Source organism: Ptychodera flava, chromosome 19 (genome assembly GCF_041260155.1).
Source record: "Ptychodera flava strain L36383 chromosome 19, AS_Pfla_20210202, whole genome shotgun sequence".
NCBI lineage: Eukaryota > Metazoa > Hemichordata > Enteropneusta > Ptychoderidae > Ptychodera > Ptychodera flava.
The window spans coordinates 20,447,751-20,591,243 of NC_091946.1; the positions used below are offsets into that span (position 1 = coordinate 20,447,751).

The window sequence follows — 143,493 nt, forward strand, 5'->3', positions numbered from 1 at the left end:
AAAATGATAAAGCATCCCTACCAACAGTGTTTGTGAAGTTCACTAGACGGCGAGCTATCGCTTCTATAGGCTGTATGGGCTTTTTCTGTTTAGGATCATTCTTCAATACGGTAAGAATAACTTTCAGAAAAATAAGAGGTGACTGTCAAGATCTTTCACCAGTTATTCTCTCAATTATTCTCTTGTGTAGTGATGAATATCGTCATAAATCAAACTTATACATATATAATATATATATATATATATATATATATATATATATATATATATATATATATATATATATATAATATTACTTTGGAAGTACTTTCATTTTAACATAGCCAACTATCTATATCTATATGCATTCTTATGAGACGGACATTCAGGATACTTAGTATGAAGGATATTAAAAACATCAAAAGGAACAGCTAAATCACTGCTCTGCATGCTTCAACTTTGTTTTTGTTTTAATTTTAGATGTTACTACGCCATATGATCACCTGTGTTCAGGGGAATGAGTCAAATTTACTTTACGGCTTACGACTGACCTTTGGACTTGCATTGTCAGAATTAACGAAGTCAGTAGCACTTAGTGCTACCTGTGTAATGCAAGTCAGGACTGCTCTACAACTGCGATGTGCTATCTTGACACTTATCTATAATAAGGTTCTGAAATTTCGGAACCTACAAGGTAAAACTATCGGAGCGGTAAGTTTATTCATTCGAGGCACTGGACCTTGTACCATATTTGTTATAACACAACTGATCAAGCGTCCCCAATTTGGCCTATTCAATTCGCTGATTGAAAATAGTTTGAAGAGCATGAAGCACAAATTGAATGTTTTCGGAGCACTTTCGGAACAAATCATACTTCATTATATATATATATATATATATATATATATATATATATATATATATATATATATATATATATATATATATATATATATATATATATATATATATATATATATATATATGCTAACCATGCTAATCGTTGATGTAATCTATAAGTATGTTTTCTGAGCACTTTCGGAACAAATCATACTTCATTATATATCTATCTTATCTATCTATCTATCTATCTATCTATCTATCTATCTATCTATCTATCTATCTATCTATCTATCTATATATATATATATATATATATATATATATATATATATATATATATATATATATATATATATATATATATATATATATATATATATATATATATATATATATATATATAACCGTACTCTCTGTGCCCAAGTTGAGAGGTTGCCATAAAGCCATTATGGTGATAACCGGGAGGGCACATTGTATACATTTTGTGTATATATATATATATATATATATATATATATATATATATATATATATATATATATATATATATATATATATATATATATATATATATATATATATATATGATAACCATGCTAACCGTTCATGTAATCTATAAGTATGTTACATTATTTTCTAACTACCACTAGAAACTCACATGTCATAGCTCATGGCAATTATTTTATTCGAATACTGTGGTCCTAAGATTCAATTAAATGGAATACGTCATTCACAAATTGTAATTAGCCTATTAATTAGCCATCCATGGCATGTATAAGGTAACAGAACATTTTGAAAAAGTGTCATATGTTTTGAAACGTTGATCACGAGATATAGTTGTTTGTAAGAGATGAATTTTCAACTATCCGAAATGGGACCGAAGCATACGTACATGTTGTCGCCAATAAGCAGAGGATCACATAAATTGTTAATATGAATTGAAAGAGACAATCCAAGAGACGGTACTTTTCAACTGTTGACACGAAAGAAAATACCTTATATATTGGGAACCTTTTAAACCAAATATGTCTTTATTTAGAGACAGAAACGAATGTTCATTGATATTGTCGATAAAAACAGACGATACACGAATGAAGGCGCAATCTTTGATTTTCATTTTAATGGGGTATCTGGTTTTGGCAAGCGAACTTTGTAAGATTGCTCAACATAATATCCCGGCATAATATACAATGTCACGTATTATTAAAACATTTCATTAATAAGGTTTTCTTAATAGAGTTAAGTGTTCCCACATAATTGGTCAGTATTTCACACAGCATTAAGCATAATAACATATTTGGATAACATCACATACTGGGTAAATAATATGCATTATCATATACCCCCCCTCATATTGCTACATCCTAGTGACGTTCACCGTAAAATATCAGCCGTGATATTTCACGGTAAACGTCGAGATATGCACGATGAACGTCATCACTTTTAGAGTTTTCCCAAACTGCATTTGCACTTTGTTTGTAAACAACTTAAGGTAGAATGCACCTCGAAAAAAAAGTTTCTCTAATCACTTTGAAAATAATTCTATTGACTCTTTGTATCATAAGCTTCTAATTTTTTGGAAAAAAAAATGGGGTCATCCAGCTAAGTTTTGAGGAAAAGCGCCCTCTATTGACGACTGGTCTGCGTTTTTGCTATTTTTCATACGATTTTGGAAAACGGCTTGAAAAATAATAACTTTCTGAGGACAGTCACATTTCTTTACTATTCTGGAATCTAGACTTGATAATATTTCATCTATGCCAAATTTGACATTATGCTTCATTAATATGATGATTTTACAACCATTTAAATGTTCAATTGGCCAAACAAATTGCCTAAAAATTACACTTTTTTGTCATTTTTTAATACTTCCACACTTAAACTTTTTTTAGAATTTGGAAATTTTTTAATTTTTAATGTACTTAATAAAATTATGGGGAAAAAATGGGGGGTCACCATGGAAACTTTCAAGATAGAGGAGGTTAAACTTGGCATATGATGTTTTCAACAGTTCAGAGGTGGACAGGGAAGGCAGTTGGTTGCTATGGCAACTAGAAATTATGGTGAACCATAAAGGATGGAAAATATATTAATTTACAGGCCAACTTGAATCAACATTTTTAAGAAGAGGGACAGTTTATTCTCTTTATGGTTACCATGGTAACATGGATACCCTGCACACTTGTACACAAGTATTACATTGCCATCTCTCATAATCTTCATACATACAGTAATTCATCCATACATACACAAAGGAACATGCACATGCAGTAAAGTACACTAACATACTTACATCTACATTCATATACACATGTGAATATATACAAATGTAAACAATACATGTATGTATTTGCCAGTTTATTCAGCAGGTGCTGTTGCTGTGTGTTAACTTGTATTGGCAAAAAGTATATATGTCCATTCTAATAAAAAGCATAAAGGTGTATTTTTATGAGAAATGTTCAAAAATACAACAAGAAGATATTTTGACACTATCATTTTGAAAAGTGTACACATATGGCATGTATTATTTTTTTGTTTTTAGTTACTCGTGGTTTACCGAGAAACTCTTCACTCAAGAGAGATGTTATACCTTCATTTCCATTCCTTTCAAATGCCAATTGCAAGTGGGAGTAATTCAGACCTGAACAGGCTATTTTGTCAGCCATACTAGAAGATATCACCTTATCCCTAGATTTACATAAAGCAATTTTCAAAGAATTGAGCCTTATTTTCTTTCTCTGAAGGAAGTGCTGGTAATTCATCATAGATTTCAAAGAAACACTGTGATTCAATATATCACTAACACTGACACCTGCTGCATCAAGCAGAGTTTGTAAAGCAATAACATCCTCTAGTGCATTGTGGGCTGCATATTCACTGTTCACAAAATGTTTGTAAAGGTTGGGTGTGAATGGGATTGGAGATTAGGATACTTGGAGCGGAAAAGTGGAAGAGTATCCCCAAAGCCAGCAATGACACCAGAAAATTTAGCCTCAAGGCCTAACTTTGTGATTAACTTCAGTAAATATTTAACATCAAAGGCCTTAGCATTGTGACCTACAAGTAGACATGGTCCATTCAGCTCACATAAAAAACTTAAGAAGTTACACATAGCATCTCTTTGTGATAATGTGTCCACTTGTTTACCATTATAAAGTAATATACATTCTCCATTTTTGTCAACGATAGATAGACCTGTTATCTGGGATGCCTGTCTTGAAACATATGTGTTCTCTGGCAAAACATAGCAATCAAAATGTTTGCTGTTGTTAAGTGTATTTGCAGACAACTGAAGTATTTCAGCATCATCTCCTGTAAACAATAACAAGAAAACAATAACATGAATACATGTTGGCATGAATACATGTTGGGCAGAAACAGAGAAATAAATACTTTACAAATTTACTAACTATATTTTTTAATTTCTTAAAAAAGAGTTGTTTACTTAAAGTTACCTATTTCACTTCAAACCATATTTTCAAAAACTAATATTAAATCTAGTTTCCATTGCCAGCTTTCAGTCTGTCATCTCAAATAGTCTGTATCACGCTGTTGTTTCCTGTGGAAATGTTGTGCAGCGAAATGGGGTTAAAGGGTTGAGGCAGTAAACATCCCAATAGGTGAAATAAAGAATTCATTTTGCAGCAAAACAAAACTACATACACAAACACAGAAGGAAGTAAATGTATTTTAGTGCAGATTTATACATAATATTTATTTTGTAAAGGTATCATCTGACTTCTCAGTGTAATGTGTCCATAAAACACAGCACACACATTTATTTTAGAGTAAGTCTATGTTCTTCTCTATTTTTTATGTATCAATTTTTTATATATCATTTTTTTTCTGTGGGGTCAAGAGATCAATAGGTAAATTTGAAGACAAGAATTAATGCTTGACCAATCAACCTGACAATGACATGAAGAAAATATTTATTCTAGGTGGGAAATGGGATTTGCCTTTCTTAATAGTGACTATGACATCGAAATAACAACATGCGCAGTGAGTTGGTAGTAAGACCCATTAACAGTCACCTGTTTGAGAATATATGAGCAATTGCGATTCACATTCAATATTTCTTACCTAAACCAGATGTCTCTACATCAAACAATACAACATGTTCAATTTTCAACTGGTACTGATTCAAGTGTTGGAGTGGTGATTGGTGGTGGTATTTCAAGAGTGTCCTGCTCTTCTCTCACTGCTAAATCAACACTGGACTTGTAGGTTTCCCCCTCTCTCACTTCCTGACTGGCCATTTTGCTGTTTCTCTTTCCCTTTGATTCAAGTCTTCTCCTCTTGAACTGACGAGTACTCTGTATTTCATGTTGACGTTTTTGTTGTTCATCAAGCTTGATGGCGTATGATGCAGTGAAAGCCCCAGGAGATAGGTCAGCGCTACGATGCACCTAGATTTTTCAATTCAAGAATGTGAAAGAAAAAATGTTCTTTGATTTTGATTCTTGTTAATTGTGTAAGTTAATATTATGAAAGTAAATACAGTTAGATAAAATGAAAAACAGTAAACCCCTTCATGTTGATCTGTTACTGTTATGTATATTATTGTTGCATTTAACCTCTAATTGAAGTCAGTTACACTGCATTTTAGGCTTGGATTATCACATATCCACTGTCAGCTTATATGACTTAATGCAAACAACAAAAATGAAATGGTAATACTATGCTTCAAATACAGAATTAATTTTCCTTCATCAAATTGCCAAAGAGTCTCCAAGCAGCTTCACTATAGAGATATAATGATTATGAGAAATTCGCTCAAAAGTGTTTACCCAGCAAACAATGTAATGTCGCGGTAACACAATGGACACATGGTAACTAACTACAAACTACTTACATCTGATATGTAGGAGTGACCGATGTTTTTTTGGGCAACGGATGCAGCAACTCGGAAAGCTAAACTTTCTGATTCACTGTAATGGTGGCATTTTGGTGCCTTTGAAGCTATACTATTATTCATGCTTTCATTTGCCTGGCTGCTGCCTAAGTTAGCCAATTTGAAGGACTGGCTGGCATATTTCTGGAACAGAGTTTGAAGAGCTTCTCTTAGGGCATCACCTTTGAGATCTTGACCAAATGGCAAAGTCTTGTGCTTATAATTAACTGGGTTTCTCTGGAAACCACACCATTTGGATGAACAACCATCATGTTCACCAAAGGCATGAGGTGTTATGCATCCTAAAGCTGTACTGAGGGCATCAGGGTCACCTTTATTCTGTTCCACCACATAACTGAAACATTTCACCAAGTAGTTAATGACTGTACAGATAAGCTGTTTATGATGTTGCTTCATAGAATGCAGGTCATTACTAACATTTTTGACATGGTTTTTATCACTAAGTTTTCTGATTTCACTATTAACTTCTGATCGGATGCGTAGAATAGTTGTGGTGTCATCATCACCTACAACAGTTCCTATTTCGACACTGTTTGCTTTGGCTTCTTTCAGCATTTCCACTATCATAGCCGGTTCCATGGCTTTGGATGACCCTGTCCAGTTTTTCCTGCAGTCATGGTTACTAATGGGTACATCTTTCCTCAAAGCCTCTTTGCACTTTTTACAATTTTTACACTTGACACTAAAGCCAATACACTTTCCGTTTTGATGCCCTATCATAGTGGCATGTCCTGGGATAGAAAATAGAATACTGTATTTACCTGTAGACTTATTAGTATCTTTTCAAGGTTATTTAGTCATGACTACAGCATTATTTTCTGCAAGCCTCTCATTTGTATTTCAAGATTATGTGTATTTCAAAGTATCTTGTGGATCAGAAATGATTTGCACACGCTTCACTTTCTCGCCTGTTTATAATCAAACATTACAGTACGTATGGTATGCATATTTCTGAATGTAGAAATATCAACCCACCTGACAAACTATTGTAGCATTTTCCACTGCCTCGCTTCTGCCATCCTCCATCAACAGATACTGTTATTAACTCGTTAGTGTCATTTGATTGTTTACTGAAAAAGTTAACATAATTCCTCGTTATATATCTGGTAAAAATACACCAACATTTTGAACAATCTTATCTCATTACTCATGTCATTCAAAAATTTTGGATAAAAAGGGGCACAATTTATATCGGTTTTTAAAGAAAGTGACTAACTGCACAATTTTCAAGGGAAAACAAGAACTAAAATTACTTAGACCGTTGATATCCATCATGTAGATCTGGGGATTTAGGACTGCAGCTTTAGGTAAATGATGGCTTTGGGTACTCAGTGTAATAATAAATAATAAATTAACCTGAATTTTTCTTTGTGAATAAAATCTGAAACTTACCATGTGACTTCCTTCTCTTCAAATAATGCACGTCTGACACTCTCCTTTGCAACATTCTCAATTGCTTTCCCAACTTCTCTTTCACTCTTTTTAAGAGATTTATGGTGGATGGCCTTCATGTTCAAAACAGTCAGGAATTTGTTAATTTGGCGTTCACCAATTCCAGCATGCAGCATCGCTATTGATGTAACAAATATGAAAATGAAATTCTATGTAATCTGTGGCAGCTTCAAACAAAGTAATCATTCACTTTTCTCAATAATCAAGTATTTGTCTACAGAGCTGGAAGAAAAATGTGTACAATTAAAGAAGACAGAACATAACACGTACAAAACAACCACACTAAAATAATACAAGACTCCAGGAAAAATGAATACAAAAATGATGCTTAACCGCATCAGTACACCGATCATTTCTATATAAAATGCTTACATCTATTCTGGTGAGAAAAATATGTCAGAATGCTATCAGTCATGATTTCTGGATACAATGATCATTGAAAAATCTCCATGAATGTTTTCGTAAACGATTTCCAAAAACTGCTTATTTAGTCTGACGGGTAAAAATCTGTCAGAATCGGGCAGACATTTAAACATATTTTGAGTATCCAAGCGTACAATATTGTCAGTGCACAATCCAGTGCGAAATTATTTAGAAATATTGGATACGTAATATCATTTAAAATTTTTCAAAAAAACAACGATGCATAGCAAAAAATATGTTCCTACCTGCACCAAGTTTTGTGTTGATATCCCATACGACACCTTTGGTATTTGGGTCCTTATGACGTTTCCCAAGAGGGACATAGTTGATGGCAGCACAGGCAGGATTGTCACACTGAATATACAACATACAGCCAAGCATGAATTTTTTGTCTCCTACACAAGAGCTTAGCGACAACGGCAAACTGCAGTGAAAGCAGTGTTCAAGGCCTTTCGCTAACACATCCAGTTCGACTATTCGTCTCCCCTCTCGCCAGTCGTCGTACTCGGGCTCAGCAAAAACATCGTCAGAAAATACGTCCGTGTTCAAATCATGCCGATCATCCGATGTTGTAACTTCAACATGCAGTTGAGGTTCGAAGGGCATGTTCAAGTCAGATTTTAATCGCTCTGCATAATATTTTGAGGGTGTCTCCTCTGTACCACAGTATAAGTGTTCTTGGAGAAACAGACGATCATCATTTGACGTTGATTCTTGAGTTGTTCTACACGTTTCGACTTCACTACCACTGTCAGTGCTAGTACTAGTAATAACAATGTTCTTACGTGCATCTTCTGCTGCAATTCGCCGAGTTTCTTCGCGGATGAATTTTTCTCTCGTCATGAACCGGCCGTTTTTACCTCGTAACGCTGCCATGACTCACTAGTTCACCTGTCGTACAACACTTGAAAACAAATAAACGGTATGTACGGAAAAAAAACTGCCCCAAATAACTGCTGAGATACGACGACCGTCCACTTTGTTTCGATCACACCGGAAATGAAGTTTGACCTTTGACTTTTGCGCAGACCTCTGCGCAAACCACCAAAATAATCGAGGCGCGTTCTACCTTAAATAACAAAATGGCTGCCGCTCTCCGCCTACGAAGCGATGTCGCCGACGTAAAAACCCGGTGGTGGCAGTCTTGGAGCAGCCGGGTACGCACGCTCGTTCGAAATCTCGCGGAAAAGGGGGTGATTTTCGTCGGACATCACGGAGACATCCAGGTCCGTGAAATCGAGAAAAAGGGTACTTTTTCAGATCACCCTCCGAGAATCAGACCAAAGAAAAAGCGTACCCTGCATGTATCTGTTGCAGCTACAGATGACGGACGATGTCTAATAACTCAAGAGCCATCAACTAATACAAGATCAAAACGGATCAGAAAAGTGATTGACATGAGTGTGACTGATGAACATATGGTGAAGACAAAACATTGAACGATCACTGTATTTCAAGTTTTCATTATGTTACTAAGCATACATTGAACAAGGCAGTCTGTTACTGTGCACATCAAACACAAAGTCAACCCATGCTAAGCTAGTGTATTATGTGTTCCTTTTTCACCAAGAGTCAGCACACTTGCTTTGAAATTGGTAAATTATGGTATTCAAATGTCTTGGCAAATATTTAGGTAAAATCTCCCAGATATCGGAAAAAAAGGGGGTGTTTTCGCAGTGATTTTCTCCGAGATTTTCCCCAAAAGAGGTTGTTTTTCAGAGAAACATTCTGGGAAAAGGGGTACATTTCAAACTCTGCTAACGAGCGTGGGTACCCACCCATCCGGAGACTGCCACCGCCGGGCGTAAAAACTTGAAGGGCTTCGAGGAACACGGGTATTTCTGGTTGCAACGGAATACGGAAATGTCACGCGTCACGTTGAGTCTTGAAATTTTTTCCCATGTTTTTTTTTTGGTAAACTTCTAGCAAACATTCTGCCGTTCGCACGGCGCCGGCACTGTGCACGGTCTCCACTGAACAGGCAGTGAGCGCGTGGCTTGACAGCGATGTCGCGCGGGCGACGACTGTTGACATTGCAACTCTAAGGGTAAACTAACAAATGGCGTCCTCTCCGCGCGAGCTCCCTGCCGTACGACGATCGAAATCAGGATAGATTTAAAGCTGAGCAGTTTTTGATCGGTTAAAGTTGTAATAGCATATTGCACCTAAAAATGTTCCTTCTCTATGACGATTTTTGTTGCCCGGTGTCTTTCTTCTTGGGTGTCATTGAGATATGGACGACTTGCAGCGATGTCGCGCGTGATGTTGACATCTTCGTCGTATACTTTATGAATGAAGCCTGTTCACATAAACATTGTGATATTTATGCGCAAGGCGTAATAAAGTAAAGCCTCAAAATTTAAGGTTTTTCGTTCTATAAGTAAAATTCCATAAAATTATGGGCATGGGTATATGATAAATCGGTTATTACCCAATATCGCCTGTCCCTTGTGTCGTATCAGCATGAGTGTCATTTGTGCTGCGTCGGACACTCGACTTCGTCTCGTGTCTGACTCAGCACAAATGACACTCATGCTTATACGACACAGGAACATGCGATATTGGGTAATAACCTCTAATTATCCTGGTTTATATCTATGTTATTCAGTATTCCATTCATAGATAAGAGGGCAACTACTATTTGTTTTGCGACAATATACATAATCATTTAAAGTTTTGCAATGTCGTTCGCAGGGACCTTTGGTAGAATTTTAATATATGCTTTACATATTTGTGGCATTTAAGTCAATAAAGGTGATAATTCAAAGGTTGTTTTAGTGACAACATTATGTACTTTACAGATTACCATTTATTTACCAATGACGGAGATCGCTTGGTTGACGCATGCAATAATGTACAACATGCTTTCACTGGACCTTTCATTTTGCTTCTGACTGTGATGTACACGACGTACATCTTGGGTCCATCGGCTCTTTGCGGAAGCTCTCTGTTCTTTCTCACATGGGCGTTGCAGGTAATGCCTTATTTTGCGTTACACTCACTTCCGTTCCGTTTCATGTACAAAGAACCATATTATGCGACGATACAAAAATCCTTCCACGCATTATGTTCCCTTAATGGTAACATCCGAAAAGATAAATTATACAAAATCGGCGAAGTGTATGTCGGCCAAATAGAACATATCGACCTTGTTTCTTTAGTGTTTCGAGCTGGAATCACATAATGCAAAGGCAGATCTTCTGAGTGACTAAGCCTAAAGGCATGTTTGTATATACGAATGTCCAAGCACTAACATTAACGACAAGAAAATTCAGTCAATTTGGTGCCTGAAATGTGTATCTCAATGAACTACGACGAAAGGAGGTCACATTATTGATACAAATTTTCGATTAAATATTTTTCCTTATATGGGCATTGGATTTTCAGTAAAATAGAAACAGGAACGTCATATCAAAATCACCCGGTAGTTAGTAAAACTGAACCTTTGTCCACTCTTTCATTGGCAGGCCATGTTTTCGCGACTCCTTGGGTCCATACGTTGGAAATCAGTTAGAATCACTGATACCAGAATACTTATGGTAAACGAAATGACCACGAGTATTAAACTTATCAAGATGTATGCATGGGAGAAACCATTTGCAAAGAAAATTGCAGGTAGAGTAGTTATTTAAGGCAATCTGAAATGATCAGAATGTGTTTCTTTATTACCAATATATGTAGGGTCGATATTATTGTTACATTTGTATAAACGTCTCAGCAACGAACACATCAGTCCACAATACCGCAGAACGATTGTGCATGCAATTTTTTATCAAAAACAATCAGTACCTATAAAATGAAAATGATTGTGGTCCTGATTTCTTTTTAAACAAACATACTATTACGATTCTCTGGACAAACTTACTATAATATTATAAACTATATATATATATATATATATATATATATATATATATATATATATATATATATATATATATATATATCTTATTATATAACTTATTATTATGTTGGGTTACTCTGATTTTTTTTGAAGTGTTTGCTTCAGCTGGTGTCAAAATATGATATCCTCTGATGTTCACTGCCAAACAAGTCATAAGTTAAATTCTGCTGCGATCCTAGGAATCCTATAATACTGTAATACCTAATATTTCTTGGTACACGTGAATGTCACATCACAGTTATCTTCTCTACGCTAACTGGCTCGGAAAAACTGAGCGGTTCCTGTACTTTTAAGTTTTAAAATCTTCCAGCAAATCTTGCTTTATGGAGACAGTATCAAACTTGAAAAATGTTAATTTGGAAAATATACCGGTCAATGTCATTAACACTGTTATCTTCACTTTCCGAAATGTCAGAGAAGTATATCATGTCTATCCTATACGAGAGTTTTGACTTAAATTAAGTTGGGAATTGTTTACGTGTACAGATAATTAATACAACAAGGTGTGATTGTTAACGGATCAATCCGAACAAAGGCATTCCTAATGATGCACATGTTTCCTTCTCTAGCCGGCACTGATTCATATGCAATATTTGAATTAATATTGATCGTTGTTCACCGTGTTGCCATTTACCCGACATTAGTAAGAAAGATCAATTTGATATTTAAATTGAGAATACTTGTCGTATATGTTGGAAATGACGTTCGTTGTTGTGGTTTTACAATAAAAACCTTAAATTTTTGTTGAAAGCTTGTAAGCATCACTCGGCCTACGGCCTCGTGACATTGACAAATTTCCGACGAAAAGGGTGATGATTCCATTGTAAAACCACTCCAACTCGTCCTTTTTCCTATTCAGTGTTCTACTTTTTCGATTCTTTTCCTGAGAGTTTAATATTGATTTTAAATGTAGGAATAAGACAAAAGGAAAAGAAAATCCTTCAACACGCTGGATTTGTGGAGAGCATTAGTTCATCCTTGAATGCAGTGATACAAGGTACTGCAATAGTTGTCTATGGAAAGCCATTTGTGATTCACATTTCCATGGGAAATTAACTAAATGCAGCTTCGGTAAGTTTTACCCTACCTGATAGGTCCAATCTATGACATTTTTAGGGGTTTATTATTTTCCGTGAGTCCTCCGTTGTAAAAGCGTGACTGTGACAGATATACATGTGATACTGCATTCGTCTATCCCTCATTGTTATGCATTCTTCAATGCTTCTATTTGGACTCTAATCGATACATTTGATTGGACCGTAACACCTGGGAAATTTATCGGTCCTGTTAACCTTATGCTTCCTGTTTTCCATGGTTTTCAGTCCCGATTAAACCAAAATACCGGAACTATTTTAGCGCCGATCTTTTGTGTTCAATTTTCTCTTATTTCATCCAGTTTAAAAATTGTATCAAACTTTTCTGCATTGTTGTAATTGGTAGATTATGTGCTGTCGGCACTGTTGCTGAATATTGGTTTTGGTTGTGGAAAGCTATCTGCTCTACTGTCGATATCGCTCTTGGCTAGTGGCCCCAAAAGTCTTTTGAGTTGCGAGTTGCTTTTGTCTTCGTCTCTCTCTTGTCGACATGTAGTGTGAATCATTACGCGTCTTTCAATCGCAGTTATCAGTGACAACACTCCTTTGTTTTCAATATTCAATGCGACATCATGTATTAATGGATAACATTGGTATTGCTATTTTTGATGAATGTCCTACCCTTTTAGGCGCCTTTGCGAATATACTATAAGCATCATTAGTTGAATGCATATGTTTGAAAGACTATGCGGCAGATTCCTGCCGTTCGACAAATGACCATCTGTTCTCCGTCCCAAAACCCCTGCATTAAGTAAATAATGTATATTATCTTCTTCACCGTACCGCTTCATCAATGTGGAATTTCATTAATTTCTGTCAACAATAAGTTGTTATATAAGTATCTTACAAAAAAATAATGTTATGTACGCGATGGCCAAATCTCAACCAAACAATTTTCAACGGATTACAATAAAAATGTAAGGAGTAATCGTGGCTGTTAAATTTGTTAATGCCTGATACATTCAAGAACCAGATATGAACTGAATATGCTCACGTGTTTTACAACAGGTTCATTAATAGTAGTACGCTTCACAGAACAATGAGATATATGTTATCACTATATGTAGCAGGTATTTTTTTAAACTTCGCACAGTACTCTCAGAGTTTAATCACTAACACTGCATGAAAACGCAGTAATACAGATAAATTCACATTAATGAGTTGACTGTATTATAGAATAATACACGTGAATTCACATGAATCCACATGAATACAGGCTTGCTGAATACAAGCAATGGATTATTGACTGTATTCATCTGTATATGCACTCTTCAGCTAAAATACAGGCAATAATCCATGCAAATACAGTAAGTATTATTGGCTTTTCATGCAGTGTAATTACAAAACTTTATTTAATATGCGAATGAGCTGTCAATTAACTTGACACTGCTCAATGCTTTATGGGACAATTAGATATCCTTCAGATCAACATTTGTAGCACGTTTGATTTAATTAATGCTGTAATTTTAGAGTAATATCACTTATTACAAAGTTCATTAAATACGCAAATAAACCCTACATTAACTTGACACTGTTCAATGATTCATAACACAATTAAATATTTATCAAGTCAATATCTGTAGCACGTTTCACCAAATTTTAGTGCCGAAATTTCAGAGTTATGTACCTAATTACAAAGTTATTAAATATGCAAATGAACCCTTTATTAACTTTATACTACTAAATGCTTTACAACACAGTTAGATATCTGTCGTATCAGTATGTACAGCAGTGTTCATCACATTTGATGCAGTTATTTCGGAGTTATATGACTAATTATAAGACTTCATGGAATATGCAAATGAGCTAATTATTAACTTGACACTGCTCAATGCTTCTCAGTACGATTGGATATTTATCAGATCAACATCTGAAGCAAGTTTCATCAAATTTAATGCTTTAATTTTGGAGTAAAATCACTAATTACAAAGTTCATTAAATATGCAAATGAACCCTTAATTAACTTCACACAACTAAATGCTCTACACCAAAATTAGATATCTGTCGGATCAGTATCTGCAGCAGGTTTCAGCACATTTGGTGCAGTTATTTTGGAGTTATACCACTAATTACTAAACTTCATAAAATATGCAAATGACCTATTTGTTAACTTGACACTGCCAAATGCTTCTCAGTACAATTAGATATTTATCAAAACAATATCTGTGCCCAATTTCACTGACTTGGGTGCTGTAATTTCAGAGATATATACCTTATTACAAAGTTCATAAATATGCAAATGAACCCTTAATTAATTCTACACTACTAAATGCTTTACACTACAGTTAGATATCAGTCGGATCAGTATCTGCAGCAAATTTCATCACATTTGGTGAAGTTTTATAGGAGTTATATGTCTAATTACAAACCTTCATAAAATATGCAAATGAGCTAATTATTAACTTGACACTGCCTTATGCTTCTAAGTATAATTAGATATATATCAGATCAATATTTGTTGCAAGTATCATCAAGTTTGGTGCAGGAATTTCAGAGTTATCTCACTAATAACAAAAGTTCATTAAATATGCAAATGAGAAGATAATTGACATGACACTCACAGTATCATCATAATGTTCTTAGATTGTCACCTGTGAAAAGTTTCATGAAATTTTGTGCAGTATTTCTTGATATATGTCTACACTGTCATTACCGTCTCCATAGGGAAACCATTGTATGGAAAAATTTGATATTGCATAACTTCATTTATATGCAAGCCACACTAACCAAAATCTAATCAGTTCTTGCAAGTGCCCCATGGTACCTGTGTACCAAATCTGACTTGAATCAGTTCAGGCGTTTTTGAGTTATCGTGTAAACAGACAGACAGACAGACAGACACACACACACACTAACACACACACACACCACACACGGACAGACAGACAGACATCGCTATGACATTAGCCACGTGTTTACACACGTGAGCTAAAAATGCATGTCGTGATAAAAGCTGTGATAACAAATGTTTTTTCTCGACTTAAAGGCCTTTGCTGTAGTGGCAATGTTTGCCCTTACGAGATCGGCACTTACTTCAGCTCCAAGAGCAATGAAGGTGTTAAGTGAAGCCTATGTTGCAGCTAAAAGGATGCAGGTAATGAGTCTATTTGTTTTCCATGCACTTGAACATGTTAAAAAAGCTGATCTGTGTGACGCATATATTTTGAGTTTGTGTCTTATCTGTAAATTTGCTCATCATTCCAATGGATCGAATAAAATAATCCAGTAGTGAATAATCACTGCAACCACTCCAGCGTCAAGTTTTCAATCGGATAACAATATTGAAATTTATTGGTTTCATTTCATTTTTCTCCAAAGATATTCCTGCAGACAATTGAGCCAATATCGCAAAAGTTCCGACCAATTGATGACCGTGTCGCCATAGACATTGCTGAAGCGACATTTGCCTGGGATAATAATGAACAAAATTGGGACGAAAGAGTAAAACTAGACGACGATGGAAAGCGACTGTCTACAAAAGCTGATATTGATGGCGCCGATAATTGCAATTCTACAACCAGTGTCAAAGGATTGTTTAATATTAACCTAACTTTGAACAAGGTATTATTCAAGTATATAGCTTATTGATGAAGGCTACAATAACTTATTATGAACTATTGCCATGTCTTGTTATTCTATAATATATTGCCGTCATATCGATGTTTACCACGTGGAAAGCATTATCATTAAAAAATCCTTTTTGAGGGCACAAATGTTATAGCATTTTTCATCGAAATTTACTACAGGTTGTAGTAAAAGCACATTTGGAAATGAATACACCAACGAAAAGGATAAATGCAGCAATTTTATCTTGACAGGGTCAGCTCATCGGTGTCTGTGGTAGTGTTGGGAGCGGAAAGTCGTCCCTTATAGTCGGGTCGGAAGGTAGGGTTCCCATGCACCCCATGGATGTATTTTTTTAACCTACATTTTTGTAATCCTTAGGGTCTATATTTAATGAATTTTGATGTTCCAAAAATCAAATAGTGTCCCATGGGGTTCATTTGGCGCCATCTTTGCCGCCATCTTGGCCGCCATCTTGGATTTCAACAATGGGGTAGGGGTCACGTATTTACTGCTCGACTGAAACAGAAACAATACAATACTATAAATGTACATGTTTAGAAAGTCAAGATCTGGCCTTTCATTGATATATAACTTAATAGGGATAAATTAATATTCGAACGTCGATTAGACTTTATATCGGCCATTGACCATAAATCGTAAAATTTGCTAAATTTCACACCAAATAATTAAGTTCCCGTACCTCCAAACTATTTTTCATTAGGTATTTATATAGTTTTTGGAAGAACTCAGTGCAATTAACAAGAAAAACAAGATTAAAAGTATGAGTCTTGAGATTTAGTGGGTGCATGAGCTTGTTTTCTTATTACACGGTATGCCATATATCCGTGTGTAACATAAGGGGTAGGGGTAATGTTTCCCTTTCTGTTTCGAATCATGAATGATGAAACCATAAAAATGATACATTTTTTGAAAGTGCTGCATCAGACCTTTCTAAAAATATATAGATTTATGGGAGAAAGTTGCATATGTAAAAGTTACAAAGCTTAAACCTTTCAGTTGTGTCAATTTTGAGTGATTTTTTAAGAAAGAAATTACAGCATTTGGGGTAGGGGTAATGTTTCCCTTTCTGCCTAAAACCATGAATTATGAAACCATATAAATTTTATACTGTTTGAAAGCTCTGAAATAGGCCTTTCCAAACATGTATAGTTTTATTGGGAAAAGTCGCATATTTGAAAGTTACAAAGCTTATGCCTTTCAGTTTGTGTCAATTTTAAGTTATTTTTTTAAACAAAATTATAATATAAGGGGTAGGGGTAATGTTTCCCGTTCTGCCTTGAACCATGAATTATGAAACCATATAAATGTTATACTGTTTGAAAGCTCTGGAATAGGCCTTTCCAAGCATGAATAGTTTTATTGGGAAAATGTGCATATTTGAAAGTTACAAAGCTTAAGCCTTTCAATTTGTGTCAATTTTAAGTGATTGTTTGAACAATATGAACAAAACAATCAGTCCGTTGGCCAGGTATCGAAATCATTCCCTCTAAGCATTTTACCCACTATGATTTCTGTTAGCTAGTATTCTCAGCTGTCATAATCTGCTTATTTTCCATTTAACTGATGGTGTGTAAGAGTGTAACGACTTGTTTGTGAAGGGCTGTCACGCCTCAGTAGTAAAATAGGAATGGGTTAGGGGTAACATATTTACCGCTAGTCGGAACCAAAAACAAAAAAGAACCATAAACAATACATTCTCAGAAAGCCCAGATAATTCCCTTACCTTTGGTATACAACTAAATGGGGATAAAACAATATTCAAACATCGATTAGATTTTATATCGTCCATGAAATGTAAATTGTAAAATTAGCTTAATTTCAAACCCAATAATTAAGTTCATGTTCCTCTAAACAATTTTTTTACAAGGTATTTATCATTATTTGAAAGAACTAATGCAATAGAGAAGTAAAAAAACATTAAAAGTGTGTATCTTGAGATTTATGGGGTGCGTCGATTGTTTTCCTAATATATGGTATGCCGTACATCCCTCTATAATATACATTTAAGGGATAGGGGTATGGGTAATGTTTCCTCTCCTACCAAACGCAGCGAATAAGGAAGCCACATAAATATCATATCTCTGAAACACTAACGCAGTTGTTTTTCCAACAAGATATGGCTTGATGGGGTAAACTCAAAAATTATGCAGTGACAATACCTAAACTCAAAAGTTTGTGTTACTTTACTGACATTTACTTGTTAAAAGGAACATAGAAAAATACTCTATAGGGCATTAAATAGCACTAAAAAGTTAAAATGGTGGTAAATAAAAGACGTTTTCCTCATTTCAATAACTCAAATTAGGGAAGAAGTTAACAGCTATAATATGTCAAAAATTATATATTTCAAACCCACAAACACTAAATTGGATGTCATAGTCGTCATGCTAAGTTGATATGACAGCAGCAACAATCAATCCCTTTTCTTTAATTGTATCGCGAGAGATATATAAGCAATAAAGCACCACTTGGAAAGGATACCACACGGTTTCGACCGGTAAACAACATATACGCACGAACTTCACTCGTGTGTATAAGGAGTGAAATGGTCAAAACCGAGCTCGAGTGGTGTACCCAACTTATAGGGGTTGTTTATCGCTATATTATATCAGTATATTGAAACTTGTGATGAAAATAAAAACAAAATAAATAGTAAACAGAAGGCAAACAAACACTCTCTACACCAAGCAATAAGAAGGCGAGACAAACCTCAGAAAATGACTGAAAAGGCTCATATTCCCATTGACACCTCAATGTTTAAAATGCCTTGTGAGTGAATCTATCATTAGTTTTTTAGCATGGATGACATTTAACCAATGTTAGACCCTGACGTCTTTGCAGCAAAGACCTAAAAACGGACGTTTTAGGGTCAATGCTTGAAGTTACCATTCCTACCAGCATGATCGAATCAGAGAGACTAGATTGATCTAACTTTCGAGTTAGATCAGCCACCAGCAGCTGAGAAAAAAGAAGTCAACATAATCATCAGAGTCAAGCGAGCTAGACAACGGCTTCAAACATTATACTCCACAGAGAGGAAATTCTTACACAATTCACAAAAAGCGTTCAAAAGCTTCGTTAAAGGCATTGTTCGCGATCCAAGGGACGGGCATGGCTGGTTTCGTGGCAAATGCAACATATTAGTCATGCTGAATCAAGGTGTAATCAAGTAAAAGCTTATTTATAGATTGGGAAAATCCTAATCCTGATAGTAAATACGGATAGTTTTCAATCGGATTCGAAACCACAACATACGGCATCAGTCGCCTAGCTGAGAGGCCTGAGACAGAACCAGTCGGCTAAATCTCCACTCCCAAAAAAGAGTGGTTCAATAGCCGGCTAAGTTGTTACATTTTTCTGACTGAGACCTTTCAACACGTTGTAGAGTTCGTGAAGCACTCACGCACGCATGCTCACTATCATACATCGCACATACACACTTTATCGAAGCGAAGAAACGAATTTCATCGCTTTAACTGGGCGAACGATAACCTCGGGGACAATTCTGTCCACCAGCAGTGTTACCGACCCAGGATAGAAAATACGGATAGTTTTCAAATGATTCGAACCCACAACATAGGCATCAGTCGCCTAGCTGAGAGGCCTGAGACAGAACCAGTCGGCTAAATCTCCACTCCCAAAAAAGAGTGGTTTAATAGTTAATGATGGAATATAAACTTTGTGAAAAGTTGAGAAAATTTGCCACTTCTTTGATTTGTATGTTTTACATTCCATGTTATACAGTACTGCCTGTATTATACATGAACAGTTCACACATTGGGCAAGTATTCTGTGCTGTTCTTTCAGCAGTTAGGTCCCTGCAGTCCGAGATATGTCTTTCTATAGTGTCAACCATTCTCTTCGATTACTGTAATCTACTCCAATAAATTCCCACTTAACTTATTTGTATGATTACAGGGAAGCCTTAGCCTATCTCTTACAATCTAAGATTTGAGATATTTGACATCTGCATTTATGCAATTTTCATATTTTTCATAGGCCTAAATAACACACAGAAGAAAGTCATACTCAATTTTTTGTCCAATTGAAAGTCAAATTTTCACCGAAACAAGTACAGGTGGCCATCTGTAAGCCAAACGAGAATTAATATTAGCAAAGATGGATATTAATTAAGCCTTTCCCATTTCCGATCCCAGTTACTCATACAACGGGGTATAAGTGAAAGCCAAGAGTATCGAATGTGTTGAAACCTAAGTGGCCCCTATTCAGCACCACGTAGCCTACAGGTACACCTTAAAGAATACTTACCAGGCCAAAATACAGAGTGTTGAATTCCTTCAAAAGTGGCAACACCTGGAAAGACACTGCGGCAACCAATTTACTACCCTGATCTCTAACTATTTACCTCTACACCCAATAAAGCACCGGGACTCAAGACAGTTGTACATCACAAACTTAAGAGAGCGATCGAAGACACTCGCTACACAGAACGCAGGATGGAAGGCTGCAAAGACGATTCTTCAAATAGGCAAAAAAGAGGCTAAAAACAACACAAACATTCACAGCAACGACGATAGGTCGGGTTTGCTTCCTATACTACGGTACAAAACCAAACCAAAGGGTCTTTCAAAGGCCACCGCACTTCCCTTAAAGCCCGGCTCGAAATGGACTGGGATCATGATCAGTGCCAAGTTTGCATGGTTGGGCGTTTTGGGGCATGGCTCTGCATAATGAGTCTGTTGGTAACGGTTGCGATCGTTCGCATTATCTGCGGAACTGTTTGCTCTCAGATCACGCTCAAGCTCGGACTAATATAGATACGTACAGCCTTCGTTTCGTGGTTCGTTCCAGTTACGCCATGGCAAATACTCGAAATAAGAAAGAAAGGAAAACTATCAACTTAATCAAACAAGAGTTTGCTTGAATGAATTTACCGAAGTTTCAGGCCATATCAACGTTCATTATGTGAATGATTCGGCTACTGACCGCCATGTACATACGGAATATTGGCGCCGTCAAAAGTCGAATAATTATCAAAAAAGTAAAAACTTATAGAAAAATTACAAATAACCCGAAATTGGCAATTTCGTATGGTGAATTACCGATGAATGTTGACTAAACTGTATCCACCTGAGCATGGAAGGAGGAACATGTCAGGAAATGGTAGGAAATAAGTAAACGGCGACGTCATGACCGATCGCTATTAAATCAGAAAATAAAGGAAATTCACAGCATTACGTACGGGTCGATACTTCCTTGAATCTCGTGTACCACGATACCTGTAATAGCGATAACGGTCGGCTGCTCGGTTTCTTGGCGGGTGACATCGACTACTCATCACGAGTTATGTTTATTTTCGTAGCAATTGGTATGCCAAAACCTTACCAGCTTTCCGAACACGACATGTCACTTCCACGTGTAAAAACGACCGTTTCGTGGCCACCATATACATCCAAACCAACTGTTAGGTTCCGTCAAGTTCGACTGTAGATTTTGAAGTTGTTAAATACGTGGATCTCTTCGACTGACTATAATTAAATTGATCATGGAGGATACCATCATGATTTGAAGGTTGTTTTAATGTCATTCTCGGTGCAAACTACAGACTCTGCCTACAGTTTTGTTTTAAAAAGTTTACGCGCTTTTCGCAAGAATACATCGTACTACCAGTATAGTCCTCTTGCTTAGTCACGTCTGAAAATGGTTCACTTTCAGTTTACACAAAGTTTTCATCCTTTGCCCGCTGTATAACTCTAAGCATACTTATGGTTTGTTTACATCGTAATTGTTCTCGTATGCCGTGCACAGCAAATGTTTGACCAGTTTACACCTCTGCGCGTCACCGAATGATTGACAATTGTTTGAATCATGGAACAACTGCCTTTTGAGGGCCCTTATCTTTGTTCAGAAGCGATTTCTCCCAAGTCGTCGTAGTTTTAAAAAACTTTGTGAAACTTTGCGGATACCTGTATGGCCTAGGTGTTTGCTAATAATTTTGTTTGAGAATCGTTTAGGCTGATTTTAAGGGACCGGTCTACCTGGCCATTGCCAGTGTCACTCAAGTGTCATTAAGAATTTTCAATGAGTTGGGGGCCTTTTATACCCCACACACCGGTTTAAATAGCACTACCGAAACACAATGGCAAAACATGATCACACACGAAACTGTGATAAACACTCAGAAACAGAAAGCGTAATAAAATTAAAAAAACAAAAATAAATGCACAAAATGACAAACAAAATATCTCAAACACAATATTACAACATACCAAACATAAACGAAACACAGTGACCAACAAAAAAATGGATTTACTAAGAATCTTTCTTCACACAAATCAAACAATTATAGAAATGAACGCTCTTTGCAAAGGCTTGAAATTAATTCCAACATCAAAAGGTCCAAAAAGAATCAATCTCCTAGAAGACACAAATGAATTCATACTGAGAATGAGACTCCGATACATAATACGACGAAAAAACTCAGAAAAATAAATTCAAACACAAGTCCACAGGGACTCCACAAACAACACACGAAGCACAAGACACAAAAATTAGCTAGAAGCTACGGTTTACTCTTGTTAGGATTCTCTTCCTCAACGCATAGCAAACCGTAAGTCTATTACAGAGAGGTATGTGACATACTACATATTCTGCATGCTCCTAAATCCCAAGATATACACGCTTTCAACATTGTTTTTCTTCTTTATTGCATTAAGTTTTTTAAAACAATATCTAAATACTTTGTAAAATTGTGTGGAGGAACATGAACTTAATTATTGGGTTTGAAATTAAGCAAATTTTACAATTTACATTTCATGGACGATATAAAATCTAATCGATGTTTGAATATTGATTTATCCCCATTTAGTTGTATACCAAAGGTAAGGGAATTATCTGGGCTTTCTAAGAATGTATTGTTTATGGTTCTTTTTGTTTCCGACTAGCGGTAAATATGTTACCCCTAACCCATTCCTATTTTACTACTGAGGGCGTGACAGCCCTTCACAAACAAGTCGTTACACTCTTACACACCATCAGTTAAATGGAAAATAAGCAGATTATGACAGCTGAGAATACTAGCTAACAGAAAATCATAGTTGGTAAAATGTCTGAGAGGGGATAATTTCGATACCTGGCTAACTGACTAACTGTTTTGTTCATATTGTCAATCAAATCACTTAAAATTGACACAAACTGAAAGGCTTAAGCTTTGTAACTTTTACATATGCAACTTTTCTCCATAAATCTATATATTTTTAGAAAGGTCTGATGCAGCACTTTCAAAAAATATTATATTTTTATGGTTTTATCAATCATGATTCGAAACAGAAAGGGAAACATTACCCCTACCCCTTATGTTACACACGGATATATGGCATACCGTGTAATAAGAAAACAAGCTCATGCACCCACTGAATCTCAAGACACATACTTTTAATGTTGTTTTTCTTGTTTATTGCACTGATTCTTTCAAAAATAGATAAATACCTTATGAAAAATGGTTTGGGGGTACGGGAACTTAATTATTTGGTGTGAAATTTAGCAAATTTTACGATTTGTGGTCAATGGCCGATATAAAGTCTAATCGACGTTCGAATATTAATTTATCCCTATTACGTTATATATCAATGAAAAGGCCATAATCTTGGCTTTCTAAAAATGTAACATTTATAGTATTGTATTGTTTCTGTTTCAGTCGAGCAGTAAATACGTGACCCCTACCCATTGTTGAAATCCAAGATGGCGGCCAAGATGGCGGCAAAGATGGCGTCAAATGAACCCCATGGGACACTATTTGATTTTGGAACATCAAATTCATTAAATATAGACCCTAAGGATTACAAAAATGTAGGTTAAAAAAATACATCCATGGGGTGCATGGGAACCCTACCTTCCGACTAGACCCTTATTTCAGCCATTTTGTCACAGATGCCATTGACATCCGGGGAAGTGAAGATTGACGGCACCATGGCCTATGTGTCTCAACAAGCATGGATATTCAATGATACGCTGAGAGAAAATATTTTATTCGGAAAGTCATATGAAAAGAAACGCTATGAAGCTGTTGTGTATGCCTCTGCTTTGCAGGAAGACATAAAGATGCTGCAAAGTGGAGATCTCACAGAGGTACGATTATATGTTAAAGTGCACTAGATCACGTAATAAAACTGCAAAAAGTATTGCAATGTTAGTCAGTGTATCAGTGTTTGTACATTCTCTTTAACCATAAGTATATGCTTTAGTTATCCTTTTATCTTTTTAAATTTTGCTGATGAAATTACAGATTGGGGAGAGAGGTATAAACTTAAGTGGTGGTCAGAAACAGAGGGTCAGTTTGGCAAGAGCTCTCTATGCTGATCGTGACATCTATCTTCTTGATGATCCATTGAGTGCAGTGGATGCTAAGGTTGGACAGCATATTTTCAATCACTACATCAAGGACGCCCTGAAAGGAAAAAGTATAATTTTCGTTACCCATCAGCTTCAGGTAGGCAATTATGCAGACTTACTGTTAGTAAAATACAGACTATTACCCATATTGGTAAGATGACGGAGATGCTTATTAAATATATTGAGCTTAAGGTACATGTGGTATGCACCTCGAAAAAGAAAGACATAAACGTTTGCTCAAACGTTCCACCAGGAATCTATTAACCATTCTCTTTCAAAATCAAGAATAAAAGTCGGGGGTCACTGTGCAAATTTTGGAACTAGAGAAACAAATAACCCAAGATTTACCGATATGTAAAATTCAAAATGACCACCATCCCTGTAATATTCCTGTGGAGAAAAATAAATTTTCGAATTTCGAAAAACTAAGCTGGTGAAAAGTTTTCTTACACCAAAATGAACAACTACGACTGGTACAGCAGAAAAGAATTTTAAAAGTTTGAGAGTCCGAATATCTGTCCCCGAGGCGTGTTTACCTTAAATGCACATATAATTATCCAAAGTAAGATTGAGCCTCCCTTCTTTCACTAATCGACGCCAGTAACACACAGTAACAGTTAAATAGTAACATTTTATCGTTCTAATGTTGCATGTACTTTTATGTCTGGGCGAACAACTTTGCCGAGACATATGGACATAATTTGTTGAGATTGATAATCGTAATAAATGCTACATAGGCACACTGCGTTTGACAAATCTAAATTCTTGAATTATTCCTGTGAATTAGTACCTCGGTGGTTGTGACAGTATCTACGTCATGAGGGATGGGCAAGTTCTGGAATCCGGAACTCATCATCAACTGAATGCAGCTAATGGTCAATACTTCGCGTTACTGAAGACATTCCACTCTGATAAAGACAAAGACGGTTTTGCTGATGGCATCTTTCATAAAGATATCGATAAAGATATTAACCTAGGAAATATTACAAGCCAAGCAGACGTTCACAAGGAACGATTATGTCACACAGACGTGAACATGTGACGGACGAACACTACAAGGAATTTGAAAAGAGAAGCTTAACGAAATCAGGAGGATTTGACAACCAAAATAGATATCAATCAATGGCGATGACAGAAAGAAGTATGAAGTTTTCTGATAGTGAAGAGAAAGCTAATGGTGAGTGAGCGCATTTTGGAAAATAGATCTGAAGAAAAAGAAGATGACTTAGTAACTATTCCCGTAGATCACCGTACCTTTGCAGTAAATTACAATACACAGGATAGCAACGATGATTTCCCATTGTAATACGGTGAATATGATCACTGGGTTGTCTTAGCATAGTATAATTTGAACTTGAAGGACATAGCTTTGTTAAACGCGTACCATGTATGGAATATGATATTAAAAATATAGCACAATGCCAAATGTGAAGAAAGAACAACTCTTAAAACGATGACGTATTCTATTTAAACACCGGCAAAAGGAAAGGTGTATGTGTGTGTGTAAATCATAAGTGTTATGACGTTTTTCGTCTGGAAATGATAACATTTGGTTCGGCATATAAAGTCTGACCAATTCGAATTATTGAAAAGGCGTCATAATGAAAAATTCATCCGTGAACATTAAATGTTATTTCTTGTGGAAAGATCTCCGTTTGTACGTACAGGACAAATACTCCTTTCATATAGATGAAATGCTATGGACGAATTATTTCTTACCTTGAAGCTTCGAATAACATACGATGTCGGTGAACAAGCTCACAATATAATAACGAAAATATGTTCATAAGATATAGGCAAGCTGATGACCGCGGAAGAACAAACAGAAGGTAGCATTAGTTGGAAGACCTACCACTGCTACGTGAAGATGGCTGGTGGATATGGAGTTGTTCTATTGGTCTTGCTGTTGTTCGTTCTCGCAATGGGCAGTACCGCAGGCTGCATCTGGTGGTTGGCATACTGGATTATTCAGCAACAGGAAACGGTGAGGTTATGTAATATGGACCGAATTTATTAGTCGGGTAACAAAATCGATCTGATTTAAAAACAAAAAGTCTGAAACGTCTTTTTGAATTCTTAATTTCACAGGGAACAAACACTACATTCGATGGTACCGAGACAGCAGATGGCACTACCTTTGAACGAGATGATAGAGATATGATGTTCTATGTGTATGTGTTCTTAGGTATACTGGCTGCGCTAATACCATTTACTGTTCTCCGATGTGTGGCTTATGTTAAAGTAAGTGCCAATGGCCTTCCATGAACATGACATTTCGATATATGAAATCAAAACAAGTTTGATAAATTGGGATGTGACTAGTCGCATTAAAGCGACTTCATTAACAGTCTTTTATAGTTGTTCATGGTATTTCGTTACAACAGCATTGCTTATCTGTGTGGCGACTTCAGGTTAAGAGTTGCAAAGTTTGGATGTGCTTTCCTCAATGCTAGGAGTCTGGAAAGTGTCATTATATTGCATCTGACATCGAGCAGTATATTCACCTGTGTTAGAAGGCACAATGACATTCAATGACATTATGTTCTTCCTGGTTGCTAAATGCTTTACAGTGACAGTTCGCAGAGGAAACATGTGAATAACCATGTTTCATATATATATATATATATATATATATATATATATATATATATATATATATACACAACACATGTAAATATACATATATACGTTTCATGCTTTCATTTGCAATGTTATATATTACGAGCATTTTATAGCCTGTGAAAATAAGAGAATGACCAATTGAACTGGATCTTGGCAATTATGTTACAGGCGACTTTCAATTCATCAAGTAATCCACATGATCAACTGCTTAAGAAGGTGTTCCAAAGTCCGATGAACTACTCCATCAGGCAGAATTATCAAGAGATTCTCAAAGGACCAGGATGAAGGTGGACTGAAATTATATTAGACCACTTCCTAGTACGACTAAGGCCTTTGTATATGGCGGACTCTTCCAATTCGAAAAATCTAACACAACCACGTTGTATTACAAATGGAAGTGACTGTCCATAAAGCTCCAGTCCATGTAAACGACTTCAGGTTCCTTTGTTTTGGAGTTTGTCTTTTGGTAGCTATATTTTGAGTTTGGAAATACAGACCTGTTTACATAAAGAAATTCGGTGTTTGAATGTTTAAAATATGTCACACATGTACATAACGAGCGAGAGCTACAACAGCACTAGTCATTGCAACATGTTAGTAGAGCAATTGCCTCGCTGTGACTTTTGCACGTTGACAGATGAGTGATTTAACAGAGTACAGTAATGTAAGCGTGTTTTCAGCTGGCATAGAACAACCAATAATGATGCACACTTCTATAGAGGTTAACCCCCGTAAAAGACAAAATCATCCGTGTCAACAATTTGTGTTTGAATTTTGTGAATGGAATCAACATCAAGTTAATCTACGCGCATTGCCCTGTGCTGCATTCAGCAACATATTTACGGCTGGTTGTATAGTAATCGTGTAAATCAAACTCCTTTAGTTCGAAATCCGCAAAAGTTGTGATGTTAAGAAGTACTGCAGATTATACGTTTTGTCCTGCCAATAATATGCTGTTTACTTCCGTAAGTGAACAGGTTAATCCCGTTCCATCACATTCCTTGTAAGCGGGAGATTTAATGTGACAGCTTTCATGGTTGACCAGATGTTCTTTGTACTTTTTCAGTTGATGTCTCATTGCCACGAGCAATAGAAGACATGCTCGTCTATATGACCACCGCATTTTTCTCATGTGTATCGATACTGATCGTGTTTCCATGGATCCTTATTGCCTTGATACCATTCGCAGTGATAATCATGTTCACCTTCAAGTATTATCATCATGGAATGCGTGATTGCAGACGGTTGGATAGCATCACCCGATCACCATGGTTCTCTCACGTCACTTCAACAATGCAAGGCCTTCCAACGATTCATGCCTACCAAAGAGAAGAAGATTTTAAGATAAAGTCAGATTGGTTTCCATAGCCTTTTTTTCTCTCTAATCTTTTGTTTATTATACTAGTCAATTGGTTCCTTTCTTCGATTATACTTGTGGCAAACGATCGCTTACGTTGCAAAAAAAACCTTTAAAAAGCCGATTCTGAATGTTTTATTTTATGCTTTAATGGTCTTAACTTGTAATTTAAGTAATTTTATTTATACTTACTTCACGTTGAAGGGTATCGTTTTACTCCACTTCATGTAGAATATTAACTTGCCAATGTCATTTCTGGGTGTTTTAAGTAGCTGCATACCTTGCTTTTAGGAGTTTATGAAGTTCTCCTTCTACTTCGATCCTCACTTAATAACGGTCCATGACGATGAAATCTTTCTGTTTCCTCTTAAGGTTCGCCAAACTTCTGGACGAGAACACAGTAGCCTTCTCTTCGTTTTCATTTTGTGGCCGCTGGGCGGGTGTTCGACCGGACAGTATCGCCATAATGACAGCCTTTTTGACGGGGCTGATGGCAGTCCTCAGTCGAGGCATGGTCTCACCAACACTTGTTGGAGTTGCACTGTCCTATTCAGTACAGGTAACCACTACCTTATATATAACTGTCTTCGATTGTCAAACATGTGAAAAATTCGTCACAACATCTAATGTGGAATATAATACGGGTGAACTTCAGAGATAACAACACTGAGGTGAAATGTATCCTACACAATGACGTAAATTAAAGATATTTACAGTCAGCAAGGGCTATGATAAAACAGTAATACACATTTGCTTAAATGGGTGCCTAAACCGTAACCTCTTAACGTCTGTAAAATTCGTCCTATGTAGCATTCGCGAACGTGCTCGTGCAGTTTGTCAAATTTTCGTTCATGCTCGTCCGCAGTGGGGTATGCTGCTCACTTTATTGCGGCTCATTTCGTTTTAAAGCTTTTATTTATTGTTCATACGGTGAAAAGCATTGATACAGTTAAACTAATTATCCAATCCAATCATATCAACTTCGCTGCAAAATATGAATCGGTTAATTTTAACTCCCCCCCGCAAAAAAAAATAAAAAAAAATAAAAAAATAAAATAAAATTACAGGGCTTTGAATCACAATAGTAAATTATATGACAGTATAAATGTAAAGCCTCTTAGATTTCAGAATCCATCGAAAATCTTTGAATATTTAAATTTTTCTGCATCATTTTCATGTAAACGCAGAGGGCATTTACCATCCCTCAGATGTTCATGAATAACTTAATCCAAACAGCATAAGAAGTATTTAGAATTCTGACTCACACTTTAACGTTTTAATTAGTTTACAGGTCAGTTTCAGTTCGGTATCCGCCTAGCGGGTGATGCTGAATCAAGCATGACATCGGTCGAGAGAATTTACCATTATCTGAAGGTACTGTTTCGTGTAATTTTGCGTGTAAAAATAGCAATGAACGAAATTTACGGAAACAATAGGTTTTGTCAAATAGCTGTCCGAGCAAGTCAATGCAGAGAAAAACAATCGCCATCATGCCCTTTTTTTATTGAACAATTGACATCCTTTATTTTTATTTTGACGATGCTCATTAAGAGTGTTGATATAGTGATATGTTTATGACCATCAAGGATGGCACATATTTGAATGCATCTCTTGTCTTCAAAAACCTGAATTAAACTGAGGTTTTGTGAGTTTGAATTATAACCTTCTTGTCAACTACAAGCCCAGGTGAACCAATCTCAAAGGGAGCAAATGTCTTGAAAAGCTGCACCCAGTTTGAATATCATATAGTTATTTTCATCCGTGGTCTTTTGTCTTACTACGCAAAACCGTTATTGTCTCTTTCTGTTTTCCAACATACAAAATATCCCACCAGGTCAGTTTTTATCTCGTCCTTCTGTTACCAAAATTCAACTTCGGCTTAGTCAATTCTGTTTCACTTAATCAAACGCTGAATAATAGGATGAGCTACTACTTTCTATTAGAAACATTTTACACTTGATAAAGATCAAGAATACCCCGCAATCTTTTACAATCAATTAATTTTAAGTTTTTAGTGTTGGTTTTTAGTATTATTAGTAGTAATTAGTATTAGTCTTTGCTCTCTGTGTTTATTCCCATTTGCAAGTTAAGACTGAATTACTTCCCTGAATGGAATCAAATTGACATTAGCTTGTTACTATATTGATATCTAGAAACCACATATCTGCAATCCGTGTTTTCATTTGCCTCATTCCTTTGTGTGAAATTCTGGTTTTGCATGTCATAGTTCTTTCACTGTATTATTTAAGTACGTGTAGTACCACTTATATCGTATTGCTTGGATCCAATTCTATTCCTTTACAGGGAAAACATTTTACAATTAAGATACTGGAATGAGAAATTGGTTACAATAATTTATCTGACATTTTTTTCCATTGTGAGACGATATTGATGTAATCAAGACTCAAAAAGTCGTACGAAAAAGAAAACAATTATTATACAGCATTGTGAGAAATTTGACATAATAAATAAGTAGCAAATATTTTTTTTACTCCTTTTATATTAACAAAGACTTTGACGACAGAAGAACCGTTGGAAACGCATAACAATCGTCCGCCTGATAACTGGCCATCCCATGGTAGAATTCATGTAGAGAATTTGGCAATTAGATACCGGGATAACCTACCACTGGCCCTTAAAGGTGTCACGTTTAATGTAGGCTCTATGGAAAAGGTTGGAATTGTCGGCAGAACAGGCGCAGGTATGCTGACCACGGATTTTGGCATGTATTTTCATACTTGTAAGAACTACGAAATCGTTTACAACTGAGGAAACTGTAACCTGAAATGTTTCAAATTTGACTTGCTGACTTTAATCAATTTTGTACTTAATTGATTTGATGTGAGAAATTTCAAATCGAGCACAAAGCAAAATCTCCTCTTGGTATGCTAACCTAGTAATAACACTTCATTACTGTTTTTAATTTAAACGGTTAAGACTGCTTGCATGCCATTGCTCAACTTATAGAAGACGAGGTGGGAAGCTATTACGGTAAACAACTATTTTGAAAAGTTTTCTCCTAGTTTTGGTAAACGACAGCATGTCCTCGTCGACATAAAGCTGTGTTTACGTTCTTTATTTTCATTATCTGTGCAGGTAAGTCATCCCTCGGTGTGTCTTTATTCCGTCTCGTGGAACCAACATCTGGCACAATCCACATCGATGGAATCAACATAAGTGACATACGATTACAAGATCTGCGGTCAAGGTTGTCTGTCATTCCACAAGATCCAGTGTTGTTCGTTGGGACAATCAGGTACATGCTAATATCTTTCCTTATGGTTTTATTAGTAAACTTCACTCCACGCGGAACTCTTGTATGTTCTTTGCCTGTCAAATATCACTTAATGCGCGCAACTTTCTGACAGAAACCTCGGACTAAATTCCAAAAATTAGTTAAAGACAATCTTGCAAAATATAACCTTACGTTGTAAAATATATTTTGAGTTGGCCTAAAAGACTCGTTTTGTAATTGTGCTGCGATATCACATCCATAGAATCTTACTTGTTATTTTTTAGATATAACCTTGATCCTATTGATCAATACTCCGATGAAGAAACCTGGAAATCCTTGGAGAAAACTCATTTGAAAGACACGGTAAGAAAAGATCTGCTGCACGTTCTATTGATGTGAAAACGATGCAATGGATGTTAGATTGTGAAGGAATGGCTTATTCCCTTGAACACTTCCTAATACTTCAAATAATTGAACTTAATGATGCAATCAGGGCGATATCCGCCGTAATGCTAATTTGAAGGTATCATTTACTTTAAAGTATCGGAAAATAGTAGCATTTCTATTGAATAACGTGATATTTTGTGAAAACGACTTGGAAACATATGTTGATATTCAAAAGGTTGCCTTTGATTAAGCCATCATGAATATTGCATATGTTGATCATAATGCTTTCTAAGACCAATACGGTGACATTCGCATTTGCCTCAGTTGCATATCGTAAACAGTGCCAAAATTTAGCATGAAATTGAAAAACTTTGATTTTTGTTTTCAGGTTTGTGGCCTTGAGGGCCGGGAAAACTTAAAGCCCCAGTCATCGAAAATGGTGAAAACTTTTCAGTTGGACAAAGACAACTGATCTGTATGGCGAGAGCTTTACTAAAGAGCTGTAAGGTAACATGGCGAATTAGTCTGAATGTTGGTTTATATCGAAGACAATAAAATGAGTCGACGAAAGGACGATTGTATAAAGGGGGGATAAGAGAGCTGTAAGGTACATGGTAAATGGCTAAATTCCGATCCATATTCATCGTGCATGTCAAAGACATCGAGGGATTTTAACCTTACCGTAATCAACATTACTTGTTAAAAAATGAGGAGCTGTGTTTGCAGGCAATATGTTAGTGACTTTATAAAACTTCAGACACTGAAGATGTTAAAATTTGGTATTTGGTGACGAAGACTCTTAAGGGAGCATCTTTAATTGCTCTCTCTCTCTCTCTCTCTCTCTCTCTTCTCTCTCTCTCTCTCTCTCTCTCTCCAGGTTTTGATATTGGACGAGGCAACTGCGGCTATTGATACAGAGACAGACAGTCTCATACAACAGACGCTGCGAGATGCATTTAGAAATTGTACAATGCTTATAATTGCCCACAGGCTGCACACTGTTCAGAATTTTGATAAAATACTGGTTATGGATACTGGAAAGGTGAGAAATTATGAGACATTCGGTGTTTGCAGTACTATGTCAAGATACGGGAGCTTGCAAAAATGGCATTACATGTAGGCGAGTGTTCTACAAAAATGCACGATAGTTCCCAATTTGCTCCTAGACAAGATGTCGTCTACTATGTTGAAATTTATGAAGTTATTTGAGCAGTAGAAATGCTACGAGACAGTCAATACATTTTCGTGTTATTAAGGGAACACAGCTGAAGCAGCCGAAAATACAACATCAAAATATGTCCGTTCAAATTACGCCATTACGATGCAAGACATTTATGATGATATAATAAGTTAAATAATGATATGTATTGTGAGTTAAGAGAGTCATCAGTCAGCCTTGAATGCCGCCGAGTATGATAAGAATGAAGTGTAATGATCACATTTAATACCTAACTGCAAATGAAATCCTTTTCATCCTCTCACTGCAGGTGGTGGAGTATGATAGTCCATCTGCCCTGCTTGCCAACCCTGAATCTTGGTTTAGTGCAATGATGAACGCTACAGAGAAGGCAAGGGATTATTTGGCCTAAATCATTGAACAGTCAACCTAGAAAAGGTACCAAGTTCATTTGTGATAGAATAGTAAAAGGCGGATTCACAGTCTTTTAAATCTCACATTTGAGAGACAGATCCCTGAAATTAAATATTATTTAATGTTCCTGATAATATTATATTCAAAGGGTTGAAAATAAAAAAAAAACACTACAAAGTATAAGTCGTTACTGTTTTAGAAAGTTGGTTGACTGGTGGTGGACAGAATTGGTCCCGAGGCCCTTTCGCTCAATTTAATTCATTGCTTCGCTTCGATAAAGTTTGTGTGCGATGTGTGATAGTGAGCGTACGAGCGTGAGTGCTTCACGAACTCTACAGCGTGTGGGGGTCGAAGTCAGAAAAATTGTTACATGTTAGCTCGGTTATGGAACCACTCTTTCTAGAGTGGGGATTTGGCCAAGCGGTTTTGTCTTTGGCTTCTCTGATTCTCTAGTTGACTGGGTACCGTGCGTTATGAGTTCGAACCCGCTTGGAAACATCATTCCAAGCTGTTTTGATTTTTCATAGCATAACAAAGTCTGATGAAGAAGTTTATCATTTCATTTGATAGATAGACGTAAACTGCGGGGTGATGGACTCTGGGATCATACTTCTGGCGAATCAAAAAATATTCCTTTGCTTTGCATTGGCTTGCTCTGGTTTCTTCTGGTTTGTTGGAGACGACATGAATAAACTTATGTTTAACATATGCAACGACCGTAATTAATTTTCCCTTTGTCAGTCTTTCATTTATATTTGTATGTATGTATGTATGTATGTATGTATGTATGTATGTATGTATGTATGTATGTATGTATGTATGTATGTATAGGAAATTCATTATTCAATAACACGACAAAGTCTGAAATTCTGCAGATTGGATTTCAAAGTGCCCTTAACTTCGAAATGACTGCTTTTGTGCATGGACTTGGCAAATATTCTTGTTATACCTTTTGAGCGTATTTAAATTCCAATCAATTGGCTGAGGGAGACAGATTGTGATGAATGTCTAAAACTTCCTAATTTTCACTCTGGGCTGTTTATCATATGAGAGACTGCAAATGATACAGGTAAACATTCTGTACCACTGAAGCAGTTTTGTGTTCGCCCTGAAGTAGGTTTATGGTCGTAATTTATGATGGCAGCAGGATAAACAGGTTTGAAGGTCGGTAAATTTTTCATCAGAATTAGGGCAAGGTGCATTTTGTGAGGAGATGTCCAACAAAAAAACCAAGGGACATCAATTGAAGTAAAATGTAGACACTTAGACCTGTAAACCATGTAATGCATAAAGGCTGACAGAGACACAGTGAGACTGACAGATAGGACGACAGTAGGTGATAGACGCTGAGGAGTTCCGAATCGACTGCCCATGCATAGCGGAAACTCGAACTGTGTGTGAAGACATATCTAATATTTAAATGGTGTCAGTGACCCAGATTGACTGACCTTTGTCCCGAAGGCTATGCTTACGCTTCGTGGTAGTTCGGTCGAACGTTTTGCAAGGCTACAGACATCGAAGGTAGGTGGCTACATTTAGTCCCACTATAATGCGGTCTTGTGCTTACGCAAAGCTAGTTTTATTAGGTAGGGTACCCTCAATTTTAAGAAACGGGTTGTTCGTTGATGGTGGCTAACAAAACGAGGTTTGTCGTCAATCTGTCTCGGATAGTCTGGACAATACAGAATCAAATCAGTGCAGGCAGTCAATACTCATGTACAGATCATAGAGGAAGGTGATCGAACTCTAATATACACTTTGGACCCCAAATTTCAGTCAACGCATGTCACCAACCTCTATGTCTGCACAGTGGACATTGCATCAGATTCAGAGGGAAGCCAGTCGATTTCTCCATACAATGACGTATTATATAACACAGAGTATTCAGTCACATTAATGGGCGACATTTCTGTCCATATGTAGGGTGGCCATGTCGGACTTAGCTCGTAACAAGCCTAGTAGGCGAACCCCTTTCTTGCCCTTGTGTGCAGAACAGCAGTCATACCAAGAGTTGAACAGAACTGTCAGTTGTCATGTATAGTGCTCGTTTGATTTAAGATATGGCATGACATAATTGTGCTAGTTTAATTTCATTTAGGGGTGGACCATTTGATATCCTGGGGGGGGGGGGGCTTGGAAGATTGGTGGAGAGCCATTATTTTTTTTCCCACGTGCTTCACCATGAATTATTTTTTTTCTACAGGGCATATGCTGGCAACTTTTTTTTTTCACTTTCCTTCTTCGAGATATATTTTTTTTTTACCAAATTCGGTGCAATGTTTGCTTGCTTGGTTTTTCACACCCAGTAACAAGATGCTGTTCTATCGCACACAGACTATATTCAAGAAACTAAATGAAGTTATGTAAATACATGTACATTTTTGATTCACTTTACAAAAACATATTTGTAAAATCATGTACATTTATGGCATTTACTTGTTATTGTTGTCCTTACATTGAAAGTAGCCGGGTAATTTAAGAAAGTAGACGGGTGGACTGCGAGGGAGCGAAGCGACTGAGTGGCGAGTGAGCGTAGCGAACGAGGGGGGGGAGAGCGCGAGAGGGGGGTGTCCCCCCTCTCGCAAGGCGAAAAATGAAATTTTGGAGTGGAAATGGTTTTCTCTGGTGGCATCTGAGGTGACATTTACTGACTGAAACAGTACTTTTGTGTGTGTCTTAGACGTGGCTCACATACAACAAAACAAACAAACATGATTTTGTTTTGTTTGTATTATTTATGACACACTGTCACTTATGGTTTTATTTGCAGTGAAGATGTAACATTTAATCTTAAATCACCTGCTGTCTGCTCATTTCATTGCCCATTTCCCATTCTTCATTACCACATAGTAGTTTCCCCAAAACCATCAAACTCATTCAATTCTAATCAAAACACATTCGCTTTTGTTAAGAAAAACATTGGTAAGATAATTCACTATAACAGTGTTCGCATTTACGAATAAAACATGCGTATATAGAAAACTCATAACAATGAAAAAATGTGTAGAGAGTCGATCCAATGTGTAATAATATTACGCATTGGATTGAGTCTCTACGCATGTTTTCATTGTTATGAGTTTTCTATGCGCAAACGATAATAGTAAAATGTTTGCAGGCTGTCTCTCTTCTTGTGGTATTTTGACAAAATCCTTACATTCAGATTTACACATTTCTGGAAAACACTGGTGAGCAATTTCAATTTCAGCATACTTCCTCTAATCAGAAGGTCATGTATACTGTACAATTGTTCATATTCAGTTATTGTTCCTCAAGCTTGAAATGGTTTATGCTTTATAAAACTCTAGAGCTACTGCTTGATTTTTATTGATGCTGCAGTGTGCATCGAACAATTGCCAAGATTTTTTTTTCCGAGTCGCAATGGTCCATAATTTTTTTTCCATCAGCCACCTAGAGCCAGATTTTTTTTTCGAGCAACTCCACCTGGCATCTTTTTTTTCCCCAAATCTTCCAAGCCCCCCCAGGATATCAAATGGTCCACATTTATTTTTGTGGATTTACTTTTTTTGGTGAATCATGCAGTGTATCATTTGTCGAATTTACCATTCACTACTTAGTGCGTGATAAGAGTATTGCAAAGAAGTCTCCTCTCGCAAAGAGATTAATTTATGTATGTTGTACAGTCACATTTTGACTTCTGCATTTTCACAAATTGACGTTTAATCGAGTAAGGGTGTCTTATTCAGTGACAACAAAACAAGAAACGAGCGATTCTGATCTTTTTTGTGATCGTTATCGCCAGCGCAAAGTCCAATTCAAATCGATTGACTTCCGAAAAAATGAACTTAATGGCACAGAATTATTTATTGAGTCAAACTAGAAATTATCTAAACCCTCACCCATTAAAGAAATTGCAATTGTGTCACGCTATGTAATTAATATTAATTAATATTACAAGCAAATTGTTTACAGGTCACAAAATGTTTGTTGTGAATAATTATTGTTGCAATATACTTTCAGAATGACGATAACCCGCTGTGCGAATCAGTTATGACTGACTCAATGAAAGCTCGTGGTGATTGTGTGGACGACGACCCTGTACAGGCCTGTAGCGATCATGCGGTGCAAAAGCGAATGACAACTGAAGGCGACGTATCCAATGAAGAGCACGAGTTTGCGAGGACTTACTCTTTTGCTGAGGCCCTTCAGTGTCATGATTTCGATTTGTCAACGCGTCCTCGCCACCAACATCGTCTGTCAGATTTTGAAGAGCAAAAATTAGAACAGCGATTCCATTCACGACACAGGGCATGGAAACAATTGAAACCAATCCGCAGGAAGAAAAGGTTTGATTTGATTTGATTTGATTTGATTTGATTTGATTCGGCAAATAGGTGATATCCAATTGTCCGCTATTTTAAGACAAATAGACCTTTATGAATCCGTTTTCGTCTGGTGGAAAATTATTATTGTTTTTCTTCAAGAAAAGGAAATAATCATATTACATACAATCTTAAACGATATTAAAGTTTGGTCAGAGTTAGTTCTCTAGGTATACGCCAGTTAGTAGTAGAGTACGGTAGTTTACGGTATTTTCCGAGCATTTAGGTTTTAGGATTGAAAATATGTAAGTGAGGATCGGTAGAGCATTGACAATGAAGATGGGCCCTGGAGGGGGCACATTATTGCTACTATTTTATAGTTTTCACAATGCAAGGAATTCACAATCAACGAAAACATCTGGAGCCATGGTGCTTAATAATTGGTATAAATAATATTATCAGTAATACTCAGTAACACTATTTTCACTGATAATCTGGGGGATGACGCAACAAAAATCACTGATATTGACAAGACTAAGTATGTATTGTATAAGGCGACTAACTATTCTCTACTCAGCGTAAGGTAGTATGCTTAAAGATTATATTCTTCACCTTTAGCTGAAAGAATTAATTTATGTATGCAAATACCTTTAAAAAGTCCAAAGGTTATTCTTAATTTAGTGCTAGAATCTGCGTTTTGTCGCCTCTCTAAATTCTTTTCCTCTATTTCGACAGCAATAAGAATCATTTCCCGGCAAAAGAGTTAGGACTTCTTTCCTTTCTTTACTTAACCTGGCTGACACCGCTTATAAAGAAAGCTTACCGTCATGGCTTGAATCAGGAGGATCTCTGGGTTTGCGGAGAGACTGACTCTGCAGAATATAACGCCCGAAGGTAATGACAAATGCTGTCTATGCAGCAAGCATTTTATTTTTGCTCTGTCAGAGATTAATTAAGTGTAACGTTCGAGATCAAGCTAAGCATGCTCACCAGTTTTGTGGTGGCTGTTTCTTATAGAAATATAATATCATGTAATGATGTCACAAAGGATGTAATTTTCAATCCGAAATATTCAAATGCTAAATTTATGTTAATGGGCGATTTTAACGCCCGCACTGCAGAGTTAAACGATTTTATTGACAATGACACTGGAATGTATGTACCAGTTGGTGAATACTATAGCGTTGATTTTAATATCGGTAATCGTTGTAATTGTGACAAGGAATCAAATGAGTACGGGTACAATTTACTTAGCTTGTGTAAAGCGGTGTCTTTTCGAATTGTAAATGGCCGCAAATCTTCCGATAAAGATGGAAATTTTACGTGTATAACCCACAATGGCGCTAGTGTTGTAGATTATATTTTAGTTTCACGAGATATTTTCAATGATATTGAAGACTTAAATGTTGGTTGCAGAATAGAATCCGACCATATGCCACTAGAGGCAGTACTAAAAACAAAGGTACACACAGACAATGGCGGAAGTGCTGATGATGAACAACAGAAAATGCAACAATATTCGAGATACACATTTACAGATGAAATGGGCACTGCTTTCAAGACAAATTTTCTGTCTGGTCATTATGATTTCAATTTCGAGAAATTTATTGCGATCTAGATCATACAAATATAGATGGGGCGGTAACAAAGTTCAATGACCTTTTCTATGCACTATTACCGCCAAGGTTGCAGTCAGGTAACACTTCACACAATAAAAATCAGAATGGTTGGTTTGATAACGAATGTAAATTAGAACAAGCAAAGCTGCAAACTTCTCTGAGAAAATTTCGGCATACCAGACTTGCACAGGACCTCATCAATTTAAAGATACAAAAGAAAGAGTATAAACAAGTGTTATTAAGAAAAAGGAAAGTTTTAGACAAAAGAGAATTACAGATTTTGTGATTGCAGCCAAAACAATGATAGTAAAAAATTCTGGAGTTTTATGCGTACATCTAGAGTATCCATTCCTAAATCAATTAATTCATCTGAATGGTTGGAATACTTCAATCTTTGTTTAATCCACCCAATGACCTTTATGAAAACTCAGAGTATACTGAATTGTGGGACCATTTGATATCACTGTTGACAATTTTAACTGGGGTAATTTTGGATCAGTTTCAATGGACCAGTATAATGATATTTTAAATTCACCGTTTACCATTGAGGAGGTGATGAAAAGTATTAAAAGTTTGAAGTCAGGAAAGTCACCCGGTTCTGATGGTATTCCACCAGAGTTTTTTAAGTGTTGTTGTGATGAATTGTGTAATTTACTTTGTATTCTTTTCAATGGCATTTTCAGTTCAGGAAAATTTCCGAGGGCTTGGAGGGAAGGCATTATTTTTCCAATATTCAAAAAGGGGGCACGTGATTCAGCTTGTAATTATCGTGGTATTTCTTTACTCTCTGTAACAGGCAAAATTTTGCTAGAATGTTGTACAATAGGCTTTGTAAATGGGATGCGACATGTCAATATACAAGGAAGAACAAGCAGGTTTCAGAGCTGGGTACTGTACAATAGACAACATTTTTATAATTAACACACTCATACAAAAATATTTAACAACTAAGAGGGGGCGTTTTTATTGTGCTTTTGTAGATTTTGAAAAAGCGTTTGACAGAGTAAATAGAATAGCAATGTTTTTCAAACTTGGCAATGCCGGTATTACAGGGAACATGTATCGTATACTACATTCTATGTATCAAGAAGTGAAGGCAAGCGTTTTAACCCCTCTGGTTTAACAGATTTTTTCGATTGTCCTGTCGGTGTGAAACAAGGTTGATCCTGTCTCCTTTTCTGTTTTCTTTCTTCATCAATGATTACATAATTAACTCCGTGCAGATCATATTTTGGGTGATGACGTTGGGTGTTCAATTGGTCTTATCAAACTTTTCTATTTATTATTTGCCGATGATCTTGTTTTACTATCTTATAACGCTATTGGATAACAGAGACTACTCTCAAAATTAAAGTCTTATTGTGATAATATAAATTAAGGGTTAATCTAAGTAAGACCAAAGTTGTAGTTTTCAGGAACGGTGGTATACTTAGAAGTTACGAAAAATGGTTTATGGAAGTTGTGTCGTTGAAACCGTTCCATACTATGTATATCTTGGTTTAAAGCTCTCATCAAGAGGTATTTGGTCAAGAGCTGTGGAACAGCTAGCCGATCAGGCAACAAAAGCTCTCCATGCTCTGATGATAAATGTAAAGAAATTAGGTCATGTACCCTTAAATTTATGTTTTAAGTTATTTGATACAAAAATTCTACCAATTCTACATTACGGTTGTGAGATATGGGGTTATATTGAAGCGCCAGCAATAGAAAATGTTCACATTAAGTTTTGTAATTTTTGCTTTCATCACAGTCATTATATATTCATGCTTCGATAAGAGGAGAAATGGGTCGTTCAACTTTGAGAGCTATCCGTTTAACTAGAGTTATCAAATACTGGTTAAGAATTTTAAAGATGAACACAAATCGTTATGTTTTTCATTGCTATCATCTCCAACGTAAATTAGCTGATTCAAATAAGGAGTGTTGGGTAAAGCATGTGAAAGCAATTCTATTTTCATACGGGTTTGCTGAAGCATGGTATAATCAAGGGGTTGGAAATGAACTTTTATTTGTTAATAGCTTTCGTCAACGTTGCTTAGATATTGACTTCCAAAATTGGAGTGACGAAATAAATTCGTATACTAAATTGAGTAATTATAAATTATTTAAAACAAGTTTAGTTGCTGAACAATATCTTAAGATTGAAATGAAATCCATTTTCCGCTTGACACTGTTCAAATTTAGAGTTTCCGCTCACTCGTTGATGGTAGAGAAGGGTAGACACCTTGGTTTACAGTTCAATGAGAGAAAATGTCCAGTATGTTTTGATGCTGTTGAAGACGAATTCCATTTTCTTTTTGTTTGTCCACTGTATAATGACCTTAGAACTCAGTACATTCCTAGTTTTTACACGCAACAACCTGTGTCACAGTATAAATTTATTGCACTCATGAATAACACAAAGCCAGACATCATCAGAAACTGTGCTCGATATCTGTTTTATGCTTTTCAAAAGAGGGCTTCCTCTATGAATGAATAGGAATGTGTCTAAATTTCTTGTTGGTACTTTTTGTATGATATTGCATGATGTTAAGTTCAAAGTTCACCGTTTTGTTCTTTAAGGTGAACCCCTGACCTCACTAGTTTTTCTGTGTAATTGGTTATTATTGTACTAAGGGCCGGTGGCCTATAGTGCTTCGGAATAAAGATTATTATTAAGATTATTATTTTCAATCCGATGAATTAGTATAGCAATATCTATTTGAACTTAACCATGAACTGCAATAATATTCTTCATACATTGATGTAGAGTAAAACCTTGCAGCCTGGTAATTTGATATATAATTCATATAAAGGTAATAGCAAATCACTTTCGCTGATATCAGAAAGTTTGTCATTATGCACATTTAAATGCTTTCCACCGGAGGGCGAGGGTGCGGGGCAACAGGGAGAAATCGATATCAAATCGTATTGTGGGACAGGAGAGTTGGTCGACACAAAACGCCAGGCAGTGTCGATATCAAATCGTTGTTTTAATTTTAAAAGATATGAAGGCTAAAATTATCTACATGTAGCCTCCATGTACGTCCACCCTTGGGTACTTCACACATGTAGTCTGTGGGTGGGAATTTAAGATGGCCTTGAAAAAAATGTCAAATTTCTCTGGTAGGACCGCACTGCCCTTCTTGTAGAAAACATTGATGGGTCCAATATGTATCAATATGTTTTATTGACTTATCTTGCAAAATTGTCGTAATCTCTTGCCGGAATGTGACTGAGTTTATCAAACTGTAATGAAATGATAAAAGACCGATGCCAAACGACTTATGTTTGATCTCTGACTGCATTTCGGAAAATCGTGCAGTTAACCAATGGAAAATGGTCATCTGAACGTCTCAGCCAACTTCATTGCTAAAGGGTTCTATCTAAATGACATACCCTTTCACCTCTTCACATGTCTGGAAAATATAAAAAATACCCAGCCGTAAATTTATCCTGATGTTGGCCAATTTCACATTCTTGAAGTTTCCAGTCTTCATCAATGAACAGCGAAAGACAAACAAAAACAAGATTAAAGAAGAACCCTAAAAATGCTGACTAGTAAAAGTTCACGACAAAATGATATTAGGGTTTCAGTAATGACAAGTCCGAGATTTGATAGATTTTCGTGGAGATATTTACTACCATTTGTTGTGCACAAAGGGTTTAGCACAAATCTGTGCAACAGTTCAAAGACTGTGAACTTAGTCCAATCATAGCATTACACATGGAAAGTGATGAAAGCATTTCATGTGAACATAAAACAATTGCTGCTTTGATGAATGCTGCAACTATTTCACGTCTCGCCGTATTCAGGCTGGAAGAAATGTGGAAGGATGAAGTGCTGAAGAAAGGAAACGAGACAGCATCTCTTACGTCAGTGTTTGTAAAGTTCACCAGATGCAGAGCCATCATTGCTATCATTTGTATGTGGTCTTACTCTCTCGGTTCTTTCTTCAATACTGTAAGTATGGCGTTTAAAGCTAACTGATAGCTCACATAAAAAAACACTTTCATATGGTTAAATAAGGAATTTTAACTTCGAATGGTGTGATGAGGTAGCGCCGTATGCTAAGGTATGTTTGCTAACAGTACTCAGTATAAATAACATAGACATCATTCTAATTTTATATATATATATATATATATATATATATATATATATATATATATATATATATATATATATATATATTGTTTCAATCTCTGTAATTCACAGCGCAATGTGGTCAAATAATTACAATATTATTTTTATATTCTCATACAGGTTTTATTGCGTCACTTGCTCGCCTACGTCCAAGGCAGCGAGTCCAATTTGCTATATGGTATAGGACTGACCTGTGCTCTTGTTATCTCAGAGACGATGAAGTCATTAGCACTATCTGCCTCCACTCTCATACAAACGACAAATGCTGTGAGATTGAGATGTGCTATCGTCACACTTGTCTACCAGAAGGTACTAAAATTTCGAAACCTCCAAGGAAAAGCCATTGGAGAGGTGAGTACATTATTTTGAATACACAGATCTTGCTGCATTTGTTGAAATATGATTGATGCATACTTTACGAAGATGACCGTCTTACAAACTCAGATCTAATGGTTCTGATGAGTCTGAGTTTAAAATATGTTTATATGCAGAATATGATTTGAATTTCATACCGTATTGGGATATAAAAGGTACAAAGTCACCCTTCTTTACCTTGTTTTGATATCAAAAATACACAGAATCACTTTCAAAACCCTCTCGGTGTACAAAATAATGTCGATGCATAACTTCAATTATGTCAAAAATTGACCCCCTGGCTGAATGCAAACAGGTGATTCGTTTGCAATCTCTAAACAAGTTTTCCCATTCCGACTTGCTTTCCTTTGAAAAATAAGCGTTGCCAAACTGTGTGGGAAAGCTGCTATTCTTGTCTATATGAACGGCGCCGCCAATAAAGATTTCATCACAAAAGCCAGCATGAGGTCCCAACCTGAAGTAACAGTGTCTGTTCAGTTACAATGATGTTACAATGAATCTTAAATGTTGTCCCAGTACAGTTGACAAGTATTTCGGCGTGTTTAAAGTTGTCAAACAACACAAACAACCTTCCATATAAAGAGAATTCATCAAAACAAGCAATAAAAAGAGCGACCCTGTTCATGTAAAGAACAAGTCATACTCTATTACGTATCTTGGGAATAGTTAATGAGCATCATGATTGTGCTCATTCTAAATATACGATGAATATTATTCTCGTACAATGATGATATTATACCAAACGTTTTATCTTTTGTGAATGGCGTACTTTCGCTGTGATACATAATGTTTTGATCGTCCGAATACGATTGGAAATAATTTGGGATAATTAGATGGTGAAGTAAGGTCGATTAAACGTGCAAAGCTCATCTGCTTTTGTAAGTTCTACATTTGTTTTTATGAGTAGTTTGCCATAATTACAGCACACAGCTATGTGGTACCTAACACTTTTGAGAAATTTAAAAAATATGAAGATCGAATTATCCCAAATTAGTTCCAATCGTGTAACGTTATGATTGTCAGAACAGTCCCAAGCTTTGTGTTTCGATAAAACGTTTATTTATGTTTGTAATATGAACTTCTTCTTAAAGGTGTAAAATTTTTTGAACTGTCAGTTGTAGATAAAGCAAGCACACAATATAGAATGCCCAGTTACGACGACCCTATTGCTGCACAAAGAAAGTGTTTTATTATCTCTGTAAATAATGTATATCCTTGCTTGTTTACTTTTCAAACCTAAGCAACGAAAATGGCAAACCAGGAGTCTGCTACTTTCATCGATTTGCACATCTCTTTGTTTTCATTATGCTACTGCGCTATCCACAATGTTCAAACCTGTGTTATGTGTCTTGCAGTGGACCTCATCATCTTCTTTATGCACGTTCAACCTGCCAGTCACTAAAGGAATGTTATAAAACCTTTCTAGTTTTTGGTTTCAATCAAGAGAAGTCACACTTGAAGAATCTTGCTTGATAATAGTACAATCTGTTTTTTTTACAATAGATAATAAATTTGTTCACCAACGACGGTCATCGCGTGTTTGAGGCATGCTTAAGGATACATCTAGCGGTCAATGGACCTTTTATCATGCTCCTGACAGCAACGTATACGGCCTACATACTAGGCCCGGCGGCTTTACTCGGGAGCGCTCTATTTTTCCTTATTTTGCCGCTTCAGGTAATTGCTCATTTCATGCTTTAGGTCCTTGAACGTTTGTTAATTATCTTTTGGGCGAAAAAGCGGTCATGTTTTTAAATATAAATAATATCATATCGATAGTTTTAAGGTCAGTACCCTGTAAGACTCGTTATTTTCTGAGAAGATAATGATACAAATAGTTATTTTAAGAAGAAAAACATCATTTGCGATGTGATCTTCCACACACAACAACTACTTTTCACATTTACTGCGCAGCGCCATTGTTTGCACAATTAGCCCTTCCCGGAAAATGCGTTTGACGCGATGTTTCTTCCCCATCGACCAATAATTTATGGTGTTTGAAGGTCGTAAGCAGAAAACTGCAACCATTTGTCCAACAGATTCTATTTTCAAAACTGCTTGGCTCCTTACGTGTGAAAACTGTCAGAATTACCGATACCAGAGTACGCATGGTGAACGAAATGATTACATATATCAAACTCATCAAGATGTATGCGTGGGAAAAACCATTTGCAAAGAAGATGGCAGGTGAGATTGATTTTTTTTATTAAGAATGTCAGAGATGCTTATGGTTTACAACGGCGATTGAGTTTGTACATGCGAAAAAATAATCAGGGGTGTGAGAAATGTGACCATTTCATGAAAGCTAACATGTTTGAGAATGATTGGCTAGTTGGTTGAGCAAATTTAATGAATTAACAAGCTTCGTCATTGGGATATCCAATCTCAATTCCATTTAACACGATTGGAACTAAATTGGGATAATTGGATTGGCAACATTTCTCAAGAATTTTAGAAATCTGTCTAATATTACATCATATTTGCTTACCATTTCAAAATTTTATTCAAAATTTACGATTCTGTTGAAATGTTATGAGTCAGAATCAGTGCATGAAAGTTACTTATGCAATATTGTTAAAAACATTTGAACAATATCCATATTTGAATGAAAATATGACAGTTTGTCTGTAGTTTCTTCATTACTGAAACACCAGTAATAATCTCAGTTTGTCACTTTTCCTCGACCAAAATGAAGCTTTTCGATTGATTTACAGTTAAGTCAGTCAGGGTCATTTAAAATGTGCCCTGACTCAATTTAATGTTTATGAAGCCTTAAATTCACGAAAAAGTCAGGGGCATTTTAAAAGTGCCCTGACTCAAAAGTCGTTAAGTAGAGAAATTTTAAGCATTTTGTCTCATTTCTTTAGTACATTTACACAAAAATGAACTTTTTTCCATGAAAATGAATCCGATGAAAGAGGTATGCAATAATCGTTGTGTTTTCGTTGTTTTGTTCGATGAGAACAATATTTCAAATTTTACACTATTCTATCAGTTTTTAAAATTTCAGCTGTAAAATTTTCGATTCGTTACATTTTCCTAATAATTACTCTCATCCATTTTCCCAAATTAGTTCCAATCGTGTTAATTCCATTTGATGAACATATCAGTGACACCTGTGTGATTCTGTTGACCGATTTACGGATCAAACATTTATTTCAAGGACGTGTCCTTTTTGTCAGAGTGTTTGCGTCATGTGGTGTGATAATTTGATATTCTTTGATAATTAGAATTGATATAACTTGAGTGTTTGTTTCTGCGAAAGGGTAAGATATCTGCAGTTGCATAGTATATAAAGTTTGCAAATATGTCGGAAACTTTGGAAAAGGAAACACGTATATTAAAATGCATTTTCCTTTCACATATTGACCAAAGAGATAATAGTTGGTCTCCCGAAGTCGCGCATTTTAGAATATATTCACGGCGAGTAATTCATGCATGGTGATTAATTTATAATGAGGCATTGAATGTATCGAACTTTATCTAGGAATCAGGCGAAGAGAGAAGAAACTTCTGCAATTCGCCGGATTTGCCCAAAGTGTGAATATATCTTGGAACCCAATAATTCAGGGAGCTGCCATTGTTTTAACGTTTGTGGTTCATATTGCAACAGGAAATGATCTCACAGCTGCCACGGTACGTTGCACCTCTTAATTATGATATAAGTTAAATCGATGGCATAAGTTCGGGGAATATTGTTAACTGGCGCAAAACCGTGACAATGGATGTTGTACATTATTAGCTCACGTGTGTAAACACGTGGGCTAATGTCATAGCGATGTCTGTCTGTCTGTCCGTGTGTGTGTGTGTGTGTGTGTGTGTGTGTGTGTGTGTCTGTCTGTCTGTCTGTCTGTCTGTCTGTCTGTCTGTCTGTCTGTCTGTTTACACGATAACTTAAAAACGCCTGAACGGATTCAAGTCAGATTTTGTACACGGGTACCATATGCTACTTGCAAGAACTGATTAGATTTTGCTTAGTGTGGCTTGCATATTAATGAAGTTATGCGATATTGTTTTTTTCCGTACAATGGTTTCCCTATGGAGACGGTTATGACAGTGTAGACATATATCAAGAAATACTGCACCAAATTTCATGAAACTTTTCACAGATGACAGTCTTAGAACATTATGATGATACTGTGAGTATCATGTCAATTATCTTCTCATTTGCATATTTAATGAACTTTTGTTTATTAGTGAGATAACTCTGAAATTCCTGCACCAAACTTGATGATACTTGCAACAAATATTGATCTGATATATATCTAATTATACTTAGAAGCACTTGACAGTGTCAAAAAAAAAAAAATCGCAATCATACCAATCCATAATCCAATAACACTAGGTCAAAATTTGTAAGACAATAGTTGTAAACATAGACACAAAACAGCACAGAACAGACAGTAAATAGACGGTACAAACAAAGTCAAATTCATGAAAGAAAGATATATGGACCTCTGGCCAAAAGACCAAGAAGTGATGTCAGGTGTTTCGAAAATAGTAAGCGCATCCTGCCCACATGTGGCACCCGCCATATATCAATCTGTAAGTCAGATAGGTAGTGGTCACTAACTAAGGCCCAATGTCACCGATGCCATCAGTGATCATTTGTCGAAGAGAGATATTGTATTTATCTACCAGCTTGCGATACCTGCCAAAAAAGCGTTTGAGCTCATTTGCATATTTTATGAAGTTTTGTAATTAGTCATATAACTCCGATATAACTTCACCAAATGTGATGAAATCTGCTGCAGATACTGATCTTACTGATATCTAACTGTAGTGTAAAGCATTTAGTAGTGTGAAATTAATTAAGGGTTCATTTGCATATTTAATGAACTTTGTAATTAGTGATATTACTCCAAAATTACAGCATTAAATTTGATGAAACTTGCTACAGATGTTGATCTGATAAATATCCAATTGTACTGAGAAGCATTGAGCAGTGTCAAGTTAATAATTAGCTCATTTGCATATTTCATGAAGTTTTATAATTAGTCATATAACTCCGAAATAACTGCATCAAACGTCATGAAAACTGCTGCATATACTGATTCGACAGATATCTAACTGTGTTGTAAAGCAGTTAGTAGTGTAAAGTTAATTAAGGGTTCATTTGCATATTTAATAAGCTTTGTAATTAGGTATATAACTCTGAAATTACGGCACCAAATTTTGTGAAACGTGCTACAGAAATTGATTTGATAAATATTTAATTGTGCTATGAATCATTGTACAGTGTCAAGTTAATTTAGGGTTTATTTGCATATTTAATGAACTTTGTAATTAGTTACATTGCTCTAAAATTACAGCACTAAATTAAATAAAACGTGCTACAAATGTTGATCTAATGGATATGTAATTGTCCCATGAAGCATTGAGCAGTGTCAATTTAATTAACAGCTCATTTGCATATTAAATAAAGTTTTGTAATTAGTGATTAAACTCTGAGAGTACTGTGCGAAGTTAAAAAAAACCTGCTACATATAGTGATAACATATTGTTATGTAGGTCATTTCCCCCACACTCATCATGACCTGAGTTCAATTAGTCTAGAACATTCTCAAGGTCACTGCCCTTAATGACCTCACAACCTTGAATTCAATTAGTCATGTTCAGAATGTTCTGGAAATTTAGTTAGCTGTGTAAGAGAGATAATTTTAGAACAGTAATTAGCATGTCAATAAAAGTTCTAGATTGTTCTTATATGCCTTTATAAAAGGGACGTGCTCAGCTTCCAGTCAGACTTTTGGGATCGTGTCTCTTGTGTGTTACTAAACTCCAGCAGTAGTCATTCTCAAGACTTTTCAAGACCTTCACTGCCAACGCTGGATTTATACTGTGGACTTTGTGCAGTTTCAAGCCTGCAAGCCAAAGGACTGTTCATTCATCCGACTGACTGTTACAACTCTGAGACTGGAGCTCTGCCGTCCCAGCTGAGATAAGTATCTGTACACTTTTAAAGCTTGTACTCTATCCCTGACTTAGCAATTAGTTTTATTTTCGTAATAAATTTTGTTTAAACGTTAACTGCTGAGTTCACCCTTTTGTTCGTTTTCTCTGCACGTAACAAATTGGGGGCTTGTCCGGGATACGAATATTTTGAGCCGTTTGACAACATTTTGACAGCCTTTTCAAAACTACTGTATACTGTGAACTCAGCGAAATTCAATCATGGCGGAATTTAAGCCAGACGAATTTATGGATGACCTTGATCAGGACACATTTAATTCCCTCAGAAAAGACAACCTCATAGCACTGGCAAATTTCCTTAAAGTAGATGTCAAAAGATCTATGCGCAAGCGAGAAATACAGTTCAAGATTGCAAAACATTTAGTTAATGCAGGCCATTTTGAGGAGTCTGCCTTAAAAGATTATGAACCTGAGTCTTCCTTTGAACTCAGAAAATTAGAGTTAGAAATACAGGCAGATTTGGCACGTGAAAAGTTAGCAATGGAAGAAAGACAGAAAGAAAAAGATTACAAATGAAAGAAAAAGAATTAGAAATGGAAAAAGAGAGACAGGCATTAGAAAGGAAAAAATACAAAATGCAGTTAGAAATGGAAGAAAGACAGAAAGAAAAAGAATTGCGATTAGAAGAACAGCGATTGCAGGTAGAATAAAACGTTTAGAGCTTGGACAGTCAGGAAAATTCTTCCCTTCAGACAAGTTTGACATCACTAAGCATTTCAGGTTAGTTCCCCCTTTCCAAGAAAGGATGTTGATAATATTTCCTCCATTTTGAGAAAATTGCTCAGAGCCTGAATTGGCCTAAGGAGTCCTGGTCTATGCTTTTGCAGAGTGCTTTGGTGGGTAAAGCCAGAGAAATTTACATTCAGTTGTCAGTAGAGCAGGCTTCAGATTATGATTCTGTGAAGGAATTAATTCTCAAGGGCTATGAGTTGGTGCCTGAAGCTTACCGTCAGAAATTTAGGGATTGTGAGAAGGCGAAAGATCAAACTTATGTTGAATTTGCTCGAACAAAAGAACAACTGTTTGACCGTTGGTGCTCTTCTGAAAAGGTCAGTCAGAATTATGACAAATTACGACAGCTTGTTTTGATTGAAGAATTTAAGAGGTGCATTCGGAGTGACATCAAGACGTTTATCAATGAACAAAAGGCAGATACATTGGAGGTTGCTGCACGTTTGGCCGATGATTATTCATTGACCCACAAATCTTCATTTCTCAGCAAACATCCCAGTCCTTTTCATACAGAAACAATGCAGGTAAATTTAACTCCTCCTTTTCATCCAAGAATTTTTCAAAGGAGAGTAGGAAATCAAATGACAACAGTTCACAAAATTCAAGTAACACTTCCACATCATCAGATCCCAAGTCTCAATCTCCTTCTGACAAACAGTTCGGTACACTTTCTTGTAATTATTGCAAGAAAGACGGCCATTTAATGTCAGAGTGTTTCAAATTGAAAAGAAAACGTGAAGGTCAAAGTGGTCAAAGTGGATCTAAGCCACCGGCTTTATTTCTTCATCAACTCAATTAGAGTCTAATAATGTGTGCAACACATTTTCTGAGGTTAAACCCCTCTTATCCCCAATTAATGAGGTCAAGGTCAATTCTTCTCAAGATAGCATTATGGGTATTTTCGAACCATTTATTCATAATGGTTTTATATCACTTTCTAGTGATTTTTCTTCCGCTACCCCTGTCAAATTTTAAGAGATACCGGGGCTTCCCAGTCTCTTTTGTTGGCAGATACCCTGCCGTTTTCTGAAAAGTCATTTTCAGGTTCTAAAGTTCTTATTAAGGGGGTAGATTGCAATGACTTTATTCCTGTTCCTCTCCATAATGTCTATTTGTCTTCGGACTTTGTTTCTGGACCTGTGACTTTAGGTATTAGGCCTTTTTTGCCTTTTGAAGGGATTCACCTTCTTCTTGGAAACGACCTTGCTGGGGACAAGGTCATTACTAATCCACTTGTGACTGATAATCCTACTTTAGATCAGGATCCAGAGCCAATTGAACAAGAGATACCCGATTTATTTCCTTCATGTGCTATTACTCGAGCCATGTCAAGAAAACTTCCGAGAATCAAAATACTCTCAAAAATAATGTCACAGATGTTGACTTAATGACACCTTTCTCAGTCAGGTGTTTGACACGGATCATTCCGTTATCCCTCGTGGATTTGCAACTTCCAGTAAAACTGCTGACCAAAGTCAGACATTTTCTAGATCAAATCTCATTGCAGAACAACACAAAGACCCAGATATTTTGTCTTTGTTTGACAGGGTAGATGATGAAGGTAAAACTTCAGATAGCTCTGTTTCCTATTATACAAAATCTGGTATTCTCATGCGTAAATGGAGACCTCCAGATGTTTTGGTTGATGACGATTGGGCTATAAAACATCAAATTGTGGTTCCAAAGCCCTACCATGCTGAAATATTGCACCTGGCCATGAAACCCCCTGGGCTGGTCACTTAGGAGTCAGGAAAACTTATCATAAAATTCTCAGTCACTTTTATTGGCCTAATCTCAGGCAGGATGTAGCACATTTCTGTAAACTTGTCACACATGTCAAATGGTAGGAAAGCCAAATCAGACCATTCCAAAGGCCCCTTTACAGCCAATTCCTGCATTTCAAGAACCATTTAGTAGGATACTAATAGACTGTGTTGGGCCCCTACCAAAAACAAGATCAGGAAATGAGTACATGCTGACAATTATGTGTACATCAACTCGGTTCCCAGAAGCCATACCACTGAGAAATATAAAGACAAAGACTATAGTGAAAGCTTTAGTCAAATTTTTCACTTTATTTGGCCTCCCTAAATGTGTCCAGTCCGATCAAGGCTCCAACTTTATGTCTGGTATTTTTCAACAAGTAATGGATCAGCTAGGCATTAAACAGTATAGGTCATCCGCCTATCATCCAGAAAGTCAGGGTGCCCTCGAGCGATTTCATCAAACCTTGAAAAATATGATTAGGACCTACTGTTTTGACACAGAGAAGCAGTGGGATGGAGGAATTCATTTTCTGCTCTTTGCTGTTAGAGAGTCAATTCAAGAGTCTCTTGGTTTTAGCCCATTTGAGCTTGTATTTGGACATACTGTCCGTGGCCCACTTAAGCTCTTTAAAGAGAAATTCCTATCAGACAATGATGATTGTCTGAATATTTTACAATATGCGTCAGATTTTCGTACAAAGCTCTCTAAAGCATGTGAATTAGCCAGAGAAAATCTTGAGTCATCTCAGCAGTCAATGAAAACCAAATATGATAAAAGCACCTCAAAACGGAAGTTTGAACCGGGTCAAAAGGTTCTTGTTCTACTTCCGATTCCTGGCAAACCACTCCATGCTCGTTACTTTGGGCCATATCTAATTGATAAGAAATTGAGTGATTTAAATACATCATAATAACACCTGACAGGCGAAAACAAAAACAGCTATGTCACATAAATATGCTTAAGCCATATTTGGATAGGGATAATCCTACTATAACTCAGCCTGTCAGTACCGTCAGTTCTGGCCATTATGAAGATAGTGATACTGAAACTGACTTGAGTGAAAATACTCTAAACTCAAAGCTGGGCTCGGTCAAGCTTCAGAACTCAGAAATCCTGGAGAAGCTGGAGTCTACAAAGTTGGCACACCTCCAGCCAGAACAACAACAACAGGTGAAAGAACTGCTCCACGAATATAAACACCTGTTTCAAGATGTTCCAACGAGGACAAACGTCATCTATCACGACGTTGATGTTGGGGACAGTAAGCCTGTAAAACAACATCCATACAGACTGAATCCAACAAAAGCGAAATATCTCCAGGAAGAAGTCAAATACCTGCTGGACAATGACTTTATTGAACCCAGTAAAAGTAACTGGAGTTCGCCGTGCATACTTGTTCCCAAATCAGATCACAGTTATCGTATGTGCACGGACTTTAGGAAGGTCAACACTTTAACAAAGACAGACACTTTCCCAATCCCGAGGATTGATGACTGCATCGACCGAGTGGAGAAGCAAGAGTGACGAATTTGACAAAAAGAAGAATTTGGAAGAAACGAAACGAAAAAGAGAAAAAAATGAAAAAAAAAAAAAAAAAAAAGCCAAGTATGTGACGAAATTGACCTACTGAAGGGATTTTGGCAAGCTCCTGACGGATCGTGCTCGTGAAATATCCGCCTTTGTTACACCAGACGGATTGTTCCAGTACAAGGTGATGCCATTCGGAATGAAGAACTCTCCGGCAACGTTCCAACGGATGATCAACGACGTCATATCCGGGCTAGACGGATGTGCAGCTTACGTTGACGACGTCGTCCTGTATAGTGACACCTGGGAGGAACACATCAAGCTCATGCGGAAGTTCTTTGAGAGACTGAGCAAAGCAATGTTGACTGTCAACCTTGCCAAATCTGAGTTTGGTTGGGCTAGGGAAACTTACCTCGGACATACTGTAGGACAGGGTGAGGTAAAACCTGTTGATGCCAAAATCAGTGCCATTTCAAGTTTTCCCATACCAAACTGCAAACGACAACTGATGCGCTTTCTCGGTATGGCTGGTTACTACAGAAAATTCTGTCCAAATTTCTCCACAATTACTGAGCCTTTGACTAACTTACTTAAAAAGAAAGTAAAGTTTGTTTGGTCAGAGCAATGCCAACAGGCATTTGATACACTTAAAGCCATACTGCAAAGTGCCCCAGTGTTGTCTGCACCAGATTTCACTTTGCCATTCAAATTAGCTGTAGATGCTAGTGATACGGCTGCTGGTGCTGTTTTATTGCAAGAGGATAGTCATGGTATAGATCATCCTGTTTGCTATTTTTCACGCAAATTTAACAAATCCCAGAGAAACTTCTCTACAATTGAAAAAGAGTGTTTATCTTTGATAGTAGCTTTACAGCATTATGAAGTTTGTGTTACTTTTTCAAATCAGCCAATAGTGGTCTACATTGATCCCAACCCTCTAGTTTTTTTCTGCAGAAATTAAAAGGCAAAAATCAGAGATTGCTAAGATGGAGTTTGATGTTACAGGAGTTTAATCTTGACATTAGACATATCAAAGGCAGAGACAATTTAATTGCAGACTGTCTCTCTCGTATTTAGAGTTTATTGTTGTTCACACTTTTAAGATTACATTTGTAAAAGAAAGATTTTTCTTTGAAAAATTTTCTTTTTTGTTGAAGAGGGGGTGTGTTATGTAGGTCATTTCCCCCACACTCATCATGACCTGAGTTCAATTAGTCTAGAACATTCTCAAGGTCACTGCCCTTAATGACCTCACAACCTTGAATTCAATTAGTCATGTTCAGAATGTTCTGGAAATTTAGTTAGCTGTGTAAGAGAGATAATTTTAGAACAGTAATTAGCATGTCAATAAAAGTTCTAGATTGTTCTTATATGCCTTTATAAAAGGGACGTGCACAGCTTCCAGTCAGACTTTTGGATCGTGTCTCTTGTGTGTTACTAAACTCCAGCAGTAGTCATTCTCAAGACCTTTCAAGACCTTCACTGCCAACGCTGGATTTATACTGTGGACTTTGTGCAGTTTCAAGCCTGCAAGCCAAAGGACTGTTCATTCATCCGACTGACTGTTACAACTCTGAGACTGGAGCTCTGCCGTCCCAGCTGAGATAAGTAATCTGTACACTTTTAAAGCTTGTACTCTATCCCTGACTTAGCAATTAGTTTTATTTTCGTAATAAATTTTGTTTAAAACGTTAACTGCTGAGTTCACCCTTTTGTTCGTTTTCTCTGCACGTAACAATATATCTTATTGTTCTGTGAAGGGTACTACTATCAATGAACCTGTTGTAAAACACGTGAGCATATTCAGTTCATATCTGGTTATAGTTGCATTTTATCTCGGGCAATCATCCGATTACTACTTCATTCTAGACTTGATTCAAGTCGGTAATTGTGTAAGTAAAGTCCTTTAATCTAGTTTTAGCTCATAAATGTTACTTTTTATTCAATTTGTTGTGAGTGAGATTCTGCAATACGACCCTACATCGTCTTCACGATTGCGTGAGGCGAATATCCTGGGTAGTGGATTAGCACATGCATGGAGTGAACGCGATCGGCAGTATGTACGTCTCGCGATAACTCCACTACATCACGGTCAGGAAAAACAGTATAGTTATTACTCTACTACATAGCATTCACTGAAATAAGTGTTTATTCACATACTAAGTCCAAGTCTAACTTCATTCATGTGACTATGGATTTCGTTCAGTCTTCGTAAAAATAACTGGTATAGGGCCATTATCTGAAAGTTGGAAACTTTTTTGTACACTGTTAATTTCCACAATCCGTAACAAATGCTCCTAGGGATACTAGCGGGGGTGAAGTTACATTTTTGCAGATCTGTTCACATTACAGGCCTTCACTGTGGTGACAATGTTTGCCCTTGCCAGAACAGCACTGACCGCAGCTCCGAAAGCAATGAAGACTTTAAGTGAAGGTTGTGTTGCAGCTAAACGAATGCAGGTAGTAGTGTTGGGTTGTTTCTTCCCCACAACGTGTCTCTGCAACATTAGTAGCAAGTGTGTTCATGTCCACCATGAGATTTTATCATATACTGATGTAGTCATACTGAGCAGCCCCGGTCATTTTCGTGTTCTGAATCAATATTCTGGTATTCTGATATTCGGGAAATTACAATACGTCATCCAATACATTGTAAAAGTCATCAGTCTTGGGCTGGTTTTTGACCATCACTTTCGATGTTAACAATATTGCGACCATCCATCTCCTACAATATTGTCAAAATGATTTGAAGACACGGCCGGCAATGTGTCATTCAGGATAGAAACAGTGATAAAATGTTAGAAAGTATATTATTATTGTTTGCTACAGCTCGGTTTAAGTGTGTAAGATAAAAATATACCGACATTCCCTTATTTAGTAACATTTGTTTCAAAGATATTCCTGCAGACGACAGAGCGACGGTCGTACGAACTCAAACCTGATGATGATGATGTTGCAATACACATTACCATGGCGACATTTGCATGGGATAAAACGGATCAAAATGTGGACAAAACCCCAAAATTAGATGAAGAAAAAACTTTGTCTTCAGAAGCCGATGCTGGTGACGGCGATGATTGTAATACTGTCAAAGTATTGTATGATATAAATTTCACCTTAAACAAGGTATTAATGAATTTCATAAATTATCATCGATTAAATTCAGTATTGCCATGTCTTTGACATGACATTTCTTTTTAAGATCCTAAGCATACGTGCGATTTAGTGTGTGATAATGTTAAATCGACGTCAAATTAACGAAAAAATGGGCATAAATTGTATGTTATGCATGTCAGTGGCATAAAACAATACCGAATAATGGTATTTGCCAAAGGCATTTATCCGAATACAACATACCAATGTGTACTGGAGATGTAGACATCAACAAAGAGGGATAAAACCACAATTTTTTTCAACAGGGGCAGACGATCGGTGTCTGTGGTAGTGTTGGGAGCGGGAAATCATCCCTGATGTCCGCCATATTGGCACAGATGCAATTAACATCAGGGGAAGTGAAGATTGACGGTACCATGGCCTATGTGTCTCAGCAAGCATGGATATTTAATGATACTCTCAGAGAAAATATCATATTTGGTGAGCGCTATGAACAGGACCGGTATACAACTGCAGTGTTTGCTTCGGCTCTGGAAGAAGATATAAAACAATTACCGAATTGGGATCTTACAGAGGTATGTGAATGATATATTGTCTAAGTATGTCGTATATTTTGCAAAATTAGTGGCAAAATGTTAAACACCGGAGATTGAACCTATAGTCTGTAAGATCATAAACAAAAAATTCCAGATTTCGAAGGCGTTAACATGGTTCCTAGTATCTCCACACATTTTAATACAGTCTCCGTAAATTACAGATTGGAGAGAGAGGTATAAACTTGAGTGGAGGTCAGAAACAGAGGGTCAGTTTGGCAAGAGCTCTCTATGCTGATCGTGACATCTATCTTCTTGATGATCCATTGAGTGCAGTGGATGCTAAGGTTGGACAGCATATTTTCAAATACTACATTAAGGACGCCCTGAAAGGAAAAAGTGTGGTTTTTGTAACCCATCAGCTTCAGGTAGGTAATTATGCAGACTAATGACTAATCTTCATGATGTAGCAGACACAGTCTTGTACCTATTAAATAACTGACGTATCATTGTACAAATTGCTGTAATAAAGGCAGCAGAAAATTGCGACAACCGAATAAATTATTTAAGTTGCTTTACAACACGGCTAAAACTAAACAAAAAGGATGATAAAGTGCAAATATTAGGGTACTCCTTTATTTTTAGGATCACCAGTATCAATCGGTTTGGTAACAACGCAATCACTAGAAGTATAGTGGAGACCTATAAACTAAACATGAGTACTAAACACCCATTCTTACCTCTTGGGGCCGTGCGTTACCGGATAGATTTTGCTATTTCCTATTACCGAAACAGCAAATTTGTTTCTTGTAACTCACAGGTACAAAAGGTAATGAAAGGGCGCTATAGCCAGAATAAAAAGACTGTATTATGTGTGTTTATAACAAACTACATGTATTTCTTGTAACATTCGGTCCTTTAGGTAATAAACGAGGGCTATAGCCCTGAGAACCACCTAATAAGTGTTCGCCAGTCTCTTTTCCCACTACCCTTTTCTCAGGATATCGCGACAGAGAATCAGCGTGCAGTGTGTTATACTAGAATTGCGGTATTTTTGGTATTGTTAGAGTAACTGCTCCAGTACGTACATATGTATCAGAGGGAATAATTCTATTTGTCATATTGAAATGATGCATTTGAAGAAGTTACTCGTTTTTATTCCCTTTCCCTTTTGTGATAGTACCTCAGTGGATGTGACAGTATCTATGTCATGAAGGACGGAAGAATTTTGGAATGTGGCACTCATCATCAATTAATGACAGCTGATGGTCAGTACGCTTCTTTGATTAGGAGATTTCACTCGGAAGAAGGAATGAATAACTATATCGTTGATGACGAAAACCAAAACTGTGACCCTCAAACTATTTACAAATCAATTGAACATTTTCATGGGATGACAGGGTCACCAGGAAGTGGAAATACAACGTGTGAACATCATGGCAAGCATGAAAGCGGCGTCATAAGAAAGTCGACAGAACTCGATGATAAAACAAGGAATAAGTCGATAGGGATCATAGGAAATAATATGAAGTCTTCTGATGGTAAAGAGAAAAGTGACGGTGAGTTTGCTACATTTAAATGAATCGGCCGATGAGTTGAGTAGATAGTGATCATATACTCTAGGGTTCTTAAGTTGTGAAAAACTGAAAAAGGTGCACCTATTTTGATCACTTGTACTTTATAACACCAGCAGAATTTTTTTGCATGTAAAGTACGAAAATAGAGAACAGTATACAGAGTGGAATACAGCTTACTCTTAAGTAAGTATATTAAAGATGAAATAAGCTTAAAATCTGGGTTATTTCATATAATGGACTAGGTATGTCGAAAAAGCAGCGCATAAAAGGGCAGAGATATTCTGTTAAAAGAGTCAATTACGTCAGAGATTGATATCTGTATGCCAGAAGTGCTATACTGCTGTTCTGCAACGAACAAACCTTAGGCTCGATTTAAAGTATTGCAATTTGTTGTAATATTCTTTCAAAAGCCTAAAGGTGAGAAAATTAATCAGTGAATATGTCATTTATTGCTTACCTAAAGGTAAGCAAAAAATGATTCAAAAAATGCGACAGTCATTTAAGTGATCAGATATTACCGACGGAGATTTATGGAAGGTTTCTGAGTTGCTTGAAAAATACGATTAACTTGATATTATCAATAACATTTGAAAATTTCTTTGAAGTAATGAAATGAGCATTCCTACCTGTTTTGTTTTAAAGTTGCCGATATGAAGTCTTCATTGACGTAGACTCGGCGTGAACATTTTATGCACGTATTGTAGAAATTGATCGATGATCAGCATTTAACCCCTTGACTAAAAATGATATGATCCTATTTTATCTTATTTTTCATTATATGCGTGCCATAGAAATTGGTCGATGATATGCATTTCATATTAGAAGTACATCTGAGTTTAAACTTTGATCATGCATTTTGCATTTTTAACGCAAAATAATGTTTGATAAAGTTGTACTCGCCTAAAGATTGAAGGTCTGAAACTTTTGAAATCAAAAATAAAACTACCAATTACCAAGTATAAACGGACACAAATTCAAAATGGCCGCCATCCGTAAGTTAACTGTACAGGGACAATCAAATTTTCAATTTTCACAAAATCAGCAGGTAAAAACTTAAGCTATCCCATGGGCTTCAGAAAGAGCCCCGCATGCAACTAGTAGACAAAAAATATCGAAAAAGTTTGAAGTTCGAAGAATTGTCTCCGAGGCGCAGTTTACCTTCATGTAATTGTGTCATCCTCGTGTTAACAGCGACAACTTGTGTGGAATACTTGGTAGCCTTTGACTTAGAAACTGCCATTCCTACCCCTTTCTGTATACTCGAAATGTTATGGAATTACTATTTCTCAGTGTGTTGCCTCTAGAGATTTACCATTATAGCAGATTATATATTCATGATATATTTCAAACGAAATGTTGCATTGTGACACACAAAACCTGGATATTTAAAATGAGGAAATGTTTATTGACCGCAGGTAAGCTAATGACCACGGAAGAACAAAAGCAAGGCGCCGTGGACTGGAAGACCTACCACTGCTACGTCAAGAAGGCTGGCGGATATTGGGTTGCTGTCTTGGTGTTACTGTTATTTCTTTTAACAGCGGGCAGTGTTGCAGCTTGCAGCTGGTGGCTGGCATACTGGATCATCCAACGAAATGAAATAGTGAGATATATGACCGATAGTTTAAACATCACAGGTTTATCCATCGTCGGTTTTGGACTCTGATACACTTAGCTACATTGATCGTGTCTCACCAATTGTAAATGCTTCCGTTGAAACTGAAAAGCAGGAAGTGACCCATTGAGTTACCCGGTCAATGATATCTACTCATAGTTAAAAAACACTGAAGTAACAAAATAACGACTCTACAATTCACACATATTGTTGAACCAAAGACACTCACGAAAATGAGGGTTGTATATAAAAACTTCATAGTCAGGGGCATATGATACGTGCTTTGCTAGGGAGGATCATCGACTGCATGAATTGCTTGAACACCATTTGTATAAATTGCTCCGACTTTCGGCGACAAACGTCAGATCGATAAGTCTGTTTATTAAGAAGATATAGCACATTCCTGTAATCTCTTTTCTCGCATAAGGTCTTGCCGATAGGTACTACTCACATGTTTTTTTTTGTTTCTCCTCGAAAGTTTCGTTTATTGGTCGATTCGTTTTGATGTGAAACCAACAAAACATTACTCTTTCAAAGTGGCTTCAGCATGTGTGTATAATTAAGTATTCCATAGGTATTCTCGAAAATGTTTTCCTAATTCTCTTTTTTGACAGCGTGCAAAAATTACAATTAATAGTACAGATGAGGCTGTCACAATCTATGAATCAGACGAGACGGAAATGTTGTTCTATATATATGTTTTCTTGGGTATATTGGCTACGTTGATCACAACTACCATACTAAGATGCCTAGCGTATGTTAAAGTAAGTATCAGTGTTTTAAATACATCTTCTCACATGCCTTAATAATCTACATTTTGGAAGAAAGGCACCATTTATATCCATGGTCAGATGCTGGTACATTTACGTACAACTATTTTCTATATATTTTGAGTATTTTGTGGCAAAATATCTATGTATGCAAATATTATATTTTAAAAGTTATGATCTGTTGTGGTGAATGCTTGTATGACCATGGCTGGCAGTGATTGTTTGGTTCAAGTTTTTCGTCCTTCAATAAAAGGCTTTGCTAACAATTATCAATGCAGTCTCATTTGGACATCCGAAGGTGATGAGTGGGGCAGTTTGTCACATTCTGTTCTGATCAATGAAGCAGCAATACTTTCACCAAAACAGTGAAATCTTGTAATAATTGTAAAGAGACATTTAGGAAACACAATTGACAAACAAAAACTTAAACAACAAAGTTGACTCGGTCAAAGCATCGAAAGATATGCATTCATCTTCGTTAAAATTGCAAATTGTGATGTCACGAGCATTACGTTAATTATTCTAATGATTAATTTTGAATACGTTGCAGAACATGAGCGTCAAGATTTCATTTCCTCAAAACAATATCAAGTTTACAGCACTGTTCTTTACTTCTTCACTCTACATCTGTAATCGGATACATTGCTTTACAGGCGACCCTCAACTCATCAAGTAATTTACACGATCAACTCTTTAAGAAGGTCTTCCGAAGTCCAATGAGTTTCTTTGATACTACTCCATCAGGCAGAATTCTAAACAGATTCTCCAGAGACCAGGATGAAGGTTTGATAAACTAAAATTTAATCACTTTCTACTATTACCCATAAATTGATATGGGGAGGATGCCACCTCTTCAGACAGGATAGTTTTATTTGAAAAACTCAACATACAATCTCTTGGTTTTACAACTTGGAGATCATAGTCTAGCTTCCATTAAAATGACTGTGTTCAATTTTTCTCAGACATTACTTTCTGTCAATCGTGTGCTCAACGTTTGAAGCAAGTAAAGACGTGTCTATCTATGACTACGTTGTTATAGCTTTTTGGATATTTTTATGTTAACTTGTTCCATACAGTTGACAAACGAAAAACAAATGCCAAACAAGCGTCAAGAAGCAATAGAAACAATATGACAAGGTCTATGTGCCTTTTGTTTCTGCAAAATAATTATTTTTGACACTTAAAACTATCAAAGTATCTAGAATTCTGACGTCTTGCTTTTATAATGAAGGTAATTTTGTGAGCTATGAAATACCTCAGAGACTGGTTAAGGTTCTCTTAATTTCATGAAATCAACGTTTAATCGAATTTCGGAAAGGCTTTGAACCTCAATGTTAAAGCAACTCCAAGCTACTTGGCGAGTTTGCTGCGCGACACGGGCTGGGGCGCCATTGATGGTTAATGACATTACCGCCTACCAATAGCCTTCATGTGAGTCAGCAGCGGAGATTTAAACATTTTCGATGTAACGTTCTACATTGACTCAATAAGAGATATATGACTTGTTGTAATGATGAGATGTACTACAGCTTTAGGTAGAATGCTCCTCGGGGACAACTTGAATATTAAGACATATAATCTTAGGAAATAATCCAGATTTCAAGCTTATTTTCATTTTAAATATAGTTACTTAAGAGTGCATCTGGAAAATTTGTTTCTGTAGTACCAAAACTTTTCACGGTGACCCCCGAATGGTTCAAAGTTTGCTTGATGAAAGTTTTAGCGAAAGTTTAAGTCTTCCATTTCCTAGGCTAGAACTGCCTTTTGTGCGTTTGCGTTCCACATAACCTTTCTGTGCCTCTCATACATGGCAAGTTGGACTTCTTGTTCATATTAAATGAAGGAGGCTTCACTGAACTGTTTTTCATTTTGACAGTTTATTTTTGTCTTGCAGTTGATGTTTGGTTGCCAAGTATAATGGAGGAAATGCTAACATTCATGAGCGTATTCGTTTTCTCGTGTTTATCGATAGTGATCGTGTTTCCATGGCTCTTGCTGGCTTTGATACCGTTTGCGCTGATAATTATGTTTACGTTCAAGTATTACCATCATGCAATGCGAGATTGCAAACGTCTGGAAAACATAACCCGGTCACCATGGTTCTCTCACGTCACAGCAACAATTCAAGGTCTTCCAACGATTCATGCATATCAAAGTCAAAATAAATTTAGAAGAAAGTGAGTTGATTTTACAGGTGTATTCAATATTTCTCCATCTTCAAATGGCAATATACCTCCACAATTTTCCTCGCTTAGATTAAACTCATGGTAAAGTATTGCTTTTGTTTGCAAAAATACTCAACTCGTTGCTTCCTAATTTTGTATAACATAGAGAGGCACATACATAGATACATACATACATACATACATACATACATACATACATACATACATACATACATACATACATACATACATACATACATACACATAGGTTACAAGTTTTCCATATTTGAGTGTTTTACATAACAACACAAATGCAGCTGAATGCAGACCAAATAATATGACCATTGCAACGCCATGATGATACACATATGTTTGTTCTTATGTGTAGATTTGCTGAACTTCTGGACAAGAACACTGTAGCCTTCTATTTATTTACGTTTTGTGGCCGCTGGGCGGGTATGAGACTGGACAGTGTGGCCATAATAACGACGTTTTTGACCGGCTTGATGACAGTACTGAGCCGTGGTTCCATCTCGCCCACTCTGTGTGGACTTGCCTTATCCTATTCAGTACAGGTAATTACTATCGTGGGAATTCGAAAGCTTCTTTGGTTTATTATTGTACTGAATGAGTAGTGTGCGACCTTGCCCTTTCATACACTTTTAATCTTGCACTAAGAGCCAAATTGTTCTGGCCTGTAGTGAATTGTACGAAAAATGGTCATGAAAAGATAGTTATATGATATACAATTTCATTAATTGCTAATCATTTATCTCACTGTAAGAGTTTTGCATAGGAAAATTTCTTGGCGGCCAAACCCTATTTGGAGTGCAAAAAATATCCTTGTGCTGTATAAGAAAATAATATAAGCAAATATCCAACATATAGCGCAATGTGATGTGTGAATCATGAAATATAGCGTAAAGTAATTAAAGTGCATTTCTCCATACTTGCACTTTTCTGAATTAAATAAAAATATCTTTTTATGACAATACGAGTCACCGCAGGAATAGCCTTGAAGGTCAAAGCCTATGATATCTTACCTCAAGCATTATTGGAAGCAGTAACATTGTTGCTAGTTTTCAATCTGGTTCGAATTCACAACATACGGCATCAGTCGCCTAGCGGAGAGGCAACAGACAGAACCGCTCGGCTAAATCCCCACCCTAAAAAGAGTGGTTCACCTTTTGTGTTGTTGTGACATCTATTCACTAACATGTATTCACCTATTCTCATTTCACGTGGCCCTGATATGCTGCGCCTAATCCATACGATTATGCTGAAGTCAATGGAAATAATTGGCTTTCTTTTGAACTCGTTCTCAGTTCACAGGTCAGTTTCAGTTCTGTATCCGGTTAGCAGCAGAGGTTGAGGCGAGAATGACCTCTGTGGAGAGAATGAACTATTACTTGAAGGTATTACGCTTGATTGTTTTCAACATGATAGAAATAAAAAGGTTTTCTATCCTAAGCAGGCAGATGCCTAAAAGATTAGAAAACCAGAAAACGGAACATATTGGTGTGGTATATTTTGAGCCTTCTCATGATCGCCACACCACTGACATGATTTGTCAACGATAACCATCACTGATTAAGTACTTAGAAAAAACCTTTTTCGTCGCGAACTGGATAATGTAATATCGCCTTGTAATTAAGTAGTGTTCATATTTTATACACAACAGACTTTATCTGCAGAAGAAGCATCCAAAGCGTCGAAAAATTGTCCGCCTGACAGTTGGCCATCACAGGGTAAACTCCAAGTTGAGAATTTGGCAGTACGATACCGGGATAACCTGCCTCTGGCCCTTAAAGGCGTCACGTTTATCGTAGACTCTATGGAAAAGGTTGGAATTGTCGGTAGAACTGGCGCAGGTATATGTATGATGACCACGGATTTCGACACTTTCTTTATTTCTGTATCAGAGAAGAACAATATTCCTCATCGGATGTTTTACTGCACTAGAACATCCTGTAAGGATATTTTCGTATCTGATTTTTTTATTTTCTTCATTGTATTCAAATTTCAAACAGATAGCAAGTGGGAAAGTAAAGCAAAAAAGACTGTGCAAATCTTGTTTCTTTACAATTATAAATATTAACACGCTTGTAATACATACAGCTGTTGATGTTTAGTTGTTCGACCGTCGATGTTTGTTCGTCCATCACTTTAACCAAAATAGGGCGGAACGCAGTACCAAGGGATGTTGCTAATTATTATAATTTTTATTTGAGAAAACACTTTGAACAGTTTTCTACAGTATGAGCGTGGACTATGTGACACATTGACTTTGACAACATGCAATAATGACAATGTATGTTTTCACTATCTGTGCAGGCAAGTCATCCCTTGGTGTGTCTTTATTCCGTCTTGTGGAACCAACATCTGGCACAATCCACATCGATGGAATCAACATAAGTGATATACGATTGCACGATCTGCGATCACGGTTGTCTGTCATTCCACAGGACCCCGTCTTGTTCGTTGGAACAATCAGGTAGACTCAAGTATCCTTCCCGACAGCGCTGCAGATCAACTTCATTCTGATTAGCATTCGTTTCTGTTGTGTTGCCTGATATATATTAAGCTCCGCATTCAGCACTCTGTTCTCATGAAAGGTCGTACCTATAGTACACATGTAATCCAAGGATATTTACACCAAGTAATGGATCCCTTGGTTCGATTTGTATCATTATCAAGGATATATGGAGACAATGCCGACAATATCAATTACGAGCAACTTCGAAGAAACGACACAATTCGATAAACAACAGCTAAATTTGTCTGAATTTGTTCCGATTTAGCTGGCGAGGATGCAAGAAGTTTCAATGTATGAGTTCCTTTACAGAACCATAGAGTTTACAAAAATTGTATTTTGCTTCCACAACAGCATAGTTGGTAAAAACAACTATATCCGATTCGTTACTGTTTTAGATATAACCTTGATCCATTTGATCAATACTCCGATGAAGAAATCTGGAAATCCTTGGAGAAAACGCATTTGAAAAACATGGTAATAATTATTTCTTTCAGTGAATATTGATGACGATCAATATGATTGACGTGTGGTGTTCCGATGAGGTCGATTGGACTTTTCGTAACATCCAAGATAACGTCATTACTCTTGGGTGTTAAGTCAATACCCACTTTGGAGCTGATTTGAACATCAAAATTTTCAAGATTCAACTGAACAGCTGACGAGATGCAAAAACGATAGAGAACCGTATTTTGAGAATTGTAAAATTGTATTCGACAACATCAAACAAATGATAGAGTTTGCATATATCTTTTATCTTTCGTTTGCTTGAAGGGTAATCCTTACACTAAATAAAATCCTTCAGATGTTAAATGTTATTTGATGTGGACCTTTGTTGAGTTAAACGTCTGATATTTGAATCCGCTTTGTAGGTTCGTGACCTTGAAGGAAAACTTGAAGCCCCAGTTATTGAAAATGGTGAAAATTTTTCAGTTGGAGAGAGACAGTTGATATGTATGGCAAGAGCATTGCTGAGGAGGTGTAAGGTATTTTGAAAATCTTATTTGTTTTCATACAGTTCGAAGAAAATAAAAGAGCTTGGCTGGCAAGATGTAAGAGAATGTTGACAGAACGCGGAGTATTTCAGATACTTGATATGATGATGCGAAGCTTCAGTTGCTCGAATAAGTTTAGACTAGAATTCATAGTCAACATGTGAAAATATCTCTCTCTCTCTCTCTCTCTCTCTCTCTCTCTCTCTCTCTCTCTCTCTCTCTCAAGATTTTGGTTTTGGACGAGGCAACAGCGGCCATTGATACTGAGACAGACAGTCTTATACAACAGACGCTTCGAGATGCATTTACAAATTGCACAATGCTCATAATTGCCCATAGGCTTAATACAGTTCTCAACTGTGATAAAATTCTTGTCATGGATGATGGAAGGGTGAGTCACTTTTTGGTTAGATACGCATCTGACTTCTCTTTCTTCCGAAAGCCCTGCTGTGTGTACAAAATACTGAATATAATCTAAATTACTAAAATACAAAGTATTTTGCTTATTGTTAAGAATGTTATGCTGAAAATATCAATGAAAACTTACCTCGGTGATAGCCAGCAGTTTAAGTTTCATGTTTACAAGACCATAAAATAACAAACAAATGAACAAACAAACAAACAAACAAACAATGAAACATGCACACACATCAGGCAATTTCCAGCGTATCATATTATAACGGTGTGCTTCCAGTTTAAGGTATACTGTCACCTGTTCCTATTTTGCCGCAGTTACCATGGAAAGAGAAAATCTAACCAATCACAGATTTTAAGCGGGTGGCCACTTTTTAAAAACAGCGCCCTCACATGGGCATTTTGAATGGCAATGAACCGTAACGGGCATATTTAGATTACAGGTGACTGTAAACCTTTAATGAAGGCCTTGCCGCAGCTGTGCAATATAGCCGACGAGCGAAGTTAATATTTATTTGATCCTCTCATCTAGGTTGTGGAGTACGATAGTCCATCTGTGTTGTTGTCAAACCCAGACTCCTGGTTTGGTGCTATGATGAGTGCTTCCGAGAAAACGACTGATATTTTGAAATGAAACGTCGAGCAACATTATGGTTGTATGCGCCTCGAAACTGAAAGGCTTGAACTTTTGCTCACACTCTCCTCAATGAAATTTTCAAAATTCTCTGACTATAAAATCAAAAATAAAAGTCAGGGGGGTCACCGTGCTAAGTTTGGTATAGAGGAACAAATTAATACCTATCATTTGCCAATATTTGAAATTCAAAATGGCCGCCAGCTATGTGGTAACTCTATGGGGAAAATAAAAATTTCGATTTTCAAAAAAAAAGTGGTGAAAATTTTTCTTGCTCCAAGAGCTCTGAAATGAATCCCATAAGCGGTAACCCCGAAACAATATTGAAGAAATCTGACCGTCCGAATATTTGTTCTCGAGGCGCATTCTACCAAAAGTGATAAGCACGTTGGCCAACTCATCAGACAAACAGAACGACTTCGACGCACGCCTTATCTACAGTTTTCAAAACATTGCACACGAAAAGGTGTCTGTGTTGACGACTCAAAAGGAAAACGCAATTCACATTATCGCGACAGTTACGTGAATGAAACGTGATTAAACGTGTTCTTCGAAATTACGGGTGGCAACGAAGTGAACAAGCAAAAGAGAAGGCATGATTCTCTCCGTGTTCCACTCAGCTTTGGCGTTATGCAGTTCTATGCATATAGCATGATCTAAAACCTTTTGCTGAATCATCATAATATTTCAAGAGATGCACATGTCAGTTATATATAAACTAAAACAATAAAATAATTGTTGACTTGATATTGAATTGTTTTGTTTTTGTACATATACCGTACACGATATTTGACCGTCTGTATAATGTAATGATGTATCTTGATTTATTATAATTAATAGCCAAACAGTGACCTTTGCCAGCGTTCATATTTCTTTTGAGTGAGAACCATGAAATTATGAGGATGTTATGAGGATATGTGAAATATGTCTATCTGTCTGTCTGTCTGTGGCAATTTCTTGGCTAATCGATAAGTGAAAACTATTAAGTGAAGCCTGTAATGTGGCGATTAGTGACAGAGAACATTCAATTTTCAAAGAGGGCGAGATTTAAGAGAGAGTGAACTAATTCAACATGTGAACATTGCACTACAAGCAAATATTTATTCTGACGGATATCTGGGTCAACTGACGTATTTTATGAAACTGTCAGAGACAACTCCATGGCTCAATCGACATAATTAATATTGTATCAAAGCATATCCGCTATTCGCTATTAACTGGAAATAATTAATATAAATTACAACATTAGTCTCCTAACTATGAAATCATAGTCAGTGTTGTTCATTATTATTACATTTGTCCCGTTTGAAGGTTTATACCATTTCACTGTGATCTTCATTGGCACCGAGGTGTAATGGTTTCGAATTCGCTGGAACATGCCCCTCCAAATAAAAGAACAATGAAAACAGCACATATCGTGAAAATAAGACTCAATTGATCTGTAATCATCACTAGGATCCCTTTAATAATGATTAATGGAACGCTTTATATTCTTGGTCACTTTTTGTCAACGTGTGGTACATTTTGACTGTACACGTCCTAGTATTGGTAAGAAAAACGTTGCCTTCGGAGACGAAACTGCTAGAATATAACGAGACTGAAGCCGAAGATGCCTGCTGGTTTATTTTGTTAATATTTAGAAGGATGCACATACACACATAACCTCTTTCTTAGCTGAGCTACGTTCAAAGTATAAGAGTGCCATGTTAAGCTGAATTATTGTTGTCTGCAACTTGAAGACCTGGTCCATGGTCACATTTGGGCTAGTTTACTGAGTTGGTTTAAAACATACGGCGCCACCACTCGGTGAAATTCGTAATCTGCCTATAGTATACCAAACTCATCAAAGTCAATCTGGTCATTACTGTCCCTATGGAACGACTTGCAGTTGTTGTCCAGTCAGATATCATACATATCGCCCTCAACGTTCGATTGGATCTCTCCCAGGTTAACAACAACCATATTTCTAAATGTATTAAAATCAAGTGCGCAAAAATAATCCTCACTGTAAATTTGAAAGTCTCTGAGTAATGACATATCTTCATGAAGCCAACGAATTCACAGCAAAAACCTACTTTGTTTCAGATTTGAATTGCTCTACACTGTTCCGCTGACGGAAGTATGTGTGTTCAAGTCTGTTCGACGCATGCGGTGAAGTGATAAACAATTTTGTGATGATTTGATTTCAAATATGTACATGACATTACATGAAAGTAGGTCTTGAAGCAGGGTTTGATGTGACACCTTTTTATATTTAACTTCAAAACAGAGAGTGAACTCTAACAAAAGTAAAAATAAAAAAAATTAAAAAGAAAAATCCAAAATAAATATCACAACACAGATGTGTCGTTCTTTGAAAATACTTTCCGTTTGATAATGCTGAGCCGACGAGCAGTTAAAAAGGAGGGACGTTAATTTTGGCGGTCATCAATGTATGTATGTATGTATGTATGTATGTATGTATGTATGTATGTATGTATGTATGTATGTATGTATGTATGTATGTATGTATGTATGTATGTATGTATGTATGTATGTATGTATGTATGTATGTATGTATGTATGTATGTATGTATGTATGTATGTGTGTGTGTATGTATGTATGTATGTATGTATGTCGTGTGTGTGTGTGTATATGTATGTATGTATCTGTACGACTGTATGTACATGTTATTTTGTTTAACTCAACACTATGTAGGAAGAGCCAAAGGTCAACAGTTTATCTAGTTTAATCAGGCTAATAATAATAATAATAATAATAATAATAATAATAATAATAATAATAGTAATAATTGTTTGCTCGTCAGGGTAGGCTAGAGCACGACGTCCATAACCGTTCAGTATAGACACATATTAGCTTATACCATCAAGCCACATCGACTCTAGAATATAGACAGTGCCTTCTTCGCTTGTGACACCGACGTAGCCAGTGCAACAACTGACCATACTGCACTGACTAACAAAGGCCACGACGGCACAAGCCACTGTCGACTGTCTACTTCGTTTCAATTTAGGGTCTAAACACAATTTTTCATCAAAATCCGGACAATGTTGAAAATAAAAAAGGATGATAGGGTTATGCACAGTATTCATGGACAGTCAGCAACCCAATTTCCGAGAAATTCTAAGCACATGTGTTTCTATTTTTAAATATGCTATTTTAAGATATTTTGACGAAATTCTAATGGGGAGCGAGTAGGTGACAGCCGTTTGCAATATTGCAATTGTGAGTCATTTTCCCTCCCTCTCGGTAACCCTCAAAAGGAAAACTCTACAAAGGCCCTCTTCCCCTCTCGCTAACCTTCTCATCACAACCTCCCGACATGATTTCTCCCGGCAACCGCCGTACATAACAAAATCCACTACGTTTTTTTCCAAAGCTATTCTGTGTGTTGGAGAATCAAAATGTCACCGCGAACTGATGGTAGAAAATTGCATGTTCAGCCGCACAGAAATCACTGACGAATAACAATTCTTTCACCTTTGTTGATGTGAGTGTCCTCTTTATAAGGAAGCGATTTGAAGATTCAGGTTGGCCATATCAGATTCCTCGAAGGATATGATCTCAAAGCCGGCAATGATCAAATATGTAGTAGACAACTTAAAAGAGACGTTTGAGAATGAGCAGAAATTAGCTGTACAAGCGTAGCACCACTCTACATCTGCGATGAACAAGAAACATAACGGAGGCAAATAAAGGTCGACCACAAAATTGATTGCCGTGTTTTGACGTCTCGTATTTTACAGTCCTGCAGATTAACACAGCGCGGAGAATTGTCGTTTTCGTCCACGGTACACAGAGGCTTAAAGTAAGATGTTGTCAAACATTATTTTAAAACAAACGAACTCGATCGAACATTTGGTAATTAGTAGACAGAGCGTGCATCGAGTATCGCTTTATCCACACATTTCTGAATCAGTTGCCTGGCAACTGAGCCAACTCGCAAATTGACAGTGGCATGTACTATCGTAAAATATGTGTTTTATTTCCGAAAGATTGTGCCCAGACATTCAGTAATAACCAGTTTCAATAAAGAAATCCTGATATTAATTTAACATATATTTTGTTTCAGAATTCGTCGAGTGATACAAGTTATCAGCCTATGGAAAGTTAATAAAATTTGTAATTTGAAAATTTCAGTTTTCGAACTATAAATAAACATAAGCGTTTCTCCAAAAAACTGGCTAGCTATTCCGGCGACAGTCGTAACCAGAACGAAATAAAATGCCGACGTAAAATAATCTTTACGGTCCTGATACGGCTTTTGCGGCCCAAGGTCGTACGCCGTACGACCAAGGGCCGCAAAAGTCGTATCAGGACCGTAAAGATTATTATCATATACCTTATGGAATGATCAATATGTAGCTTACATAATATTCAACATTGTTTAGGAGATAAAATTGCGTGTGATATAAAAAAATTCATCGCCATTTGTGTCAGTTTTCCTTAAATGCAATGGCCGCTTCCCATCCCGGATTGACATACATAATGACGTCATTTGTTTACCTGCTGAATTTTACAACTCTAATATGTCTAATATTTGGAGAAATATGGGAGAAAATACGACCAAAAATACCCCCTTTCTTAAAAAAATCCAGGAGGCAGACGTAACATTAGAGTCAGGTCAATGCTGAACATATATTAACACATCAGAGTATGAAAGAAACTGTTATTTTGCAACAGGAGTGTCAAATTAATAAAAGTCATTAGATTTCGAATCACAGTTTTAAACCAGATCAAAGCATAAGAAACGCACAATGAAACTGTTGGTGAAGTTTGAGTGTCTGATAGGTATTTCCTGGGATATTTCAAACCCTTCTTAGGCCAAGTTTTTGGAAAAGTAACCCTTTTTTCTCGATTTCACGGACCCGTGATAGGGAATAAAAACACTCCCTTCCCCTGTATTGTAGGAACACGCATGGATGCCCATTCCCCCCGACAGTGACTTGGACATCACCGGGAACGTACGTTGATACTTTCCCGCTGTGTTGACATTAGAACGGAGCACACTGCCTGGCCTTGAGCCAGCACAACAATGTAGTCGGATGGCTGTATCATTCAAAACTTTTGCTTTTACCTGACCGATAAACCTCCGAGTCGAACCGAACACGTTGTTTATTATTAGGCCAAAGTAATTAAATTCTTTGTTTTGCGTCCCTACCCGCCTAGGTTTTTAAGGTTTTCATGAAAAACACACACAGTGTATTTGAATAGGAAATTTTAGGACATAACCGCTTAGCTTTTCTGAACTAAACTTTTGTTACAATTTTTTATTTGCTGCAATCAAATTACATTGTGTTAATTTTCTTGTGTGTGTTTTTCAGCCGCTTAGACGCATACCTTTTCTCATTTAGAGTGGACGCAAAACAAAGAATTTAATTACTTTGGCCTTACGTGTGTCAGTGAGCTCGATTAATTGACCTTTAACCTGAAGGCCGTGCTTCCGCTTCGTGGCAGCTCAGCCGAACGGTTTGCAAGGCTACAAACATTCAAGGTAGGTGGCTACGTTTAGTCCAACTATAATGCTGTCTTGTGATTACGCAAAGCAAGTTTCATCAGCGTACCCTCAATCTAAGAAAACGGGCTGTTCGTCAATGGTGGCGGAGGTTTATCGTGAATCTGTTCGGGATAGCCTGTACAAATTTTACAGAGTCAAATTTCTGCAAGCAGCCGATACTCATGGACAGATAGAGACTGTAGAGGAGATGATTGCACTTTGATTACACTTATCACTTGAGTCCGCGTATGTCACCAACCTTCATATCTGCACAGTTGACATTGTATCAGAAGGGAGCCATTCGATTTCTCTGTGCAATGACCTAAATTGTAGCGCTCTGTTAGAATTTCACATGTAAATGCCGACAGCCGAGAGGACGAAAATCCCCTTACAGGAGTACACAAAGGAATCGGGCCCACTTATCTCGTTGTTTATTCCTCGATATCAACGCCGTCGTTGGTTAATAGTGCTATTCACGGTTACAGGTTTGTTACTAAATATAGCTGTACGCGCGCGACATCGGACACGCAGCTTGAAATGCGGACAAATTTTATCAATGTTGGCATACATGGCCGTTTTTGCAGCTTGTACTCTGAGTCATGAATATGCCTTTTAGTATTCATTGTTACACTAGCAGTCGCGTACTAAGATGTGTTTTCATGGTTTTAGCATGCATAATTTCAAAAACGTAATCTAAAAATGCGGACAAATATTTATTTTTGCATATTAATGAGAGAACAGTGACGTAAACTGTGATCAGCGCTATACACCATAGACAGTGTCTATGGTTTTACCATTCCTGCTTCACACACAGGTTCATTCTATCGTCGAATGTTTAACTTCAAGGTTTCAGGTGACGCCGTTAGGGAGTCATTTTATTAGAAATGCTCAACTATGATAATAGGATATTCAGTCAAATGAATGTCCATACGGCCATGTTGAACTTTGGCTGTTACCCTCTGGTCACGGGATAAGCCCATGACACGCAGTGAACGAGAGGGCATCCCATTTCTTGTCCTTGTGCGCAGAACGGCCAGTTGAACCATAGACAGTAGAGGGGGCCTTCTACCGTCTATGGTTGAACAGAACTGCGTTATTCGCCGTGTAGCGTCCTTTTAATTTGTTGAGTTCAATCAATTGAAGATATAACGTGACATAGGATAACTCCATTTTATTTTTGTCGATTTACTTTTTTGGGTGAATCATGCCGTGTTTCATTTGTCGAATTCACCATTAGAGTACGCGACGGGAGTGTTGCAAAGAGGTCACCATTTCTTCGCATATGCAAGCAGTTTCAAAGAGATTAATTTCTGTATGGTGTGCGGTCACATTTTGACTTCTACATTTTCAAAAGTTAACGTTTACTCGAGTAAGGATGTCTTATTCAGTGTCAACAAAGCAACATAGCGAGCGATTCTGAGCTTGCTGTGATCGTTATAGCAAAGTCCGATTCAGATCGATTGCCTGCCAAAAAAATGAAATTAATGGCATAGAATTAAACAGTATTTAGGGTTACACTGCTGTCTTAGTTGCTGGCTTCTAGCAGAAACCTGCTGGTCAATATTGCCAGAAATTCGTCTACTGATCACAAAATGATTTAGCTCACACTTTGTATGTATACATATCAAAAGGAGCTTATATTGTTGGTCGTCGGCGCGGCGTATGTATGTATGTATGTATGTCTGTATGTATGTATGCATGTATGTCTGTCTGTCTGTCTGTCTGTCTGTCTGTCTGTCTGTCTGTCTGTCTGTACGTACGTACGTAGGTACGTGTATGTATGTATGTATGTATGTATGTATGTATGTATGTATGTATGTATGTATGTATGTATGTATGTATGTATGTATGTATGTATGTATGTATGTATGTATGTATGTATGTATGTTCTGATTGCTTTGAAACTTGGTATGCATGTACCTGGAGGCAACCTTCGATGAGTGTCTTCAGATTGTGATGAAATTTTCATATTTGTATATTTGGGCAATTTTCCCCATGTTTGGTCAAAAAATCATTTTCTCTGAAATCTCTCGTTCGATTACTTTGAAACTTTGGTATGCATGTTCCCAGGGGTAAACTTAGTTAAGTATACTCACTCTGGCCTGCCACATAGAACCAAATAATGTCAGCCAAGTGTCATTGACGCTATGTCTATGAAAAGGAATAATTATTGTTGCAATGAACTTTCAGAATGACGATAACCCGCCGTGCGAATTAGTTATGACTGACTCAATGAAAGCTCGTAGTGATTGTGTAGACGACGACCCTGTACAGGCCTTTGGCGATCATGCTGTGAGAAAGCGAATAGCAACTGAACCCGACGTATCCGATGACGAACACGAGTTTGCGAGGACTTACTCTTTTGCTGAGGCCCTTCAGTGTCATGATTTACAGTTGTCATCACGTCCTCGCCACCAACGACGTCGGTCAAAGGTTGAAGGGCAAACATCAGAACAGCGATTCCATTTACGACATAGGGCATGGAAACAACTGAAACCAATCCGCAGGAAGAAAAGGTGATGTCTCATCAATATGAGAACTACAACCTAATGAATAAGTATTCGTCTGATGGATAATGATTGTTTACTTTCTCACGAAAGAAAAATTACCATAAAACATACAATCTTAAACGATAGAATAGTTAAGTCACAATCAGTCTACGGTGTTGTTTGGATTACGGGTTTTGGTTTTAGGACCGAAATTAAACTGCTAGTAACGTTCGGTAGATCATTGACAATGAAGATGTGACACATTGGGAGCCATGGGTTTGCTTTATTGTTCTTTAGAGAAATTGAACGAATGTGAGTATCTTGAAGCGAGAAATAATTTGTGACACTTTATTTCCTAGGGAAAACCGGAAGCAGGGGAGTCAAGCTTTTCAGCCTAACTTTTCTTTAACACTTTTGATAAGCGATTGGTGGTTAGTTAGTTAGGTAGTTAGCAAAGTAGGTAGATAGCTAGATAACTAACTAGCTAAGTAGGTAGGTAGAGAGCTAGCTATTACGATAGATAGATATGATAGATAGATAAATAGGAAGATATATAGATAGATAGTTACAAACATAAGTGATGGATACAAGTAGCTTAATAACGCACAACAGATTAACTAAAGGACATCAGATTTTAACCCTGCATTGAGAGGTGGGTTCCCCGAATAGTTTTCATCCACGAAAATGCCAATTGATGTAAGCGTTCAAGTTTGTTGGCTTTTCATGGGAAAGGCGCTGTTATAGGACTAGCTGTCTTTGGTGTCATACAGCCTTATTTAAGGAATCACCGAGCACATTATGGAGTTTTTTATTCTCCAGGACGCGACATTACGCGACTCCCCATTCTCTAATCAATATCCCTCTTAAAGTAATAAAAAACGCTCGCAATGCCATCCCCAACAATGGGATCTTTACATGTTGCTTAATTGATGATGACATTCCGTACCATGATTAGTGTTCATGATGTAACATCACAGACTGCCTCAATCTTGAAATTTTGGAATAAAGTGTGAACGATCAGCGTGGGCTTCTAACATATTGGTATATATTGATTTAAGCATTGTCTGTACAGATAAGAAAAAAAAATGATCTACACTTTAACCTTACTATGTAATAATACCTTTATAACCTTAATTTGCATAATTTAATTCGCATTATTCATTATGATTCCCCTCAATTAGTATCAAATGCCCGTAAATTTTCAAGGAGGGGGACATTCTCACCCTGTGAAAGAAACCTGGAGTGCTAGTTTTGCTTGAGACCATTATAGGCCGGATAGGGGTACATTATTGCTATTGTTTTATTGTTTTGGATATGCCAGTGAATCTATAGATGTAGAAATCATCTGGGGCCACAATGCAGGGTAATCGGATACAGCAGTACGGCGTCATAAGATGCACTGGTGCTGACGAAGCTATAATATAATATTGTATAATACGACTAACCATACTTTATTTAGCCTAAAGTAAGTATGCTTAGTAATTATATTCTCTATCTTCGGCTGAAAGCAGTAATTTATGTATGCAAATACCTTTAAAACAGTCCAGCAGCTATTGTTGATTTGGTTTTAGAATATGATTTTTACTCTTTCTCGACAGCAATAAGACTAATTTTACAGTAGACGAGTTGGGTCTCCTTTCCTATCTTTACTTAACGTGGCTCACTCCTCTTATCAAGAAAGCTTACCGTCATGGTTTGAACATGGAGGATCTCTGGATGTGCGGAGAGACTGACTCTGCAGAATATAACGCCAGAAGGTAATGACAAATACTGTTTATGGAGTATCCAAATTAGTTTTGCTCTGTCAATTTTTACTTAAGGTAGAACGCACCTCGGGGACAGACATTCTGACTCTCAAACTTTTACAGTTCTCTTCTGATATACCACATGTGGGGGTTCATTTAAAGCTCTTGGTGAAAGAAAACTTTTCACCGGCTTAGATTTTGAAATTCAAAAATTTTTATTTTTCGCCATAGAGTTAACACAGGGATGGTGGCCATTTTGAATTTCTAATATCAGTAAATCTTGTGTTATTTGTTTCTCTAGTACCAAAATTGCACGGTGACCCCCTATTTTTATTCTTGATTTTGAAAGAGAATGATTGAAAGATCCTTGAGGAAAGTTAGAGCAAAAGTTTAAGTCTTTCACTTTCGAGGTGCATATTACCTTAAAGTTAAAGATTACGTTAAGTGTGCCCACCACATGGCTTTTCACTGCAAATATATATCTTGTAATGACGTCTCAAAGGATGTTATTTCCGACGAATTTAAGTATAGCAATATCTTCTTGAACTGAACCATGAACTCAAATCATGTTCTTCATAGTTTGATGTCGAGCAAAACATTGCAGACCAGTACTCTGATGTTTAATTCATATCCGCCACTTTTCACTCCCCTTTTGGTTGAAAGCTTTAATTAATGGGCGCAATCTTCAATTTAAGGGACAAAGTCGCCCATTTTTTCATGAATTTTGTTTGATATGAAATACTACTCATATTGTCTCACATGTTGAAAGAAACAGATTTAATGGGTGACCATGCATATGTTACTTAGGTTTTAGACAGCATACATGAAACCATGGCGAAAATGAGTTAATGGTCATAACCATTAATTTAATTTGTCTAAAATCAGGGTCAAATATATGCATGGTCACCCATTCAATCTGTGTCTTTCAACATGTAAGACAATATGAGTTGTATCTCGTATCCAACAAAATTCATGAAAAAATGGGCGACTTTGTCCCTTTAATGGATCTTCATCTGTTTTATCTCTTAGCGTAGTGAACAGTATATTTTGACTTCTCTTGCAAAATTGTTGTAGTTTCTTGGCAATTTTACGAATTTGACTGAGTTTGCCGTGCTATAAATGAAGTGTGATAAAAAGAAACCGATGCCACACGTCTGTGGTATTGATCCTTAACTGAACTTTTCGAAAGTCTTGCAGTTAACCAATGAAACCTATCCATCTGATCGTCTCTTCATCCTCTTGTCTGAGCTGGCTTCATTGCTATAGGGTTCTATCTTAATGATATGTCCTTTCACTCCTTCACATGTCTTGAAAATCTAAGAGATACCGAGCCATAAATTTATCCCGCTTTGCCAATTTCAAATTCTTGAAGTTCTCAGTCTACATAAACGAACAGCGAAAAAGACAAACAAAAACAAGATAGAAAAGAACTCTCAAAATAATCACTGCCTTTGCAGACAAACCAAAGACAGACAGAATGATATGCAGGTCTAATGGTGACAAATCCGAGAATTGATACAGTTCCATAAATATATTTTATTGTGTTAGATATTGTGCATGCAGGATTTCGCATAAATCTGTGCAATATCCAAGAATAGCATTTGTAACATGTTGGCGAAATACACATGGACAGTGATGAAATCATTTCATGTGAATATAAAACAATTGCTGCTTTGATGAATGCTGCAACTATTTCACGTCTCGCCATATTCAGGCTGGAAGAAATGTGGAAGGATGAAGTGCTGAGGAAAGGAAATGAGACAGCATCTCTTACGTCAGTTTTTGTAAAGTTCACCAGATGCAGAGCCATTATTGCTATCATTTGCATGTGGTTTTACTCTCTTGGTTCTTTCTTCAGCACGGTAAGTATGGAGGCTTGATGGATCTCACGAAACGAATTTCAAATGTTTAGGAAGTATCTCTGATGGGAAGCAAAGATGCAATATTTCAATAAGCACGTTTTAACTTTGAAAGCTGTGTAGAAGCAGTACCATCATACATGATTTAATATGATTTGCACAAAATTTTATATATATATATATATATATATATATATATATATATATATATATATATATATATAATATGATTAATAAAACTTTAGTTCAAGTACGAAGTAATAGTAATATCTGTACTTATGTTTCGTGGATGTCGCAATCTTAAGACAGATTACCTTCTTTTTTCTCTCTTTTCTTCATTTGTAATGTAGGGACGTACCGTTATTGTACAGTGTTAGGTAGTGTTGAAGTTTTGTTTTGCTGGCGACATTCAGCATTGATATTTTGCAGCTCTTCTTATTGGCAGATATTGCCTTGTACGCTTTTGTTAGAGTAACTCGATTCCCCGCGAATAATCGACCATCCCACATTCAATTCTTTATCCTAATTCCTTAGAGTTCAACTAAACTTTGATATCGAGTACTATTTCCATACCTCCTGTTACGAAAATACAGCATGTGATTGGCGAGGCGCGTCTTCAAGTCATTATCAATTAGACGTGTTAAAACCCTCTCTGTGTTGACTTCCATGGGGACTTTGGCTTTGTAATTGTCACCTCCCCTAGCTTGGCCATCACCTTTCAACGGGCATGCATTCATATCCCGGCAATCTTTATGATGGCTCCTGGTGATTATTCTCTTATTATGTGATTTGATAAGATAAGCTATATTGTCCATTCAATTTTATTGTAATTCTATAAAATCATGTGCAGTTTAGTTTCCTTTGGTGAGTACTGATCAAGAACTAGACAGAATATTAAGCTGAACAAATTGCATCAATCTATGTCTGTAGTTTAGAGCGCAGTGTGGTATATAATATCACCACAATATTCAGTTTTATATTTCATTCAGGTTTTATTGCGTCTCTTGCTCGCCTATGTCCAAGGCAACGAGTCCAATTTGCTGTTTGGAGTAGGACTGACTTGTGCTATTGCCCTGTCAGAGACGATGAAGTCAATAACACTCGCTGCTGCCATTATCACACAAGTGACAAATGCTGTGAGATTGCGGTCTGCAATCATAACACTTGTATACCAGAAGGTGCTGAAATTTCGAAACCTTCAAGGAAAAGCGATTGGAGAGGTGAGTCGATTATTTGAGAGCGGAGATCTTGCTGCATTTTTTTAAAAGCATGATTGATGTACCATACTCATTGGATCGACTGACTTCTATATTTAAAACTCAAATCCAATTGTTCTGATGAGTCTGAGTTCAAAATAGGTTTACTATTAAACAAGATGTGTATGCAGAATGTCATTTGGAATTCTCTACCATATGAAGATATAAAAAGAACTTAAGTCGCCCTCTTTTACCTTATTTTGATATCAAAATACATGGACTGATTTCAAAAGTCACTCGGAGTACAAAATATATCGATGTATAACTTTAATGTGCAAAAATTGACCTTAGGCTTAGTGCAAAAGAATGATTTCGTTTGGGACCTCTATACAAATTTGAGTTTTCCTGTTCCGACTCGCTTTCCTATGACACAAATAACCGTTGTCTCACTGTTAGGGAAAGATGCTAGACTTATCTTTCTGAAAGGCACCGCCACTTAAGGTTTTATCACCACAGCGTATGTTCAACCGTGCATGGTGAGAATTATGTACGGACTTTGACTTTACTGAAGAGACCCTAAAATGTTACACTGATGTTTAAATGTTTTCTTTGTACAGTTGACAAGTGTTTTAGCGTGTTTCAAGTTTTCAAACAACACAAAGAAACTTTTCATGTAATTACAGTTCTTCAAAACGAGCACTAAAAAGACAGAGATCGTGTCCATAAAAAGAACACTACATACTCTGTTCGGTAACGTGAGAATAATTACTGAGCATCATGAAAGTACACATTCTTGTTTGAGATCTAAATACACGATGAACATTATTCTCGTACAATGCTCATATGATACTCAATGTTTTACCTTTTGTGAGTGGCGTAACTTTTGCTTTGATACTTAAAGTTATGATCGTCAGAACATTCCCTTGATTCATGTTTTGATAAAACGGTTATTTATTTCCGAGAGCTTTTATCGAAAGGTTTAACTATTATTGAACGGTCACACGTGAATAATGAAAGAATACATTGCAAAATGCCGAGTGACAACAAACCTATTGCTGCACGAAGAAAGTGATTTTATTATCTTTGTAAATAATGTATGTCCGTGCATTTTTATCACTTTTCATAGGCAACGAAAACGGCAATTTGCACATCTCATTGTGGGCACATTCCTTTTTAATACCATTATGCTTGCGCGCTATCCACATAATTTGGAGCGCACGTTGCCAACACAGTTTCTTTCAAAGGAATATTTCTCATCTTAGATGACAAGGAAACCCCTCAGAGTATATATTTTCAAAAAGCAGAGAACCTAGGATTCAGCATGATCGTAGCAATAGTTTACTCGAATGATGAAGGGGATGTATAATAGGGGTAAAAACCCTCAATATTGGTATAAATGATAAAACTTAAAGTAAGTCAAAAACTTGATTCTATCTTCTGAAATGTAATATTTCACTTGAAACAAGAGTACATGTAGAAAAAAAACAACTTTTATTTGGCATTATCTATCATCATTCTAAAGTGGCATGGGCTGAAAGACTGACACTCAAAAAGTGATTAAAAACACGATTAGCAAAATTAAAATGCCTGTAATTCAAAATGTAAGATCTTTAGTTGTTTTGTTAAACTGCATTTAAAGAATATAATGCGAAAATTTAAGAAAATTTGACGCAGCCGTAGTGGAGTTAAATTTTTTTGAAATCTTGAAACTGCGAGAAAACAGAAGCCAGTAAATCGGGTGATTTGCATACATTTGCATATATCAACACTTCATTACCAGCTTGACAAGCTAAAAGGTGAACCCTACCAATATTTAATCTTGGGTTAACAAATTAATTAAAACCGAATGAACATTTGCAATAAAGTGATTTTGAGCAAAATACGCTGTGTTGGTTACAGTGCCTTCTTAGGTAATGTGGTTTGTAGTGGACTTCAGTACACGTTCTCTACAACATTTTCAACCTACCAGTCTCTGAAGGGAGGGTTTAATTTTTTTTATTTTATAGTTTTTTATCAATAGAAGTAACGAGCGAAGAATATTGCCTGATAATAGTACACTTTTTTCAACAGATAATAAATTTATTCACCAACGACGGTCATCGCGTGTACGAGGCATGCTATCGGGTACATCTGGCGGCCAATGGACCATTTATCATGCTCCTAACAGCAACTTACACAGCCTACATACTAGGCCCGGCGGCTTTACTCGGGAGCGCTCTATTTTTCCTTATATTTCCACTGCAGGTATTAGCTAATTTCGTGCTTTATGTCTTTGAACGTTTTTCAATTATCGCTTTTTTGCGAAAACGCGGGAAAGCCGTCATATTCAAAATGTAAAAGATGTCATATCCATATTTCTAATGCCAGTACCTACAAGACAAGTTATTTTTCTTAGAAGATAATGATACCAAGAGTTATTCTTAAGAAGGAATACAACATTTGTGATGTGATCTTCGACACACAACAGTTACTTTTCACATTCAATGTGCAACGCCACTGTTTTCACAAAAAAGACCTTTTCGGAAATGCGTTTGGCGCGATGTTTCATTCACACCCATAATTTGTGTTTGAAGGTCGTAAACAGGAAAATGCAACCATTTGTCCTACAGATTCTATTTTCAAAACTGCTCGGCTCCTTACGTGTGAAAACTGTCAGAATTACTGATACCAGAGTACGCATGGTGAACGAAATGGTTACATGTATCAAACTCATCAAGATGTATGCGTGGGAAATGCCGTTCGTGAAGAAAGTGGCAGGTAAGATTGTTGAACGTAGAAGATGCCCATGATTTACCACGGCAATTACATTTGGCATGCGAAAAAATTATTTAATGTGAGAACTGTGACCATTTCAAGTCATATGTATCATATGTACGATTCTTTTGACCGTTTTATGGGCCAAATAGCATCAATTTCTATGACTTGTCCTTTTTTCCAAGCGTTAGTGATGTGATAATTAAATAGTCTGTTATATTTAGAATTTTTATCACTGTGATTTTCTTTCTGCGAAAGGAAAATACATTTCTACAGTTGTATGGTACATGTATATGAATTTTGCAAAATAGATATATTGAGAACCCTGAAAAGGGAAAACACGAATGTAGTGTGGAGGGACCGTGATTCAACTTTATTTTCCTTTCACCTATTGACCAAGAGATTATCCTTGGTCTCGAGGAAGCAAGCATTTTTAACAAATATTCATAGCAAGTTACTCTTTGCAAGGTGATTGGTTTACAACGAAGCGTTAAATGGATTTAGTAACTTATTCCATCCAGGAATCAGACGAAGAGAGAAGAAACTTCTGAAATTCGCCGGATTTGCCCAAGGGGTGAATATATCTTGGAACCCCGTAATTCAGGGAGCTGCCATTGTTTTAACGTTTGTGGTTCATATTGCAACAGGAAATGATCTCACAGCTGCCACGGTACGTTGCACTTCTTGCCTTTGATATAAGTTCAGTCTATGGCATTAGTTTTGGGAACATCTAATTTGTTAATTTGCGCAAAAGCATGACTGTTTAAGTTGTACATAATAAGTGTCGCATGTCTTCTTGGCAAATTATCCCTTGATTATTTACTTCATTCTAGTTCGTCTGATTTTTTGTAAAAATACATTTCAGGAAATTTAACTCATTAATGTTGCTTTTTATTCGAAATTTTTGACTGAGATACCGCCAGACAACCCTACCCCATCTTAACGGTTATGCGAGGTGAACACTCTTGATAGTGTAGTTGCGTATTTGGGTGAACGTGATGGACAGTTCGTTTCTCTCGTGTAAACTCCACTACATAACGATCAGAAAATACAGTCGCCATTGCTCTACTGCACAGCATTCTATCAAAGTAATGTTTGTTCACAGACATTGACAAGTCCGCCCCTGAATTTCGTCCGGTTCATCATGAAATGTTAATAGTCGATAAACAACCAGCACACGCACATAATCCAAAAGTTGGAAAAATCCTCAGAACATTCTTGTGTCCCCACATTGCGAAACAACGCACTACCGATGCTGGAAGATGTAGTTATATTTTTCGCAGATCTGTTCAAATTACAGGCTTTCACCGTGGTGACAATGTTTGCCCTATCCAGAACAGCACTGCTCTCAGCTCCGAAATCAATGCGGGCATTAACTGAAGGTTATGTCGCAGCTAAACGAATGCAGGTAGCGTTGGATTGTTTCTTCCAAACAGCATTAGTAGTATGTGTGTTCATGTCCACTGCAAGATTTTATTGTGTACCGATGAAGTCATACTCTGAGCAAACCCGGTCATATTCTTGTTCAGGCAGTCGGTCTCATATTCTTGAATCTCCAAGTATGTTGTAAACGTCAACAATATTGGACCGTTCTTTGACAATACGTTTCGATGTTCACATTATTGCGGCCATCCGAGGCCTACGGTGTTATCAGTATGATAGCTGGAGGTATGTGAATGTGTGATTAAGTGTGAAAAGAGTGATAACATATTAGAAAGTCCGTTATTATTATTATTATTATTATTATTATTGTTGTTGTTGTTGTTGTTGTTGTTGTTTTGTTGTTGTTTGCTTGCCCAGTTTAAGTGGGCATAAGATTAAATATACTGATATTCATTCATTTATTTAATAACATTTCCAAAGGTATTCCTGCAGACAACAGAGCCACGGTCGTACGAACTCAAACCTGATGATGATGATGTTGCCATAGACATTACCATGGCGACATTTGCGTGGGATAAAACGGATCAAAATGTGGACAAAACCCCAAAATTAGACGAAGAGGAAACGCTGTCTGCAAAAGTAGATCTTGGTGACGGAGATGATTGCAGTTCTAAAACTACTTTCAAAGTATTGTATGACATCAGTTTCACCTTAAACAAGGTATAAGACAATTTCATAAATCATAAGCTATTTAATGCAATATTGCCATATCTGTGATTTTGTCTCTTTTTAGGATTCAAAGCATAAGTGCGATTTTTTATATGACAATGCTTAATCGACGTCAAATCGATGAAAAAAAAATGAATATGAAATATATAGGCCTATTTCATAACTGTCAGTGACAAGAAACATTTCCGAACAATGGCATTTGCCAAAGCCGTTTATTCGAGGACAACATACCATTATTTACTGGAGAGGTAAACATCAACCAAGGGTTAAAACCGCATTTTTTCAACAGGGTCAGATCATCGGTGTCTGTGGTAGTGTTGGAAGTGGGAAATCCTCCCTCCTGTCCGCCATATTGGCACAGATGCGATTAACATCCGGAGAAGTGAAGATTGACGGTACCATGGCCTATGTGTCTCAGCAAGCATGGATATTTAATGATACTCTCAGAGAAAATATCTTATTTGGCGAGCGCTATGAACAGGACCGGTATACAGCTGCAGTGTTTGCTTCGGCTCTGGAAGAAGATATAAAACAGTTACCAAATGGAGATCTTACAGAGGTATATGTATGATAAGATTGTCTCAGTATGTCGTCTCTTGTGCAAAATTGGTGGCAAAATGTCAAACACATGAGATTCAATTCGTGATCTTTATGCTCATATACAAAGTAAGTATGATTTTGAAGCCGTAAACATTGTTCCTCAGTGTATCTATACCTTGTATATCTATCTACAAATTTTAAAATAGTCTTGGTAAATTACAGATTGGGGAGAGAGGTATAAACCTGAGTGGTGGTCAGAAACAGAGGGTCAGTTTGGCAAGAGCTCTCTATGCTGATCGTGACATCTATCTTCTTGATGATCCATTGAGTGCAGTCGATGCTAAGGTTGGCCAGCATATTTTCAATCACTACATCAAGGACGCCCTGATCGGAAAAAGTGTGATTTTCGTTACCCATCAGCTTCAGGTAGGTAATTGTGCTGACTGAAGGCTAATCTTTACGATGTAGAAGACTCAGTCTTATAAATATTAGTAAGTAGCTGATACATCATTATGAAAATTACTCTAATGAATGCAGCAGAAAATTGCGACAACCGAATACATTATTGAGCATGAGAGCCAAAGCGCCCATTTCTTACCTGTTTGGGCCGTACGTCGGGGAACCTGTAGTAAGTATAGGGGCTGGGCGGGAGAATTCAGGGCACGCCTTTACTGAAAAATGTGACACTCCCCTATCCTCGTGTCTAAAGTGTGACCCATCACTGTCCAACGTTCTAAATCTTGACGCTCCCCCAACCACCAGCATTCTTCCCAGAAATTTCTGAAACAGTATCTGCTAATTTAAAAAGCAATAGGTTTAATTGCCAGAAAGTGAGCAACTGGACAGAAATTACAGGGGGCATGTTTGGGGAGGGTCACCATTGTTTGCTCAAGTACTTTTGAAGCGTCATGAAATTGCAGGCATGCGTTTGGGAAAAGTCACCATTTTTTGCGCAACTATAAGAAGGCAAGATGTGGCCGATATGATGTTTCATCCAAAAATATCAACTCATAATACATGGGAGTCGATCGGGCAAACTATTAATGATTTACCCACATAGAGGAAGTTTCATAATATATGTAAATTCTTAATGTGCTTTAGGTGGTAATATAGATCTAGCAATATCTGCGCTTTTATAGACGTTTGATAATTGATATAAATGTACTTGATTAAATTGGGAGGTTTCAAGTGCATATGTGTACAAGAAATTGGATTTTGGAATTTCATCGAAAATGTTGATCAACTACACAGGGTAGTCAATGTGAGAACAATGAAAAATTTTTTTCCAATATAAAACTAGAATATCTGTTTATTTATAGACTTTCGAGGATTGATGAACACTTTGAAACCTGTACTCTTGTAACATTCTATTATATGGCATTTCAAATGACCAACTGAATCGTCTGCAGTCTGTTCAGAGTGCAGCAGCCCGTCTCGTCACAGGTACACGCAATATGACCACATCAATACTGTTTTCATTGATTTACACTGGCTACCTGTGAAAGCCCGTATACATTTCAAAATTTTATCCACTACTTTTATGATTGTTAGAGGTGATGCAACGCTTTATCTGAAAGATTTAATTGATCTTTATGTACCGACAAGAAATCTACGATCTTCTGAGAAATTGCGCGTAACTCCTCCTCGCGGCTATTTTAATAAGTCTTACGGTCAGAGAGCTTTTTCGGTATATGCTCCTTTGTTATGGAATATACTGCCTTTAGAAATTCGTTGCACCAGAAATGTAACATCTTTGAAACATTGTTTGAAGACCCACTTTTTACTAAATTTTACTCGTAACCCTAGTTTTTCGAGTTTTCAGCTGTTTTTGTATCTTTTAAACTTGTGTTCAGCGCTCTGAGATGTTTGTGGATTGTGTTTTTTAAGAATTAAATATTATTGTTATTATTATTACTGTCAGGATATATATATATATATATATATATGTGTGTGTGTGTGTGTGTGTGTGTGTGTGTGTGTGTGTGTGTGTGTGTGTGGCTGTGTGTCTGTATGTCTGTGGCTGTGTCTGTGTCTGTGTGTGCCATATTGAAATGATCAGTTTGGTCCATTTGAAGAAGTTACTCGTTTTTGTTCCCTTTCCCTTTTGTGTTAGTACCTCAGTGGTTGTGACAGCATCTATGTCATGAAGGACGGAAGAATTTTGGAATGTGGTACTCATCATCAATTAATGGCAGCTGATGGTCAATACGCTTCTTTGATTAGGACATTTCACTCGGAAGAAGGAAGGAATAACTATATCGCTGATGAGGAAAAGCCAAACTGTGACCCTCAAACCATTTACAAATCAACTGAACATTTACATGGAATGACAGTGTCACCAGGAAGTGGAATTACAACATGTGAACATAATTGCAAACACGAAAACCCAGGCATAAGAATTTCGACAGAACTCGATGATAAAACAATTAATAAATCGAGAGGGGTCAAAGAAGAGAGTATGAAGTCTACTGATGGTAAAGAGGAAAGTGATGGTGAGTTTGGTACATTTAAGTGAATAGGCGAATGAGTTGCGTAGATGGTCGAATGAAATAGTATTCTTATGCCTTGGGTTCTTTAGTAGTGAAAATTGAAAAGGTTATGTTCATTTGTACGAATAGCTTACATCATCATGACATCAGTCTTATATTTTTTCCCTTGTTGTATACCAAAAATTGTATACAGTGTAGAATACAGCTGACTCTTTATAGAAATCGAAATCAAAAATAAAGCTGAGGAGGTCATCGAGCAAAATTTACCAATTGCACAATGTTAATCGACACCATAACTTCAAAATGGCTGCCATCTCATTGTAAACTGTACGGGGGAAATCAAATTTTCGGTTGTCACAAAAATCAGCCATTGAAAATTTAAACTACCATGATTATTGAAATGAGGAAATGTTCATTAACTCGCAGGTAAGCTAATGACCACGGAAGAACAAAAGCAAGGCACAGTGGACTGGAGAACTTATCACTGCTACGTCAAGAAGGCCGGCGGATATGGGGTTGCCATTGTGGTGTTACTGTTGTTTCTTTTAACAGCAGGCAGTGTTGCAGCCTGCAGCTGGTGGCTGGCATACTGGATTATCCAACGAAATGAAATAGTGAGATATATGGTCGACAATTTAAACATCGCAAAGTTATCCATCCTCGTTTTGGACTATCCCGCACTGAGATAGTGTGTCTTATATCACAATATCAAATACTGCCGTTTAAACTACAAAGCAAGAAGCGAATCATTGAGTTATCAAGTCAACGTCTCAAACTCACGGACACTGATGTTGAAGTAACAGAAACCTCTATGGGTCACCCTATGATCCACTTCCATAACGTTCTTTTAAAGTATATATATATATATATATATATATATATATATATATATATATATATATATATATATATATATATATATATATATATATATATATATATATATATATCGCATCGCGCGCTGTTAAACCATAGACCCCGAGAAAAACAAGAGTCTATGGTTGTGCATAAAACGGTATATGGTTGTAAATAAAATGTAAATAAAATGTACTTACTGCTTACATGGTGAACACCAGGAAAATTGCATTCATGGGTTCATTTATTTTGATTAATAAGCCGGCAAAACACTGCTTCATTATCTCTGCAAAATTAATTTTCATACACAGGTATAAAAAGTTTTCTAAAATTTCCTTTTTACAGGGTGCAAAACTTACAGTCAATAGTACTGATGATGAGGCTGTCACAATCTATGAATCAGACGAGATCGAAATTATGTTCTACGTATATGTTTTCTTGGGTATACTGGCTGCCTTGATCACAACTACCGTACTAAGATGCCTAGCGTATGTTGAAGTGAGTATAAGTGGTTTCAAATATATCTTGTATACACGCCTATAAATATCTATATTTTGGAAGAGATGTTATTAAAATCTATAGTGGGGTCAGATCGTGCCATATTTGAGTACAAGTATTTTTGATGTCTCTTTTTTGAGTATTTTGGTCGCAAAACATCTATTTTTGCAGCTATTATATCGCAAAAGTTGTACTACTGGCAGTGATTGTTTTGTTCAAGTTTTTAGTTTTTTCGTTTTTCAATGAAAATGCTGTGGTCACATGATCTGACGTTAGAGTTTGGATTATCAATGCTGTATCATTTTGACAACCAAAGCGATGCCTGGAACAGCTTGTCATGTAACCTGCTCTTATCAATGAAGCAGCAATCCTTTGGCCCAAATCGTAAAGTATTTCCAAAATTGTGACAAAAACATATAGAAAGGACAATTGACTGACTTACAGCACAAAAATAAATCGGTCATAGCAATCAAAAGATTTATTCTTCACCTTAGTTAGAATTGCAAATTACTATGATGTCACCAACGTTACATTTACACGTGTTTTCACTGTAGAGCCTCCATATTCCGATTAATATCATTTAGCGCTCAATCCATGGTGTCGCGCCATAGGTTTTAATATCAGAAAATTCATTTCTGTCTGAAGATGCACAGTCGACGACTACATGCTCAATAATAGTATTGGTTCATGCTAAATAATAAGAAAGAATAAAGTAAAATCAATTTTTACTTGCTATATACATATGTAGGAGCATTACGCATTACGTAAACAATAAGTTCAAACACCCAGTTTACCCCCTGATGAAGCATAGCAGTTCATTCACGCTTTGTCAGGCCATGGAGGTAAATAACCTCCTAGTTTGGTGCCCTGACCCATTTCTACCACTGGCTGCGCTGCTAATGAAAATAGGGCCAGGTAAGGGCTGCTGCAAGCATGGCTGTCATTGGTCAATAGTACGAGCGCAGTGATTGCATTGAATTTCTTTCCAATTTTGAGTTACATTGGAATTTAGATTTCGTTTGCCCATGGAGTAATTTTACCTCCGTGGTTTCCCGAACAAAGCATCCTATGCATTGAATGAAAACGAAAAGTCATATATTTTTGAGTCACTGCCATACATGCTAAAGGAGGGATAGTGTGTCATGTCTGAGAAAAAAACAGACGATAATCGTCATTTCACCACTGAATGCCATCATAGAAGTACAAAGTCGGAGACTTAACGGTGAAGCTGTGTAAATAACTTCAACGTTCGATGTTCTAATTTCCTAGCTTGCCACTGTAGAGATGTGCTGATCACAGGATTTGTCAGGTGACTGTGCTCATTAATATGCAGTGAAAATTCTGACTAAAATGGCGGCCCACGCGTGGCCCATACCTGACCCTATTTTCGTTAGCAATGCAGCCAGCGGTAGAAATGGTCGGGGGAACGAGACTCACTGCCTCCATGGTCAGCCCCGGGGCAGCTGCACGTAGGCCTATACATTTTCTGTTTAATCTCTCAAAAAGTTTGACATAAATTGGCAATTTTTACCATGATAAAACCCATTGTGTTTAGTAAGGGACATATTTTGCCAAGATTATCGCTGTTTTAGAAACTGTACTGCCCCACTTCCTATTGCAAGCTGAAAACCAGCGTTCAATCTGAAAACTCGCAATTTTTGCATCTAGTTATTGGCACAGAGGGCGCTCTTCTAAATGTGAACAGTCCCAGCATTCTTGGCGTATGTCCTCGTTCATATGCTCTGCCATTTTCTCTCTTTTCAGTTGTTTAGGTGTGATGTCAACGATATCTCTTGTGAATTACAAAAAGAAAAATAATGCTAGCTGGCTACTGTCAGTGATATATGTTAAAAAATAGTACTTTGCATGTTTCATATTTGTTTCTTTACAAGCACTAAAGAACATGGCGACACCCACGAATGTGGTCCGGTACACTTCTTGTAACTCGAATCGTATATATTGAACCTGCGTGTGCGTAGTCAGTTATACGCTGGCGCGGCTATCAACTTTGAGTACATTGCTGAACACGAGCAGCAGAGTTTGATTCATAAAAAGAATCTTTAGATTTACAGCACTGTCTCTGATGTTTAATTATTGTTCTTACCTACATCTGTAATCGTCTAAACTGTTTTACAGGCCACCCTTCATTCATCAAGTAATTTACATGATGAACTTTTTCAGAAGGTCTCCCAAAGTCCGATGAGTTTCTTCGATACTACTCCATCAGGCAGAATTCTCAACAGATTCTCAAAGGACCAGGATGAAGGTTTGATGAACTAAAATTTAACCACTCTCTACTATTACCTATAGATTGATGTGGAGAGGATGCAGAGTCTTAGGCCAGTACCTTTTGTGTGAAAACTCAACAATCCATATAATCCCTCGGTTGTAAAGCAAGAAGACCATGCGCTAGCTTTCATTATAAATGCTGGGTTCCACTTTTTCTTCGACATTACTTTCTGTCAATTGTGTGCTCAAAGTTTGGAGCAACTTGAAGTAAAGACGATACGTGTCTGAGCTCTGACTACGATATTATTGCTTTTTGAATCTTGCCATGTTAACTTGCTACATACAGTTGACAAACGAAAAAAAATTGCCAAAAAATCGTCAGGAAACAATAGAAACAATATAGTAAGGTCTACGTTTCTGCAAAATACTTGTTTCTGATAGTTAAAACGATCAGGGTATCTAAGGTATAATTCTTACGTCTTGCTTTTACTATGATCAATGTAATTTTGTGAACAATGGAATACCTCTGAGAAAGCAAAGATCCTCTTCATTTCTGTTCATGAAATCAGCGTTACATCAAATTTAAGAAGGGGTTTGAGCCTCATTGGAGGCAATTGTGACGCCAATACAAATTTTGCTTAAGGGGGCTGGCTGCAGGGCACTTGGGGAGGCATTGAGGTTTAATGGCGTTACCAGCTACAGTCACCCTTGATTTGAGCCTAACAGCGGATATATAACCTATTTCGATGGAAAGTACTACATGAGGTAGATTCATTGACTCAATGTGTAATGTTGGGTTGATGAGATGTACTACAACTTAAGGTAGAATGCGCCTCGGAGACAAATACAGACTTTCAAAATTTTGCAATTATATTCGTTTGATCTACCGCTTGTGAGGGCTCATGTTAAAGCTCGTGTGGTAAATATAGTTTTCACCTTATTTTTGTGTAAATCTAAAATTTAATTCTTCCCGACATAGTTAACACAGGGATTGCGGTCATTTGAATAGTAAAAGTCGGTATATATCGTAGTATTTGTTTCTCTTGTGACCCCAGACTTTTATTTGTGATTTTAGAAGACAATTGTTCAAAGTTTGTATGAGGAGAGTTTGAGCAAAAGTTTCAGTTTTCCGTTTCCGTGCCGCGAACTACCTTTTCTGTGTTTGCGTTCCGAACAAGTTGAACTTTTCTTCTTATCAAATTGTAGCGGGAAACTTCATCTGAACTTTTTTTCTCTTTTCGACATTTTACTTTGAGTTGATTTTTTTGTCTTTCAGTTGATGTTTTGTTGCCAAGTGCAATGCAGGAAATGCTTACAATTATGAGCACATTGGTTTTCTGCTGTGTATCGATAGTGATAGTGTTTCCATGGCTCTCGCTGGCTTTGATACCGTTTGCGCTGATAATTGTGTTTACGTTTAAGTATTACCATCATGCAATGCGAGACGGCAAACGTCTGGAAAACATAACCCGGTCACCATGGTTCTCTCACATCACAGCAACAATTCAAGGTCTTCCCACGATTCATGCATATCAAAGTCAAAAGAAATTCAGAAGAAAGTGAGTTGATTTTACAGACATATATACTCAATATTTCTCTGTCTTCAAATACTAATAGCCCCATAGATTTACCATTATCTTTACTTCGGTTACATCGTACCTAGGGGTAAACTATTGCTTGCATTTGCAAAAATGCTCAACCTGTAACTTCTTATTTTCTAGAAGACACAGACAGACAGACAGACAGACAGACAGACAGATAGATAGATAGATAGATAGATGCATGCATGCGCACACACACAAACACACACATACATAGACAGACAGACATACATACGTACACATATACATACATACACACATACATACATACGTACATAATACATACATACATAAATACAAGTTGTGAAAAGTTTTCGATATTGGAGTATTCTACAGGACAACACAAATGCAGCTGAATGCAGACCAAATAATATGACCATTGCAACACCATGATGATACAATTATGTTTCTCCTTATGTACAGATTTGCTGAACTCCTGGACAAGAACACTGTAACCTTCTATTTATTTACGTTTTGTGGCCGTTGGGCGGGTATTCGACTGGACAGTGTGGCCATAATGACAACGTTTTTGACAGGCTTGATGACAGTACTGAGCCGTGGTTCCGTCTCGCCTGCTCTGTGTGGACTTGCCTTATCCTATTCAGTACAGGTAAATTCTTGCTTGAAAAACCTCCTTCGGTTCACTTTCGTAGTGAATGAGTACTAAACACAATAGGAACTAATTTGGGCTAATTGGATTTTCATATTTTGCAAATTTCTCAGAAGTGTTAGGTGCTATAAAGCTGAATGTTGCTATATCGCAAATTACTCATAAAAACAAGTGTGTTATATAAAAATAAAAGCAGATATGATAACATTTGTAGATTAAATCGACATTACTTCACCATCCAATTATCCCAAATTAGTTCCAATCGTGTTACTGGGAGGCCATGCTCTTTCATGCCCTTTTAATCTTACAAGAAGAGCTAACATATATTCTAGCTTAGAGTGAATTTTCGGGAAATGGTCAGGAGAAGATAGCTGTTCCGGTACACATTCGCCTTACTTGCCACACTTTTATCTCATTATAAAGATTTTTGCATTCTTCTAGAGTAAAGAGGGGAAGTTGGTCGATCCCTATTTACAACTCTTTTATTCGCTGCTGAAAGTACAAAAAAACATCCTTGTACTACATAAGCAAATATTAACAGTTTAGCGCAATGTGCTTTGTAAATTATGAGGTACGGCTTGAAAGGATTAAAATGTGAATTTTTTCCCATACCTGTACTGCTTTGAATAAAATCAAAAATCAAAGTACATTTTTGTGACTATAACAGTCACCACAAAGATTAACCATGTAAATTAAAGCCTCTGGTATCTTACCTCAAGCATTATTGGAAGCCAGTTGTGTTCTTGTGACATTTATTGACTATTCACTGTATTCCCCCATTCTCATTGTCACGTGGCCCTGATATGCTTGCGTCTAATCCATACGATTATCCTGAAGCCAATAGAAATAATTTGGCTCTCTTTTGAACTTTCCTCAGTTCACAGGTCAGTTTCAGTTTTGTATCCGGTTAGCAGCTGAGGTTGAGGCAAGAATGACGTCTGTAGAGAGAATGAACTATTACTTGAAGGTATTACGCTTGATTGTGTTCAACGTAAATATACAAGGCAAAGAAAGGGGTTTTCTAGCTTATAAGATACCTATAAGATGCCTATTAGAATAGAAAACCTGAAAACGGTGAGGTATATTTGGAGCCTTTTCACTGATCGCCACACCACTGACATGATGAATTGTTAACGATAAGCATCACTGATTCAATATTTAGGAAAACAATTTTTCGTCGCAAACTGGAAATGTCCGTTTGCAATTAATAAGTGTTCATATTATATACACAACATAGACTTTATCTGCAGAAGAAGCATCCAAAGCGCCGAAAAGTCGTCCGCCTGAAAGCTGGCCTTCTCATGGTAAACTCAAAGTAGAGAATTTGGCAGTACAATACCGGAATAACCTACCACTTGCCCTGAAAGGTATCACATTTAATGTAGACTCTATGGAAAAGATTGGCATCGTCGGCAGAACAGGCGCAGGTACGTGTATGCTGACCACGGATTTTGGCATGTTCGTTATTTCTTCATCAGGGCAGAACAATATTCCATATCGGATGTTTTACCGCACTAGAACGTCCCTGTAAAGAATATTTCTACAACTGATTTATTGATTTTCTTTATTGTGTTCAAATTTCAAAATTCAAACAGATAGCATATGGGAAAGTAAAGCAAAGGGACCGAACAAATCTTGTTCCTTTGCAAAATTAAATATTGAACATGCTTGCAATACGCATAGCTTTTGATACTTAGTTGTTCGACCATCCATGTTTGTTCGTCAATACAATCAATACATTCTAAAAAGATAGGTAGGGGCGCCGTACCAAGGGATGGCGATATTATCATTATTATTGAGAAAACAGTTCGAACAGTCTGAGAGTAGCATATGTTTTGGAAATTAAAGTGGCATATCGACTTGAACAAGATGCAATAATCACAATGTATGTTTTAATTTCTGTGCAGGCAAGTCATCCCTTGGTGTGTCTTTATTCCGTCTTGTGGAACCAACGTCTGGCACAATCCACATCGATGGAATCAACATAAGTGATATACGATTACACGATCTGCGGTCAAGGTTGTCTGTCATTCCGCAAGACCCCGTCTTGTTCGTTGGAACAATCAGGTAGACTCAAGTATCCTTCCCGACTGCGTTGCAGATCAACTTCATTCTGAGTAGCATTCGTTTCTGTTGTGTTGCCTGATATATATATAGCTCCGCATTCAGCACTCTGTTCTCATCAAAGGTCGCACCCAGAGTACACATGTAATCCAGGATATTTACACCAAGTACCGGATCAAGTGATTCGATTTGTATCATTTTCAAGGATATATTGAGAAATCAAGGTCGTCAAAATTACACGCGAGCGACTTGGAAGAAAGGAAAAAAATTAGATAAACGACAACTAAACTGCTTTGAATTTGTTCGGATCTATCTTGTGAGGAAGCCAGAAGTTTCAATATATGGATTCGTTCACTGAACCACAGAGTTTACAAAAATCGTTGTATAGGCCTACTACTAATTTGCTTTCTCAATAGCATATTGATAAATACAACTATTCCTATTCCTTATTGTTTAGATATAACCTTGATCCATTTGATCAATACTCCGATGAAGAAATCTGGAAATCCTTGGAAAAAACGCATTTGAAAGACATGGTAATAATGATTTCTTTGCGTGAATATTGATATACAAATTAATTGATGTGTGGTGTTTCGATGAGGTCGATTGAACTTTTCGTAACACCCAAATTGTATGCTGAGTCAATACCCACTTTCAAGCTGATTTGAAAATCCAAAAATTGTCAAGATTTAACTGAGCAGCTGACGAGATGCGGAAACGATACAGAACCGTAGTTTGAGAATTTGAGATTGTAAAATATAATATTCGGCAAAGCCGAAGGATTATACATTTTGCAGTTTATTACATGACATGCATTATAAGCTTTCTTTCGCCTGAAGGGTAATCCTTACTCTAAATAAAATCTTTCGGATATTAATCGTTATTGGATGTGGACTTTTGTTAACTTGAACGGTAGAATGCACCTCTGGGACAGATATTCGGGCTGTCAATGTTTTACAATTCTTTTATGGTGTACCACTTGTGGGGGTTCACTTTAAAGCTCTTAATGCAAGAAAACTTTTCACCGTCTTAGTTTTCGAAAGAATTTTTTTTTCTCTCCGTAGAGTTAACACAGGGACGGCGGCCGTGTTGAATTTCAATTATCGGTAAATCTTGGGTAGTTTGTTTCTGTAGTACCAAATTTGCACGGTGACCCCCGTTTTTTATTCTTGATTTTGAAAGAAAATGGGTGAAATGTACTTTGACGAAAGTTTGAGCAGACATGTAAAGTCTTTCACTTTCGAGGCACGTTCTACCTTAAATCAAAAGTCGACATTTAAATTCGCCTTGCAGATTCGTAACCTTGAAGGAACACTAGAAGCCCCAGTTATTGAAAATGGTGAAAATTTTTCAGTTGGAGAGAGACAGTTGATATGTATGGCAAGAGCATTGCTGAGGAGCTGTAAGGTATTTTGAAAATCTTATCTGTTTGTTTTCATACAGTTCAAAAATAAAAGAACTTGGCTGGCAAGATGTACTTCGAATGTTGACAGAACGCGGGCTATTTCAGGTACCCGATATAATGATGCGAAGCTTCAGTTACTCGGATAACATTGATACTAGAGTTGGTAGTCTACATGTGAAAAAAATTCTGTCTCTCTCTCTCTCTCTCTCTCTCTCTCTCTCTCTCTCTCTCTCTCTCTCAAGATTTTGGTTTTGGACGAGGCAACAGCGGCCATTGATACTGAGACAGACAGTCTTATACAACAAACGCTGCGATATGCATTTACAAATTGCACGATGCTGATAATTGCCCATAGGCTTCATACGGTTCTCAACTGTGATAAAATTCTTGTCATGGACAATGGAAAGGTGAGGTATTGTTGTTTACGTTTTCATTTCGCTATTTGACTTTTCTTTCTTCCGAAAACCCTGTTGTGTGTACAAAATACTGAATATAATCTAAGTAAAGAGAAACCGTTCCTAAAATACAAAGATTTTTGCTAATTATGTACTGTAACGTTTCACAAATCATGCTGAAAACATCAAAGAAAACTTACGTACATCATTGATAGCTAGCATTTTCAGTTTCATCTCTAATTTACTAACCACAAAATATTAACAAAACAATGGTGTGCTTCCAGTAAATGAGGGCCTTGCCGCAGCCTTGCAATATTGCCGACAGGCGAAGTTAATATTTTCTGATCCTCTCATCTAGGTTGTGGAATACGACAGTCCATCTATGTTGTTGTCAAACCCAGACTCCTGGTTTGGTGCCATGATGAGTGCTTCCGAGAAAACGACTGATATTTTGAAATGAAACGTCGAGCAACATTATGGTTGTATGCGCCTCGAATGTGGAATACTTAAACTTTTGCTCACGCTTTCCTCAATGAAACTTTCAAGAATTCTCTTACTATAAAATCAAGAATAAAAATAAAGGGCTAAGTTTGATGCTAGAGAAGCAAATTACCTAACTTTTACTGATATTTGAAATTCAAAATTGCCGCAATCCCTGTGTTAATAACTCAAAGGGAAAATAAGTTTCAATTTCCGAATAAAAGCGAGGGTGAGGTGTTTTTGTTTTGCTCCAAGGGCTTTAAAATGAACCCCAAAAGCGGTAGACCCGAAATTTTAAGCAATTTGAGAGTCCGGATATCGTCCTCGAGGTGCATTCTACCTAAAGGGAAAACACGTTGGCCAACTCATCAGAGGGACAGAGCGGCTACGACGCATGCCTTATTTACAGTTTTCAAAACAATGCAATGGGAAAACGCGGTTCACATTATCGTGACCGTTAAATTAAGATTTAGCGTTTATTTCAAAATTACGGGTGACAATAAAAACACGATTGGAACTAATTTGGGATAATTGGATTTTCATATTTTTCAAATTTCTCAAAAGTGTAAGGTGCCGTATAGCTGATTGTTGCAATATTACAAAGGACTCATAAAAACAAGTGTATAATGTAAAAGAAAAAGCAGATGAGATTACATTTGCAGATTAAACAGACATTACTTCACCATCCAATTATCCCGAATTAGTTCCAATCGTGTTAACAGAACAAGTAAGAGAGAATGGCATAAATTCTCTTCGTGTTCCAAGCAGTTTTGTCGGTTTGCAATTTCATGGCGTGATCTTTAACTTTTGCTGACTAGTCAGAATCTTTCAAATGATTCGCATGTCAGATGTATATAAGCAAAAAAAAAAAAAATAAAAATAATTGTTGACTTAATATTGAGTAAATTTTGTTTTTATACAGATACCGGACATGGTAGTTGACCCTTTGTATGATGTAATGATATATCTTGATGTATCATAATCGCTAAACATAGGCCTTTGTCAGCGTTCACATTTCTGTCTAATGATAACCATGACATTATGAGGATGTTCGTTAATATATGAAATGTCTCTCTTTTGTCATTGGCTAATGGATAAGTGAATAAAAAGGTATACTGTCACCTGTTCCAATTTTGCCAGTTACCATGGAAAGAGAAAATCTGACCAATCACAGATTTTGAGCGGGTGGCCGCTTTAAAAAAACAGCGCCCTCATATTTGAATACCAAGGAACGCCCCTTTGACCATATATGGGCATATTTAGATTACAGGTGAATGTATACCTTTAAGTTAAGCCTGTAACGTGACAGTGACAAAGAACATTCAATTCTCTTAGAGGGCGAGACTTTGGAGACAGTGGAATAAATTCAGATTGTGAACTTTGCACTTGGCGCAAATATTTATTCCAACAGATATGTGTGTCAACTGGCGTATCACATGAAACTGTCAAAGACAACTCCATGGTTCAGTCAACATCATTAATATTTAATCAAAGCATATAGGCTATTCGCATGTTAACTAGAAATAATAAACTACAAATTACATAAAAATACAACATCAGCCTCATAACTATAAACCATGTTGTTCATTTAAAAAAATATTATTGAATACAGTCGTCCCATTTGAAGTTTTATTACATTTCATTGTGATCTTCTTTGGCACCGAGGTGTAATGGTTTCGAATTCGCTGTAAACGTGCCCCTCCAAATAAAAGAGCAATGAAAACAGCACATATCACGAAAATGAAAGAGTTCAATTGAGCTGTAATGGTCACTAGAATTCATGTAATAATGATTAATTGAACGCTTTTTCTCGTGTGGCACTTTTTGCATGTCCTAGTATTGGTAAGGAAAACGTCGTGAATGATAACGAGATTGAAGCCGAAGATATGTGCTTGTTTTTTTCCAATATTTAGAAGAATACGCAAACAGACATAAACTTGTTTCTTTCTGACTACGTTCAAACCATAAGAGTGATAGTTATGCAGAAATTTTGTTGTCTGCAACTCGAAGATCCGGCCCATGGGCGGAGTTGGGCTAATGTATGTACTGAGTTGGTTTAAAATGTATGGCGCCATCACTCGGTGAAATTCGTGATCTGCCTATACCAAACTCTTCAGAGTTAGCCCGGTCATTACCGGACTTACTCTGAAGTATTCATGAAGTGACTTTATTGGAGAGATCCAATCAGACGTTGAGGGCGAAATGTATGATATCTAACAGGATTAAAACAACAAGTCACTTCGGATTTTATTTTGCTTTTGTTTGATCTCATCCGAAGATAAAATCTGAAGTGACTTGTTGTTTTAATCCTATTAGATATCATACATTTCGCCCTCAACGTCTGATTGGATCTCTCCCAGGTTAACAGGAACCAGATTTCTAATTGTATTTGAAATCGAGTGCGCACAAAATAATCCCTTAGTTTAGTGGTTACTCTGTAAATGACGTATCTTCATAAAGCAAACGAATTCAGGGCAAACGCCAATTTTGTTTCATATTTGGATTGCTCTACGCCGTTCCACTGACGTGACGGAAAGGTACATGCCAAAGTGTGTCCGAGGCATGCAGTGAAGTGATAAACAGTTTTTAAGATGATGTGATTTCAAGGTATCTAATTTAAATTAGGTCTTGGAACAGGGTTTGATGTGACGCCTACCACTTGTTATATTTTGCTTCGAAAAAAACAGCGAACTCTAACAAAATCAAAAAACAATCTAAAGTAAGTATCACAACATAGCTGTGTAGTTCTTTGTAAATGCTTTCCTTATGATAATGCTGAACCGACGAGGAGATGAAAAGGAGAGACGTTGATTCTAGCGGTAATCAATTTACCATTTATTTGCTGGATGAGAGGGTTATACTGTATTAAAGGACAGTCAGCTAGCCAATTTCCGAGAAATTCTAAGCACATGTGTTTCGAGATAGAAATATGCTATTCTAACAAAATTCTAATGGGGGGGGGGAGTAGGTGACAGCCGTTCGCAATGGGATTGTGAATTATTTCCCCTCCCTATCGCTAATCCTCAAAAGGAAAATTATACACTGGCCCTCTCCCCATTGCTAACCTTCTCATCACCCCCGCCCCCAATATGAGTTCCCTTGGCAACCGCCAGAAAGAACAAAACCCACTCCGTTTTGTTTTTCTCATGCTACTCTGTGTGATGGAGAATAAAGAATTTCACCGCGAGCTGATGATAGAATTTGCATGCTCAGCAGCAGAGAAATCACTTGTCAACATATATTGGGTGTGAATGTCCTCTTACACGGAAGCGATTTGAAGATTCATGGCCGGTCATATTGAAGGATATGACGTCACAGCGGGCAATGATCAAATATGTAGTAGACAAGTTAAAAGAGACGTTTGAGAATGAGCAAATTTCAGCTGTAAACGCGTGGCATTAGACTGTACATCTGCTGTGGACGGAAGCTTAATGGAGGGAAATTAAGACAAGGTCGACTACAAAATTGATTGCCGTGTTTTGACGTCTCGTATTTTACAGTCCTGCAGATTAGTTACACAGAGGCTTAAAGTAAGATGTTGTCAAACATGATTTTAAAACAAACGAACTCGATCGAACATTTGGTAGTGAGTAGGCCGAGCGTGCATCTAGTATCGCTTTATCCACACACATCTGAACCGGTTGCCTGGCAACTGAGCCGACCCGCAAATTGGCAGTGTCGTAATTTTAACTTTCTGTGGCATATGCAATCGTAAAATAAATGATTTGTTCCCATAGGTTGTGCGCAGACGTTCAGTAATAGCCAGTTCCAGTAAGGAAATCCTGATTTTTATTTAAGATGTATTTTTTCCCGAATTCGTCAATTGAGTGAGACAAGTTATCAGCCTACGGAAAGTTAATGAAATTTTGGCGCATTAACGCGCTGGACATAATTTGAAATTTTTGACTTTACGAACGATAAGTGCACATAAGCGTCCTCATCGGATGACTCTCCAAAGAATTGGCTAGCTATTCCGGCGACAGTCGTAACTAGAACGACATAAAATGCCGACGTACAATAACTTTTATACATTGTTAGAATCGCTACGGCTGGCTTCTTTCCCTTCAGTGGGTGAGAGTTCACGCGTATCTCGCATTTCTTATCCTCGATCATACAGGCAATTAATGAGATCACACATCCTTTCATGCGTAAAATTGTTTCCAATTTGCAGAAGATCATGTCGAGTTCGTGCGGCTATTTCCGCTGAACCTTCTAACAGTCAATGGAACACGAACGCTATGCGCGGCAGGGTAGACGGTACATCTCAGATGTCTTCTCTCCTAAAAATAACTCCCGTTCCATCAACTGAATAGAAATACAGCATTTAGACTGGCGTCACTCAAAATATCAGCCCCCATCGCTGATGCTTGTGGTAGAATCAGGAAACAAATGAACATTATTCAAACGGAACCGTTTTCAACAAATACCAGCGTCGCAATTTCCCCTATCACTTTAATTTCATTTCTCTTCTCTGTATATTGTATTCAATTTATGAGGAAGAGGTTGACCTTTATACAAATATGAGATATATTTTATATTGATTTATTGTATGTATTTATATTTCATACTTCATTGAATTATATGTGGATATTATTCCCTCTGCTTCTGTTTCTGTGAAATATGTTCTGAACAGTTTGCCCAGTACTATGGTCAAGGTTAAAAATATATTCATACACGTCCGCACTCGTACACAAACACAAACATCTACACACATACACGCACATAAATATAACATACCGTGATCACCGGCTCTTTCTCTGCTTACACCTCACATAAATCAAGGACAGTGGTCTAAAAGAAACAAAGCTAATAGTCCGTGGGCTGGAGGGGCCCACCGTGCACCCCCCCCCCATAAACCTACTACATGGGTATTTTTTTGTTCTTTGGGATCTGCTGAACTAGAAAAAAGATGTTAACATTGGATATTTTGGGATGCACTACCTGTCTGCACTGGTTTTTGATTTGTATGTACCGCAAAAAATGGCGAAAAATGGGTAGGGGTAGGGGGTACTATATCCTCCCCTAAATTGAGTAAACTTGCATGAAATAGCACAAACCTTACATTTTTGGAAAGCTCAGATACTGCTGTTTCTGAGGAACACCAACTTTAGCAATATTAATTTGTGTATTTAGAATAGGACGGCTTTAAAATGAATTGTTTTGACAATTTTGAAATTTTTTACCCAGAATACCATGTAACAATTGTGATTTACTTTTTATTAAGCAAAATTTTCACAACTTTTTGTGTTTAAATTATTTATTCCGACATATTAAACAAGAAAAAAAGTGTTAACATCAGATATATAACTATACACTACTTCTCTAGAGTCAATTTTGAATTGCGTGTATCTGTATGGGGTGTGCAATGCATGTCCTCGCGTCAAAGTAAAAGACAGTGACTTTTGATAACGAACATCAGTGATTTATAAGTGACATTTATGCTGCTGTTTTCCGAGTAACTTGTGTTGATACTTTCCCGCTGTGTTGACATTAGAATGAAGCACGTGCACATTGCCGGGCCTTGACGCAATACAACAATCTAGCCGGATGGCTGTGTCATTTAAAACTTTTGTTTTTACCCGACCGATAGCCGTAATCGATGTAAACTTTTACGCAGTTATAATATACCTTCTTGATGCACAAGGCGTACATAAAGTCTGACCATCATATTTATGAGTCTAAGAAAAGTGTATTTAAGTATATTATTGCAAGTATTTCCGAAGCGAAACCCACCCTCTCAGATTGTCACACCATGCATTAAAGAAGTTTAGAATAGTAGGCTGCATTTTATTTTCGTTTCGTCTTTTCGAGGTATGGCTGCCACTATGGAGGAATATTTTTTTTCTGCGTATGTTGAAATGATAATTTAAAATAAATAAATAAACAAACAAATAAAAATATATGAAGATGATGAAACTAATGTCTATTTCTTAGATATAGAACAACAGGTCACAGAGGCAGCCTATGTTATATTGTTTGTATGTCGTGTCGCTTATGTCCTTTGCTGTTAGGTTTCATAACGAAGCCCATTCATCTGCATACAAAATTTGATGGAAGCTGATTTTATGCGGCCGTGTGCCACTTTATCGAGTATATTACATGGTGCAAGGAATATTGATTGCACTGGCTATATTCGAATTCTGTCAAACATTTGGAAAAGATATTAAAGCAGCGACATTCAACGTAATTATGCACCTACTTTTGGCTTACCAAGTACTCATCTGAAACTACTAGTACGCCTGATTGTGGAACTTAGTGTTTCGTCCAAGCGCTGGATGCAGGTTCACGAAATCAGCTGATCAGTCGTTATCTACGTCAAGGTCAATTTCAAATTACCAATTTACCGGTGGAGAAGTCATTTACACGGAAAATTCAAGTGGCCTGGAACCGACATGGAAACAAATAAAATACAGATATTGTTTTTTTAAACACTCTTAGCTTAAAAATGACGGTAGACAGTATAAATAATAACAGAAGTACTATTTAATTACAGAGATAGTCAATAGCGTTCATGTGGTAAAAACTAGTGTAGTACGCATAACGAACAGCAGTATCACATTTACAATATTTTGAACCGTGAACTCTTTAACCAGTAGTTTTTAAGCATTTCAAGTAATTTGTGAATGGAATTTCTCGTTTTAATTCCAAATGCACATAAAAATGATCAATATTTGTCAACATAGTTTGTGTGGAATGTCGGATGTTACTGTTAGCAAATGATTTTAAGTCATGAGTACAGGTTATGTAGTGACATATCGCATATTGTATACCATGTATTGGCATGCGAGCCTAATACCTATCATTTCAACATCATACTTTGGAGAGAAGAATAAGCAAAACAAACTTGCTTCATAGCACAAAAATAATAATTAAAACATTGCTAAAAGTTGTAGGCTCTGTCCCCTTAGGTGTAACCTAAAGTTTCCCGCGCATTTACAAGATGTGATTTTCAAGGACGAAGAATTCATTGATGATAATATCGTATCCAGAAAAAAATAAAAAAATTGCATGGCAGCAAGGAGCTAATTGACAGCAAGTTCTAATCAATTAACTTGACCATGGACACGGTACGGTACGCACAGCCGGATATTCATGGTACTAGGTGAAAGGGCGCGAAGCTGATGTCGTGTTTTGCGTGTGCGGCAGAATGGAGGAAGCTATATCACTTTTATGATTCCACACATTGCGCGCTAACTCCAGTGACGTCGATAATTCCTGGAATGCCGCATTGGATACCCGTTGATCCGGACACGGCTCAAGGGATCTAGGAGTCGGCATAATTCCATCGACAAACAGCTGCAATTTCCTTAAAGTAAATATTATGGTCTGCCAACGCCATCGCTCCGCCTGTTCTACTATTTCTGGCCAGTTTGAAGTACGGCACATTCCTCGTGTAACGAATTTGTCCTGATTTCTCCCGCCGAAATTTAACCTCTTTCTCGCGAAATAAGTGAAACCAACTTTATTTAAAATTTCGCGCGACCAGTCTCGTTATCACTGTGCACTTATATCGACGCAAAGATATTAAAATCGGCCAACATCCATCGTACAGCACTCAGACTGGATTCTATTCTTTAAATAATGAATATTAGTGCTCATTAATTTTGGTATTTCTTTCGTGGAAAGAAGCTTGTCATCACCAAAAGCATTTGATTAAATTATCCCAGAATACGACTCTTACTAATCTTTTGATCAAATGCTACTAAATCATAATCATGTCGGTACAATTTGGAATGGGTCATTTAATTTTGCGTGGAAGGGTAATAAGAAGGGTGACATGCAATGTTCCTTTTTCGCGCGCGAGCGTTCCAATGTTAAACATTTTTACCATAGCCTGTAGAGTCCCCCCTCAGGCAGAAATATATTCCTTGTTTAAATAAACAAGTATTTTAATCGTCATGATAACATATTGAAACTTTCTTAACTGTGCTTTTTTGGAATACCCCCTCCCCGAGGTCTAATGGTCGATACCTTTTATTTTATTGACGATTCTTCACATCAAATTCAACTCGACAAGCACATAAATTTTACTTAAAGCAACATGAACTCTCCTCTAAGATTGTTATTTTCTCCCAAAGGTTCGCAAAATCTGCAAGAGCCGGAGAAAGTAACTGATTCCCTCTGGCAAGACACCTCAAATGGTTTTATGCTCCAGTCGCGTTGCTAAGCAACGATCTCTTCTGTATGGCGCTATGTGCGTAAAGGATGGAGAGTTGGTCACGTCTCGGAATTTTGTACGCCATGAAATTATTTGTAATTCTGGTATATATATTTATGACTTTATTGACAGGTCATCGATTATCGCCACGAATAAAAGCTGACAAAATTCCACACTTACTATTTTGTGCAGACATTTGGAGAGCCCGCGGATATTGAAGAATATTCTCAACGTGTCGGTTGCATTTTTATGAGTCATGTATCCTAATGAAATAAGACACCTCTCTAGTCGTAAGACTCTTTCCTTGCATTTTATCGGTTGCATCTGTCATCCGGGTATTTTCACGGTCACCCGCAATTTACTGTCGCTTCTTTTAGAGCGAAAATGTGTGTACAAAGTTCACGGCGAGGGTGCGCCACTCAGATGACACCGTCCCTCGCAGCCAATGGCTATACGAGCGCCTAAGAAGATTTATTATATACCGCTGGCTCCGCTTTAAGCACAAAAAACATCAAAATGAGTAATTATTTATCGTATTTATCGTTGTAAACGTGTTGTTAAAACACCGTAATTAGCCCCAGTGCGCCAGAATTCTATGTGAGTTTACACACACGCGATTAATTTCGGCTCGCTTTCACAACCTGCACACCAGCGTATGTACTCGGAATCTAAAAATCGCGCAAGCGTGAGCTCATTACGTATGCGACCTTTCCCCTACATTCGTTAAGCTACGGGAAATCAATCGATCGATACGACACTGAAGGAAAATTGCAAAACGTTTTTTTCTTTTTTCCTCCACGTGGCTGCCTATGGTGGCATCCGCTCGTTATCCGTCGTCCAGACTAATTTCTCACTGGTATCATAGCTCAATCTTTATTTTCTCCCGCTCGCGACAACGTCCGCCAGGCATTTCGATCAATATAAACTCCATTTAGAAGTATTTTATCATGATTTCACAGTCACGAGTTAGGCGGACGTAATGGCCCAAAACGAGATTATGATATTATGAGAACCTTTAATTCATTGAATTTCTGTTCATAGTGTAGAAGAAAGCTTATTTTAATTAATTCGCAAAGAACTTACAAAATTTCTATTTCGTCGTTATTCGCGCGATAAGACACGTTCGTTAAAAATTGCGACAAAGCAGTGCGAATAGCTGTAATGGTTGACTAAAATTAGAAAGGAAATATCAGGCCACAAATTAATCCATGCCGAAAACCCTGTCATCATGGCTATACATGGCGCGGCGTTCCCTTTTCCGTCGATCGCTCAAATTTATCACGTGCCTGTCACGTGATACATCGCAGATGGAAATTACTGGCATGAAGCCGTTCTGTATGCTAATTTAACCAGATCGCGTTTCACCGGCCGTGTCAGCTGTACGTTCGCCGATCGATAAAACGTTCCGTTGTTTCGGGCATATCGTACGAAGATCACCTTTCGTCGAGGTGAAAGTGGCGGAGCGTCGCCATTACACCGTGTGGCGATAGCGAAAGCGATTAGCTTAAGCAACGACGAACAGTTTCACGCAAAGGCTGCGTGTCCATTTGGTTGTTATGATATTCACAATGACGGCTCGATAGCGAACATATTCCACGTGGGTAACGCTGCATAAAGGTGAGTGAAATACGGTTTGTGTTTAGCTTTCTAGATAGCACGGCAGTAACCAAGATATTTTGATTTCTGTTCGAAAGAACACCCAATTTCATATTTCAAAATGGACGTGGATGCTCAACATCATAGTTGAGCGATAGACCATCATATTATAGAGGGCATTGTTATTGACTCACGTACATAGTCATGATTGTCGTCAGAGCGTGAACCGACTCGTCTCCCATTGTCTGCGACAGCATAAGTGTGACGTAATGGGCGAATATAATACGCCGATATTCAATTTGAATCACAATCTATTCAATTTTTCCCATCTGTAAATATATCCATTGAAAAGTTACATTAGTTTATGGGTACGAGTTTTAATATTGATACAATATGCTGGCATTTTCGGTGTCGTGCTATGTTTCATCATCATTCTACTGGGATGCGTTTCCCCGCGCTCTTTCTGTGCGCAATTGCGTTCAACATTGATCCAGAAGAATATAGCAGAGGAGCAGGCTTCGCTTGCGACGTGCGCTTTTAACCTCACACACATAGCAGCGGCGAACATTGCAACGACAGGCCTGACCGTAAAATCCAATCACATGATGTGCCGTGCTTGCGTGCACACCTCCGCTTTAAAACGCTCGGCATATTATTACACACATAAAATGGGTCACATCGATTCTATTTTATGCCTGACGGAATATTGAGACTGAGCAACACTCAGACGGCGTCAGAGAATTACTAGGCAAACATGTACAAAGTCGAGTTCACTTTCTACATATACTGGACTCGTGAATGAAGTCACTTGATTTATTATTAATAGCATTCCTGAAGCAGTGCGAGCCGTTACATAATGGAGTACCCGATATTGATTTGTGTGACATTCTGAAGAGTGAAATAAGCGGTCCACCGTAAAAACAGTCACTTGACCTCAGAGAGCATAATTAATCTTTCTTTTAAAGACACATGGCCGTAAACTTCAGATAAATAGCACACAGCATGCCATAGCACTAAACCTAAGCAAAGGCTCAATTTTAGACTGCGCCATCTTCTTTTAGAACATGAAATTAACGTTCGTTTGATATTTTTGTTCTTTAGCATCCAGACCGGCTAGTTAGAATGGCCTTGCATACCTAGCCTTGGCTTGAATTACAACGATACGTGTGTCTTTTTTCCCCCAGATGTATTTTTAAACATCTCATCTTCATGCGTCTCCCGCAGCGGAAACGACTGTCGACTTATCTGAAAAGACCATGACGGTGCATTGACTCATCGCGGTGAACGCACTTCGGTTTAATAAAAAGCGCCGGGGCTAGTTGCGGGCACTTAAGGACACACTGATTAACTGGCAACGCCTGCAAACAAGATCGCTGTTTTCACTGTGACTGAGCCTGCTACATTGCCTGATACTGAATGCATAACAGGATAAAAAGAAGCTTCCATACACTTGTTTTTTTTCCTCTCGCCAGATCCTCCCAAGGAAAAAGGGAAGCGGGACAGCTATCCCCAACCACAGGCTTTTTGAACTGCTGTTCTGCTCTGTAAATGAAGCGATGGCTCATTTTAATTAATGAATGGCAAAGAGGCAGTAATAACTGTGAAACAGCGGTCCCATTGTTGGGCAAAATACAAAAGCAATTTGCATGATAAAAGTTCCAGTACTTTCTAATCCCCTAGATAGTCAAGTTTATTAATATCCACTTTTAATTTAACTGTGATCTAAATTTGATTGAGTGGGAAAATGGATAACTTTGCTGTCGTTTTTATCAGTGTTGTTTTTCGTATTGAGGGGTCAAAATATTTAAATGTTTTGAATAATTGGATATTTGAAGTATAAGTAAGCAAATAACCTTTACATCAATTAGCTTTGAACATGGACTTCAGGCTCTAGCATACATCAAATTATCAACCCCCAGAATACATTTTGTGAAATCTACTGACCGGGGACGTGGCAGACTGAATATTGGCCATTTCAATATTCTTTCAGGCGTATAAAAATAAAAATACTGTAGGGATAATTAGGTTTTCAAGGGAACTTTAACTCTACAGAGAAATAATCAAAATCAATTCCATTTAAAAGAACAAAGTACACGCAAAAATCAAACATACATTACGGGTTTTTAATTACAAATTTATACAAGCTAGTTGTTTGCATTTAATGACGTCATAGGCGCGATTACTTTATTATGCAAGCAAGTGAATATTTTTTTTCCGTTGCCATAGCTGTTGCGAGATTCTTGTAATTATCGTCTGAAAATTTGGAAATCTGAAAAACAAAGTTAATCTGAAATCTGAAAAACAAAGTTGTGGTTGCCAAGCAAATTTCTGCCGTGCATCGACTTAAAACTATTAACATAGCGTTCGGGAAGTTGCCAGGCTAGGAGATACAATTATCATTATCACCTGCAGAAGATAACAATTATATCTCATTAGCCATGCAGTCACATTACAATAACTTCATCTCTGAGTTCAAGTACATTACAGATCATATTATTGCCATAGGCATTTATTTTTGGAAATTATGGAAATCGAATGCCACTCGAATAACAACTAACATGGCTTAATATTTGCAGTTAAACTAATTTTGTTCGTTTTCCATATTATTGGTTAGCATAAATGACAAATTTCCTCAGGTTACTCGTGAGTGCAAAATCAATGAAAGCATCAGATCTTAGGAACTGAAAAAAATTAATTTCGATGAAGTTTTTTTTATAAAAAGGGGAGAAACATAAAATTTAAGTTATACAACCACGAGTCATAACATTCCTTGTTTGGAAAGATATGTCTTACGAGATCATCCGAGATGATGTATCACTGTTCGTCTTCATAATTTGAATATGTCGAATATTTCTTGTGTCCCGCGTGTATTGACTTGCTGGTCTTGAATTGTGGCCCAATCTCCCAGGATAGCGTCAGTTTGCATTATGGAGCCCAACACCCGACAAAAGATGTCGTATTTTTATATTGCCGCTTGTGCCAATGTGTCTATCTACCCAAAGGATATGCAATCTACCCCATCATCTTCTTTCCGTATTTAGCGGGAAAATGAGCAAAGAGCGGGATTATGTAGTATGCTGCAGACGATTGCGAAGGTGAACGTCTGCCAGGGGACAGCGTCAATGCTATTCACTCTGCATATAATGATCGAAGGTCGACGATCGTCCAGACTCCACTATTGGCGCCATTGTGCAGCCGCGAGTTATTTCGATCGTCGCTGCCATTTTGGTATCCTTATTTCGAAAACACGACACCCAAACATCGCATTATTTTTAGATAATTGCCAGTAAGATGAAAGAAGAGAAATTGGAAAACATATGGCTGGTTTCTTTGTTTTACAGTACTCAAAAATAAAGGTACCAGTATGTTTCTATTTTGAAATAAAGCCAGCTATGGGATCGTCCAATCAGTATAATTTTAAAATTTAGAAATTTAATTTATTCAGGTTATCTTTGCGTCAGAATGGCCTTGTGGCGAATTAAAATGCAAAAAGCCTTCCAAACTACCTATTTCGCATGATGTAAAGCGTCCAGCTGACGGCCAAGCTTTTTCCGTTAGCCTTGCTTTGCTGCTGTTGAAGAGTCTACCAATGCTACAGCCGTTGTGAGTGAAGATTGTGGGGCTGAACACTTTCAAGATTTTGGCGCTTTTTAGCATTAACGACATCACCTGTGTCTGGTCCAAAAGCAACATCGAACCGTCTCGTACGTATGTTTGTGCTCAATTTAGCTCTGTATGCGTCTCAGATATATTTCTTTCTTTTATTCCGGAATAGGTTAGATTGGGTACTTGTCGAGACATGCTCAAAAGTCCCCGTTATAACCTTTAACAGTTAAACTGATTCAGAAATCCTATCGCAGCTCTGCGCGAATACGAGACGACACACGTATTGCATCTTTCTCCGACTGAGAATCGCTTACGAAATCTAAAGCTAATACGTACACTCACACCCCACAGTGCATCAAGCTGTAGTGGGAGGAAGACAGGAATGACGATCTGAGTCGCCGCTAACCTCTATGAGGCTACCACATCTGCGCAGGTAATCATCATACCGATCAGAGATGCTACGTCCGACCATCAACATCTGGGTAACCTCATCTGTTATTGTCGACGAACAGAACGCTTTTATTTACATATTTATGCGAACACCGATTATGCTGTCTGTTTGTTGTTTCCATTTTAATCAGTAACTCGTGCATGAAGGCGTGACGTGAGTTGGTTTACTGAGGCGGGTCTCCAAACGTGACGATGAAGCTTATTGTCAGATCTGCACAATTAATGTTAATGACTGTTTAAAGGTAGACAGTCACCTGTAATCTAAATATGCCCATATATGGTCAAAGGGGCTTTCTTTGGCATTCAAAATGCCCATATAAGGGCACTGTTTTTAATAAGCGGCCACCCGCTTAAAATCTGTGATTGGTTAGATTTTCTCTCTCCATGGTAACTGTGGCAAAATTGAAACAGGTGACAGTATACCGTTAATAGCAATCAGTAGGCATCTCTCAATTTGACCACATTTGATTGAGAATATCCTTTGCGTCTTGCATAGAAAGTTATCAGACGGTCGATCTTTGAGATTTTCTCTTTACACATAATGATACTTTCCTTCGGTAACATAATTACTGGTCTCGTCAAAATTTCACGAAATGAGAATGAAATATATCCGAAAATCTGTGGAGTTCTCAAGCAATGAGTGTCAATATTGTCCTTAAACTTGTAGCTAATTTCGACATCACTTGAACTAATCCGACCTCTCACTACCCTGAAATCAGTTCTACAAACAAACTTTTGAAGCATACAACCAAGAAAATTTCTGCGTTGAATGTGGCTGAAATTTACAAAATGTCCAAATAGGACATAGAAAATTTCATCACACTCTGAGCCAATCTGGAAAAGAACATTCCCATTTGAGTATCTTGGAAACAACACACAAATCAGTTAAGCTGTACGTGTACATGTACAAGAAGACGTCATCGACCAAAGAGAAAAATTCGGATTATATTCATGAATGTTCAAAGGGACACCGACAAATGTTAAATGTACTTTAGTCTATAACAAAGATCTCTTAACACAAAATAAATGTTGCAACTGTATGATGACTGAATTTTAGAGTTTGTTTCAATTTTTCAAATTTAAAAGTAAAGTTTGATAAATGAATTTGACCTGCTTATTGCAACATATTTCCATTTTTAATCTATGACGTAGGTGCGCTCTGAATACCGGGACTATATAAGCTACATAGCGCAAGATGCGAGGTAGATGAATATTCCATGTTGATAATGAATCATTTGCATAAAAATTTAACAACTAAACAATGCTCATAAATATAATTTGCATAAATATGCACTGCGTCTTGCACTAATTAATTTAAGCGGCAGTTCTATATATTAAATACACAGAAATAAGCAAACATCCAGCGATCATCGAAAGGACATAGAAAGCAACAAATAAACAAATTTCACAAACAGACATAAAATCGCGTCTGGAGTTTGGTTTCATTATTTCATGTTTGCTTGCTATTTTGATTTTTCCCTTCCTTCCTGTCGTGCATAGTGAACACTGGACTGGTAACTGTTGCCAGATATGAACTCAGTCCAATCTCGGTGCGTCATTGGTCGACCTGAAAGACGTACGTAAACCGACCACCCTGAATGCACCTAACTCTGGCAACGCTCTTATGTATTGTTCGTGTTTACGTCAACGTATGACACTGCCGTATCAAGCATGTTCCTTAACACATGTGTGAGGTGAAGAAGTATGAATTATTAAATAATTATGATAACCAAACGTCTTGTGATAGTTGATTAAATCGTGAAAACCGCTGTCGTAATATGCTGTTTTTGTAGTATTTGTCGGAGTCCGCAGCTGTACAATTAAAACGTTCGATGCTCATTAGCTGCCTCGTTTTCAATTGAATTAGAATAAACAAAACAGCCTGAAGATACTATATCTTTATCACGGATCCATATGGTGTGCGCATATATTTTGCAGGATAAAAGGGACAAAGTTTGCCATTTTCATGAACTTTGTTTGATATGAGATACTACTTATATTGCTTTACATGTTGAAATATACTGAATGAATGGGTGACCATGCATATATTCGACCCCGTTTTTAGACACGATACATGAAACCATCGCGAGAATAAATTAATGGTCATGACCATTAATTCATTCACGTGATGGTTTCATTTATCGAGTCTAAAGCCAGGTTCAAATATATGCATGGTCACACATTCATTCATTATCTTTCAACATGTCAAACAAACAAAGTTCACGAAAAATGGGCGACTTTGTTCCTTTAATGACCAGCATATGTGCACTAGGGAGCCTTCAGTTATTAAAAGGGGGCGGAGGAAATTGAGGGTGTCACATCGTGTAAAATTTGACCCTCTCCCTGATGTCCCTTTCTAAAATATGAGCATCCCCTGATGCCCCTTTCTAAAATTTTACCCTTCCCCTCCAAACTCAAAAGTTTGAAATGTGTGTATAACATTGATATTACTGCTGACTTTGTTATATTACAAGCAAAGATCTTAAAGGGACATTTGTTGCAACAGAAAAACAGCTGTTTCCTGTCTAACTCTCTATAGCATGTTATTATGCCAAGTATTCTGCTTTTAACTAAGCCTGTACACATTTAATGACTATTGTTATTGTTAACAAATGAATTCTTGTCCGGACATGAATTCAATTTTGACTGTACAGGATGTCTTAATAAGCTAAGGAACTGTACAGACATTACAGGGAAGTCGGTGTTTTGGGTTGTCCCAGTTTTTCGCGCCATCATTTTCGAAGGGTCACGAAATTTCACTCATGCCTTGGGGTAGAGGGTCACCAGTTTTTTGTCGACTTTAAGAAGCCAAGATGTGGCTGATATAGTGCTTGGTCCATACATATCAAAATTTTCCAATATAACTAACAATAACTTTGCATATATAAATGTTTGAATGTTGGATAATTGACACAAATGTATTTGATTAGAATATGGTGGTTACAAGTGCACATGTGTAGAAGAAATTTGATTTTGGAATTTCACCGAAAATCATATTCGGTTGATCCACTATGCATGGAGTCTATTAGAAAACTTTGAAAAATCTATTTCCGATATAAAACTAGCAATATCTGTATATGTGCCCTTATGAATCTTGGAATTTTAATATAAATGTTCTTGGTTAAAATGGGGTGGTTACAAGTACATATGAGTTTGATTTGGAATTTCACCGAAAATGTTGATTCGCTATACATAGTTGTGAATTTTCTTTACACAACTCATTCAGACTTTGCATTCCTAATAACCGCTCTTTCTACAGCTTCCCCTCTTAACCCACCTCAGTTTTATTTTGACAAAATAACTAACATGTCTAGATTGTATTTTATAGTGCATTCGCCAGTTTTATTTTCAGCGTAGAAAGATTAGCCTTCTAATGGCAAAAACAAAATGGCTTTCCTACAAAACTATAGGTGGCTTTCTATATAGTTTAGAACATAATACTTATTATTTAATCACTTACGAATGTATTTTTTCTGCCTACAGGTTTAAGTTAGTATGAATGAAAACGAGGATCCCGAAGTTGGCTATGAGCCAAACGGTGACCTCCTAGCACCGAAGCATCGCAGCTACTCGCTAGCTGAAGCGTTGAACTGCCACGACTTCGATCTCTACCTCCAAGAGGATGACCCCGGGAGCAATAGCACTACCGCCCTTACCCCGAAAGGGGACAAGTCCAAATACGGCAATACCTTGAAGATGTTGTTGCCTTGGCGGCCAGGCAAACCAAAGTAAGTCCCCCCACAAAGAACATCGCTGCATTGCAATTTATGGGTGACATCTTTCGCGACTGCATGATTGCATTATGTCATGTGATAATAACTGATCTACAATATGAATAGAAGTGAACCATTCCGTCTTAATATCTTGGAGAAGTATATATTAAAAATTACATGAATGGTATCTTTGTTCATTTACATGTATTTTGAATCATGATTATTATCTTGTTTCAGAGACCCTACTATTTGTCCGGTGGATCACTCAGGATTCTTTTGTTTACTCTTTTATCGCTGGATGAACCCGATCTTGAGCAAGGCCTACAGGTCCCCCTTGCAAACCAGTGACGTCTGGGCGTGTCCCGAGAACGAGACATCGCGGAAGAATACAGACAGGTATAGTGCGGAGATATGCCTTTGTTACGTCATAACGTAATTTGTCGAACGTTTGTACAATATACCATGTTTGATATATTGTATAGTGAGGAGTAGTAACTATAGTTTTTTAAGGGGAATTTTTTTATAATCTCTTGGTCAATATTACGCATTTTGGACAAGATTCAGTGTTATTGTTGACAATACATTTATTCCGGACTTAAATTAAGTTTACAACAGTAGTATTGAGCTAGCATACAAGCTGTGTCGACAAGTTGACCATTAGCCATCCTGACATGGATTAAGTGGGTAAAATGATAAAATATTGTTTAGAAACATGATTAAAATAACGGAAAATACGTCATCAGTTGAAGTTATGGAGGCTTCGAAGGGCGGGAACTTTTGATGATTTTGTTGACAATACATTTGTTATGTATGTCAATTATTTGTTCTTATTCTACTCCCAAAAGCATGTTGAAGCGCCCACTATATAATTTGTCGACACAGTGTCTTTAAGTGTAAAACGCACTATAATTGTTTACACTTGAATACTAGTCTAAACCAGAATTCATTTGTCAATAATAACAACGCAGTCTACACATGTACAGGCGGAGTTGACAAGCTGAATACTATGTATTTCAACATGCTTTGGGAAGTAGAACAAGAAATTATGGTTGATATTCAAAACAAAAATAGTAAAAAAGCATCCTAAGAAATTACAGCTTCTGCCTCCCCCCCCCCCCAATAAAATGACACTGACTTACCAACTGCGCATATTACTGTGCCTCGAATCGCGTATTATATAGTAATACGTTTTTAGGTATATATTGATAGCCAAAATTTCATCAGAACTAGAAATGTAGCAGCGTAATTCTGTCATTAAATAATTTTGCGTCCCGTAAAAGAGTGCGACACATATGATCCCTGCTATTACAGTCATCATGGTATACACACCAAGAAAGAATTTTGGACAGATGTTGAATTTGAACGTCACGTTGTGGAAGTTGCAATGTATTAAGGTTTTATTGGAGTAAACAAGTCAAACATTGGAAAAGGAGTGCCAATAAGACGACAGTGTAGCTTGGAGGATATTTTGTTTTTCGACGAAAGTCAAACTGGAAAAGGAAAAATATGACTGCCGTGGTAAAATATGCCGTGCTATTTTAAACTTTTCACTATTCGTACCACTCAGTCTCAGTACAGTACAGTGCGGTGTATACTGACCCGGTTTATGGCTATTTACGAAGGCGAAGACCTAATTATTCGTTATTCTTTAACTTTTTTGATAAAATCGTTACCCCTCAATATTTTTCGCGGTCTATTTACGTCAACAATTTGAAACAATTGTATAGTGTAATGGTAGGTTGAAATATTTTAGCAATGAACCACACCTAGTGACGGTATATCACGTGACCAGCCAACGACATACACCGTATAGTGAACTGGTCAAAATCTGAGTGGTATACAGACAGGTATACCGCTGTGATATTGTTTATTACGTCATAAAATTATTTGTCCAGCGTTCGCACACTGTGCCATGTTTGGTATATCGTACAGTGATGTGTAATAACTAGAGATTTAAGGGGAAAATTGTTGTAACCTTTCAGAATATTTCCCGAAAACGACTGTATGTTCCTATTATCTTTAAAATAAACAAGGTCTGTAGATCGGTCAATATACCGAATTTTGTGCAAGGTACTATTTTATTGTTGAAAGCTGAATTAAGTTCCGGATTTAAATGCAGTTGATAACAATAATGATAGCATAGGACAGAACACAAATACAAGCCGTGTCGACAAATTGTCGTCGCCTCACTACATCTGATCAATGGCCACGGAAGGAAGATTCCTTTCAAATAGCACGAATCGGTCAGAACAGCCGACCAATCGGAAAGAGGTTTACAACCATGATGTATTTAAAATACGACCCGATTGACTAATGAAAAGCGCGAGATTTGAAAGGGGTCTTCTAATATGGTAGTGGTTCAGTGTAGTGGGGCAACTATCAACTAACGAGAACAGCAAAGAACAAACCAAGGCGGAATCAATCAGATTGATCAAGCCCCTTCTTCTATTACAACTACGATGAGGAGCAGATCAACTTCAACGGAATTCAGGAAATCATGTATTTTCAAAATGATTGCAAATACCTTGCAGTTGGGAAGAAGTGTCATTCAACCAGTAATGTCCACGCTTTTTCCCTTTCAGATTTGAAAGACTTTGGAATGAAGAAGTTGAAGCGAATGGAAAAAACGCATCTTTGACAAGAGTTGTGTGGCGCTTTGTGTTCACTAGGTCTGTCATTGCGATGATTCTCATGTCTCTCGGTCAATTTTGTGAGTTTCTGGGAGTGGTAAGTAATATGAATTCCCATTGATTGAAATTTTACTCATACCTGTCTCATTTTAAGTTTAAGCCAGCCAACATACTCGATTATCCTGATACCCTTGTTTGAAAAGAAACACACACACAAACGACGACAACAATCACAACAACAACGAAGACGACGACGACGACAACAACAACAACAACAACAACAACAACAACAACAACCGCAAAAGAATATACTGTCATTGCGCCCGCAATACTAAAGAGACTACCGTTGTGAAGCTCGATCGTCTCTCGTGACACGCACGTGATAGCGAATGAAATCCCCTTCGCAACCAAAGGTTACTCACCTCGAATGGTATTCGTTCCCTTGCCGACACGCTGCCCGCATTTTTGCATATTTCAGCACGGGCCTCGTCCCCTCAAAAGGTCCCTTTTGAGAGTGAAAACCTGAACAATTAGTGCCACCGTGAAAGCTGCGTTAAAGATAACGGTGCCATCTTGTACTCTCGTTTGAAAAGCGAAATATTTACAACCGTGTTCTACGTCCATGCAAACAATACATTCAGAAGGAAAACATTTTACCCTTATGAAATTTCGTTTCGAAACAAAAACAAAAGATCCATTGGAAAACGCAGTTACTCAACGGACAATTATATTGTTTCCCTTCAATTATCAAATAGACATCTACAAATTCTCGTCGACTAAAATGAAGAGCATCTTTCATTTACTCATAAAATTATCACTTTTAGTCAACAGCTTTCTCTAAAAGTGAAGCTGGAATCCATCATGGGATTGTCATTAAGAACTTGGTCAACTCTTTCGGCGTTTCCAGCTGTCAGAATTGTACGTCAGGCAAATCCATTACAAGATGGTGACTTGATGTGTTAATGTTCACACCCTGTGCCACACAAAGAAACTCAATTAACACAACACAATAGTAAAACGTTGTACAGAACATCGATCATTGATCATTCGATCCGATCGACTCTTAATGATACTGTCTGTCTGATGATTCAAGATGAATGTTACTTAAGTAACAAATATCATTACTTTGTACTTAAAGTAATTTGTGTTATTATATATATATATATATATATATATATATATATATATATATATATATATTATAATATATATATATATATATATATATATATATATATTATTAATATGTTTTCCTTTTTCTGTCGTTTCTAGTTTTCCTTAAGTACTAACTAGAATATATTGCTTCTTTAATTTATTTCACATTTGAATTGTGATCACTATTTTATGACCATTTCCAGAGAGTCAATGAAAGTCAATAAAGTTCTTTCTTTTACAAGGCTTCATTTGCAAGACTGCAAAAACTCTGCAGATATCAATTAGTTGATATTTTATTTCTTTCAGGCGCTCGCTCTGAGATACATTTTAGAGTACATTGAAAATTCCATGACTGACTTGTACTACGGATGTGCCCTGGCGGCAGGTCTCTTCCTCGGTGCTTTTCTCAGGAGTTGCTTCGTCTCGTTCGTCTGGCTGCTTTCCGTCCGCACTGGCTGTCGCCTCCGTTCCGCAGTGCTTTCCCTGCTCTTCAAAAAGGTGCTCCGAGTGAGAAATATGAAAGACAAATCAGCCGGAGAGGTGAGCGTTCTACCGTCAACGTTCTACACATATGCTAAGCATCGCAGCGCTGTAGGAGGGTATCAGCACGCTTACTGTGCCCTTGACTACTGCACTTCACCCCTCATTGTTAAACAGTACAGCTCATCCTGTAACGCTGCTTTTGCAATTCGACTGATGGATAAAGTTCGTTCACGATGTCACCCGTGACTCAACTATACTATACAACACAGCAAAGTTTGTTCTATTCTCCTGCGCGTATTCCTCGCCAGATTAACCCTTTGAGCGTTAAAGTCAATTTTGTCGCCTTTATAAATACAGGCCAGACAATTCTTTTCAGATTTTTTCCGAAATTTTGATCAAAAACTATAGCCAATGAACGGTTATTTCCATTTGGTCCAAAATCGGCAAAAAAATCACAAAAAATTTTGAAAATGTTTACAATTTGCACTAACTTGTTTTGCGGGAAAATTTACTGCAAAAAAGTGTTATAGTCCCCCCTTTTAAGATTAACCTTGCGGAATATGTCTGTTTTCTATCGGTCGTGTTTTGCACAACATCACACTGCAGCGTATATTACAAAAGCAGATAAAACAGCAACAAAAATCCAAAATATAAATTTGAGATTTCACAAATCACACCAGTGTTTAGACTGCTGTATCCCTATCTATAGGAATAATCATTCGATTTACATTGAGAATACATTTTTTTCATAGTATTGGGGGAATTAAGTTTCAGATTTTCATAAACCTAAGGCTTCAAAAATATAACTTACACCAAGAGCTTAAAATGAGCCCCCTCAAGTGGTAGGTCAAAAAAAGTGTTGGAGAAATTTAAGAGTTCAAATACTTGTCTCCCAGGTACATTCTGCCGTGTTTAGATTCCGTCAATCGCCGCATAGGGGTAATTGAAAACGCCATTACGTCGATCGCTTCGAAGGAACACTGCACAAGCATCATTTGTCTACCAGCAAGATGGCCATTCTTACAATAAAGCTGTCTATTATTTATTCTTAGATCGTCAACATCTGTGCTGCGGACGGACAGAGGATCATGGACTCGTGCGTTTTCGTAGTGATCCCCATGGCAACGCCGTTTCTCGCTGTGACGTGTATTATTTACGCAATAATATTAGTGGGGCCAGCAGCTCTACTTGGAACAGCCGTGTTTATTCTGTTCATCCCTATGCAGGTATGCTTAGATTTATTCTAATCTTCCTAGCTTGTCATAACCGTAATTCCCGGCTTGAAGGTCAAGGTCACAAAAAAGACAGGGTCGCCAGCTGACAATCCTTTGTAGAAAGGGTTTAAAACTCAACAAGCAGTAACTTCTGATGTGTTTTCTGTAATATTGTTCTACTCGTATTTTCACATACTTCAGGAGGCGAATGAAAACAAAAAAGTTGTTTACAGACTTAGATAATGAAAATATTATCGAAAGTTACAGACATGGTGTCCGTATCTTTAAGATATCGTACACCATACCAGGACTGTCTTTAGGGGCAATGAATGCAATTATACATACCTTGAACTTGACGATGTGGTATTTTAGTGACCAGACCATCGCAAGATTAGTCTTGAGAACATTCAACACAGGTAACCTTACGGACGTATGGAATGATAGCCCTGTTTTGACCGCAACCTGTTGAAAAGAATGTTTTTAAAGTAATGTGAGCTGTTCGCAAGCTTTATAATCATCGATATCAAACTGGGCGTCATGAAAACGAAGCACCATGTCAAAATACCCGAGTTTAACTTTTGTACATTAATTTTTTCCACGATTGATGGATATCCTGCCCCCTAAGTTGATAATACAATGTGTTTTTCTAGTTAATTCGCTTGTGACTCTATCTTGAACTTGAAAATATTTTATAAATTGAATAGTAATTACACAAAATGAAGTTTTCTCCTCGTGTATGGATACATTGACTGTTCAAAAAGATTCCCTTCTATCTTCGAAAATAACATACTATTTCGGTTGTTTCAGATTACGCTCGGTAAACTGACAGCCAAACTTCGTGAGCGGGTGATCGACGTCACCAACAAGCGAGTGCGCATGATCAGTGAAATGGTCCAATGCATCAAACTCATCAAAATGTACGCCTGGGAGAAGTCGTTTGCTAAAGTAATTGCAGGTGAGAATAGTTTATTTTAATGGTTGTACAGCTAACTTTGACCTTCGCCTTGAAAGGATGCCAATTTTAATTCTATTCCTGTGCCTTTTCTACTCCATTGCGCTCGTTATCCAGCGTCTGTCGACCAAGCCTCTATCTGTGTACTGTACAGCATTAAATTGGTTGTACAAAGATTGTAGGACCGACGCCATTCCAGAAGACAAGACTATAAAACATACACTTTTCATTCACATGATGCAAAAGTCGACATCAGGAACTGCACTGTTATATAGCAGTCCGTCAAACACCTATCACAAAAATGGCCACGTTGCCGCCAAATTTTGTAAGAAACTATTGATTTTACGCAAAAGTAGACAAAATAGAAATCGTTCAGTTAGATAGGGTGCAGCTTCGATTACTCTGTAATGATTCTTTCACAGTATCACTGTATTTAGGTTGACATTTTACTACGGCTTCTCTATACCTTGTCATCGGACCGCTATGTAACAGGTCAAATTATTTGCCATATCAACAATGACTCCACAAATATTTTAATACATTTGTCTTGTTTTACGTCGGCTTTGAGAGACTTTCTGCCACAATGCCTGCAAAATTATCCCTAATCTTTGTTAAAGAGCTCAGCTATTGAAGGGAACAATCTCAACTATACATCAAAACTATATTTTTATACAAAAAAACAACACCTGTATATATCATTTCAAGTATTGCGCCTTTACATTCATCTATCCCTTCATTTCACCCGACAGGTATCAGAGCCAAGGAACGGAAACTCCTGGAGAAGGCAGGATTTGTTCAGATCGTCAGCATGGGCACGTCGCCCATGGTGTCACTTCTTGCCTCTGTGACCACCTTGACATTACACACATTAACCGGAAATGACATCACTGTCAGCAAGGTCTGAATATAATGTTAAATATTCTTATCTAATAATCACAATGTATTCTTGTTGTGTATCGCAGTAGCCAATCCATCCATCCATCCATCCGTCCGTCCTTCCGTCCGTCCGTCCGTCCATCTCCGTCTGCAGAGAATTGAAGTTACACATGAATGCATTTCTTAAGTGTTGTCAATGCAAACTATTTAACAATAAAGATGTCTTACCTGTGATCCTGATAAAAAGTTGCAGCTTATCAAGTATGACGGTTGGGTGTCAGTCATTGGCTTTATAGTGTTCATGTCAATGCAATAAACGATAAGTTGGTAGACTCATGATATATGTCAATCTTTTACAATAAAGGAAATTGACAAATACTGTATTTTTATATTATGTCATTTTCTCAAAGGCATTTACACTCACTGCAATATTTGACGTCATGAGATTCCTCATCATATCCACACCATTTGCAATAAAGTCATTGGTGGAAACCAAGGTGTCAATCGGAAGAATACAGGTAAGTTTCATTGGAAAAAAACTGAACGCTAAAGATATGTAAAATGGTATGGAAATGGTTTTTACACTTAATGCACGCTTTGCTGTCTGATGTCTTTACGTTGAAGATGGATAGGCGCCAATTTGCATATTTCGTTCATCGGTTACTAATCCAAGCCGTCGTTCACACTCGCTGCTCGTTTCCCATTTTGCTGCAGGAGATTCTCCATATGAAAGAAACTGAAGCAATAGCCGGGCGTCCTGAAGACCAAGGACAGGCCATCGTCATTAACCAAGCGTCATTTACATGGGATGTTTTAGAATCTGAAAATAATAATCAAGTGGAGGAAAAGGACGCGAGGAAATCCTTGGAAAATGGCGACCTCGTTCAGAACGAGGAAACGTCGGCAGACAAGCAGCCGTTTCTGTCTACGTTGAGTGGTATAGATTTAGTTGTACAAAAGGTAAGGTGGTTTTACAGCCGGCTAGTCGTCACTTAATTTTGTACCAGTCAGTGCTCAGTGACAATGTTTTCCAGCCATGGAGATTTTTCACTTCTATACTTTTACTGAGTGTTCAGTCCTATTCATAGAGTATGATAACAACAAATTGTCTTTTCATGGGAAGAAGAACACCATTTCGTGACTATAACCTATAGTAATGATTTCTCCATATAATCCTTTTACATTCTCTGACTAATAAAAACGCGTTCTGTAACATACTGTGACTAGTTATTGTACCATACCAATTTTTATGCGCTAGATTAGAGTCAAAGGACCACATGCATGATATTCGAGAGGTTCTGTCAAATTTGACAAGTAAGCGACATGTTATTTTGACCTAAACAGCACATCGACTATTTAACCTCCACAATTTTGAAAAATTCCATTTGTTTTCAATTGGGTGTTTGGACCCTTTGTAAAGCCCAACAAGGACGATTGGGTTGAACGGAATAACTGTCGGCGATAGCAGATGGCCTGTAATAATCTAAGCATCTTTCTAGCTTTTTTTTTCACTACAAGAAATATATATTATATATATCGTTTGTACAGGGTCAGCTCGTTGGAATTTGTGGCGCGGTTGGATGTGGAAAAACGTCATTCATCTCCGCCATCTTAAATGAAATGACACTCGTAGAGGGCGACATTGCCGTGGACGGATCATTTGCATACGCCTCACAGCAGCCATGGATTATCAACGCCACGGTCAGAGACAATATTATGTTCGGTAACATTTATGCTCGAGAAAAGTATGAGAGAGCAATAGAAGCTTGCTGCTTGACAGCAGATCTTCGGATTCTACCCAGCGGTGATTTAACAGAGGTAAGGAATTCGTCCGGCTGCCGGACACATCATTCAAACCACGGTCCCTCCAATTTTTTGGAGGGACCGTGTTCAAACGGCATTGTCGTCAGATCCGCATGCGCATCTTATACTTTTTCTGGTCAAATTCAATTATTTCACCCTCAGACCATTAGTGATTTTTACTCAGAGTTAGTTTTGATCCAAAATCGAAGTAGTCCTGCTTCTCTCGACGAAAATGGCTGACAATCTAGAGCTTGAAACCTCAAGACTATTTGTCGATTCCAAAACAAAGACAAGACACGCGTCTATGTATACTGCAAGTTCTCGCTCTGCGTCGGTCAGCTACTTTCACACAACATGAAGCTATCTGCCGTAGTAAGCAGGATTTAAAAGTGAAATAATCATATGCGATGCAAATAAAAGCTTACAAGAAAAAAAAAACTGATCTAGATATTTCGCACAAACTTTACAAAGTGAAATATTTCTTGTCAACTACAGAATATGAAATATTGCTTAGGACTACTTTCTCGCACATCCTCACCTGATGACTTGCGTTCTCTGACAAATCATCGTGCTTCCTATTAACAATATAATACTGGAAATAGCTTCGTCTGAACAGACCATTCAGATTTTCATTCATTTTCAGATTGGTGAACGTGGGATCAATGTCAGTGGAGGCCAGAAGCAAAGAGTCAGCCTCGCGAGGGCGCTGTACTCCGACAGAGACATATATCTCTTGGACGACCCCCTCAGTGCCGTGGACAGTCACGTTGGCAAACACATTTTTGACAATTTAATCAAAGAAGCACTCAAAGATAAAACCGTGCTCTTTGTCACCCATCAGCTACAGGTAACAATGAAGTAGATACATCAATAGATGCATTCATTTTGAATGAAAGCATCTGTGCCACACCAATGATAGATTATTCCGTTGCTCGATAAATCAAATTATATGGTGCTATTAAGGATATTGAGTTTGACAATGAATGGTATTGTAATGCTCTTTTTATACAAAAGACCACGAGTAAAAGCCCCTTTGTGTGAAGCTGGCATCCAAAAAATGAAGTGTATTTCTGCAATCTTATAATGGCGACGTTATTTGCACATTTTATCTGCTTAAATCTCCTTTTCCCTCCATGATAGGCAGGAAAAACTCTTTGTGTCATCTTGAGTTAGATAGGAGCTCAAAATGGCGAGAAAGAGTAATTAAACGGATTAAACTTGGTCTCTTAGCTTTAACATTTGTGTAGTTGAGTCTAGTTCAGTAGATTTGTATGTGTTCATTTAATGAGAGCTGGTGAGTTTGTAAGATATGTTTTCTTCTCTTATTGGTTTCACCCAAAGTATCTCAGCGAATGTGACACAATTCTAGTCATGGATGGCGGCCAGATTGTAGAACGTGGCACCCACAGTGAGCTGATGGCGATGGACAACGCGTATGCTCAGCTAATTAAAACATTCCACAGCGACGGAGAAGGAGAAGACGAGAATTTTCCAGACAACATGCCTATGTCCCCGGAGGAAGCCAGGGAAGTCGAACGGCAACTCTCCAACGGTCTCGCGTACAGCACCACCTCATTAGCCAGTGTCCGAACCGTGGATACAGAAGCCCCCGAGGATCCTGACGTCACAGGTAGATGGTCCAGTCTGTTATTTCATTTGTAACCAAACATTTTTTCTCTTCTGCCGTGCTTTATTATTAGTTGTGATAATCAAGGTCGAGAACCTGAACAAAGTGTGGGAACTCAAAGGTTCAACAGAGGGCGCCTTTCAAAATCATTCTACATTCACTCATAAGTGAATATTCATGGTTTTAGGAGATTTCGTTGACTCGTTTAACAATCACTACTATCAGTTACCATGATTAGCTTCTACCAAAAAAAAATGGAAAGTAGTGATCAAACATGATGGTGATATCGTACTTTTCTATCATGGAGCTTACCCAAAGATGGCATTTGCGAAGCGATATGGCTACCTCGTTCTAATTTTTACGTCATGTCCGGCAAAGTCAGTATCATGCTATATATTAATTACACTGGTAAAATATATATGTACAAAATTTTTTTTTCCAGGAAAGTTGATTTCGGAGGAAGTGAAGGCCGAGGGACTCGTGAGTCGGAGGACGTATCATGGTTACGTCAAGGCAGCAGGCGGGTACTGCTTGGCCATCGTCATTATTATCATATTCGCATTGACGCTCGGATGCGTAACCTTCGGTATATTTTGGCTGAGCGTCTGGTTGCGCGCCGGCAGCGGGGTGAGTGTGTTCTGTTAATAAAAGTCTCAGGCGACTACTTGTACTGTCGTTTAGTCCGGGCAATTAAACACGTCTGATACATTATTTGAAAGCGAAATTATGTAAAAAGTAGACAATAAACGGTCATACAGCTATGTAGTCTCGGTTACCCAGACTGCTCCGCGGGGCTCTCTTCCGACCGCCCCTGTGTAGTGGCGGCCGGAATTGAGCCCCGCAGAGCAGTCTGGGTAACCGGGACTAATAACTACACCTTTCTTACTTCTTTGCTGGAATAAAACAAAACAGGAAAGCGCTGTGTATTTGCCTTCTGTCTCCCACACCATACCCGCTATCTTGACACACTATTGACTAGCATTAGAAAACTGTGTACACAATGCTCTACGCAACATCTCAGTTTTAAAACTCTGTTTAAACTCTAGCACTCCATCGTCCAGAAAACAAAGGAACTATTTTTCGTTATTATTTCCGCTGTGTAGCACATCATTCATAGGCGCAACATTTCGTGACAACTGTTTTGTTTCCAGAACACGACCATCACAGAGGGTAACGTGACGTACATCAGCAATAGTCTGACCGACAACCCAAGGTTGACGTTTTATACCACCATCTATGGGAGTTCTGTGGTCGTAATGTTAGTGATGATTCTTTTAAAGGCCGCCATCTACGTCAAGGTAAGTTTTCAACCCATTTGATAGTCACTTAAGGAGACAAAGCAACACTACAATGAATTGTACAGATGGTGATAGGGTTGTTTGCGTGAATGGAACATAAACACATTTTACAATGTCGTCACTTTTCGCTGTCCATAATATTGTAAATGTATGTAAGTTAGTTTATTTTGCTTGTGAAATTATTGATACTGAGCCTGCTGTACGAGAGAACTTGTAACTGTACAACAAACGTTATTGATACTGAGCCTGCTGTACGAGAGAACTTGTAACTGTACAACAAACGTTAACATTGCGTCTAATTCAATTCTTAGCCGTCACACATACAGTTTAATGCAACTCCACTTGCTCGGCAAGTTCTGCAGATAGTTAAGTTTGATGTTTACCATATTATTGCCTGCTTCCTTGCTGGATTTGTCAAGTAGAACTCGATTATGTGGACAGGGGTTCCCAAATGAAGTCGCCATGGAGTACGCCCTCTGTGGTTGCAATGTTCAATTCAGCTATCCAAACAGTGGATTTCAGATTTGCTTTGCCACCCTCTGGGTGAACCCTCATGGCACCTCCATGCCACAAGCCGCTTTAGACAAGGATTGAAGTTGACCGTGTGGATAGTCACACGGATTCTGTATCCCATGTTCGACTCAATTCGAGTAATAAATTACATTATTTCACTGATTTCAATGATTCAAAAAGTTATCCGGTGGGACATACCATCGGGGTGAAACAAACTCTCTGTGGTGTCACAAGGCGACATTAGTCGTGAGGAAGGAGTTTTTTTAAAAATTTCGCTATATAGCAATTATAATTGTTGGAATCGTGCGTTTTGGGTGTCTGAACACTGTAGGCCTTGTTAGTGTTATGCAATCGGTTCGTATCAGACGTTGTTCCACATTCCACAAGACGCCATCACTGAGCCAAACGTTTCAAAATTTGCACTAGAATATGCTTATTTCGCACTACCGACCACAGCAAAATATTACTATTAAAAGGCAGAATCGCAGAACACCAAGCGGGCAGTGCAAAATAAAACCATCCAATTGAATAACTTCTTCAAAGCCAGTAAATATGTCCTTAGGAAGGGGTCTCCAGGTATTATCGTGCAAATGCCAATGGGACCCCTCAGGTGTGTGAAAAGATTCTTAGTGGGTTCTATCGTCTGCGTTAGGCAATTGGTCACCTTGAAGGCTCAAAGATAAGTATCATGTACTGAAATCAATCTCAATGGGGCATTTTTCATTCCTGTTTCAGTCAGTTTTACGAGCATCGAGTAGACTGCATGCAAATTTGTTTGCAAACATTTTCCGATGTCCGATGAGCTTCTTCGACACAACTCCGTCAGGGCGTATTCTCAACAGATTTGCGAAGGATATGGATGATCGTAAGTAGATGGATAGTTTTTGTTAATGTATAATGCGCCTCGAGGACAAATGTTTGAACTACAAATTTTTACAATAATGTTTTCTGGTCTACCATTAGATGGGACTCATTTCGACGCTCTTTGGAGTAGGAACAATTTTAATGGAAATTTTAATGGAAAATCGTATTTTCCGCATAGAGTTAACACAGGGATGGCGGCAATTTTGAATGTCAAATATCGGTAAATGTTTTATCCTTGATTTGGTAAGAGAATGGTTAAAAGTTTTATCCGGGAAAGTTTGAGCAAATGTTTGAGTATTTAACTACCGAGGCATATTACCTTAACTCAGCTCCAATGCTATTTTCAAGACATCTCTTCGACTTAAAAGTTTTAGACAAACTAAGAGGACATATTACAAAATTCACATTAAAATTCCTATTGGAAAATAGATATTTATAATAATACTGCTTGTTCTAACACCCTGATCGGATAGTATTTTATTAAATTTCACGTCGAGCATGAGCAGAATATTTGGAAGGCTATCTTGAAGTTGACGTTTCGATAATGTTTGGGCAGGTCGAAGGATGACAACCAAATCTCAAGGACTAGAAATGTGGTGTGGAACCCCATTTTTATCTTCATAATTTGGGACACGATTTGCAAAATCATTAATTGCGAATATCGCCTTATGTACCATGCCCAGATCAAATAAAGCAATTGAACAAACATGAGAGATATATTAAACCATGGACTATTTTTTCACACTTGAACAGTCACGCTAAAACCGCTTTGAAATCGATTCCTACAACAGACAGGTGTATAAACGGCGAACTTACCAATATATCGTTGTCATTTTTATTACAGTTGACGTGTACCTGCCCATTGAGCTAGATTTACAGCTGCAGTACAACATAGCCATCATCTTGGCGGTCATAGCCGTCATCGTCGTGTTTCCATGGTTACTCATAGCCGTCGTTCCTCTGGGAGTCTTTTTCGTCTTTGTTTATCAATATTTCCGACACGGTGTCAGGGAGATGAGACGAATTGAGCAGGTGACGCGCTCGCCATGGTTTTCCCACATTAGCGCTTCGGTCCAGGGGGTGACTACGATATATTCCTATGGCAAAGAGAAGCTTTTCGAAAAGAGGTGAGGCGATGGAAGTCCACGGACTTTGTCACACAGCCCCGTGTTCCTTTGCTCAAATAAATAAAACATGTTTCCGGTAACCTACCCTGTATAAAACCTATTGCCCAAAAATTATTGTTATATCTTTAAAAATCACGCATGGCTAGACCTACATGGAGCGGCTCAAACCGTCAAGGGCAGGGGAGTGCTACAGTACGCTGCCAACAAATATATCCAGTAGGATTTTGTTGAATGATAGTTTTCTGCCATTTAAATTTCCCGAATTATCTCAAATTAGACCTAAAGACAAGTAGGAATAGTAAGGGTAATTTTGAGGTTTTCCTATTACATTGCGATGGGCATTGAACGGATGTCATGAAATCTGTGGCTGATAGTTTACACTACATGTTCATAAAAAGTTAGCATTTTTTTAGGACTTTTAACCTCGGCGACATCTGTTAAATGCAACCACTACCTCTTTAGGAGAAAAGGGAATAAAATGCGTATTTCCAGGTTTCAGAATTTGCTCGACATAACGACAATGCCGATAATTCTGTGCCAGACGACTGCGCGATGGGCCGCCATACGCCTGGACATCATCACGGCTTTGCTGATGGGCTGCACAGGAGTGCTCATCGTTGTGAACAGCGGTCAAATGACGGCCGCCCTGGCGGGACTTGCTATTGTTTGCACAAGCCAGGTGAGAGCCGTTCACTTTATTGCGTCAACCGCTAAGTTATGAACGCATACGTCGTGATAGATACATTTATGCAAATTCTCCTCTACAGATACAATGTCACGATGACTAGATAACCCATAAAGTTGACAAATTATTGTAATTTTGTTATCCAATAAATATGTCTTGGCGTTGTATTCAAATGCAAGCAAAACAGGCATGCTTCACTGCATACGTCTTGGCCAGGTTTATTAAGCTTTACGTTCATGTCCTCAGACGTGTATTATATGCGCCGATGTTCATGACAGGCTTGTATACAGTAACCAGTAAACATTGGTTGTTCCTGAAACAGGCAATTTTCACACCGTTTAGCATACTAGAATGAATTTATCCAGAAATTCCACGAGTTAATTACAACTTTATGTATACTTTGGCTGTGCTTTAGATAACGACATATTTCCAGTTCTGTGCCAAGATGAACGCCGAGGTCGAAGCAAGGTTTACATCAACAGAGCGAATTCTAGAGTACACGAAGGTCAGTACGTCTTGAGTTTTGTGATCATGTTTTGACCGGCATACCGGTGAACTGATACAGGGAACACCACACTCATTACGGAGTAATTTACACGAATATTTCTGCCTCGGTCTCGGTGTTTGTAACTGTATAGAGAATATTTTAAAGGCCTGGATACAGTGTTCGATTGGGTCTAGCCGTTTTTAACTGTAATATCGGATAGCCATTGCTCTCAGCAAAATATATGTACGTTCTATAAAGCGTGTTTAAGAGCCCATTATTCAGCTTTTACTTTATGCATATGTATTGTGTACCGCTTTGTAATTGCGAACACGATTGGAACTAATTTGGGATAATTTGATTTTCATATTTTTCAAACTTCTCAAAAGTGTTAGGTGCCCTATAGCTGAATGTTGCGATATCACAAATTAATCATAAAAAGAAAAGTAGATGAATTTACATTTGCAGATCAAATAAACATTACGTCACCATCGTTTTTTGCGTCAAATTTTATAGGAGCGTAATTGTCGAGGGCCGTGCTATGCAGCACGGAGATGCTACTGATTTTCCGCCTGAGCAAATTGAACTTCTCCTTGTAATAAATTTTAAATCGACGTGTAAAAACAGTAAAAGTATTTGGTCTTTGGTCCTTCGTCTTGAGCAATAACCAAGGTGATTGCATAAATTTACAACACTCGGTACCGACTGGATATCGACTCTTTGTAACATTTCTTCCCCTGTGTAGAATTTGCCCGCCGAAGCGCCGCTGACAGATGAAAAACAAAAGCCCCCTCCCGAATGGCCGAGCGAGGGCAGACTCCAATTCAAGGACTTCAAGATGCGTTATCGACCAAATCTGCCGCTTGTGTTGAAAGGCATCAGCTGTGCCATACAACCGATGGAGAAAGTTGGCATTGTGGGTAGGACAGGATCAGGCAAGTTGCGCCACTGTGACGTATCATGATGCAAACGATTGTGAAACGTGACATTTATTATCATTATTGACATGTATTGCCATACGTGTGCTCTAGTATGAAATTGAGTCCGGATTTTTCAAGTACAGGGTAATGATCAGAGAATTACTGAAGGTGCGAGCACAAAAAACAAACAAACATAAGCATGTATCGGTCATTGTGTCGCTATCGGTGATTAGAATAAAGGGAGGGGTGGTTGAAACTGCGCTCAAACATTGTGTGGAACCCATACGACCGATGTAAATCTAGTATCCATGGTACATTGGCGATTGATGACCGTGAAACCATGTTTGTAATAATGTACATCGTACAATTTAAAATTTGCCGCTAGGTTGACCTTATGTTTCTAGATTGAACGAAATACATCGTATGTAAACAAGAAAGTCGCATGTGCGCAATTCTGACAACCCCCTCCCTTTAGTTAAGAAACTTCTCAGTTTAATACAGTGACGCTAGACAGAACATTTGTTATAGATTGAAAGGGACAGCAACCATAACTTTTGATAACGTTTTCAGTTATTTTTATTCTACAACACGAGGTAACCTTTTTCTCTTTCAAGAATGTTGAAATGCAAAGTATTGGCCTCGCAGACACAACATACTGTGTAAAAATATGCAAAGTTGTTGTTAATTGATAAATGAATTCTAGTGCCGACTAGAAATTCCTTTGACAGGAAAAACAGAACCTGAAGAGGCTATATGCGAGCTCGTCCAACACTATGTATTTTGGCATTACTTAGAGTGAGACAAGACACACTATTCTACAAGCATAGCAAAAATAATGGAAATATATGAAAAGTCAGCACTGAAGGAACATTGATTAAAAATATCAATAGTATGAATTTATACAGTATTTAGATTGTTACTTAAAGTCAATATAATATAATATTTCGATGCCCTTATTAACATCGTTGTCATGATATTTTATATCGGGTGCATGAACTGCAGCAGGGTCGAATAATGAGACGTCAGAGCGAAAGAAGCTTCCATAATTTGCATGTTCGCAAACTTTATGTCCAATTTGCATCTTCATCTTGTATTCCTTAGGAAAGTCCTCCCTGATCGTGGCCCTGTTTCGTCTCGTCGAATCGGCCGCTGGAAAGATCATAATCGACGGGGTCGACATCGGAAAGATCGGACTGCACGACCTTCGAGGGAAGCTCTCAATCATTCCACAAGACCCGGTCCTTTTCATCGGTACAGTCAGGTGTGTGGAAAAAAACCGTCTATTTGTCACATTTGCTGGTGCACATGGGAAACAAGGAAACGCGAACAATGCCTCTGCGCATGCTTAGCGGTTAACCGACAAACGTCGCACGGATGAAATGCGCATCGCGTTCGCGTTTCTACCATCAGAACTCGATTTAGATGTCGTGTGCTGCACTGTTGGGGCGCTATCCCATTAGTAGAAATTACCGCGTACAGATAATATCTTCACATGTGCTATGCAAGATTTGAAATTTAACGTGTGACCTTCGCAATTCAGTTTTTGTAATTCTATCAGTTGACATTGTGTTTCATGATAAAAGCGGCGGCTGGGCGGCTTTTCGTCCATCGCATTCATCGTCCCCGAAACAACCGTTCCAAATTAAGATTACAACATCACACGTTGGTACATACACTGACTTAGAGGTGTCGTTAATATTTGAAGCGAACGACCCATTTCCGTCGTGAAAGTCCCACTCGGTGGCCTCGCGACTTCAAATAATCCAATGGTTTTTATGGTGACATCAATCATACCGAATAATACCGAGTAAGCCTCCTCGAGATTACGATCTTGGGACCTTCTACAGGTGGCAGGGTATATTTCACAAGATGGTGTTTTGACCGTGTATCATACATGAATGTATGCATGAGTAATTACCTTGTTTGGCGTTCATTGCAGATATAATCTGGATCCTTTCGAAGTCCACACAGACGATGAACTCTGGTCAGCGCTCGAGAAAGCTTACATGAAGGAAAATGTGAGTGAATTAGAGAGTATAATTATTGATCGATCGATCAATCAATCAATCAATCAATCTATAGTCCATTAAACATTTCGAAGGGTCATGTAAGGACTTGAGAGAGATTAACAATTCAATCAAAATTTTTACCGCGGGCAATTTCGATTAGCTCTGAATCCTATTAATCGATCGATCAGAAAGCCAAAGAATCGATCATTCGAAAACATATTTCTGTTATCTTATGGATTCCCTCGTCTTTCTTTGCGCATGCCCGTCGTTTTCATCTGCCCTTTACCCTAATCACAGCACACGGGACCGTGCCTTAATCAACACGCTATCTCAAGCCGTTTACATGACGTCATCAACGCCTGTCACATATACAATCATCAACATCTCTGACCATTTACATGACGTCATCAACGCATACACATTTATTTTGCAGTACTTCTTTTTGATTTGTAAATAGATCGCAAATCTACCGCAGCAGTTGGAAGCCCCAGTAATCGAAAATGGTGAGAATTTCTCAGTCGGCGAGCGGCAGCTGATTTGCATGGCCAGGGCATTACTTCGAAACAGTAAGGTAAATTAATAAAGAAACTTACAACTTTGGAACAGGGCACTGCATGTAAACTGTGATGCAGACAAACCTACTTAATTATGTTGCTTGTATAATAGGATAATACACGTGACCTTATGAGCGATAGATTTTCCCTGCTTTTGTATATGCAACGTTCTTAAACCTTGCGTAATTATTACAATTTTTTCCGTTTCAACCTGTCACCAAGGCATCTTTAAAGAGGCGATGACAGAGTTCTTGGATTTTTCAAATTTTAACGAGCTCCATGACAATGCATCAACAGTGTGTGGTTTATGGCTTCCAATAAAAGAGGAATTGTGCGATTTAGTTTGCCCACACCTGGATACGCGCCCGTCATAAGGGAGTTATGAGTCAATCAAACTGCATAGCTAATGCATGATCCTTGGCTGCATATAGCCAGCTGGTTAACCAACTTGTTTTTCTAGTTTGTCTCCTTTGAACTTAATGATGTTGAACTTCGAAATAGTGACCCGATTCCTCCTGCTTTAAGCTAAGCACGTATGCTCTGTCAAAGCATTATTAACGTCAAGTAAAATTTGCTCCATTTTTTTCCCAAAATCCGTGCTTTTGCAGTTTTTTTTCATCAATTTTATGTAAATTTGTCTTCTCTCTCATCCCCAGATACTGATGTTAGACGAGGCAACTGCTGCGATTGACACCGAGACGGACAGCTTAATCCAACAGACAATCAGGAACTCATTTCAACACTGCACCATGCTGACCATAGCTCACAGGCTGAACACCGTCAAGAACTACGACAAGATCATGGTCATGGACAACGGGAGGGTAAGTCAAACCCTATATGTAACAAAGTTGATTATCATTAAACATATTCCGTCTGTTCCCCCCCCCTCACCGTTTCACAATAGACGCTCAAAAGCATAGTCCGCGAGCCTTGTTTGCTTTCATCATTTTATTGAAAAGTTTCCAGTAAATTAATAATGCCCAGACCTGGTCACATATAGAGCTTGATATCAACCGTTACGCAGGCAAAGAACTTTCTCCTTCAATACAGAGACAGAGGGAACTTACTGCGTTGGGAGGGGCTGAAGTATCACGTATGCAATTAATAACTTTTATGATTGTTAATATTCAAGAGAAAGCAGACAGCAGATTGTCCTCAGAACTCAAGTTTCACTTTTCATACCGTATCCTATAGTTATCAGTAAAAATTGAAGACATTTGTTTCACCTTGCCTTGAAAAAAACATTCATGTTTTTGTTTACAGATAGCGGAGTTTGACAGACCAGCGGTGCTGATGGCTGACAAGTACTCCATGTTCAGCGCCATGCTAGCAGCTGCCGAAAGCCACCCCGATGCCTAGTTCGGCCCACGGCAAAGAGCTAGTATTGAAGACCTACAGTGACTTCATATTGTGCAATATTACAACTTTTCCCCTTGGGAAGCAATGATATTTAATATCTCACAAGTTTGACTGAGTTGTACGCATTTACGAAGCGTAAACTTAACATTTGATAGCGATTTGACGCTTCATACGGGACACTTGTCTGGCCAAAACATTGGAAATGTATTCTGATTTGATAGATTAGCTTATACACCGAAGGTTTCAGAGGTCCAATGGGTTACATTATCAGGTTAACACGACCAAGAAATTATTTACATATCCCGGTTTGTTCACCCTGCATCGATCTGTGATTCTGTGTCATAAGTTGCTGGGCAGGCTTTGCATTAAATATTCATAGAATGACGAGAAATATATTTATACGCAGTAATAAATTTCAACGGCGGCAATAATTCACAACACCATATAATATTTTATGGGAGGCATTTCAAATATGACAGAGGATTTGAGGGTAAAAGCCAGGCAGCTTTTATCGTTCCATTGTCTGTGTAGATCGCACGGCAAACGGACATGCGCCATTATCTCCAAACGATAGACCTTTTCCCGTATATCCCACAGTGCACTGCTGTGGCTATATCAAACACCGTATATCAGTTATATACACTCACAACAACAAAAAATACTGATTTTGTGTTGTATAACGGATTGTTATACAAGAATGACACAAATTTGCAATGCCAAATAATGCTCTGTGTATATATTCTAACCATCGGCGACCAAAATATTGGTCAGGGTGTAATTTGCCGTAGAGTTCTATGAGTAACATACCCTGCCTATACCCTATGGCTAAAATGTTTTATGCGCAACGTCCGCGTTTTATGCCCTTGGGCGCACTGCATCATGGAAACAGTAAAATAACTATTTCACCTTCGAGTTGCTTTTTTTTCTGCACACGAACTTCAAAGGAACCCGTATTGTACAGTCTTGAATGAAGAGTATAGACAGACCTTCAATTCTAAATATAGCTTGTTTCCGTTGATGCTGCCACACCTGTCCTTGTCTGGCCTTTCACTGAAATCGCAAGATTCTGTTTTGCCTCAGAAAATGGGAGCCAGTAGTTTTGGTAAATCCGATAAAAGGTACACTTAAGGGTTTATTGTAATTTGGAGGTGACAAAATTAATTAAAATAAATGTCAATAGCTTGCCATTAAGACATCGGGTATTGTCAAGAAGCACATTTCAAATATTTTACACAGAAGTTCTCGAACCATAAAACCACATGTATGGTGTACATGACTGGTATTTTGTTTATTTGTATATAATATGTTAAGGTATGTGAGGAGCTAATTTTCTATTTTCAAGTGAGTTTCAGATGTGGTATCTAAGCTTTAGGCTGAAAAGGAAAGAACGTGCTTTTTGTATGTTATCTTGTGTACGTTTTCATTCACGCTAAGCTGTCTTTACATTTGACGATTTAACTTATGCTATTTTCTATTCAACGGTTTACAATACAGGCACAAACGCCAGCACTTTAACAATCTTGCTTGTTGCTCTGCGTTTATTTTATGGACAATGATCGTGATGTGTTCGTCGTTCTTTGTCTTTGATGGTCCGGCCTGCAATGAACATGTTATCACAGTGTGATATTGAATTTGGGACTGTCGTGAAATACTTTTTTTTTCAAGATACTGAGATTTTCAATACGCTATATTCTTCAGTCGATGAATGGTGGACCCAATACGGTCATTGTTGCATGCCTGGCCAAGGGCGCCTTTTTACGACAAAATGTATAGAAATGTACCACCTAGGCTGATTTTGAAATGCAATATGGCTGAGCATGACTTCAGTTTATCGCGGCTTGCTTGAGCTAGTGATTTACAAAGCTATTCAAGAAGATGTACCGTTGCTGATAGTCTATACCGATAAACAAAGTCACTTTAGTAGCTCAGTGAAACCAAATGGGCAGCATGTAGCTACAATCTATCGAAGAAGGTACGGTCGTCTCCGAAAGCCCACGCTACATTGCTATGTCGTTGATGTCAACCTGCTTTTACCGTTCAACTGATTCTGGACAGACATGCTACATATCCGACATGCAGGGATGTTTACGCGGATTTTGTCATAAATACAGAAGCGGAGCGGATTTTTTTTTACGAAATGTTACAGAGATAGTATTTAACTACAATATGATATTTTGCCTCACTACGAATTTCAAAATACGTTGTTGCCATGTAACGGTGTTCTCTGTGAAATAAAGCAATTCAACTTTTCGGTCTGACGCCAATTCACGGGAAGTTTCCATCCAATCTTTCATTAGTTTATTTATTTTATCCGTCATCCAATAGGCATTGCCTAATTACAGCGTGGAATACAGATTACCCATTGCTCAATGTATGATTTTTTTTATGAGGACATGGCGAAATTTTCTTTCAGTCATCTTCGAAATCAAATCCCATCTGCTGTTTACGGGAATGAGAAAGTAGTGCGTTCGAGGCACACGAGATAACCTTGAATGGTTTGAAATTTGCATCCTACCGGCTTTAATATAGTCATTCATACCAGTAGGTATACATAAGCGACTGCCTGTTTACAGAGTTCACAGAATTGTCCTCTACAGATAACTTCGCCAATCATTTTAAGTCTCACAGCGGTCTTGCAGTGTGTCTTAAAACATTTCATGCAATTTTCAAAGTCATTGTCATGAAAACTATGTCGTGGCTGGCAAGTTTAGGAACTGTCAAAATGAAGCATATTTAGTCAGGCCAACAAAAGGGCGTTTGGTCTACGTGGACATTATCGAAAAGGGCATGAGCAAAACAGTTGTGCGAAAATCATACCTTCAATAAATGTGATGAATGACGCAGAAATTGAGATATCCACGGCAGGTCATATGGCTAATGATACAAGCAGCGTGTATAAAGAAAAGCGTTTCACAGTTTACACTGCTCTTGAGCTAGATCCTGTATCGTGTTGTATGTTTGATCAAGAAGGGCGATTTGAACGAAGATTTATGTCGCTAGTATAGCTTGCCAAACCACAATTGATGAAGATGCGAGCTCTTTCTCCAAAATATCTCTGCCTTTCGAAATACGGCGATTTACGAACCGAGGCAAGCTCAAGCGTGAGATTTTATCGCGGGATTTATATAAGTCCAAATATTTGCGCGACTGAATATTTGGCCGTTTATTCGAGAAAACGTGGCGTTCATTTAGTAGTCATGGTTATTATAGAGGATCTCTTCCTAAATGAAACATTTGCCTCAAATGATGTTCGACAAAATCGTAGCCTACATGGAAACTGCAATCCATACCCTGCCCGGCAGAAGTGTTGCAAGATGAGAAAGACGCTAAAAGCTTTATCATGAAATGAATAAAGTTTCGTCGGTGACGGCATTGCACTGCAATTGCAAGAAGTGGGAACTTGTTCATCTTCGTGCATCTCTCTCTCTCTCTCTCTCTCTCTCTCTCTCTCTCTCTCTCTCTCTCTCTCTCTCTCTCTCTCTCTCTCTCTCTCTCTCCCTCCCTCCCTCCCTCTCTCCCTCCCTCCCCCTAACGTTTCCTATGATTTCAGCGGTTGCTCGAAACACAAAATTTGATAGATTCCGTTCTCAAATACAAACTACGTAAAATATTTCTAATAACGGTATTATTTATCATGAGGTATGTCATGTCTCCGTAGATAATCACGTGACACACTTCCTGTCTTGTGTGTTATTATACCCATAACTCCGTATTTATTATCGGTGAATGATGACAAATTTGGTAGATGCATTAAAATTTCACGTCGTAACGTATTTCAACAATTTGATTTTGTAAATGTTTCACAAACTGATGCTGCAAAAGAGAAGTTAACTGCGATTACGAGTCGTATATGAAGGCTGTGTGTAGTTACAGCGTGTTTGCGTTTACATAGTTTGGTGCTGTGTAGATGGTGTATTCATTCGTGTTGGACAGAGTTTGGTTTTTCGCCGGACTGTCTAGACATCAGTGTTATGCCTTACAGACTTACGTTTTGCACCGAATTTCCTTGACACTACGGCGATTAACTAATACGAGCAAACCTGAGCGGATTTCGAATTTGGCACTGAATAATTAAGGGACTCCGTTTCAAGCCTCTTAAAAGACGAACTACAGATTATAGATATAGAAGGTGAAATTCAATCTGAGTTGAACCTTTGCACCCCTGTGTAATTAACATCATCGTCAGTACTGCGCAGGGTTTCTGGTCTGACGACAGTGATACTGTACTCGTACAGAGGCAAAGCTGCATTAGTTCTCGCTTTTTTACCTTTTTTTGAAACCTTGCGTTGCATTTGGCGTTCAAAGGGACATAAGCTGTATCTTGTGACAAGTTAAACAGTATTCTGCTTCTTTATCATCTTTCGTGTCTGACCCTAATGTCATACTGAAATTTCGAGTATTCTTTTTGTCAACACAGCTTGTATGTGTGTGGTGATCATTGTTTATTGTTTACAAATGAATTCTAGTCCGGACTTGAATACAATTTTCAACAATAACAATGAAGATTATACTCATATAGGTTGTGTTGATATGCCAAATACTTGGTATTAAATTACAGTTTAGGGATTCATTGCAGAAAGTTTAGGGAAACCACAAAACAAAAGTTTTAGAAAATATAGCCAAAAGATACAGCTTATGGAGCTTTAAGTTAATTGGCCTTCATATTGAAAGACTTAAACTTTTGCGCAAACTTCCCGCAAGGAAACTTGAACCATTACCTTTCAAAATAAAGAGGAAATCATCGTGCAAAATTAAATGTTGTATTAAAACAAATTACCCTATATTTCCCGATACTTTGAATTCAAAATGGCCGCCATCTCTGTGGTAACTCTATAGAGAATAAGTAAACTTTCGTTTTTCACAAAAATTAAGTGAACTATATATACTCCATGAGCTTTAAAATAGTGACCTTGATACATTGTTCGATGCATGACTGACCCATAAAGATCGTTGACACACAATATCATTAAAAAGGCATTTACCCACTGGGCCGACATAGAGACCGCGCACCAGTAGATTAGTCTCCACCAATGAATGGCCTTCTCCGATTGTTTCTATCGCTTAGACATTACACTTAACCGTGGGCCTGTTTTTCGCGAGCTATGACCTGAACACGAAATTCTACTCTGAGACCGGACAATCCACGAGCTGCAGAGTAGGACGCTATTGTCTGTAAATTAACCACAGTTCCTCCGAGAGACTGTGTATTAACTTTATTATCGGAAGAAATTGCATGACATTCGGACGTGATTTGTGAAATAGGATGAAATGTTGTCATCTGCTGCTAGTGGTATGGAAACATGTAATTCCTTAATGGAACAAACTAAGGCAGCTACAAACTGAAGTTGTAAACCTGGATTCCAATCGGCAAGAACAATTAAAATCATATTCGTATTAAAACCCTTTGAGCGCCCAAGTCAATTTTAGTCACCCTTATAAAAATATACCTAAGTCGATTTTTGTCAGATTTTTGCCAAAATTTTGATGAAAAACTGTGGCCAATGAAATGTTGTGTTCATTGGGTCTAAAATTATCAGAAGAATTACAGAAAAGTTCATAAAAATTGGTAAAATGTTGCACTAAAATTTCGGTGGGACAAAACAGCACTCAAAGGGTTAAAATTTGTGGGTGGCACTGAAGTTCGCGAAAACACTCAAATTTCGACATATTTAATCTGAAAAAAATCTGAATGTGGACAGGTTCATTTACATCGTTTCATCCCAACTCAGTGAAACGTGACTTTATAAAAGCCATAGGCTGCAAGGAAAATTAGAATCGGCTCATATATTTTGCAGAAACGCACTCCTTTACTACTTTTCCTCTTTGTATTATTATCTAGAATGACCTTGGAATGATCCTACCGAAGTCCAAACTATTTTCATAAATATTTGATGCCCAATTTCTGCAATTGTAACTCATGGCGGCCTTTACAAAGAAAGACACACATGATTTATCTTTCTTTTCTTCATTTTGTTCATTTTCCTGCTTCAATGATTTTTTTAGAATTGTGTCTAAAATAAGATCCAAATTAATACCAATGAAAGGAAAAAAAAAACGGTAAGGATAACAAATTTTGATCTGGAGAAACAGAAAGCACAAAATCAAGT

The 143,493-nt window shown here is 37.5% G+C and overlaps 5 protein-coding genes across 8 annotated transcripts; 4 read left to right on the forward strand and 1 right to left on the reverse strand.

The window, feature by feature from the left end:
- Nucleotides 1-5,045: 5,045 nt before the first annotated feature.
- LOC139118857 (uncharacterized) lies at nucleotides 5,046-8,595 on the reverse strand. 2 transcript variants are annotated; one of them, XM_070682372.1, is made up of 4 exons: nucleotides 7,858-8,595; nucleotides 7,130-7,307; nucleotides 6,713-6,807; nucleotides 5,046-5,231 (listed from the first exon to the last, which is right to left on the reverse strand). In XM_070682372.1, the coding sequence occupies exons 1-4, from the start codon at nucleotides 8,486-8,488 to the stop codon at nucleotides 5,221-5,223; spliced, it is 915 nt and encodes a 304-aa protein (XP_070538473.1). In that variant the 5' UTR covers nucleotides 8,489-8,595; the 3' UTR covers nucleotides 5,046-5,220. The 2 variants fall into 2 exon arrangements, with proteins under 2 accessions (XP_070538473.1, XP_070538472.1); XM_070682371.1 differs by lacking the exon at nucleotides 5,046-5,231 and having other exon boundaries at nucleotides 6,518-6,807.
- Nucleotides 8,596-10,335: 1,740 nt separating this feature from the next.
- LOC139118080 (ATP-binding cassette sub-family C member 5-like) lies at nucleotides 10,336-33,840 on the forward strand. Its single transcript, XM_070681375.1, has 18 exons — nucleotides 10,336-10,586; nucleotides 11,080-11,227; nucleotides 12,430-12,545; nucleotides 15,597-15,704; nucleotides 15,929-16,171; nucleotides 24,089-24,286; nucleotides 24,444-24,647; nucleotides 25,338-25,580; nucleotides 26,639-26,791; nucleotides 28,214-28,521; nucleotides 28,902-29,088; nucleotides 29,814-29,903; nucleotides 31,041-31,230; nucleotides 31,626-31,785; nucleotides 32,049-32,135; nucleotides 32,553-32,658; nucleotides 33,029-33,193; nucleotides 33,639-33,840. Exons 1-18 carry the CDS (start codon nucleotides 10,401-10,403, stop codon nucleotides 33,738-33,740), a joined length of 2,994 nt encoding a protein of 997 aa, XP_070537476.1. The 5' UTR covers nucleotides 10,336-10,400; the 3' UTR covers nucleotides 33,741-33,840.
- Nucleotides 33,841-35,227: 1,387 nt separating this feature from the next.
- On the forward strand, nucleotides 35,228-68,711 carry LOC139118851 (ATP-binding cassette sub-family C member 5-like). Its single transcript, XM_070682363.1, has 25 exons — nucleotides 35,228-35,263; nucleotides 37,721-38,046; nucleotides 38,758-38,916; nucleotides 43,437-43,584; nucleotides 43,888-44,118; nucleotides 45,646-45,819; nucleotides 46,182-46,329; nucleotides 47,630-47,778; nucleotides 56,494-56,601; nucleotides 57,037-57,267; nucleotides 57,561-57,830; nucleotides 58,013-58,216; nucleotides 58,969-59,347; nucleotides 60,781-60,968; nucleotides 61,595-61,744; nucleotides 62,404-62,533; nucleotides 63,645-63,927; nucleotides 64,304-64,490; nucleotides 65,241-65,330; nucleotides 65,597-65,786; nucleotides 66,250-66,409; nucleotides 66,847-66,925; nucleotides 67,321-67,434; nucleotides 67,670-67,834; nucleotides 68,390-68,711. Exons 2-25 carry the CDS (start codon nucleotides 37,751-37,753, stop codon nucleotides 68,489-68,491), a joined length of 4,335 nt encoding a protein of 1,444 aa, XP_070538464.1. The 5' UTR covers nucleotides 35,228-35,263; nucleotides 37,721-37,750; the 3' UTR covers nucleotides 68,492-68,711.
- A 5,212-nt stretch (nucleotides 68,712-73,923) lies between these two features.
- On the forward strand, nucleotides 73,924-99,803 carry LOC139118850 (ATP-binding cassette sub-family C member 5-like). Of its 2 annotated transcripts, XM_070682361.1 has the most exons (25): nucleotides 73,924-73,986; nucleotides 76,180-76,505; nucleotides 78,077-78,235; nucleotides 79,938-80,085; nucleotides 81,072-81,302; nucleotides 83,349-83,522; nucleotides 83,888-84,035; nucleotides 84,554-84,702; nucleotides 85,333-85,440; nucleotides 85,896-86,135; nucleotides 86,434-86,703; nucleotides 86,907-87,110; nucleotides 88,798-89,176; nucleotides 89,600-89,787; nucleotides 90,374-90,526; nucleotides 92,663-92,792; nucleotides 94,032-94,314; nucleotides 94,780-94,966; nucleotides 95,844-95,933; nucleotides 96,204-96,393; nucleotides 96,874-97,033; nucleotides 97,488-97,566; nucleotides 98,324-98,437; nucleotides 98,678-98,842; nucleotides 99,189-99,803. In XM_070682361.1, exons 2-25 carry the CDS (start codon nucleotides 76,210-76,212, stop codon nucleotides 99,288-99,290), a joined length of 4,347 nt encoding a protein of 1,448 aa, XP_070538462.1. In that variant the 5' UTR covers nucleotides 73,924-73,986; nucleotides 76,180-76,209; the 3' UTR covers nucleotides 99,291-99,803. The 2 variants fall into 2 exon arrangements, with proteins under 2 accessions (XP_070538462.1, XP_070538463.1); XM_070682362.1 differs by lacking the exon at nucleotides 76,180-76,505 and having other exon boundaries at nucleotides 73,934-73,986.
- Nucleotides 99,804-108,804: 9,001 nt separating this feature from the next.
- On the forward strand, nucleotides 108,805-139,672 carry LOC139118853 (ATP-binding cassette sub-family C member 5-like). Of its 2 annotated transcripts, none has more exons than XM_070682364.1 (25): nucleotides 108,805-109,085; nucleotides 116,604-116,848; nucleotides 117,071-117,229; nucleotides 119,416-119,560; nucleotides 120,925-121,158; nucleotides 122,154-122,327; nucleotides 123,123-123,270; nucleotides 124,017-124,165; nucleotides 124,554-124,661; nucleotides 124,858-125,103; nucleotides 125,692-125,961; nucleotides 126,590-126,793; nucleotides 127,288-127,576; nucleotides 128,016-128,200; nucleotides 128,725-128,871; nucleotides 130,120-130,249; nucleotides 131,093-131,375; nucleotides 131,868-132,054; nucleotides 132,476-132,565; nucleotides 133,290-133,479; nucleotides 134,566-134,725; nucleotides 135,404-135,482; nucleotides 135,931-136,044; nucleotides 136,684-136,848; nucleotides 137,291-139,672. In XM_070682364.1, the coding sequence occupies exons 2-25, from the start codon at nucleotides 116,616-116,618 to the stop codon at nucleotides 137,384-137,386; spliced, it is 4,185 nt and encodes a 1,394-aa protein (XP_070538465.1). In that variant the 5' UTR covers nucleotides 108,805-109,085; nucleotides 116,604-116,615; the 3' UTR covers nucleotides 137,387-139,672. The 2 variants fall into 2 exon arrangements, with proteins under 2 accessions (XP_070538465.1, XP_070538466.1); XM_070682365.1 differs by lacking the exon at nucleotides 108,805-109,085 and adding an exon at nucleotides 112,510-112,768.
- The last annotated feature ends 3,821 nt before the right edge of the window (nucleotides 139,673-143,493 follow it).

Excerpts from the sequence above, each read along its gene's own strand:
- LOC139118857 (XM_070682371.1), bottom strand. The coding sequence starts at position 8,488 with ATGGCAGCGTTACGAGGTAAAAACGGCCGGTTCATGACGAGAGAAAAA. Across the intron at positions 7,308-7,857 it reads CAACACAAAACTTGGTGCAG|CGATGCTGCATGCTGGAATT; the intron begins GTAGGAACATAT and ends TTACATCAATAG. Across the intron at positions 6,808-7,129 it reads GAAGAGAAGGAAGTCACATG|TAAACAATCAAATGACACTA; the intron begins GTAAGTTTCAGA and ends TAACTTTTTCAG.
- LOC139118080 (XM_070681375.1), top strand. The coding sequence starts at position 10,401 with ATGTACTTTACAGATTACCATTTATTTACCAATGACGGAGATCGCTTG. Across the intron at positions 12,546-15,596 it reads TTGTCTATGGAAAGCCATTT|GCCTTTGCTGTAGTGGCAAT; the intron begins GTGATTCACATT and ends CTCGACTTAAAG. Across the intron at positions 26,792-28,213 it reads GATGTGTGGCTTATGTTAAA|CCAGATGTTCTTTGTACTTT; the intron begins GTAAGTGCCAAT and ends TTTCATGGTTGA.
- LOC139118851 (XM_070682363.1), top strand. The coding sequence starts at position 37,751 with ATGACTGACTCAATGAAAGCTCGTGGTGATTGTGTGGACGACGACCCT. Across the intron at positions 44,119-45,645 it reads AAGGAAAAGCCATTGGAGAG|ATAATAAATTTGTTCACCAA; the intron begins GTGAGTACATTA and ends TTTTTACAATAG. Across the intron at positions 57,831-58,012 it reads CGAATTGGGATCTTACAGAG|ATTGGAGAGAGAGGTATAAA; the intron begins GTATGTGAATGA and ends CGTAAATTACAG.
- LOC139118850 (XM_070682361.1), top strand. The coding sequence starts at position 76,210 with ATGACTGACTCAATGAAAGCTCGTAGTGATTGTGTAGACGACGACCCT. Across the intron at positions 80,086-81,071 it reads TTGGTTCTTTCTTCAGCACG|GTTTTATTGCGTCTCTTGCT; the intron begins GTAAGTATGGAG and ends TATTTCATTCAG. Across the intron at positions 86,704-86,906 it reads CAAATGGAGATCTTACAGAG|ATTGGGGAGAGAGGTATAAA; the intron begins GTATATGTATGA and ends GGTAAATTACAG.
- LOC139118853 (XM_070682364.1), top strand. The coding sequence starts at position 116,616 with ATGAATGAAAACGAGGATCCCGAAGTTGGCTATGAGCCAAACGGTGAC. Across the intron at positions 131,376-131,867 it reads GAGAAGCTTTTCGAAAAGAG|GTTTCAGAATTTGCTCGACA; the intron begins GTGAGGCGATGG and ends GCGTATTTCCAG. Across the intron at positions 135,483-135,930 it reads AAGCTTACATGAAGGAAAAT|ATCGCAAATCTACCGCAGCA; the intron begins GTGAGTGAATTA and ends ATTTGTAAATAG.